Source organism: Thalia democratica, chromosome 4, assembly GCF_965202585.1.
Source record: "Thalia democratica chromosome 4, ktThaDemo2.hap1.1, whole genome shotgun sequence".
In the NCBI taxonomy this organism is placed as follows: Eukaryota; Metazoa; Chordata; class Thaliacea; order Salpida; family Salpidae; genus Thalia; species Thalia democratica.
In genome coordinates this window covers 29762037-29906215 of record NC_139168.1, presented here as the reverse complement: position 1 = coordinate 29906215, position 144179 = coordinate 29762037, and the positions used below count along the sequence as shown (strand labels likewise).

At 28.6% G+C, this 144179-nt stretch overlaps 5 protein-coding genes across 7 annotated transcripts; 4 read left to right on the top strand and 1 right to left on the bottom strand.

Moving 5' to 3' along the window:
- The first annotated feature begins 44585 nt into the window (after positions 1-44585).
- On the top strand, positions 44586-45939 carry LOC145833225 (glutathione S-transferase omega-1-like). The gene is made up of 3 exons (XM_082940418.1): positions 44586-44743; positions 45015-45243; positions 45586-45939. The coding sequence occupies exons 1-3, from the start codon at positions 44586-44588 to the stop codon at positions 45937-45939; spliced, it is 741 nt and encodes a 246-aa protein (XP_082796544.1).
- A 25906-nt stretch (positions 45940-71845) lies between these two features.
- LOC145833224 (kelch-like protein 40) lies at positions 71846-76467 on the top strand. The gene is made up of 2 exons (XM_082940417.1): positions 71846-71968; positions 74796-76467. The coding sequence occupies exon 2, from the start codon at positions 74806-74808 to the stop codon at positions 76465-76467; it is 1662 nt and encodes a 553-aa protein (XP_082796543.1). The 5' UTR covers positions 71846-71968; positions 74796-74805.
- Positions 76468-87158: 10691 nt separating this feature from the next.
- On the bottom strand, positions 87159-96205 carry LOC145834712 (uncharacterized). Its single transcript, XM_082942210.1, has 5 exons — positions 96061-96205; positions 94526-94650; positions 92432-92583; positions 90373-90550; positions 87159-88575 (listed from the first exon to the last, which is right to left on the bottom strand). Exons 1-5 carry the CDS (start codon positions 96114-96116, stop codon positions 88418-88420), a joined length of 669 nt encoding a protein of 222 aa, XP_082798336.1. The 5' UTR covers positions 96117-96205; the 3' UTR covers positions 87159-88417.
- Positions 96206-105312: 9107 nt separating this feature from the next.
- On the top strand, positions 105313-107628 carry LOC145833223 (DNA damage-regulated autophagy modulator protein 2-like). The gene is made up of 4 exons (XM_082940416.1): positions 105313-105392; positions 105507-105662; positions 106048-106186; positions 107428-107628. The coding sequence occupies exons 1-4, from the start codon at positions 105313-105315 to the stop codon at positions 107626-107628; spliced, it is 576 nt and encodes a 191-aa protein (XP_082796542.1).
- Positions 107629-111860: 4232 nt separating this feature from the next.
- On the top strand, positions 111861-118653 carry LOC145834023 (cytochrome P450 4V2-like). Of its 3 annotated transcripts, none has more exons than XM_082941333.1 (9): positions 111861-111949; positions 112578-112782; positions 113470-113680; positions 113951-114206; positions 116077-116254; positions 116556-116722; positions 117013-117252; positions 117698-117804; positions 118055-118653. In XM_082941333.1, the coding sequence occupies exons 2-9, from the start codon at positions 112603-112605 to the stop codon at positions 118225-118227; spliced, it is 1512 nt and encodes a 503-aa protein (XP_082797459.1). In that variant the 5' UTR covers positions 111861-111949; positions 112578-112602; the 3' UTR covers positions 118228-118653. The 3 variants fall into 3 exon arrangements, with proteins under 3 accessions (XP_082797459.1, XP_082797457.1, XP_082797458.1); XM_082941331.1 differs by having other exon boundaries at positions 111862-112002; XM_082941332.1 differs by lacking the exon at positions 111861-111949 and adding an exon at positions 112227-112343.
- The last annotated feature ends 25526 nt before the right edge of the window (positions 118654-144179 follow it).

Sequence of the window (144179 nt, the reverse complement as noted above, 5' to 3'; positions counted from 1 at the left end):
TCCTTCTTTAATAATTGGAGTTGAATATATGAATTCAGAGTTATTAACCGTTGGTAAAGAATCGCAAACTGTAAAAACAATAGTTACAATTCAAACATTTTACATGATTAATGTAAAACAAACCTTTCAAGCAAACAGGTAAGGATGTGTAATTCCAAGTTGCTGAACCCGATTGGCAGCTAATGACCATTTTTGATATGTCATCAATGTGGTAGTTGTTTTTGCAAGCATACTCATAAATATTTGTAAAATAATCACCAGATTGAAGTAATACGCTGTTTACTTCAATTAGCACTGAATTATCAACAGTTGGAGGGTCTTCACACACTTGAATTGATGTTTTATTATTTTTTTGGACATTTAGTTACATCTTAAATAAAATGTCAGCTTACCTGGGACACATTTTGGTGGATTACTGTCATTCCAATTTCCTTCGCTGTCACAAGCGCGAGTTATGCTCTCACCTGATTTGAAGCTATGAGAAAGTATGCACGTGTACGTTATTTCTGAACCCGACCAAATTTCATCTGGTATTTCCGAATGTAAAATAGTCCATTTTAAAAGATCGCTGTTAGGCGGGTTAGGACATTCTAAAAATATCTTTATTTAAATAACTGTAAAAACTAATGCTTATAAACGTTTTAATGTTGAAAAACTATGTAAAAAACCTAAATAATAAACTTTAAAGCTACATAGTTTACTACAGCTGCTTTTTTTAAACAGAAAAAAGTCTATAAAAGTATAAACTCACGGTAGTATTTTTAGGCATATGTGTAACAAAATAAATAGATTTTTTAAATAAATAAGACATAATAAAATTTCAGATTTAATTTGATTTTTAACTGTTTGAAAAGAAAGTCAAAAAGTTATTTGATATAAGCTAAAGAGTTATATAATCGAAACTTTCTAAAATCTACGCAACGGAAATTTCTAAAAAAGTCATAATTACAAAAAGTTAAATTTTACTCTTAAATAAAAGATTGTTCTTTTTTATTTAAAAATGAAGTACTTGTCAATACTTAACTAATAAATATAAATAAATTAATAATTTTTTGAACAGTTTAAACTTGTTTAAGTTTAATTTCTTGCGCTAATGTCTATTTGAACTTTTTTTACAATGTATCTTCTAGAAAGATTAAGCAATAGTTTATTATGTGATTTATAATTTATGAAAAATAGTAAAACTTTTTTTTGCTAATATACTACAAAAGTATTTAGATTTATATGGTTTAATCAAACCTACAATATTAAATATTCAAATTTTTCAGTAAAGTACTTTTATTTTAATTAAATATAAAAATATTTATAAATTTTAGTTTGTTTAAATATGTGCTACAAGAAATGATCACGATATTTGCTTACAGAAAGTTCTACTTTCCTGTATATTAAATCCAAAATTATTATTTATGTAGTGATGTTAAAGTTCATGCCGAAAAAAGTTATCTGGTTTAAAATTATTAAATCTTGTAAATTACCATTCACTGGTTTTGAATGCTTTAGTATAAAATTCTTAAGAGTTTAAAATCTTTGAAGTTATTCAAAATAGCAACGAACCATAGTAGCATTTTCCAAGGACTCCAGACCAAGATCCATGGTCAGTGCAAGTAACTGTAGTATCAGTCCTAGGTAAAAGAGTTAATCCTGTGATGCAAGTGTACACAATAGAAACGGGCGACAGATAAATATCGTGAGTTGAATGATTTGCCTTGTCAACTAACGGTGGGTCTTCACATTCTGCAAGTTTATGAGTTTAAAACTAAGTTAATTTGCTACTTAGAAACTTTAAAACTTTTAAGAATATTTTGAAGGAGCAAAATAAATCAAAGCTCATTTATAAGTTTTAAAATGAGAACAACCTTAATCGGTGTACAATCATCAGCTTCAAAAAAAAATCATAATTTAATATGGTGAAACATTGGGAGCCTTACAAAGTAAACTGCTTTACTAAACCTTTAAGTACTTAAGCATGCAATGGCTAAAAACTGAACATCAAATTAAGGTTTCAAACAAACTATAGTGAAATAAGTATACAAAAAAATAACTACACTAAATACTGATACCAGCTGAACACAACTTTTTATAGGGGTTTGCTAACTTCTGAAGCACTCGGGTAGTGCAGGTTCAAAAGCTCCTGTTAGTCCATTGCAATTCAGTACTGTTTCTGTACCCGGGTTCGTTGCGTAACCTTCGTTACACGCATATCTTAGCGTTTGTGGATAGCCTACCAATGAACCGTCAATTGAAAGCAAAGTTTCTGAATAATTTGCCAAGTGCCCGTTTACGATTTCTGTAAAGTCTCCACAGTCTGTAAAGTATGATTTAAATCTTTTATACCAAATATTATTAATTAATGTTTTAATGTTATTATTTACTTGGTACACATTCGATTAGAGGTGTCCATTTTCCATCGACGCCACAAGTAACTTCTTTATAACTTTGAACGTAATGTTCATGACATTCAAATTCAAATGTCGTTCCGTTTAGATAATTGCCATCTCTTACGTTCTCATTTGATTTAATAGGGCCATTTGAATTGCTCACAGTTGGTAAATTGTCGCACACTACAGAAAATTACTTTAATGGAATCTGCTAAGCTTATTTTGCTACAAAACACCTTGCAGGTGCTAATATTGTTGCACACAAACAATAAAACAATTAATAAGTTGTGTAACCTTTTAAACAGACGGGTAACTCTTCCGGCGACCAAATACCGTCAGAAGTGCACTGAAAATCGCTGTTTGATTCGTCATCGATGTAATACCCTGGGTGGCAGAGATACTGAGCAGAACTAGAAGTGACACTACCATCGGACAACTTGTTATAAGACTCACTCACATTTGAGTTCGGCACGGTCGGTGGGGTTTCACATACTAAAATAATTAAAAACATACACTATTTAGACTTGACTTATTTGAATTCTACTGGATAAAAAAGAAGCAAAATATTTTCTAAAAAATAACACTAGGCATGGTTTTTGATAATCGTAAGTAAAGACAGTTCGAAATACATTCACGTAAACTTTAAATTACTTTTAATTATAAGTCTAAGAAAAAAAAACAAAACCTTGAACAAACTATACTTTTTTAAGTTTCTACTTACACGGAGTACACTTTGGTGCGGTATTGTCGTCCCAATTACCATCTTTTCCACAGACGCGGACACTGTTTTCAAGCCACGCAAAACCATGCATTGGGTTACATTCGTAAGTAATTACAGTTTCGCTCCAAAACTCATCAGCTACCAGACTTGAAGTGATACTCCAGGACACTGAAGAACCTTCAGGGGGATCGGGACATTCTAAAGTTTTTATTTAAAAACTGATTCAACAGGTATTTTGATGAAAAAAAGGAAAGAATTATTAGCGTTTATTCAAGACACTATATATATGCGATAATTAGAAATTTGTTTCAATTAGAAGTTTTATTTGATATCACTGATCATGAAAGAACTAAAAGAAATGACAAACTTTTTAAGCAATATGGAAATGGTGACTCCCATTCTCCATTATCAAGACATTCATTGATTGTTAATCCGTCATTGTTAATCGGACGACCAGTGATACAAGAAAATTTAATTACAGTTCCACTAAAAAGTGTTCCTTCTTCTATCACATTTGATACAACATATGATAATGCATCATCACTTGTGGGGACAGATGGGCATTCTATATTTTGTTTAGTAGCATGTTACTCTAGTTTATGAAGAGGAAAATCTTTGAACTTAAGAACTAAACTTTCTACTTTATGTCCGCATTTCAAGTTGTCTTACTTAAAATTTATTTCATTTTAATTTAATTTTCGAATAACTTTTTGTGTATATTTTTGTTATACATCTTAATAGTCTTGTTTTTGTATAACAATTAATAGTCACTCATAAATAGTTTTAAAGGTTAAAGACCTAAAATTTTGGTTGCTATGAATTTTTAATAACAACTTAATAATACTTAATTACTTTTTTGATTAACTATTTTAAAGCTTTATTTATCAAAAACTAATTAGTTGTAAAAACACTAATTACTCATAGTTTTTATTTGGATTAAGGGCATATAGGGTTTAAACATATTTTTTTACAAATAAAAACAAAGCTTTAAATACAAACTACGAGCCAGTTTTTATAGAATTTGAAAATCTTATACAAATTTTGAGATACTGTATTTTTTGTAAAAAAGTTTCCGATACAAACATATGGACCGCAATTTTTTCAGGGTCAATTTTCTGGGAAACTTTAAAAATCGTTAAAAGTCTATCTTATTCTCCAACTTTTGAGCTAGAGACCTTAAAACTTTTTTTAATGTTTAAAAGAATTTTAAATGTTGCAGTTTCAAAAATATATGAAAACAAAAACTAATAAAAAAAAAAATAAGTCGTTTTAATTTTGATAATAACTTTATTTTTCAAAAGTAAAAAAAAATCTTCATTAAACTTAATTACAATTTTGTAATGGACATACTGTAAAAGTTTAAAGAAGATTAGTTAAAAATTAAGTAGAAGGCAGATTTTAAATGAAATAGTTTTTTCCTCGTTTTTGGTTTGCTCCTTCCATATGGAACCTATTGAGCACACCGACTCTGATCGATTATATCTCAAAAGTTAATTTGTGTTTTTTAGGCACTTGAAAGTGTCTGATAGCTCAGATAAAACTCTATAAAATAAGATTAACTTGTAAAAATCAAGGTGAACTCCCCTATGCCCTTAAAAAATGATTTTGATCTTATCATTTTATTGTAGTTGAAAAACTAATAGTTATAACGAAACATCTGTTGAATAATAAATATTCGCTGAACATTTTTACTATTATTGCTCGTTAGTTTTAAAGCACTCAAATATACGTCTAGCTATCAGACAGTTTCTTTTTTTTTTAACCTTTATAAATGCAAAAAAAAAAAAACGAAAAAAAAGACTCTACTAGTAACTAATAATTATATAATTTTAAAACTTCAAACAAAATCATTGTCTCAGTTACAATTTCAAATTTAAAAAAAGTTTTGCTCACACTATCAATTTAAACAGTTCTTGTTCTACTTTACTTAAGTGTTCAGGTTGAGAAATAAACTTAGAGTATAGTGATTTTAAAATTAAATATGCATAAAGCTTCAGTTTACTTTTTAAAACTTTACCTCTTAGACATTCAAATTGTGTGTGTGTAAAGTTGCCACCGTTTTCACAAGTGTATGTTCTAGTAGCAGTTGATGGGTTACTTCTGTAGTTTATATCACAAGTATACTGAACTTCAGACTCTAACGTTACAGTGTCGCTTACAACTATTGTTTTTTTAACGTTTTTCCGCGAATTTAGTATAGTTGGTGACGTTCCACAATCTGTAAATAGATACTTTTGGATGAAATTTACAAACGTTTTTTTTTTGCTTACAGTGAGATACTGCATACGATACAATGAATAGACCATTATAACATTCTAACAAAAATTCTCCCAAAAATGTGTGCAAAGGTTAATAAGGTACTAAAAACTAGAACTTTATATACTTTTACAAGAGACTGTATTTTTAATATTCATTTATGATAAAGGTACAAATATTTATACAGCAGAAATTAAAGTATTTGTTTTAGTACCTTTGGAAAAAAAAAGTATGAGAAGTTGGTTACCTGGATAACATTCTACTTTTCCAGACCAAGTACCATCAACACCACAGACAATATATTTTCCATTTTGTACGTAATTATTACTGCAGGTGTATGTAACTGTTGTTCCGTTTACATAATTTCCCTCTTTAATAATTGGAGTTGTGTAACTGTTTTCGGAGTTCTCAACAGTTGGTAATGAGTCGCAAACTGTAAAAACAATAGTTACAATTCAAATATTTTACATGATTAATGTAAAACAAACCTTTCAAGCAAACAGGTAAGGATGTGTAATTCCAAGTTGCTGAACCCGATTGGCAGCTAATGACCATTTTTGATATGTCATCAATGTGGTAGTTGTTTTTGCAAGCATACTCATAAATATTTGTAAAATAATCACCAGATTGAAGTAATACGCTGTTTACTTCATTTAGTACTGAATTATCAACAGTTGGAGGGTCTTCACACACTTGAATTAATGTTTTATTTTTATGTGTTTGATATTTAGTTATACCTGAGATAAAAAGTTAGCTTACCTGGGACACATATTGGTGCATTATTGTTGTCCCAATTTCCATCGCCCCCACAAACACGAGTGCTTTTTTCACCCCATTTAAAGCTGTGTCTAGGTTCGCACTGATAAGTCAATTCCGTATGCGACCAAAATTCACGTTTAATATGAGTAAACGAAATATTACTAAACACATTTGCTCCTGCGGGCGGGTCAGAACACTCTAGAAATTAAACATACTATAACTAGATTCGATACTTTTGAACAAATAAGACAGGTGGGACTAAAGTATTATTAAACATATTGCTCTTCTGAATAAAAATTTCTAACGAGTAATGCAGAGCGGTGTCACTGTTTGCAAGTTGTTTCCCGATTCGGAGTTGTGCCAGTTTCCGTCTTGAGAGCATTCGAACAAGTAGTCGCTCTGGTTTCCGATGTGAAACATGTAGTTTTGGTCGCAAGTGTACTCTACAATGTCAGTAACGAGAAAGTAGCCTGCTCTCACGTACCTGTTGATGCGGAACCGGCCGTTTTTAAGTTCGGTGATCCCGGGTGTCGGGCACGCTAAAAACAAATTAGAAATGTAATAAAGCAGAATGTAAATTACAAAAAACATGCGTGTATTAAAAATAATAAAAGTATAATGATGGCAAAAACAAAACAGTGTATGATATAAAAGATTTAAAATTTAGTTTACTAGTTTACAGTTTACATAATTAACTCAGCTAACTTCTTTTACAGGTAGGAAAAGTTATATTCCAACTTCCATCTTCGTTGCAAAATGCTTCACTCGAATCTGGATCGCTTAAAACTAGACCGTCTTCACATGCAAACGATAAAGTAAAGCCTGATGCGTATCTCGAGTCATCGGATTCTGTTTGGTTTGTTACCAACAGCCCAGTGGTAACATTAAAAGGTGGGCATTCTAAATATTTACAGAAAGTGTTTACTTTATAATATAAAAAAGATATACAAGTTATCAAATAAATGTTGTTGCTTTGCAACTTATCACAAAGCTATACGAAATTGCTTAATTTATCAGCCGAAATTAGAATTAAAAACCTCTTAGACATTTAAATTCGTTGTAAGTCCAGTTTCCGCCGTCAATACACCTGTAGGTGGTATCGTCGGTGCTCGAAGGAATGACAAAAAAGTCTTTGTTACAGGTGTACTCCACGACCGATTCCAGTGAAACAGTGTCGTTCAAGCGAAGATACTTAGTGACTTTTTTCGTCGAGTTATAAATGTCAGGTGAAATTTTACAGTCTGTAAAAGTATTTAGGTTTGACAGATTTAAGAGCAGTTGAGATTTAAAAACAGTCAAAACCTACATACATTGTTTCTAATTTTTAAATTTTTATCTTAAAGTGTAATAGCTATGCAGTTTGCAACTGAGTGATTTTGTTGTGAAACGACGATTTATCTTACTTTAAAAACAAATAATCTTTACAAAAGGAAACGGATAAACATTTTATATTCAAGCTTTGATACACTTTTTTTTAAAGTTTTTATAGTTTGAACTTTTATTTAGTTCTCTATTATATTATCTAAATTTATAACAAAAACTAAACTATCAAAAGTTCAAAAAACTCGATTTAAAACATCTACTTAAATTACACTAATCTGCAGTTTAATTTTTCAAATTAAACTCAGGTTAAAAGTGCGGAAATTAACAGGAGGTAAGAAGAACCGTGGCATGTTGAAATACAGGCGTTTTAAGAGAACTTTACTATTTTGGCCTATTTGTTTTTTTTAGTTTGTATAGCTTAAGGCTTAAGCTAATAAAAATTGTACTTAAAATAAATGTATTTATTAGATAATAATCTTAAAAAGAACTCAAGTACTAACATTGATAATTTTTCTTGTTTTAAATCTAATTTTTTTGAAGTTAAAATTTTGATGCAGGGCCAATTTAAAAATGCATACATTTTTAAACGATTTTACTTAGCTTTATGTATAGACAAAATAAAAAGCTACAAGTTTTTTACCCTTGGTTAACTTTTTTATTTTTCCTCTTTATTTCTGCTGTATTTAATTTTTTGAGTTTTAACTTTTCTTTAAGATATGCCTCATTCAAATTTTTAGCATCTAGCCCACTAATTAATTGACTACCTAGGCTTCTTCTCTATATAAATCATAACATAAGAAAAAAAAGTTCAGTATAATATATAAATATAATTTTACATTCGGATATCTTTATTTTTCTCTACTTAATTTTTTTTTACAAAATAGCATTTTAAAGCTGTGCGTACATAAATTAGTTTTTAAAGAAGGTACATAAAAGCATTTTCAACTAAAATATTATGCATTTATTGTCTGCCTGATGAGTCGTTACGAAGACAAAACCAGGACAATTGGATTGTTGTTGGGGGTCAAAAACGTTATTACTAAGTTAGTGTTGAATGTTGAAAGTAAGCTTTTTTTAATAATAAAGTATTGCTAGCAAAGTTATGCGGCAAAACAATTAAGAGGCAGATTGCTGTTTTTAAATGAAAAAACAACCATACTTAGTTAAAATATATTCAAATCAACTCAAAAGACGCATGAAACCTGGATAGCAGTCTTCCACCGGGCTCCAAGTACCATTCATATCACAGTGTGTTATATGATTCACAGAAAAATGGCCATCATTGCAGGTTAACTCAACATCACTGCCTAAGAAAAACACATTTTCTTCAACGGACGCAACCGAACTCAACAGTTTGTATTTGTCGCTGTTTCTGATGGATGGTGGCTCGTCACATACTAAAAAATATTGATTTTTTTGCGTTTTTGAAATTTTTAGTTAAAATGTGTTTAAAAAATAATTTAAAAGATAGCATTTATTATAAGGAAAAAATTAAACAAAAAACTTAAAGTTGTAAACACTTTTGATGAATTTTTTGGTCTTGAAATAAAAAAGTTCAACTTCAAACACTTTTTTAAACCTTTTTTACATGTGGGAAGCTGCGTGCTTTCAGGCCAACCGTTACCGTATGAGCATTCTACGAAGCCAATTGTTGAGTCTGAAACAAAAGCGTAGCCGGAAAAACAAATGTACTCAACTAGCACAAAAATCGATCCTAGAGCCTCAGTTGCAACATGATTTTCATACTCATACCTACCGTAGTCTATAGGGGGAACTATATCACAAACTGTAAAAAAAGGTTAGTAAAAGTTATTAGAAAAAAATGACTCGAAGCTAATTTTCTATAGCGTTTAGATAGTTTAAATAATTCGTTTTACTATAACAAAGCTTGAAGTTAAAACTTTGAATGCAATCAGACGGGAACTCTGGGGACCAGCTTCCGTCGCTTTGACAAGTCAGAATATTCGACTTGTTTCCCACAAACGCGTGAAAGTAATTGCAAGTGTAGTTGATTTGCGCTCCCGTCAGAAGTTGGTTGTTCAGCGGTGAGTAGGAAAGCTGCCACGAAGACGTCGATCGTTCGGGCGGGTCCTTGCATTCTGCAAATAAAAACAGTTTAAATGTTTGAAAACTTGATGTTTGGTTTAATTTTAGCAGAATATTTTTTAGGGCTTTAGACCAGGGTTTCCTTAGCTCATTTTTACAATCGCCCACTTTGAGAAATCCTGATTTAGAGTTTGTGTCATCGTAAATTACTTTTATAATATATTGTAGTTTTCAACTCAAACGAAATAACAGTTAACATAGAGTACATATAAAAACACTAGAAAGTTTGAAAAAATTCTTTCAACTAGAAAAAAAACTAGTTTTTTTATTTAAATGCAATATAAAGTAGTTATGATATCAACTGCAAATCAAACCTTTCAATGTTTCGGGCGGACACCTTATCGCTTCGCTCCACGATCCCCCTTTGCACTCAATAGTGCCAGCGATGGTCGTTTTGTTTGCATAGCCGTTTAAACATTGGTAGTTGAGAACAGTACCGTACAAGTACCTGTCAACAAGAGGAGCTTCGTATCTGGCGTACGGTATGGCTGGAGGTGCGCTGCAATCTGTTTTAACGACCGATGTTTAGTTTCATATCTAAAGTTTTAAAACGAAAACGAGTGAATCTTTATAAAGTGTACAAAGCAGTGGTCTTCACGGTGTTTACAAACTTTATTTCACTGTCCACATAAATTTAGTAAATTGAGAAAATATTTTCAAAATTGAAAAAAGCTAATTATAACTTAAATTAATAGTTTATAACTCATTATCTGTATACTAAGACACTAAAAAAATAAGAATATTGTTATTGAATATTTATTAATATTTTTACAGTCTAGTGTGCACATATTTTGTTTTCTAGTAATTTAATGAGCACAGTATTTGAAAGGGTTAACTGATATAAACCATGTCTACATTTGATTCATGTAATTTATAGCTACAAGTCTTTATTTAGTAAAAAAAATGTTTTTCTTTAATAATTAAAAAAAAACAGTTCACTACTGACCGGGAGCGCACTCAGGAGCCTTGTAATTGTCCCACACGCCGTCTTCGTTTTCAACTCCGCAAACTCGCCTGTCTGTTTCTCCGGGCAGGAACGTGTAGCCGGGGTTGCAGGTGTAGGAAACTTGCGTGAACGTCCAGTACTCGTTAACAAAGTAGGTGAATTCTATTGTCGAGCTGCTGAAGTTGCTGCTGGGTGGCGGAGGACATTCTGTGTTGAAATTTACACTGTTTTTCAGTCAGCTATGAACGAAGGCTGTGTTAATGTTTCAAACTGTACAAAAAGTAACAGGGGCGAGAAACGTACGGCCTGCGGGCCGGTTCTGACTGGCCAGCAGAAATATTTGGCCTGTGGCGTAGTTTTTTAGTTTGAAAGCATCTTGTAAAGATCGAAAAAAAAAAGTGTGTACTGAATCAATACTGTTTAATAAACACTACTGTGTACACATGTTTAACAAACAATTTATGTGTGTGTTCTGAAAACAAATTAGGATCATGTTTTGAAATATTTGTTATTAATAAGCTTCTAATTTGTTTTCAATAAACAGTAGTAATGTTATTATGTAAGATTCTTTTTAATGTTTATAATGTATACTTTTAAAAATATGCAGCTTGCTAACACTTTTTTAAATTGCGGCCGCAAAATATTTTTTCCGATAAATCAGGCCTGCCGATCATAAAAGTAGTCTGCCAACTTTGTAACAACAAATTTTATACTAAGTTGCTCAATTCATTAAACATGAAAAAACAAACCAGTTATGCACAAAGGATTTTCGCTGCTGTTCCAAAACCCGCTCTGCTCGCACAAGTACACGTAGTCGCTGTCGCTCCCCGTTGCAAACCGGTAGCCGTCTTTGCAAGTGTACTTTACTACGTCGCCTCCTACGAAAGTACCAGGTCGAAACTGCTTCGATATTTCGATCTGGACGTTGTTTCCGTCTCGGGCAGGGCATTCTGTGAGTTAAAATTGAGCTTTAACTTATTCAGAAGTGTGTTGAGCTACAGTAACAAATACAGCTGTTTAGCTTATATTCAGTTAGAAGATATACAAAGAAATGTAAGAAAATATATCTTACAAATATAAATTCTCATAAATTTTAGTTAAAAGTTCAACTGGTATTATATAGTATATTGAGTTTACTTAATTAAGTAAAAATAAATTAAAAAAAAAATCAAAAAAGTACGTGTGTATATATTACAAAATAATATAAATGCTTAAAGTAAAAGAAGCTATCTCACGTCTCAAACACTCAGGTTTAAGGTCTTGATTATCCCAAGATCCGTCATCTTGACAAGTGTAGTTGGTGTTTTGCGATGACAGCGCATAACCTGGGTTGCACTGAAAGGTGATGCTTGTGCCCGCCACAAAAACTTTAATGTCCGACCTCGGATTGGCGTTTACTGTTATTTCACCCCTGTACAGAAACTCTGGGAGAGGCGGGCATTCTGTGTGAAATAAATTCGAGCTTTAATTAACATGAAATTTTTAGACCATCGTATAGTATTTTTAATAAAAATAAAACCTTTGAAGCTTTCCATTAACCTTTTTATACTGTTAGTTCAAGTTTCAGCAAAAGATGTAAACATTTTAAAACAAATGTAAAATAAAAAAACTAAAATTAAACTTTTTTGCTTAAGAAATATTTAATTGTTCGAAAATCGTTTTGGATACTTTCTTTACTATTTTCTACACAACGTTGGAAAAAGAAAAAAAAAACTTTACATAAAAAAGTATACTTTAAAGAATAAATTTAATGTTTGATCAATACTCTTCCAGGTTACTTATTGAAATCTCACCCTCGACACATTTTCCAACTTCGTTGTCAAAGCCACCTTCAACACAAGACAAAGTGGGGCTTTGTTGGGTGTAGAAAAGCCACTTGGTGCAGACATACCTCACGCTGACTTCCACGGAATGAGTTTCGTTCACTTTCTCGCTTCTTATCACTTCTTTTTTGCCATTTGTAATATCAGGAAACGGCGGGCACTCTTTAAAAGTAAAAAAAAACATGAACTTAAGTTTTGAAAAGGTATTCAAGGTTATAAACGTTAGTAAACAAAAATTACATTATAGTTTACTGTGACTTTACTTACTTTTGAAACATTTGGGGTTCAAGTTTTTGCTGTTCCATTCGCCGTTTTCCCCGCATAAAAACAATGAGGTTCGCGTTGAAAGAAAGTAGCCCTGATTGCATTTGTACGAAACTACCATGCCAAACACGTTCACGTTTTCTCTTGGCCTCTCTTCTACTGTTGCTATTCCGTTTTCTATGCTTTCTGGTATCTCTGGGCACGCTGATGGATGTTTGAAAAGTTTTTGAAAATTTGGACGAGTTTGATGAAAAGAATATATAAGTGGCTTGGAAATGTTTTTTATTTAATTTAAAATTTTAGAAAAGTCAAAATTTTCCGGCTATGTATACTTTTGGACTAGTTTATTTATGAACTAAATGTTTGATTGTGTAATAGAAACCATAAGTTATAAAATGTTGATGTTATTTTTTGTTTACAAGCATTATACAAAAAGTTGCTTAAGTATAAAAACTTAAAATAAGGTGCAAAAAAAATGTACCCTTAACACAGTTTCCAAATTCCAATTTTCTGGTGGGATCACTGCAAGTAACCAAACTGTTTTCTCTTGAATAAATGTACCCTTCGTCACAATAGAACCTCGCAGACAAAATTAAAAAAATTTCGAATGTTACCATTCTCACATCTTGGTTGACTCTGGCTCCATTTTCTACTGATGGCCAGTCTCCACAATCTGAAATTAATTCAGAAGTGTTGATAAAACCGTTATGTTAATTTAGACTGTTAATACTCATTGAGAGCAAGTTTTTTATTAAGATAGTAAAGTTTTTTTTCTAAATCATTGACAAAATAGAATTAAATTTAACATAGCAAAATATAAAATATGAGATAATAGCTACAATGAAGTTGCTACACGTAGAAAACTTACATAGTCGTCGTTACATACAATTAAATAGGCTGAACACAAAAAACAATATGTTTGTTATGACAGTTAAAGAAAGCAGACTCGAGTGATTTAAAGCTTTAACTTTTCTAAACTACAACAAATTAACCAAACCTGGCAAGCAAGCTCCGGTTGCGAAGCCTGGGACTGTACTCAGTGCGGCGTAATTACCATCTTCGCCACAAACCAGCCCGACATAATATTCCGGTGCCATGATGTACCCACCGTTGCAAGTGTACTTCAGCTCAGTGCCGGGCAGGAAAACGTCTTTATAAATAACTTTTTGAACTTCATACACGGCGTTGTCCATGCCAGGCGGGCTTTCACACTCGATTTCTGCAGTAAAAGTTGTTAATTCACAAAAAAAAATCTTTGAAATACAGAGCTGCTTTTTGTTTTTGTAACTAAAACTTGCTGCAAACTCACGACTCAGTAAGATTTCAAACAACTTTAACCTGAATAGCAGCCGCCAAAGTCTCCAGACCAAGACCCGTCATCAGTGCATGTGATTGTGTCTTCGTTTGCAGGTAGGAGCCTGTACCCAGGTGAGCAAGTGTACTTCACCGACATTCCGGACAAGTACCTCTCGTGAACAGTGTGCTCTCCGTTCTCAACTTTCAGCGGTTTGGGGCACTCTATCAAAATTCAAAATAGGAGTAGAAATGTTATAGTCTTTTTCTATTGTACATCAGATAAGTTTAGTTTAAAATCGTACAGATATTTTAAAGATTTATTTAGATTGACACACTATTTGCAAACAATTTACAACGAAATACTTCTTAACCTTAATATTTTTGTTATTGCTACCGTTTTGTAAAAAAAAAATTACTTTGTTACCATTATTTAGTTTTTAAAAGGGAATGTAACAGCTCAATATTTAAATAATTTATATCTATAAAGTTAAGTCATAGTTGTTTCAAAATTGTTTTTATAAAATTTGCATTTGCAATAATACATAGTATTTTACCACGAAGGCATTCAGGTAAAGATGGCTCAAATTCTCCTGTGCTTCCACTGCAAGTCAAAACATTTTCTGCCGAAGGTACCGTCGCGTAACCTTCGTTACAACTGTATTCTACCTCTTGTTGGAAAGTTTTAGCATCACCACCGACCAAAACTTCAACCTCCAAATTAATATCGAAGAAACCGTTTTTAATTGTAGCTGGTGACTTACAATCTGTGCGTTAAACAATTATGTATCAGTTTCCTATTTTGGTTTTAATAAATTCTCCATAAACTGCTTACTTGGCACACATTCAACCACGGGAGTCCATTTTCCATCGACGCCACAAGCTGACTCGGTGTGGCTTTGAACGTAGTGTTGGTTGCATTCAAACTCATAAGTTGTACCACTCACGTAGTCACCCTCTCTTGATTCGTCGGTTTTCAACGTAGCTCTCGAGTTCGCCACGTCCGGCACCGGATCACAAACTGAAACGATAAAACTGTTATTGCTTTTTCACGGCTAAAACACTTTATGACAAAGGATGACTACAGCAACCTTTCAAACACACAGGCAACTTCGATGGCCTCCACACGGAACCAAGTTCACATGTCAACACGCTGTTCGTTTCGTCATCAATGTAATACCCCGCGTTGCATGTGTACGTCACAGTGCTTTCGGCAACTTCACCGTTGGAAAGCGTCTGTTCACTGGTGGTTATTCCGCTGTTTTCTACCGTCGGTGCGGCTTCGCAAACTGGTGAAATTTTAATCAATTAAGCGTTTAAATTGAATCGGCCTTTTTAGGAGGCCCTGAGTTGTAGTTCTTTAAAAAGTTTCAGTGGCTTTAAAAAGTGAAATTTTAAATAGATAAAAAGGTAAAGCCATTGTTGATGTTAGAATTATTCTTATGTAAAATACCAGAGTGTCAAAACCACATATTGAACTATATATCGGAAATCGAACTTTTCAACTAACTTGGAACACATCTTGGTACAGTGCTATCGTCCCATTGTCCATCTCTGCCGCAGACACGAGTGTTACTGGCACCGAACAGAAAGCTGTGCATGGGCTCGCACTCGTAAGTCAGCTCCGTGTCCGTCCAAAACTCACCTGTGATGTGCGTGAAGGAAATTTTCCTCGACACGAAAGCGGGGAGCTTGGGCGGGTCTGGACACCCTTGAAAACAATCGAGTGTTAAATAAACTGTAAGTGTTTTTTCAAATTAACATATTTTGAATTGCAACCGTTTTATAATATCTGCAAATAATATCTTTTAAATTGTAACGAGCAAACTTAAAAACGATACAGAAAAGTTGTGAGACTGCTTTTATTATCTTAATACTTGTCAGAACTAAAAGTTGGTTTAAACTAAAAACCTCAAATTTAAAAGTGAAGCATATCGAAAAAATCATACATATAACAAATGTAACTTACTGGTGATACAAAGTGCTGCTCTATCATTGTCCCAAGAACCGTTTTCTTGGCATTCGTAGTTGTAATCGCTTTCAGCACCTTCGTGAAACTTGTAGTTTTCATCGCATTTGTACTTGAACCCATCACCAGCTAGCATGCGTCCAGACAAAATCTTATTTGTTATCACTATTGAGCCATTCAAAACGTCTAGTATATCCGGACATTCTGCAAAAAAGTATTTAACTATAACATCATCAGAAAGTATTAGTGTAGGAAAAGGTCAAGCACTGCTAAGAAAAAATAAATAACATAAAAAAATAGAAGTAAACAAACTGCTCTTATATTTGAAGATAGAAAGAGTCAAAAACTTAAAATTAGTTAGTAAAACAGCTATCAAACAGCGTTTTTTCAACCATAGTTCTTTCGCTCACTCTATTTGCAATACTAATTTTAGCTTTTTGTTACCTCTCAAGCACATGGGGTTGAGATCATCGCTGTTCCAAGTGCCGTCGGCGTTTCCGACAAACTGGGAAGTTCCAGTTGAAAGAACGAAGTCTCCGTCGCACTCATACGTGATGTCTGTTCCGACCACGCTCGAGTTCTGTCTCGGTTTGTTGTTCACAATCACTCTTCCATTCTGTATTTCTGCAGGTAATTCCGGCAGCTCTGTTATAAACATAGTGGTTTGTTATGGTGTAAACAAACGTAAGACTGCGAGTTTTACTAGGGCATTTGTACTACTAGCTTTTATTTGCAAAAGTAAGTTAAAGAACTTAATAACTATAAAGTAGTTGGAAAACTATGAACTTTATTGCTATTAAGTATTAAAAGGTAGTTGTGTTTCTCGAAGTTTAGATTAGTCACATTAACTTGTTAATAAAACTTGCAACTTAACTAAAATAAATTACAATATGAAGGACTAAACTCATATATTTGTTAAACTTAATCTTTAAATACATTAATATTCCTACCACACCGACATAAACTTTTCATATATCAGCACAATTTAAATTACTCTTACCAACAACGCATCTTCCTATTTCGTATTCCAAACCGTCAACACCAAACCCACAGTTTATAGTCGTCGGGCTGTCCAAGCTCCAAATAAAACCTTCATTGCAAATGTACTCAACGCTGACTTCTATTGCGTAGGTAGAGTTCTTCATAACTGATTCAAGTAAAACCTTTCTGCCATTTTCAACTGACGGAAACTTTCCACAGTCTAAAATCAAACACTTTTGTTTTATCAAAAGCTAGCAACAAACTAAATCATACAAGCTTCATGATTGTATGGTTTTATACAAAAAAAAAAAACCTTTTACACATTTTGGCCTGATTCCGTTGGCGGGGTAGCTCCAAAGCCCGTTGTTTTTGCAAACTCTCCCGGTGAAAGAATCAGGGGTCATGGTGAGACCTTTAGTACAAGTGAAGCTGATCTCAGTGCCGGACAAGTAGATGCCGTTGTAGACCCATTTTGTTACTTCGTATGTGGCGCCCACCACAGGCGCGGGTGACAGACATTGGATTTCTGAAAAATGTTCAAGTTGAAATTTTGTTGTAAGTAGAATGTATTATGTGCTTTACAAAAACTACCAACGAGCCTTACTTTTGCTTATTAGACATGCATTTTGTTATTAGAATATAAAGCCCACCTGTGTAACATTCTCCTACTTCGCCTTCCCATGAACCTGCTTCATTACAAACAACCTTATTATCTTCTGCAGGTAAAATTTGATAGCCAGCTGTGCAAGAAAAAGTCAAAAGAGTGTTTACCGTATAAATTTCGTCTGACTCGTTCATAGTGACTTCGACAGTTGTGTTTGGGAAGCTTTTAGGGACACCACAGTCTTTAAAAGTAGTTTTTTATTAAAACCTCTTTATTGTAATGAAAACTTAAAGATTTGTTGAAATTTTTATATAAAGGAGTAGTCCTACTGATTGATAAAGAACGTATCTATATCTTTATTTGTTTTATTTGCTTATTTATTGCTTTGAAAATTATATAGACTTACAAATACACTAATCCCATTATTCTTTTTATTGTTATAAACATTTTAACTAATATTATCGTTTTATAATACCTAAAACGCATTGCGGATAATCCTCCAGCATTTCGGGTCCGAATAAAAACTGCGAACTATTTTTTCCTCCAACGCAGATTCCATCCTTATGCGACAATTTAACCAAACCGTATCCTGCGCTACAGTTGTAAGTTACTTGCTGAGGCAAACTTATAACACTTTCTTCATCATAAACTTCTTTGCTTGATTGTATAATTAGCGTTGCATTGTCAAAAGTTTTAGGAGTACCACAATCTAAAACATTTTTATAATTTATCAGCTTTGTTTTGTTTAAGGTTTAGAACATGCTGTAGAACAACAACAAGTGTTAGTACCGTCGACTTTTCAAACATTACTTCTTAAGATTTTTAAACCTTAAAGTGAGCTTGAATTGTCGTACTTCTTAAAAAAAATATCTAATACTAAACTAACCTGGAACACACGATGGAAATTCAAGTTTCCACTCTTCGTTCGGTAAGCACATGTTCTCACTAAGAGTCGAGTTGTTCATTCTATACCCGTTCACACACTTGAAATCAACCACAGTTCCGCTGAAAAGCCTATCCTTTTCTTTTTCCGTCGTTACGTTGACGATTATCAGGTCGCTTATTGACATTGCAGGACACTCTAAAAATTGAAACTAAAATGTAATTTGAAAAACTTAAAATTGTGGAATCAGAAGTATTACAAAAAATATGAGAAATTACAGTATATTTACTAATTGTGTATACATGTATTCTGTACAGATGTCTAGTCTGTACATAAAAAAATTGCTTGTATCACCTTTCAAACATACAAAGTCGTCAAAGTTCCAGAAGCCGCCGGTCAAACAAGCGTGAGTGGTGTCAGCAGTACTGGGTACAACATGGTAGTCTCCCACGCAACTGTACTCCACTACTGACTCCAGACTACTGCTTCCGAACAAAGAACTGCTAGAGATTGAAAACTGCTTGATGATTTTCTTTTCCGTGTTCGGTATTGTAGCAGATTTTCCACAGTCTAAACGTAAACAGCTAGTCATTGTAATATACTATAGAACGCTGTAATCAAAAAGCATAAGCTTGCTCTTACATTCTTTTTTACATCATGTCTTCATTATTTATAAAATAGAATTGAGTCTAAACTAGATACATGCAAAATAATTTTACCTGGATGACAGTAGACTTCAGGGGTCCATTTTCCATCAACGCCGCAAACTGTTTCCGGTTGACTGAGCTTGTGATTATCAGTGCAATTGTATTCAAGTGTCGTTCCCTTCACATATTCTTCCTCTCTTTTTTCAACGAACAGATACGTGCTGTTCATAGAGTTGTTCACGATGGGCTTATCTTCACAGACTGTTTATAATTTCGTGAAGATATCATGTATAAAAAGTTTAAAGATTTTACGAAATTAATTAGATTGTTTACTTTTGAAGCACACTGGCAACTCTTGGTAGTCCCAAACGGCTCCGTACGAGCATCGAGTCTGACTCAGCAGCTCGTCGTTGATGAGGTGCCCTTGATCACATTCGTACTCGATCCTGCTCAGTACGACTTCGCCGCTTTGAATTCTTGTTTCGTACAGCACTCGAACGGAAGCATCGTCGACAAACGGAGGCACTTCGCACACTGTGAAAAGTTGTTGTTGTAATTAAAAAATTATCTGTTTTGTTTTAGCTTTTTACTTTGGATAGCTGTGTGTTAACGAACAGTCTAATCTAGCAGCTTAACATAAAATAAAGCTTAAGTAAGAATGAAATATAAAGCATACTAACAAAAAAATAAATACAAACTAACATGGTTGGCATTTTGGCGCGTCTTCTATGTTCCAATTTCCGTTTCTGTCGCAAGTTCGTTCTGCGGGCATGTCCCATTCGAACTCGTGAAGAGGCTGACACTTGTAGGTGACGGTGGTGCCGGTGTAAAACTCTCCCTGTCTGTAAGACTGCGTGATTTGCCACGTGGATTGGGGACTCTCAGGTGGTTCAGGACACTCTGAATAGGTTACAGTTATTTTAAAGATGAGCTTGATATTACGAGTGTACGCAAGTATCGATTAGTTTTGAAAAACAACTTAGGTACTTATCAATCTTATTAACATAAACTATAATATAGCTTTGTTAGTTGGTTTAAATCACTTCAAGTGGATAACTAAGTTTTAAGCTAATGAGAATTTAAATTAGTAATTCTTTAAATAACTTTTGCGATATAAGCAGTTAAAACGCTACGAAAATGTTGTTTAAAGGTTTCATATATTTTTACCTTTAATACACAGCGGGATCCTTGTATTGTTCCAAGATCCGCTCTGGCATGCATAGAAGTAATGGTTTTCATTTCCGCTGACAAGCTCGTAATCCTCATCACACGTGTATTTTATTACGTCACCGTTGAGAAAGTAATCAGTGCGTAATTGGGTTAGTAGGTGAACTGAACCGTTCAAAATGTCTAATGTTGGAGATGGACATTCTAGAAAATTAGAACTCAGATTAGTACAAAAATAAACGTTAATAAAGTTTTAGGTTGAAATAAAAACAAATCATATTAAAAATTAGACAAAAATATCACGATAATTAACTTTAGCCAACCTAGTTCACAGGTGGGAAAAGATGAGTTCCAGTATCCGTCCTGAGAACAACCTACGATGCTTGTTGCTGGATCGCTCAAAATCTCTTGACCTTCACAGGAAAAGATCACAACAGATCCTGACACGTACAATTCATCATGGAGCATCGTGTGGTTGGTTATCTTCACGTTTGTCGTTTGGTTGAAAGGAGGACATTCTAAAAACGTTTGCTTCAGGTTAACAACTTGTCGTTATTTTTAAGTTTTCGTAATATATATTTTTTAAAATTTAAACTTCATTTACAATAGAGTTTTTTGGATTTTTTACCGTGATGTTTTTTGTAGATATAAAATGTACTATAAGTAGAAATTATACAGCAAAATTAAACTTTATACAACAAGTCAGCTTATGATTTTAGAGAGAATGACCTAACATTTAATTACTTTTTATTGTTATTAGATAGTTGAAATAGTTTTTGGCATTATAATAAGAATAAAGTGTTTTATTTCTTACACACAACATTTTATTTTTGTAGGAAATGGTCTCTATTTATTTTCTCAAGTCTTTTCTTTGAAACGTATAATTAAAGCTACTGCATAATAACATTTAGTAAATATATTGTTTAAACAAAAACACCTCTAAGGCATTGAAAATCGTCATACTGCCATGATCCGCTTGTAAGGCATCTGAGAAAGGTGTCAACGCCAGGAGGTACCAGGTTAAAGCCTGTGTCACAAAAATTCTCTACCACCAAGTCAAGAGAAACGTCTTCACTTATTTCCACGTCTTCAGTTGTGTTTCTGATGGAATTCGGTATGTCAGGCAGTGGTCCGCAAACTAGAAAACAAACTTGTAAGACTACTTTGTTTGAAATTGTGGAAAAAATAAGCAGTATTTTTTTTATTTTTCAGCCCGTAGGCAAAGTTTAAAATTAATTTAGAAATGAGAAAGCCAAAACGTTTATAATTTTTACTCAAGTAGAGCTTTAACTTGGTTATTTACTAAATATTGAAAAAACTTGTGTTACTTGTTTATTTCTTTAGTTTTGTTAAAATATTTAAAAAAAAGTATACTAACCTTTTACGAAAACAAATTAAATTTTTAGTTATAAAAATGTTCAAATTTTTAAGACACACTTACTTAGTCTTAAAAATATAAATAAAATTTATCTAAATTCATAATGAATATATTATTAAATAAGTTGTATAAAATTCTTAAGTTCCATTATATATGTATAAACAACAGTTTTAAAGTACGAACTAGGATAACAGAAGACAACGTCACTCCATTTTCCATCCAAACCACAAGTGATATTTGGTTGTTTGATTTCGTAACCATCTTCGCATATGTACATAACTTCTGTTCCACTGAGGTAAACACCAGGTGAACTTACTTGCAAGTTATTAACTCTCATGTATGCGTTTTTCACAATCGGCAGACTTTCACAAACTAAAAAGCAAGTTAACTATAGACATGCTTGAAACAACAGTTTGACTATAAAAATCAAAAAATAAAATCGTTTTGTATTAAATAAACTGTAAAAATTCTGGCCTTAATGTTTTAATAAAAACATTTATAGGTAACAAAAATGTAAAGATTTTTGAGTTACAACGCTATTTAAGTATGAAACTTCTTGCTTTTAGATGGCTGAAACTAAATGTGACCGCATAGCATAATCCATCAACTAAATGACCGCCAGCTATAAATTTAGTCACACAAGGCTGTTCTAAATAATTACTCTGGAGCCTTACAATTGTAAATTTTAATTATCTAGTTTAATATTGTTACCCAAAACTGTTGCTAAACAAATTATAGCTTTCATGAACGGACATTACCTTACTCCTTGAAACTACTATTTTTCTTTTAATAAGTATTTTTTTCAGTAACAGATTATTTCCTTTTTTTATTCAACTTATCATAAATCATATTTATAGTGAAACTCCTTAATACCTTCATGCTGGAAATTTCATAAGAACAAAGCAAAACATTACAACCAACTTTTGTGACAGACAGGTATTTCAGTCGGCAACCATCCCCTATTGTAATGACAGTCAAACAAGTTGTTTGCATAGTTCGGCAGTTCGTACCCCATAAGACACGAATACTCGATCTGGGTGTAAATGACTCCTTTGTCAACTGATTCAATAGAATTTACGAGGCTAAACATTCCATTTTCTAACTGGGCAGGTATTTCACAAACTGTAGAACATTTTTAATTACGCAAAAGTTGGTACATGCAATTGATTAGCTTCTGAGAGACATAATATTAAATAATATTAAGAATACTGAAAAAACAAAGTTTTGGGTTTAGTAAAAGATGCAACAGTGTTTTCTGTTTTATAAAGCACAAAAAAATTGAAGTGAGTAAAACTTAAAACGTTAAAAATAAGTATGTTAGTTACAGCTAAAGTTAGTTATTTTTACTTGTTATTTTAAAAAATACACTTAAACAAGTACTGATATGTTATATATCAACCTGGAGCGCAAAGCGGTGGATATATGGGCAACCAGGTTGAATCTTGCTGACAGGTGAGAACATTCGTGGTGACATTTGTGTAGTATTGCTGGCAAGTGTAAGCTATTTCCGATTCTGTCCACAACTCCCCGTCGATAAAGGAAAATGTTATGTTCCAAAATGAATCAATTCCTTCCGGTGGATTGTCGCACACTAAAGTTTAAATGATCAACTTTTTTTTTTTATAAAGTAACTGCTTAGATGAATGGTATGTGAAAAAGCAAAGTTAACACAAACAAATATTTTAGTTTCGAGCTTTTAGGAATAAAACTAGCTAAGGTTGTTAATTTAAGTTTTCACATGGCCAACATTAATCTCATATTTTTTTTTCTTTTTTACAGTGAATAAGAACAATTAGGATAATTGCTATTATATAAGTAATATTTCCGTAACAAAACTTGTATACAAGAAATCACAAAAAGTGCAGCAGCTCTAATACATTAATAAATTATCAACTTACAATTTAACTGGCTTTTAGGACATCTAGGCTGATCGTTCCAGCCATCTTTAGTGCATTGGATAGACCGCATAAGATTTTGGCCGCCCGGGAGTACTGCATCGCAAATGTAATTTACCTCATTGTCTAGCAAGTAGTGTTCTGCAAGCGCTTGCGAGTAGGTTCCGTAGGTAAGCTCAGGTGGTTTAGAACAGTCTGTATCAATGGGAAACTAAATAAAGTATTGCTTTCAATATTAGGAAGTTTATTGAACATGCATTAGAGAAAACTGTCAATATCACGCCTTCCTAAATAATTGAAAAAACCAACAACTTTTCAGCTTAAGATAAAAATCTCCCTTTGATCAAATGTATTTTTTAGCTGAATGTTTAAAACATAACAAAATTTTGTTCAATCATTCTATTGTAAATTTTATTTAGTTGTTATAACTTGTTATATTTTAATATATGTATATACCTACTCCCCAGTATTTTATATAGGTAGATAAAATGGTTTAACCTATTAATGCTTAAAATGTTAAACTATTGTTTCCATCTAGTTTAGTTTCACAACCACCTGTTACATTAGGAATAATTTAGTATAAGAACATTATTTCTTCAAGCAGTGATTCATTTTTGTTTAAGCTTTCATTGTAAAAATGAAGAAACTAAAACCACCTTTCAATTCTTTTTGTATTAACGTAGAAATAGTAGTATACAGTTGTACTTTAAAAAAAAACTAATGTACAATTTAAAATATAACTTGTGCTAAACTTAATAATGTTTTCAGAACAAATGAAATTATGAACAAAATAAAAATCATTATCTAGCTAGAAGACATAAAAAAAGAGTTACTTTACAATGCAGAAATATTTGCTGTAACTTAGTAAAAATAGCAGTTTGTTTTTAACTCACAAATTTTCCCACACTTTAAGAGCTCGCTGTTGCTCAGTGAATAAGTCAGGTCAGGCATGCATTTTATTGAGGACTGACCACCATAAGGCAAATACCCGTCGACACACGTGTAGTTATAAACTGACCCGTTTTTCGGGTACGTTGGACCAGTAACAATGGCATTTCTTACATCAGGTGGCTCACTACAGACTGTTTTTTTAATAAAATAAGTAACGTTTTTTTTAAACTTACGTATAGTTAATAATTATTTAAACCAACACTAACATTAAAAGAAAAAACCTTGTTTTTACCTAATACAGCTAAACTTGACATGTTGGAGAACAATTAGCTTTATGTTATAATTACCTAAAAATGCTAATGTTAATTCAAATTAAAACTTTAATAATCTATTTACTCTATGTCACATAACTTCAAGAATATTTCAATTTACTTTCAAGAATACTTTATTTAGTTTACTATTGCTATTTGTTATAGAGCTTAGAATTTGGTTTGTTTGTGATAACTTTATTATGAACATTATTCTAGCTTATGTACAGCTTTTAAGTATCAATTATAGCGGTTAAGAATAATATTTATGCTAGTTGTTATTTTTATAAAGCTGAGAAAATTTACTTTAATAATTAAAGAAAGTTATGTAAAAAATTTTAACAGTATTTAACCTATTTTTTTACTAAAATCACAGAATAAGTTTTTTTGAGTTGTTTGTTTTATTTTACGATTAAGTTTTATAGCATGGAAGACACCTTATGTGTTTTTTTGTTAAACCTGTCTTTCTTTATTTCTTAATTCCTAAGATTTAAAAAAAAATACTTATCAAATTACTTTGATATTAGTTTACTTAGACTCTCTATAAAATTCTATGTCTATGATAAAGAGACTTTAATCAACATACTTAAGCAAAATTAAATAACTGTTCAAAATATAGTTTTAATTGTTTGCTAACAAAAGATCCTAGTGAAGTAACTTCACTGGAATATTAATAAAATTTGCAAAATTAAATATAAAGCAAAAATGTTTAAACTTACTAAAACTAAAAAGTAGTGAAAGAATTTGACAAGTTCCACAATACATCTGTAATATGCATTCAATAGTTATAAAAATGTATTACAATATTACTGCTTTATTGACAACAGGGATATGGCTTTACAAAATATTCAAAAAAGTATAATGACGTAATAATCCTTAACGCTGTTAAAATTGCGCTTGTTAAGATATTGTACTTACACATCTTATTACACCAATCTCAGCTCAAAGATGATCATAAAGAGTTAGAAAGAATTTCAATTTTAATTTGCTACTTACATATTTTAAAGCAGCGTTAAGCAATTGTCGGCAAACTGCGGCCCGCGGGCCAAATACTTTAAGCCATATTATAGAACCCAATATAGTTTAAATGCAAACTTTGTTCTATAAAAGTAAACTAAAATTCTATGATGAAGAAAATACAATAATTACTAAACTTAAGTAACAGATGTAAACGTAAAGTAGCTTAAGTCAGTAGTTCTCTAATTCTTAGAAACAAATAAAAGAAAAGTCGTTAGCAAACCAGATTTATAAGTAAATACATACTTATTAAAAATTTTATTGTAATGGTTACTTCACTAAGTTTAATGAAATATTAAAATAATTTAACAAAAATTGGTTACAACAAACTTAGATAAAAAATATAGTTGCATACAAAGGGGAAGATTACATATTTCGAAAATATTTTTAGTTTTGTGTTCATATTTTATGATTAACTGTTCAAAATATAGTTTTAATCGTTTGTTAACAAAAGATCCTAGTGAGGTAACTTCACTGGAATATAAATAAAAACAAATTATACAGTAATCTTCCTTTATTCTACCAACATATGTTTCTGTGTGTCAACGAATCAACACACTTCAACTGGGTTCTGTAAAAAAATAATTACTGTAATGAGAGAATAGAAGCATAGAACAGAATATGTGTATACATGTTTTCATTAAAATAAGATATTTTCTACAAATAATAGTTATTAATAGGTAAAATACTTAATATTAAATCCGACTGTTATAAAACTATATAATATTTATGATTATTAAGTCTAAAATAAGTAAAGTAAGCTAAGTTAAACAACAAAACAACAAATTATAATATAAACAAACAACTCACGTTAATGGGAAAGATAAACGAAAGGGAAAGATTTACGGAGAACAATATAATTACGTACCACAATTCATTTATTCATATTTATAATCTTAGTCAAAATAAACTAGATGAATAACAAACAATTTTGAATAATTTAAATAAAAATTATCTGAATCTCGTTAAATTTTAAAGAGAAAGATAACCTTAATTTAGTAAGGCTTTGAAACACGAATCTTGAGTATTATTTTTTATTTATACTCTCTTGATGTTAAAATTAGCAATATATAGTTGTTAAACAAATGGTTAATTTTTTTTTTAATTTTAAACGATTGTTAAAATAAAACAAAAGATTTAGTTAATTTTTGAATTGTAAAGGTATTTTTATTTTTCAGTCTATTTTTTAATTTAGCGTGAGAATAAAAAGAGCAATACAATGATTTGAACTTGGATTATTTCAGCATTATAACTTTGCATGATCATGATAAGCCAAAGAGAAAGTAACATTTGGAAGTTTGAACTTATGTTAAAAGAAAATATACCATATTAGTCTTCAACCGCTGCAACATTTCAATAATGAGGCTTGGCAGAATTTTTTTTTTATCGGTCAGTTGAAATATGGAACAAACTTACAAATGAATTAGTTTCTTGCAAAAATTTTAAAGAATTTTGATTGAAGTTAAAATTTTTTTATCAAAATTATATTTATGTTAGTAAAATTAATAAGTAATTTTTATCAACCGTTGATTTAATTTTAAGATTAAGCTTAGTTTATAATTCAATTTATTATATTAGCAGCACCTTTACTCTATTAATAATGAGTCCTTTTTCAATGTATTTAATGATTATTCATCTAGCCAGTCTATTTTTAATGTCTTTGGAGCGTTAGGCTTTTATTTTTGTTGTAAATCAATGCATTTAAATATTTGATGTTGATCGTTCTACATCAAAGCGTAAATAAGTATAAGTTTGTGCTAACATTTTGCTTTTTATGTTAACCTATAAGTTTTATATCAAACTATGTTTTTATCTTTGTTTTAATAGATAAACTTCTTGTATTAATTTAATTTTTTTATTATGTTTCTTTCAGTTTAAGTGGTCTAGGTTTTAAGTCTAGGTTTTGATGCCTAGGTCCATCATATGGACAATAAACTTGTAACTGTGTAGTAAAATATATAATATGACATAGTTGTTGACTAATATATTAAAGTTCAAAATAAACTAGAACAACTTACTTACACTCAAAGTATTTTTTATCCTAGTTTCTAAATTAATTTTTTTTTTTGTCCCTGGTATAAATTTTTTATGAATAATTATATTTTATCTTTCCTTAAATTGTTTCTAACATTAACTTTTACTGTTTAAGATTTTAAATCTTTCATTTTTTGCCTTTAATATAAGTATGTTAAAAATTTGGTACTAGCTAAAGAACATTTTACCTAAATGAAAAATTGATGTTCCGTGCGAAAAAATCATTGTGCCAAAATGTCGCTGGGCAAAATCTTTATCGTAAAAATGTGACGTTGTGCAAAAGTACCGTTGTGCAACAATGCTGCCGTAACAAATGTCGCCGTGCAGAAGTGTCTCCTCGTGCAAAAATTACGCCGTGCAAAAATTACCCTGCGTGCAAAAGTGACGCCGTGCAAAAGTGTCCCCTCGTGATAAAGTGACGCTCGTGCAAAAGTGACGCCGTGCAAAAGTGTCCTCTCGTGCAAAAGTGACCCTGCGTGCAAAAGTGACGCCGTGCAAAAGTGTCCCCTCGTGCTAAAGTGACGCTCGTGCAAAAGTGACCCTTGGTGCAAAAGTGACAGTCGTGCAAAAGTGTTCCTTCGTGCAAAAGTGACGCTCGTGCAAAAGTGACGCTCGTGCAAAAGTGACACCCACCCAAAAAATATATACTGACAAAATTTCTATTGAGTACAAAAAACCTATCATAACGAAAAAACTCTAATATCACAGTTTTTGCATTAAAAAACACATTTAGATAGCTTTACAGTAACTTAACTTAAGTATTATACTAAAAATGGACCAAAATGTTGTTTATAATACCTGGAAATTGTATACAAAAATCTTTAGCAACTCAGTGTTGAAATAAGTGCAATTACCAAGAAAATTAAACATACTGATCAATCAGTACTCAATTGTATAAAAAGTGACTTAATCAACTGTTCATTAGACCTTCCACAACGAATATAAGAGTCCACATAGTAACTAAACGAGGGTGTAGCAAATATACGCACAATATCGACTGTTTTCTTTTAGTTTACTAACAAGCATTACTTTGTATAAATGTAACTGTTGTTGACTTAAACTTTTCTCTTTTGCTTGTTGTTTGCAGTGTAAGGTCACGATTTACTATAGTTTGAAATACTTGATTCAGTTGGTAATGTTACTCAAAAAAAGATATATTTAAAAGTAAATTTGACTACTAACCTGAAAATAACGACCCGCCCGGAACCGGTCGTTTTTTGCCCGGAATCGGCCAGATCCTAAATTTAAAAAAAGATCAGGATCCTAGTTGAGATCTGGCAGGTTCCGGATCCAGTGAGTTCGGAAAGACTTTGTTTTTTGCGATCAGTTTCTTTTAGTTTTATATACTTATATTATTGTGTTTTAAATATATACAAAATTAGTCCATCGAAACAGACTAAGTAATTTAATTTTTTGTAGAAAACATACAGGTACATACATCCATTAAAGTAAAAACAGTGAATTTTTAATATAAAGTTATTTGCAGATTAGATTATTTTACCTCTATAACTTAGTTCTATGTATAAACTTAAAACACTTTCTTTCTAAAAAAAACTAAATTTTAACGTGCTTCATTTTGTTAAAATTCATTACAATTTTAATTTAACTGTTTTGCTCTCATTTATTTATATTTAATAATGCTAAAACTCCACAAATAGAGCTCATTTAATATTGGTTACTGAAAATTTAAGAGGCAGCAATAGTTCAACAAAATTTATGCGCGACAATTTATTTAACATGAAGGCTGGTATGTTGTTCTTAGAATCCTCTTCAGCACCCTGTTTCATTCACATGCTTCAACTGATAATTAAAAATCACTGTTTTTACAAAATAACATAAGTGTGTTTGTGTTTATATCCAAGGCCCGTCTAATTGTTGGCCACTTTAATCATTTTTCTAAAGCGTGCGATAAACTAAAACAATCCAGGTCACTCTAAGTTCAGCAGTGTCAATGCAAAAAGCCTTGCTACTTGTGCAAGATGTTGAAACAAGCTGCAACTCAACCTACCGGATGCTGAAGAGACTAGAAAAATTAAAAACAAGTCTTCAGAACTACGTGGCTAACAACAAATTTAAACCTGAAAATATTCTCACAGCTGCTGAATGGAAACTTGTAAGCCTCCTTTTGAGCTGCTTGAACCCTTAAACATAGTAACGCAGCAGTGTAGTGAAACAACGTGTTGCTGTCAAGTGTAATCCCGCAGAACTAAAAAGTTTTCAATCATTAGTAGAAGCTTATATTCCACCAGGTCAAAGTAGTTCTGTAACCTTGGCAGAAAATACAGAACAGGCTTTTAAAAAAAGGATCTATACTACTAATAACATAATACGAATAAACCTTCATGATAACAACTTGTGTTTACTCACAACAGCTGTTGATCGACGTTATCGACTTGATTTTTTCCCAGCCAATCTCAAACAGAAGGTTGTAAGGCTACTGAAGTCAGAAGTAAAAAATAATAGTTGTCGTGAGACTGGTCAAGTTCCTCTAGTACCGCCTAATAAACCTAAAGTTCAACTACCTTAAAATGATATTCCCAAAAGTTTTTTTTGTCGTTCTATTCTACATTTGAATTGGAAACAAGTGCAACACTCACGAAATAAAGCAACAAGATTTAGTTGATCAAGACATTGAGACAGAAATTTGTTTTTTTTTTTTGGCTGAAAAAAACTATCTGCTGAATAAGTTAAAAAGCAGAAGTCTTGTTTTGGTGGAACTCAAACAAGAAAAAATAAACACATCTTGCCAGGTTTATTAGGCGGTACTAGAGGAACTTGACCAGTCTCACGACAACTTTGATTTTTTACTTCTTGATTTCAATTTTGCAAGAGATACAATTTTGTACGGAGGGTCATTTTTTCACGAGAGTAAAACAAAACAAAAAACAAACTATATAAAAAATACAGAAAAAAATATAAAATAAACTAATAAAAAAACAAAAGGAAAAAATACTAAGGGTAAGGGCTAGGGGTAACAGTGATAGTAAAAAAATAAGTAATAACATTTTTTATTAAAGAAAAGAGAAAACTAAATAAACAAAAATTAATTACTTAAAAAAAAGCTACCGACCGACCGAGGGTAAGGGTTAGGGGTAACAGTAATAGTAAAAAAAAAATTAAAAAAAAAATTAATAAAAAAAAAATAATAAGTTACCGACCGAGGGTAAGAGTTAGGGTTAATAGTGATAATAAAACAACATAAATAAAAAAAACAAAATTGGTAAAAAATAAAAAAATTAAAATGAATAAAAAAATCAACCCGTGCAAAAATGTCTCCGTGCAAAATTGTCTGTTCGTGCAAAAGTGTCCCTTCGTGCAGTTTTGTGCCCTTGGGCAATTTTGTACGCTTGTGCAAATTTGACAGCTACCTAGTTTATTATGTATGTAGAAAAATAAAGTTTATTATTTGAAGTATAGATAAACCATTTTAAAAATCGGCAATTTTCAATTAAATACTGAACTATCGTTAGACCAAGCAATTTATGTATACTTATTAAAAAATATCCTATTTATTTTAAACATTTGTTTATCCGAGTAATAGTTCTGAATGAGTAAATTATTGATTAAAAACAGATAAGTAGTAAGCTAGTATTTTGTCAACAGGAGTAATACCAACTTGGTATTATATGACCAAGTTATAAAATTTTAAGAGAAAACACTTTTCTTAAAACATTTTTCAACTAACTTTGGTATGTTTAAAAATTTAAATAAACTTCTATTCTTATGCATACAATGTATAAACCCCAATTACAGCACCATCATTTCTGTTAATAGTTAGATGCTATTTTTTGAAAAAGAGTCAAAAGAAATTAAACAACCTCTACTATCAGAGCTTAATGGATTTTTCCCAATTTAGATCTCATCAACAGGTTTTTTACTCTGCATACCGGAAAACGCAATCTTTCAACATTACAAAACTTTTTTGTATTTCTACCACTTCTTAACTTTAAGTTCTACTTTACAGTAGCTAGTGCTTTTATAAAGCTCCTTTATTTATCCTAAAGGAGTAGTTCTACTTTATAATATATTTATTTAAACTTTAATATGCCTATCTATTCTTCATTATAAACTTGATTAGTTTGTTTTTACCTGTTTTTTTAAAGTTCTTTTTGTAGTGTCAATGCGTTTACATATTTTTAAATCTTTAGCTTTCTAACACATTCTTCTTACTTTAATTTAATATTTTTTTTTAATGAAAGTACAAAAGCTAAAGCTCTACAACAAAGTTTTTTTAACTGATTTTCAAAAACGTAACTTTTTTATAAAATTGATCGCCTCCACGTATTATAAGATCAAAACTTTCATTGTAAATTTTAAACTGTCCCTAGTTAGGCCTAGGACCTTTTTATTCTACTTTTATGGTCTTTAATTCAAACCCCAAAGCATCTACTGAAAGTTTCGAATTTATTTTTAAATGTACATCAGTACCTGTTTATGGTCCATTTACTAGTCATGGCCCCACTTTGACCCCTTTCCAACTAATCGCTATCTAACTTACTAAGATTGCTAAAAAAGGACAAATGTACTACTTTAGGAATAACTTAATTAAATTCTTTCATTACTAAAAGTAATCCGAGAATAGATGATGAACAAATAAAAAATAATTTTTTTTTTATTGTGATATAAGATTATATAACTGTTGGAACATTGTAGCTTAACAAATTATATCAAATTAAACTCGTGATCTATGAGTATATCCACTATATTGACTTGCTTATTACCTTTAGGTCTTAATTGAGTTGGCTTATAAAAATGACTATAGTTAAAACATAACATTATCATCAAAATATAAAGTTTCTAGCAGCCATCAAACGTTCTACATCAATACTTATTTTATCTAAAGTAGTACTTAAAACTTAAGACAGTGTTTAAAAATTAGTTTTGATTTTAAAAAGTAAACAGAATAACTGTGCAATATGCATACTGATATTAAGATACCTACCTAACTTTATAAATAATATAAATTTATCCTTTTAAGACTTTATTTTACAAACTAAGTTTCGGCTTTAATAAATAAAAAGATATGTAACAGTCATTGAAAATAGCATTTAAACAATCAAATAAAAACAAATTTTTACTCAACATTTTTTACTTAAAAACAAAACAAATTAAATTTTAATATTGAGATTAAACTTATGGTAAAGTATAAATTTTAATCAAGTTTCAAAATCAATATAATGACAAGAGTAATAATAAAAGCTGTAAATATAAAAAAATAAACTTTTTCATTTTATAATATTGTATACTTATTTATTTATTAGTATGGAATTTAAAATATTCCAGCGCATTCAGCCCTTGAGTTTTCGTACAAAACTCTGTTTTAGATTATTTTTATCGTTTTATCAAAAATACAGTCATTAAGCACATTTTTTGATAAAAGCAAACTAATAATTATAAGTAAAAAGTTCAGTTTAAACTTCAAGTTAAACGAATTATTAGAAGCTCCATAATCAAGCATCACAAAATATACTGTACTATTTTTGTTTCTAGTTACGGTACTGTTTTTTTAACGAATTGTTTTAAACCTATATCAGTTTATACATGTTGCAACTTATTTTTTTGTTTATTAATATAGAACAAAAGTTTAATACTCATAATTTAGATCTATGTAAGCACTCGATAAACCGATAAAACTCGATAAACGATATGTAGTCGAGATATGTAACCGACAAACTCAATAAATTAATTCAATATTTCATATAGTATATTTGTTCGTAAAATACGAGAGAAGCCATGGTGTAGGGTAAGTGCTCGTGAATTCGAAGTGAGAGACCTGTGTTCAATTCCGAATGAAAACAAATTCAAAATCTAAAACAAACTAGTATAAATTTAATCGCTAACATTAATAATAATTAGATAGTCTCTGTGATCAGCTTTTTTTTTATTTTTTGTGACTTTGTTTATAAATTTGATGCCACGAATATATCATGGTGTCTTATAAAAACAAAAATAGTTTCCCTAAACGTTCTTTTGCTAGATTATTGATAAGATAACACACAATTTAATAATATAGTGTTTATTCAGTTTTTAAAAAGTATAGTATACTTTGATTTGTTGTAGTAGAAAAACAAAAACAATTAAAGTAGTAAATAAAAAAACACAAACAAAATTAACATCTTATATTGTAAGAGGCGAATAACTTGGATTTAAAAAAATATTATTGTTTGTTGTAATATAAGCACAAAATATTAGATAACATTAAAACTAACAAAATATTGCTTATTTAATCTTATAGAAATATAAAATATTTTAAATTAATATGTAACACAATAGATTGTTTTAAATGGTAAATAATAAATTATCATCTTAAATTATAAGAGGCAAGCAATTTTGACAAGAAAATATTACTGTTTGTTTTTGTATGAAAAAAAACTTGAAGCATTAAAAAATTGAATTTATAATTAAAATTTTCTAAAATTAATTTTCGTTTAATTTAATCTTTAATGTTTTGTGAAGTTTTATATTATGTTCAACAAATTGATTATCGTGTTTGGAAAATAACAAATTCGGATCAAATAAAGTTAATATTCACAAATAAAGTAAAGTAAGTAATCATGTTGGTTAAAAATGCTATTTTTGTTTGAGTTATCGTGGAAGTACCAGTACAAAAAATTATACCCATCGTTGCTATCAGGAAACCCATAAGAATGCCAACCATCTAACTTCACCTCCACACCGTCGCTGCTTCTTCTCCAGGTGTCGGTGTTCTTCTCATCTCTTCTGATTCCCGTGTGATACCAACTATACGTCATTTCCAATTCTGCGGAAAGTTGGCTGAAAATTTTCAACTAATTAATTGATGGAAAATAAATTAATATTATGATGCTTGTTATTTTGTGTTAAAATATAACTAAGTTGGCTGGAATGTTTAAACTCTGTTTTGTTTTCTTAACCTACTTTTAAGTAAAAGTTAGTGCGAGATTGTTTTTTTTTTCTAGACTGGATAAAAATTTAATGACTAATTTATAAAAATAATAAGATTACTTGTCTATTTTAACTACATTCACAAAATAAAGTATTTGATGTTATTCATACGGCATGAAACATAATACACGTAAAAATATTTTATGCTACAGAAACTTTTTCAAATTACATTGATTTATTTTTACAAACCTTAACGTTTATCAAAACTTTAAAAGTGAAATAGTTATGAATTTTAAGCAACTTACGATCTTCCAAGTCGAGTTAAAACTCTTGGGTCGTGTTGTATCAAGTCTCCAGATCTCTCCTGACAGTAACGTCTCGCTTGATCCCAACTCATTCTTTGATTGACAACTTTGAACCTGTACTCTGTTGATTATTTATTATTTAACTAATATTTCATATATGTATCTTTGAATTAGTATTAATTAAAACTTATTTACTGACATACAACGTGTTTCAAAATTCTCTCAACTGAACACTTAAGTTGTAACTTTTTTAGTTTTCTTAATTTGAAAGCGAAAACCTTGTATTTAATTTAAACAGTTTGCTTGTAACGATCGTTATATGAAAAAAAACTACATCAATGAAACTTAAAAAAAAACTAATCGTAGTTTGGTAATTAACTTAAATTCTTATTAAGTGTTAGATATGTTTAGTATGTATTTTAAAGGTTTTCAATTTTTTTACACAGAAATAATCCTAAATTTTTTGTATAACAAATAAACTAAACTTATCTTTAATTTTTTTTAAGTAAAAATTTTGTAATTACCTTCAACTTTTTTGTTAAGTACCAATATTTTTTTCTCCTGCTCGTTAATTTTCTCCTGCATGACCTTTTATAAAAAATATGAATAACTTTCATAAAATAAAATAAATAAGTTAAAAAATACCTCATTTGTTTCCTCGGTGACCGATAGAGTACTTAAAGCGAAAAAAATACCGATAGTGAAAATAATCACTGCTGGTGCTAGATTTAGAATAAAAATAGTTTTCAAATATTTGTCCATTTTCTACTGAAAAAAATATTGTTGATAGGTTTTTATTTACTTATTATTTTGAACTTGAATTTGTGCAATATTTGCTACTTTTTTTTATATTCTAACAACTTAAAATTAGATCTTTAATTAAATTTTAATTCGAAATGTTGAATTTTATAAACCTTTGGTTTTTTTATTAGTTTTCGTACTATTACTTCTGATACAAAATTTACTCAAAATAAAAAGTTGTTTGATTAATTGGATACAAAAACTTCAATGATGATTCATTTAAAATTTTCGTCGTTTAACATTATATTAAGCGTATCTTAAACCTTTTGAATTTTTATGTAAAACTTTAAAAAAAGTACTTTATAATAACTTTAAATAATATAAAAACTAGTTGCTTAATAATTAAGAGGTTTAAATTTATTAATCTTACGCCTAACTATTTGTAACATACTCTTGTAACAAAAAACTTGAGCTTTTTTGGTTAGTGAAAAGGCTAATATTAAAAGCTTTTGTATAACAATTTTGTAAATCTTAACCCTTACTTAAAGCTATTGTAGTAACTTAACTTGAAAATAAACAAGTGTTTGTTAGTACTGCATCAACTAAGGTAATCTGAACGTAGTAACAAAATTTATGTTGGTTTATTCTGCTACCGAACAAATAAAAGTTAAACTGAAATGATCGTGTTTTAGAGCTTGTATAAACTGTAGATGGGTGATTCATAGCTAACACATACACGGAAGTTAAACGCGTTTAAAACAAGTAAGAGTTTAAAAATATGATAACTTTAATTTTACGATCATGAGTTTGATAAGTAAAAATACGCAAATTCATAAACTTATAAATTGTAATCCTGAAAAATACATGGCAACGATATATGTTCAATTGAAAGTTAATAAGCTTTATGTTTTAAATTCAGAAACTAAATATATTTTTAAAACAGATTTAACAAAAAGAAATTTAAAATAAATGATGTTATAATGAAAATATTTATTACGAATTCAGACGATTGCTAAGTTACACCGCTGAACTGAATACCAAACTGCAATTCTGTTATAAACTACTATCAGAACTTGTTGCAAAAGTTAATAAATATTTTGTTAATTACAAGAAGTAGAGACAAATAATAGTCAAATGCATAAAGTATATACTTACATAATTAATTTTTAGATATAATTCTACATTCGTAGGTTTACTTTTAAGTTTTAGTCTAAATCTAGTTTACTTTATATGTTAGAAATGTAATTACTTTTGTATACATTAAAAAAAAGTATATAAAAGTAATAAGTCATTAACAAAATTAACCAAGGTGGTTTGTACCAATTTGAATCTAATAAATCAAAGGGTGTTTGCTTTATGTTTATCTTATCATCCATATAAATAAGAATGATTAGCTTCTTGCTGTTAATAACTTTCTTTTTGCTTTTATCTGATGGTTTTTTTTCTTTATCGATTTTGTAAAATAATATATACTCCCCATATGTGCATATTTCTAATGTTTTTAACTATTTTGATATATGTAGTCTCATATGCATTACACTAATTTATTGTTGAACTCTTATTGCGTTACGCCATTTCCCTCTGAGCAGTTCGTCAGACACAAATAAAAACTGTAAAACAAAAATAAAGAGCGACGAACTAAAATAAAAGTAGAAGTAAAGTTAAAACATGATTAACCATTAATATTTTGTTGATGTTAGTTAAATTATACATAATTAAGTCTCATATGCATTTCATTCAATTAAAAATTCCCAAATGTCTATGTAAGAACTAAGTGTTGTCGCTTGTGCAGATTTTATTCTTGTATGCATTGAATTGTTAATAATGTAGAAAGTATAATAGTACTTCTAAGTAGGATTCCTAAATTTGAAACTCCCATGCTTTAGTAATGGTCCGCTAATTTTATCACAAAGATGTGTCGTATTAGCTGCTTTTCAAGTAAGGCTTAAATTAAGTTTATCCTGTGTTATTAGTAAGTATTGAGCTGTTCTACGTCAGATCTCTTTTAAAATAGCTCTCATGATATTGACTAAGTACGATAAATTAAAGTATTACAAAATATATGAAAACATGAGTCGATTTTTACTACCCAATAAGACTTAAGTTTGTTTCATTAACCAGCTTTGGTTATATTGTAGTATCTATAGCTATTTAGTTTTATGCGCTAAACTTATTTCAAGCAGCGTATTTGTACATTTTTGCTAGCTTTATTACGTCACTCCAAATAATGTACTCGTATAGGGAATTACCCTAAAAAGGTAATACAGTTTTGTGCATTTTAAAATATGTTTAGGTTTAAAGAGAGTTTGAAGAATTCAAAGTTCAGCTACGTCATATCCTGTTATATAGTATCTATGACTGTTAGCAGGGTTGTCAAAAGCCTAAAGTTTGAAAATTTGAAAAAAAATATTCGATAATCGAATTAAAACCATTAAAAACGGAATACTTAACCTTGTTTACATTTGTAGTATATATATATTTACTAATTATAAAAAAAAATGGTCAAATAGATAAATTATCTTTAGTTATTCATAAGCGAAAGCCTATTTGAAGTACCTTTACACAGTAACTTTTTAAAATATGTTATACTAATAAGCCAGTTTTTCACCGTTACATTAGTTTAAGACAAAAATCTGTTATTATGGAAAAATAGACCAAAATTATTAACTAAAAAGACCTAGAATTTTCATTTTTAAACCTTTGACAATTCTGTAATAGGCATTAAATTAGTTAGGAACAAAAACTGTTTTTGCCATCTCGGAGTAGGATAAATTTAAAAGTTTGATAGAGCAGTTATTAAAACTGAATTGGTAACCCGTCTGAGTAATTTGATTTTGATAGACTTTTGTTGCCACAACTATATTTACATCAAGTTTCTAATTGCCACTGATCTACATAAACTATAAGCGTTAAAATATATTCTATGAAGTGTCCGTCCTGTATAGGATTATAAAGACTTATGTGTTTAAAAGACAGTCTAATTAAGGAAAGAAAAATAAATGTTTCAAAACTAAATTATGAAAAAACATTATACACAGGGTTGCTAAACACCTAGAATTCTAAAAAAAACTGATACTTGAGAATTTCCACCAAAAATCACTGAAGCCTCGAATTAAAAAAGATTTCAAAATTTAAACCGACAACATTTTTCCATTGAGTACAAAGAACCTATCATAACGAAAAAAAACTCGAAATGTTTTTGTATTAAACACATTTAAATAGCTTTACAGTAACTTATAACTTAATTATTATACTAAAAAATGGACCAAAAAGTTGTTTACAAATACCTGGAAATTGTATACAAAAATCTTTAGCAACTCCGTGTTTAATTATACCACAATAACCAAGAAAATTATACATACTGATCAATCAGTACTCATTTATATAAAAAGTGACTTAATCAACTGTTTATTAAACCACAACGAATATACGAGTTAACATAAAAGCTCAACTTTGTAACAATTTTTTTCTGAGTAAGCTGAAGAACTTTCAAATTAATCACTTATTATTTTTAATTTTATAAACCTTGGATTAGGTATTTTAAAGTATAAGCATCAGGTATAAACATGACTAGGATCTTTCAAAATAAACTAATTAAAGTGCTTGGTAATGTAAGCTCTACAAAAACAATGTCCAACTAAAAATACAAATTGGGAAAAAATTGTTTAGAATGCTACGTTACCTCAAAACTAACATTATGGAGAAACTTTGTGATAAAGACGTGTTCCACAATTTTATTAAGAGGTGACACCGATTAGATACGTTGTTTACAATATTGTTATAGACTTACTTAGGTAATTATCGGACTGTCCAAAAATATTTAAAAAAACATTATTAAAATTTGAAACATCTCTGTCAAATGTTAGTATTAAAACATTTAAAATTTATAGTTTTGTTTTTTATGTACACCTAAACTCATTGGCTTAAATTCCAAAATACCAGCTAAATTTACTTTAAGTAATTAACAATATAGTCAACATTATATTTACTAAAACATGTCTTACCATATTTTTTCAAGTAAAGTTCAAACGTATAGTTGGGTAGGTGTCAAGTATGCACGAAAGAAACTCTTTGTATGGAATAAATTTTCCTTTTTTGACTTTTACCCTTAGTCGGTATTTGTTTATTTTCACTTCATCTATTTGACTTGTCTCCGGTATAAGTAATTACAGTTATCTTTGCGAATCTACTCACATTTTGTCTACAGCAAAAGAGCGTAACTAAACGAGGGTGTAGCAAATATACTCACAATATCGACTGTTTTCTTTTAGTTTGTTAACAAGTATTACTTTGTATAAATGTAACTGTTGTTGACTTAAATTTTTCTCTTTTGCTGTTGTTTGCAGTGTAAGGTCACGATTTATTATAGTTTGAAATACTTGATTCAGTTGGTAATGTTACTCAAAAAAAGATATATAAAAAAGTAAATTTGATTGCTAACCTGAAAATAACGACCCGCCCGGAACCGGTCATTTTTTGCCCGGAACCGGCTAGATGCTAATTTTCAAAAAATATCCGGATCCTAGCTAAGATTTGGCAGATTCCGGATCCAGTGAATTTGGAAAGACTTTGTTTTTTTGCAATCAGCTTCTTTTAGTTTTGTATACTTACATTATTGTGTTTTAAATATATACAAAATTAGTCCATCGAAACAGACTAATTAAGTAATTTAATTATTTCTAGTAAACATACAGGTACATACATCCATTAAAGTAAAAATAGTGAGTTTTTAATACACAAAATAACATAAATATGTTTATACATAAGGCCCGTCAAATTGTTGGCCACTTTAATCATTCTTCTACAGCGTGCGATAAACTAAAACAATCCAGGTCACTCTAAGTTCAGCAGTGTCAATGCAAAAAGCCTTGCTACTTGTGCAAGATGTTGAAACAAGGTGGAATTCAACCTACCTAGTGCTGAAAAGACTAGAAAAATTAAAAACAATTGTCCAGAACTACGTGGCTAACAACAAATTTAAACCTGAAAATATTATCACAGCTGCTGAATGGAAACTTGTAAGCCTCCTTAATGAGCTGCTCGAATCCTTAAACATAGTAACGCAGCAGTGTAGTAAAAACAACACAGAACAGTGCAGAACAGGCTTTTTAAAAAAAGATCTATACTACTAATAACAGAATACGAATAAACCTTCATGATAACAACTAGTGTTTACTCACAACAGCTGTTGATCCACGGTATCGACTTGACTTTTCCCATCCAATCTCAAACATAAGGTTGTAAGGCTACTGAAAACAGAAGTAAAAAATCTAAGTTTTCGTGAGACTGGTCAAAGTGATCAAGTTCCTCTAGTATCGGCTAATAAACCTAAAGCTCAACTACCTAAAAATGATATTCCCAAAAGTTTTTAGTCGTTCTATTCTACATTTGAATTGGAAACAAGTGCAACACTCACGAAAGTGAGCAACAAGATTCAGTTGATCAAGAGATTGAGACAATAGTTTTTTTATTTTTTGGATGAAAAAAACTATCTGCTGAATAAGTTAAAAAAGCAGAAGTCTTGTCTTGGTGGAACTACAACAAGAAAAAATAAACACATCTTGCCAGGTTTGCAACAAGGCATCATTCGGCACCACCATCTTCTGTTTATCCTGAAAGATTATTTTCAGAAGATGGTAACTTGTACGACCAAAAGCGAAATCGATTGTTCCAAAAAGTGGGAAAAGCTTTTATATCTTCATAACAACTTAAATAAACAGAAATAGGTTTCTTTGTAGCTTAATGGCGTTGATATGAATAAACATTATTTACTAAATTACTTAATTTTATGTTTGTAAACATAAACAGTTGCTAAAGAAGTTTTTGTTCATCTTATAGTTCAAACTTTTATAAATATAAGTATAATGTAAAGCTTAACATAATTAGAATAAATAAAGTTTCTTATTTTTTAAAGCATCGTTACGTTTAGTTTATTTTTCTTTTACGTCATAAAAGGTACAAAATTCAAGATTAGTCGTATAAGTAGCTTTAAATATAACATTTAAACTGAGATTTCATATAAGTAGATTTTTTTACAATGTTCTTTTCCTAGTTCTAAAATACAATATTTAATTAGACAATAACATTGTATTATTTTTTTAACAAAATATTTGTATTAAAACACTTTTATTAATTAATGGTATTATAATAATTAAGTCTTATAAGTTTCTTCTCTATTGCAACTACATAAAAAATTTAGGATTTGGATCCGGAAGCGGACCCAGTAAGATCTTAAACTCAAAAATAGATCCGGAAGCGAATCCGACCGGGTCCGAAATAGTGCATCCGGTAAATCACTAGTTGTTGGTATTACTATTGTAACTAGATGGTTGTCAAACACATTTGTCAGAAAGTATGTTGAAAACATTCTTTAAGCTTTTTGTGAATATAAAGTAACTAATCACATAAAACATATGTTTAATAAGATAAAAACTAGCCTTTTCAAGCAAAAAAGTTGGTAGATGATCACTACTAAAAATCTACCAATTAAAAGCTGCATATAAAACAGATGTCTGTTAAAAAAGGTAAGTAAGGTCGTTGAAGTAACAGTTTATTTTACTTACACTTCATTATTATAACCATTTTGTATATTTTATTTATTTAAAGCAATATTTGAATATTTTACAAAAACTTAATATTATGAGCTAAATTTAACTTGAAATTGTTAATAATATGGAAATTTTTGAAACTAAAAATAAGATAGATAAAAACTGTTTCGAATGTTGAGTTTAAACTTAACTCCCTTGATATCATTAATAATAAAACATCAAGTTGAAAGCAAATATTTTTTTGACATAATAAGCGCCAAAACTCTAAATATGACTGCTTGTAACTGAAAAATAACAATTAGTTTTTCACAAATTGCAAGCAAGTGATCTTGGTCCCCTACCCTGATTTAAACATACAATTAACAACTTGTTTAACTTTGAATTGTAGTGTACTTGTATCTTTTTTATGTTCGCCACCCGTAACCCTCTCTCCTATTGACATGTGAGACTTGCTTCCGCTTATCGCCTTTATACCAGCTTCAGCTTCATTTCTCATTTTCAGGCAAACATGTTTTCTTACTTGCAGTTGATCCGGTTTTGTACAATTCTCAACTTATTTTTGGTGTTTATTTGTTAAAAATATGCGTGGGTAGACTAAATAACTGTTTTATCAAAAGTTAATTTAAATACAGCAATAGCACTTTTTTACGAAATAAAAAAAAAAACTTTGAACCATTAAGTTGTTTGTGTTATAAATGTTTGTTTATTCATATTTTCGCACTTATCTGCCTATTATGAAACAAGTTTGCTTAACCTGTTTGTACCTTATTTGCTCAAGATAATTTAACCTATTTAGCAGGCATACAACACGCAATCAAATTATTTGCAAACTGTAAGATAATCTTATTAAACCTAGTTAACTTAAACGAAATTTAAAACAATGGCTTATATGTCTCACAATAAGCATTACAAGTCAGGTATTGCTTTTGTTTTAATACGATGAGTATAACTTTTATATTTGTTATTTATTTTAGTATAAGAGATGTATTTTTTAATCAAAAAATTATTTTCAACTTTTTTTTGAACGTTTGAGTAAATTTTTAAAAATTTGTTTGTTAAAACTTAATCTACGTTTGTTTGAAAGGACGCTAAGTTTAAACATTTAACTTTTTAGAACAAAGTTAATTTGTAAAACTGGAAATACGCTAATTAAACTGGTTTTTCCAAATAAACTTATACGAACCTTCTGTTAAAATAAACTATTTAACTCTGAGGAATTTTAAGTTGTGTTTTACTTTTTATATGATTTAACTTTCTAAGTAAAGCTATTTTTTAATTAAAAACAATTGATTAATTCATTTGTGAACAAGTTGTTTACTTAGATTTTGAACACTTTTTCTATGTAAAGGCAAGTTTTAATTCTAACCTTAATGTAAAATACGTATCAGAGCATTTTATTTGAGTTATAGTGCTTTTAAATTACGTTTCTGCTTATTAAAAATATAAATAGCATAACGTAAACAAAGCTCTTACATTTTAAGTATTTTAATAAACTTTACAGCTTGCTTTGATTTACGTAATTTTATGAGAACAGTAGTGTTTCCATTACAAAAAGATTTATAAAGCTGAGTTTCATATTATTGCGAAGTTTATTTAAATGATATACTTACAGATACTTACTGTAAGATTATAAATAATTAGTTTGATAACATTTTCTTATAACCTCACTGATTTAATTTTTTAGTACTATTTTAAAATTAAATAAACCTAGGTATTATTAGTAAAAGAATGGTTATCTTAAATAAAATTTGCTGTATAAAATGATTTTGGGTTATTTAAACGGAACTAAAACAAAAAACTCGTACAATATCGATTAAAACTAAAACAAAAGTAGATTAAGTAAAATTTTATAAGTAACTAAAAAGAAAAACAAAGATAGGTGTATATTCTTTTTTTTTACATATAACTTGTTTTCTTAAATTCGTCATTAAGTTAATAATTGTTAAAATTTAATACTAGCTGTTGTTTTTTGTTTATTTTTTTAAACACGTTCAAAGCTATTGTAAAGCATATTGTTGAAACTACTTTCTTTAAAGTTTTATTCTATCTACGGTTAATAATCGAAGCGTAATTTTTATAGTTATTTTTAATGGGTGCACGACTATTTAAATTAGGAAAATTTAATTCCGGACATTTCAACTTCTTCAAAAAATATTTAAATGGCCACAACTCTTGAATTAACGTATATTTGATAGAAAACGTATTTAGGTATCATTAAAATCTACAAGCCATTACTCCTTTTTTTGCAAAAACTAAAATATTTTTGAGATATAACTGAAATAAGTTTTGAAACATTTTAATTTTTTGTAATTTTCGAATACCTTAATTAATGTTTGAAATTTTGCATTGAAATAAAAATAAAAAAGTGCTTGTTGATATAAACAAGATACGTTTTTTTTTCAAATATGTATTACTTTTTAACATACGGTTTCTTGAATATTTTTTAAAATTTGAATTGTCACGTGACCAACTTTAATATCTCTAATGCATGTTTTCCAACTTGACGCTTCAAACCAACATACTTTGGCAGGAGACGCGGCACCCCCACCGGTGAAACCAGATGTTTACCGGGTGTACGGCATGAAGCACTGCCCGTTTGTGCAGAGGGTCAAGTTGGTCATGCATGCAACTGGATTCGGAGAGTGAGTTTGATACGTTTAGTGCGTTTTTAGTACTGTAGTTGTTACTTTATTACTATTAAGCTTATTAACTGTGTTATCATTTGAAAGTTTTCCATCTTATTTCGAAATTTTACTTGTTTTAGAGCTATGCATAGTATTAGTAAAACTTTATAGATTTAAATGATACCAATGCGTGTTTATAATAAAACGTTCTCGATTTATCTATAAGCAATGAGTACTTTCACAAAGCATTGTAAATAAGTTATTATATTCACAATTAAATTATTCGCAGTCACGAAACGATCAACAGCAACACTCTGGACAAACCCGAGTGGATTCACGAGAAAGACCCCACCAAAGCCGGGATAGTGCCCCTGCTCGAGTACAACGGCAACGTGATCAACGAGTCTGACGTCATAATGCATTACGTCATCGGCACGACGGGCAAGGAGAAAGAGATGATCACTCAGGACCCGATGAAGAGGGCGAAAGAGGAGATGCTGGTTAAAGCTTTGAAAGAGGTTGTAAACTTTAAAATGATCATTGTAAAAGTTATTAAGTTGTTTTAGAGTAAAGTAAATATATTATTTTTCAACTGTTGTTATAAGCATATCCTCATTTATTAGTTTTCGTTTACTATGCATTACAAATAAATATTCATAGACTTTTTAAAGCTTAGAGAACTTATAGTTTACATTCTTGTGAATGTCATAAAATTTCAGAATTAAAGCTTACGCACTTTAAATTTACTAAAACTGTATATAACTAATCAGATGTATTTTAAAGCTCCAGAAGTCTGTAGTTTACAATACAATTTATCTTTAAATTAAAAAGAATAACGTATAAACGTACTAAAACTGTAGGCTACCACCGGCTGCTTCACCTACGGAAGGGCCAAAGACGACGAAGGCAGAGACAAGGGAGTCAAAATGATGACAAACAGCTTCAGCAAGTTCGAGCGGTTGATGAAGGACCGACAATCGAGCTTCATCGGCGGCGACCGACCCAACTACAGCGACTTCCACTTCTGGCCCATCCTGGAAAAGATCCACATACTCCAGAAACAGCTGGTGGACGGGAACGCGACGGTGAGGGAGTACTATTGGAAGATGATGGCGAACGAATCGGTGCGAGCCTGCCACCACGCGGATGAAGTTGAGAGGGTTTTCGTGGACGCTTACTTCAACAAGGACTCCAGCAAGTACGACGTTCAGTAGAGCGTATAAAGTATTTGTTTATCGATTTATTGATATAATAAAAGTAAAATTAGTAAATTATAGCTTCTTTTTTATAAACACCTTGTTACAAAAGTATTAAACAGCTGAAGTTATTTTTAAATAGTTATGAGTTAGAATTTATAAAGATTTATTATTTAAGCTTTCATAAAGCTTTGATACTTTTACAATGGGTAGAATATGAGTTTATAACAACCTTAAAAGCTGTACAACAAAAAAAAACGCTTAAATTAGTGTTTGTTTAATACAACTTTACGCACGTTATGAGCAATATATTTTTAAACTCATTTAAACCTTTTATTTACAATGCAAAACTTGTATTCTAATATCGGGTCATTACGAAACAACTTACTATGACATCATGACAAAGCAATAAAGTTAATCAAAAAACAATATTAATTTGACCTAAGATTTCACACTAGAAGCTTTTTAAATGAAAATTTTTACTATATAGTTCAATAAAGTTTTAACTGTTTTGAAAGTAAGAGTATTCATGTAAATTTTGTAAATTCCGGAGTTTTTTGAAGCATTTAAATAAGTAAAAAAAAATAAATTCAATTTATTATTGTAAAATTTTAATCAAGGTTCTTTTTGTAACCAAGCCACAGAAGTAAATGAAAGTAATTGAGTCATAAAAATCATTTTAACTTCAAAGTTACGGAAGTTGCAAAGTATTAAATTTCTTTCGTTCAACTTATGTTTTTTTCATAATTTAACTACTTTATTATTGACGAATTTGCTTAAAATAGCTTACATACTTCTTGCTTATAAAAGAAAGTTGTGTACTTCTGCATACTTGCATATTTAAGATTTTAAAATCATTTAAACTTAAAAAAGATAACAAAATAAAAAGAAGTACTTTTCGATCACTCTCATCAGTATTTAGTTCCCGGTTAAAACTGATATAATAACATAACCTGGTAATTACGAATTTTGAGTTAACTGTAGTTAATTAACTGGGTAGAGCATAGAAGGAGTAAACTTAAGTTTAACGAAGTAAACAATAAAGTTGATAGACAAGTTTCTTTTGTTTGCACTTATCTGATTTTAAGCTTAAGATGCAAATCGTTTCTACCGAGTCTATCAACAATTTCAATAAAACCATTTGATTGTGAACAGAATAGACTTGTTTTTAAACTACATTTAAGTAGTATAGCAAATTTTTAGGTTAGTTAAAACCTGCAGTAGCTGGTTGCCCAACAAGGCCGGTTACATCAGGGCTAATGCTTAGAAGGCGCTTGTTTTTTTATTCTGAGACTTGTTTTTGGTGACGCACTCATAATCTTACGGTGTATGGTAACTGGACAACTAACTAAAACTAACACTGCTGGAAAAAGTTTGCATAAAAAAGTTCAATATAAAACAAGTTCAACGTTGGCTAACAAAAGTATTAAAGTTCTGAAAAATTGTATTCAAATAAAAATTCTTTAGTAACAACTTGTTATAAAATTATTACTTTTACTTCTTTAAACCAAATAATATGTTAAAAATCAGCAATATTCAGTCGCTTATCTACTACCAAGCTGTAGCCCACAAGGCACCGATCTTCAACAACAAGTCTTCAACAATCAGCACGTCGTCAACTGCGCGTTGCTAAAGCTAACTGCAGTATGAATTTTGGCTGTTATGCAATATTCTTAACAAATTTAAATTTCAAACAACGTTTCTAAATGCTTTATTTTAAGTAGGTGTAAAAACTTATTTATAAACCACAGCTCGCGATTCCTATTACATAGTTTTATAAAGTATAACCTTTTTCTCAAAGACACTTTTTTTGCTGTTTATTCAAAAACCTTAATATTTTCACAAATACCTGCTGGTAAGGTTTCCTTTACTCAATACACAGCTTAAACTAATTAAAATGTCGAAAACAATAAAATACCGTGCTTAAGTGTATTTATTTCAGTGACTTTAAAAAAAAAAGACATTTGAGGACATTTATTTAAACAGTTAAAAATTTTTTTTTGACAGTATAAGTTAAAAATAGTTTGAAGTTAATGTATAAAATCAAAAATAAGTTTAAAAACACCAACATCTTCAACATTTAAAGCTTTACTGAATTTACTTATCAGTTCTTTTAACTAATTTTATAATTTTTTTAAAACTTATCAAACAAATGCTACACAATCAATAAAACCTTTACTTTCTCGATTGAAAAGCTGTTTATGTATCATGTAAGTTAACCTAAAACATTAGTTTTTGTGTTTAAACAGTCTGTTGCCAAAATGAGTTTGAAATGTTCAAAAAATTTAATTTTGTATTATCCAAATGCTTAAAATTACTTTAAGTACCTAAATTTGTTTTTAAAACAAAAAAAAATTATTGAAAATTTAAATAAAAACTTTGTTTAGTAACGTTTATATTTACCGATCCGTATTATACGACACTGAGCGTTTTCGATAAAAACATTAAAAAGTACTTCTGTAATTACTCGTTTTATTGTTTCTAGTTAATATTATTATAAAAGCATTAATTAGCACAAATTTCATTTACTTTTGTTAAGTTGCATCTAATAATCATAACCACAAATATTACATAAACGTTTTTAATGTTTAAGTTTTGAAGTTAAAATATTATACAATGTAACACGACCAAATCAAGTGTTTTCAGTTTCTTTATTTTGATTAAAAAAAAACGCTTTCTTATTGCATGTTCCAATATACCTTCCTATATAACCTTCTCAAGTGCTGCTTCATCAAGTTGAAAGTCAATATTCAGTGACAGTTTATGTCATCAACTATGTAAATAGAATCCAGATTTCATCTGAAAAAGAAATTACTGAATATCACATAAAGCGTTTTTTTAATAACTAACGGTTTTCAATAAAATAAATACTGTTAATAAAAGATAAGTTGTATAATTACAGTAAGACAAAATACTTTAAAAATATATTTATTTTTTTTAACTTTAAATATAATAAAACTTCTCTATGCTATTAAAATAACTATAAGAAAAAAGTGTTTTAGAAAATACATTTATAATACAATTGATCGATAACCGAAAGGTTTTTTCGTGCACCAGGTCCTAAGACCAAAATTTTTTAAGCGTGTTTTTCGTCGTTCAATAAGCTTTATATGTTTTACTTATTAATATAACGCAAGTATAGTTTAAAAATAAAGCATAAAAGTACTATTTACCTTTTGTTTTTTTATAAATCTGAACGTGTATATTATTTTATGCTGGATTTTAAATGCTATTTGAAGAAATAAATTTATTTAGAAGACTATTTAACTGTCTAAGGAGATTTTTACTGTCTAAGTTCTTAGCTTGACTGACTATTTTCTTTTCAGTTTAACCTTTTTTAAAGCTTTTTAAATACTTTTTATTAATAAGACTAACCTGCCTCGCATATAGAGCAACATCTTCTCAGCCAAAATTTCAACGTTAAACTTCAACTTAAATCTAAAATAAAACTTTATTTAGCTTTTTGTAATATTTTTTTTAGTCGTTGACCTTTAAACACATCTTTCCAGAAAGGGAATGGATCACGAATTCACCGAGCGTCAATTTTGCAAGAGCTTTACCTAAACTAATTAAAAACTTTTACAACTGAAAACTTTTTTTTAATGTTGTTTTCAAATAAACACAAACAAAGTTTGCCAATTCATTTTACAATTAGAAATTTTGTTTAAACTTCGATTTTTGCGTGCATTTGTGACACCCTCCCTTCCAGGAAGTCCTTAACAAACGACCTTGTTTTAATTGTGAGCAAAAAAAAAATCATTTTTAACAAAAATAAAAACACAACATGAAAAACACCATTAATAAATAAACAATTTGAAACAAGTAAACCTTCTTTGCAGGTGACTGGGTTCACTGCGAGACTCGGGGTGACCTTGTTGTCCTGGCAACTCCTTGTCAGGACTTCCGTTTGAGCAGTGTAACCTTCTTCACAGCCGACATCGAAAACTGTCCCGTTCTCAATTACTGCAGTACTGTTGCTTTTCAAATATTGAAGCCCCGGACAGCCTGTTGGAACTTGTCGTAAATGATGTTTTTAGTTCTTTAACTAGCGTTCAAATACAACGCTGTAAAAAATACAACGCTGCGCTGTAAAAATAAAAAACTTGAAAAAAAAATCTTCCTTTTTACATAAAATGAAGCTTTTTCAAAATGTTACACTTTAAAAGCAAGCAGAAATTAAGTATGATGTTTGGTTACAGATACTAGAAATTGTACTTTTTGTTTTTTTTAAATAAAGAAAACAAAGCAACGGACTCAAACCTGTTAAACATTCAGCTGGACTTTCTAAAAAATCAGGGAAAAGTTCCGAAAAAACTATATTTTTCTTCTTACAAACTCTTACATCGTCTTTAGTATAAACAAAGTAGCCTTTTTTGCATGCCAACGTCAAATTTTTCCCAACGTCAATTCTACTTTTGTACCCCTCGTAATTTTCGAAAGTAGGAGGTTTACAAGATAACACTAAAATGTTTAACATATTTTTAGCTTTTGGTATACACACACTTTATAATTTTAAAGCAAAAACTATTATTTCAATCCCGTAACTTTATTTTCGTAGTAGCAATGAGTCAAAATTTTGTTAAGGTTATGAAAGTCAAAAAAAATTTATTATCCAGCTAACAAAACAGCAAGTTTCTTACATATCTCATGAATGCCAAATATCCAACCAAACAAAAACGAATTTACGATGATGAAAGCAAGTAAAATGTATACGAGCAGTCCTTCTTGACGGCCCCCGACCTTTAAACCTATTAAGCTTGCTATTGATGAAACTGGTTTACTACTTTTACTGCTGACAAAAGTACTATTTGAAACATTGCTAGAAGTACTACTATCTTCTGTTGAACTCATATTTTATAAGCTATTTGTTGTAGAGATTTCTGATAATTTTATTTTTTAATACCTTGTTACTACTAGCAACTGAAACTTTACTTGTTTATCATATGCCTAAATAACTTGAAGTAAAAATAACCTTAAAGTGTTTCTACAACAAGAGCTCGTTTAAAAACTTTTAAAATTTTCATAAGCAAACTTGAGTACAAAAACAGTTTTATTTTCTAAATATTTGTTTTTGAAAAAAAAATTAAAATTAAATTCTGAAGAATTTTTGAAATTTATATTGTATACTATTAACTATTGTAACTAGTAATACAGATATAAAGGCATAATTTTTAGGATTGATCAAAAATCAGTACTCATAAGTGTGAACATTTTTTTATGCAATGGAATCTTGCTTTTAAGTAATTAAATAGGAAATTTTGACAAAACTTTATTTCGATGACTCAATTTAAATTGTTTTGACTAAATAAAACTACTTTTCTACACTATAAAAAAGTTCTTAATAAAACCTAAGAAAAAATATTTGGTTATAAAATGTTTTAAAGTTTTTGTTTAATAACTTTTAGGCTTGACGCTATTTCTTTTACTTTGCACAACACACTCTTTTAATAGTACAAGTCAGGTTTATAATGTTGTGAAAGGTTATTAACTAGTTTATAATACAGATGGGATGCTCGATGACCAAGAGGTTTTTTAAATCACCAGGTCGTTTGACAATACTTATGTATGAGTATTATTTTAAGTTTTAATTAACCATAACTATGTTAAGATTTTATTTACAAACTGTTTGACTGTTTTAAAATATTTTATTAAACTCTAAAGTGAAACTTAACTACTGAATTTGAATAGTTTGTACGAGTTGTTAAGCTGTCAGTACTAATTAGCACAAATATAAAGTTTATTCCAGTTCTCTATAACAAGATTGTCTTATCAAATTTGATTCTAAGTTTTATGTTGCAATATATGTTGTTGATTTTGTAAGTAAGTCGTAAAATAGTTCGATATTTTGTTATTTTTCAAAACCATTTTAACTTGTTTTAAACAAATTATGCACAAAAGTTCCTTCAACATTTTTTCTCACTGTTTAACTGTAATGATATTTTTAAGCGATCTAAGATAAAAACATGAAATAAAAATCTCAAAGTCATTGAAATCTGTACTAAAACAAAAAGAAAATGATTAGGGTACAGTTCAGCAGTACTTTCTAGAAATTGTGATTAAATTTACGTGGGCTTAATTTTCGCTCAATGAGTCTTTTGTTGATATCTTGCGGATAAGTTTAATGCTTGAAATCAAACAATAAGATATTAAAAATACTTTAGAATATAAAACTCTACTCAGTTCTGTCGGCATTAATCTATAAATTTATTCTATTTTTCAACATTTTTTAGGTTTAAACCATCACAAAATACTACAGCTTTTTCATAATTAAATAAGCAAAGAAAAACATGAAGTAAATCAATAGGAAAATTAAAATTAGTTATTACGCTTTGATATATCATTTACAAAATTTTTGTACTAATTTAATTTCAAAAAAAAATATTATAAAAAAACTTACTTATAAAATTTTCTAGCCAAACTCTTTTGTGTACGCATAGTATAATTCATTCGGGTGGGCATTGATAGGGTAGGAATTGAACGGGTTAAAACTGTGCGCGTGTCCCAGTTTAGTTAGTTATTATGTTACGTTGTATTTTGTTAAAGTAAATTTTACGAAGAGTAAGAAAGGTCATCTATTATTTTGTTTAAATGAAATGAATGATAACTAAGAATGAAAAAGGCCTGGTTGCAACTAAAACTGCGACCCGCAAAGATACGACTACCAAATGCTTGCCTACTTCTGATTTAACTAAACAATCACTTTGTACTGTTCAAAATATACAACATATTTGCAAGTTCAACGGGAGTTTTAAATTTTTACAGGCACACTATTTACAAAAGATTAACTAAAACGTATTTTAGACTTTAATTTAATTTATAAAAAAAAACCTTTAATTTAGCTTGAAATTTTTTAACAAATATGAAGTTTATTAGGAATAATAACATTTTAAGGTTAATTAAAATGATTTTAACAATGACATTTAGGTCAAATAAAACCGCTGTCTACATTACTTTTATTTGTATTAAATTTATAAACAACTAAACATTATATTATAAAATTACTAACAGTATCTAGTTTAAACATATAATTTCAAATATATTTGCTTCAAAGTAAAATGGTTAACAAATTTAAGCCTGTACAAACTTGTTCTGTATTTAAACAACTTTTATTATTTTCATTATTACTTATTTTTTCATGTTTTGGTTAAAAGCAGCACCTTATAAAAAAATAATCAAAAGAAAAATAACCAGATATGGGTAAATTAATTTACAAAAGCTAGGATTTACTATCAGAATACTGGCTTATCAATTTTTTTTATCAATAAATATTATCGATTATTCACCAGCTTTTTATATTACTGCATAACTACTAAGAATGCTAGGCTTTTAAAAAACGGATGAAGCTTTAAATAAAGAGCACACAAAATCTGGAAGAATACTAAAGTTTATCATTCAAAAAATTTAACATACATTTCTCGTATTTTTTAAAGTCTAATAACTTCCGGTGTTATTGCAATTGTAGCTTAAAAACTCCAGAGCCGAGTATTTCCACAGCAAAGTTCCCACAACGCACAGAGCGTGCCACAAGTTGTAGGAGTGCACAAATCGAACCTCACCGGCCTTTTCGGGAAAGTGAGCCACGTAGACCGCACCGGAAAACACGACAAGTTGATCGCGCAATGGCGTTCTATGAGCAGCGACAGCTGTCTGTCTGCTGAATATTTGCAATGTACCAGAGGTGAAGTGCACACCGTTGAAAACGTCAGTTTGAGCCTAGAACTTTTATACCAGAGAGAAGGACTGGTCGAGCTGAAGTACAAGAACAAAATACCCACCACAGCAAAACCAAACATGTAGACGACGAGCCAGAAAGTGTCATGCCTGAACAAGCAAAACGCATTGAGCGCGTAGCAGGAGCAGCCAATCACAAGGCAGCATGACCAGTCTACCGTGAAGCATTTTCGCGCCAGTTTTTTGTACAGGTGGCTGTTGAACGAGTGGTGCACGACGGAAGACAGCAAGCAAGCCACAAAAAAAAGATCAAATAAGGTGAAAACGATTCGATCGAGCTCGTTCACGCCTCTCGTGGGCACTCCGTTAATGACGTCATCAACTATTTCGATCGTGACGTAGAATGCCGCGATTACGTGCGTCCAGATGTTGACCAGTTGGTTTAAGGGGCGAGAAAAGTTAAAAAGGCTCTCGAAAGTGGTCAGGTCTCTCAAGTAGCCGGTGAGTATGTGCGGGTTGGATCGCTGGTACCATCTCACTTCGCAGTACTCGTACAACCTCCTTGATTTTTTATTCACCGTACTCGTACAGCCTCCTTATTTTCACTTCACCGTACTCGTACAAACTCCTTGTCGAGTTTGAAACTACTTCCATTCTGAGAGTTTGCTTTTGACATATAGCAGTTGTTTTATTTCGCAATAGTTGTATGTTCAACATAGGAGAGTACAGTAGGTTTTAATTGTCATCTTTCACTATTTATTAATAAACATTGAAAGGAATACTTTCTTAAAATTTGAGCAGGGTTGCCAAAACACCTGGAATCCAGGAACTTGACAGTTTAAACAAAAACTGGAAAAACCATGAACTTTTGAAATTAAAATTTTTTTAAAAATCTAGTGTTTTTAAAAAAATTCACCAAAAAATCTGTAAATTTCAAACTACTTCTAAATGTAGAACAATGAAATTTTTATAAAATATGATAACTTAAAGTCATCAATAATCTATAAAAGAAAAATTTTCAAAGTCAATAGCTTAATTTGTGGTTGAATTTAAAATTGTAACTTACAGAAAAAATATCAAGGTTGAAAATTATATTTCCTTAGTTTTGTTAACATAGTAAAATGTTTAGTATTGTTTTATTTCAGATAAAATTATTTTTATATTTAGAAAAATAAAGTTAATGACTCATCAAAGTATTGGGTACTTTTTTTTTGCAAAATTGAGGCAATTAAAAGTACTCAATACTTAAAACTACCCATAAAAAGTTAAAAAGTCCTACCCTTCATTAAAAATAAGTTTATAAAATCACAATTTAACTCTAAAACACTTATACTGTTTTGAAAATCAAACATTTAACGTAGTCAATAGTAACAACAAGTTATGCAAATTTTTGTAACATAAAATTGTATGATTTTGATTTTTGAAGCTACAGCTTCCTTTAGAATCAATTTTGCATTGCAGCTTTTTGACAAAATAAAGCTTTAACGCCCTAAATGTTACAATTTGGATGTATTTAATTCGTTCAATTTTTTACGACACTAAAAATGCTAAAGAGTACATATATGTCAAAATTATCTCTCAGGAGTGCAAAATTAAGAATAAAGGTAAGTTTTTTCGCACATAAGTATACGTTTCTGTAGATTTGCAGAAACCTACCAAGCTACGTCCCTGGTATGTTGTATTATTTCATTACGGTTGCTGTTAGAAAATGGCTGTTGAGAAAATCATTATAACTTAAATATTATTTTTCAAAAGTTCAACTGAATACAAAACACCACAATCTAAAGACTATAGAATGTGTTATAAGTGATAAAACAAGGTTTGTAATTAACTTAATGCTCTACTTTAGGTATACTTGAAGTTAAGCAGGCTAGTTTATTAGTACTTTGTTCTGACTACAAAATACTTTAATAAACTTTTTCATAAAAAAAATTTACGGGAAACTTTACACTAACGTTCTACACCAAAACTTTATATTCAATTGCTAGTTGTCACTTTAAAGGCAAAAATGTCTGAGTTTTATCAAACCAGCCTAAGTTTAATAAAATTCTAAAAACCTAAAAACTTGCTCTTAATCAAGCTTAAATACCTAATCAAAATATCATCATTATAAAAAAGTACACAATACGTAAGAAGACGAGAAAAATTTACAATCAGTAAACTAAACTATAGTCATAAAAACTATTCTAAGAATTGGAATATTTATTCAAAGTGTTTGAAATGGAAGTTTCACACACAACTGAGTTTTTGAAAAATGTCTTAAACAGGTTTAGTCTAGTCTGAGTTTTTCAAATTTGTAAACTAGCCTGTTTGTTTGGCAACCCTGTTTAAAATAAAGTTCACAAAATAAAGGAATAAGGAAGTATATTGATAGTGAATTAAATATATAGCAAAAAAATACAAGTCAGCTTGAATGGACAATTAAATTTCTTAAACAAATTTAACAAAAGTATAAAAGTTTATTAAGTCATTAATGAAGTAAAAAAACTTATTTTTTATTAAGCATTGTAGCAATTTTTTATCTGCAATAAAAATACTGCATTTAAAAAGAGTAAACTTAAATTATAAGAAGAGCTTTAAGAATTAAAAAACGTTAGTTAGGAGTTATTGCGAGAAACGAAAAAAAAATCGCCAAAGTCAGTTCAAAAATGCACATGATTATCTTCAGTAACTACAGACTGATCAGAAAAAATTGTTAAGGCAAGTTATAAAGTAGCAAAATTTATTATTAAGAACCAGATACCGTTTAAAATTTTAATGATTTTTAAGATTTTTTTCTATTTCTTTAATGACAACAAGTAGTCGTGTTTAGGAAAAGCCTAAAGATTGTAAAGCCGAAAAAATCAAATAAGAAATTTAATTAATCTGTTATAGTGAGTAATTAATCTGTTATATAAAACAAATATTGCACATCTGAGAATTTTTATTAGAGGTGTTTTTACTAAATTTGACATTTTAGAAGAGCTTCTAGGTTTAGTTCCAATGCAAAGCACAACAATAGGTAAATACATTTTGAAAACAAAGGTGCAATGCACCAACATAAAGTTTTTGAAAGTACCACTTTTTTCTTATATTTTTAATATAAAATAAAATTAAAGATAAAAAAACTGTCTTGAATAATATATCAATATTAAAAAGATATTATTAAGCTACTTTAAATATGTTTTTTATTAAAAAAATATTTATATGGTTGATTTATTTTGTGTCAAATCAAAATTTTGTTACTTTACATATAAGAATTGCTAAAAATTCCACTTTAAAAAAAATAAATCACATTCAAGCATTTTCAAGATTTTTTAAGCATAAAATATCAAATTCAAAGCCTTTTTTTCCTGGATTCAAGTTTTTTGGCAACACTGATTGTTCAAACTTATTAGTATACAATATTAAAAATAATGTTTCGAATTATATCAGCTGCAAGATTTAAAGTTTAACATATATTATTATTCAAACTAAAACTGTTAATTGAACAAAACATACAACACAAGTTTAATTTGCCACTCTTGAAAACAAAAAAGCCAGTGTGAGTGACCGAAAACAAGCCTGATATTTTTGTTTATAAGAAGCAACTCCAGCCAAAAACTGAAAAAATTACTAAATTGACCTAGGATTTGAAGTCTTCAATTAGTCATAGTTGACTGTGTCATGTAGCAATATTTATTTCTTCTTTTTTTACTTGAATTTGAACTATTTTGATTAACGATATACAAATCTAATAAATTTACTATCCATAAATCTAGTTTATATTAAATAGGTAGTTCCAAAATACAGCAGTTGTGTATTTTTATATGCAACACATAAAAATTAACTTAATTTGCCAAAAAACATTGATTGAAAAATGAAAATGTATACCTAACAAAAACTATTTTAATTCATGTCATATATATTCATGTTTTAAATGTTACAGACAGACGTCTGTACATACTTAGATATTACATGTAGAAACACTAATAAAAATTTGCATAAACTAAACTTAATCTAACTTAAGTATTTAATAAAAAGTGGTTTAAAATATGAGCATCTTTTTTAATTGGTGTGCATAGGAACTATTTTAAAGTGCAAAGAAAACTTCTTAAAAATCAAAATGTGTCAAAACCAAAATCAAATAAGCGTTATATCTTTAAATTATGTTACTTTAATTTTTTTTGTTTCTACTCAAATATAGCATTTAGTAATAAAACATCTATAAAAGAAACTTAGGTATAAGAAACATTTAAAAAGAATACCTGAACTGTTAAGAAATGACATTTTACTTAGTTACTGTGCATTAATTTTGTACAAAATTTAAAACATTTGCATTTAGTTTATTTACTAAATAGTAATTATATATCTAACTTACCATATCCACGCACTCTTTACACTCTTTTTAGATAATTACTTGCTCTAGTAAGGAGAAAGTTAATATAAAACTAAAAAAAAACACCTGTTAGAATGATAATCTGTCTTTTTAAATTTTTAAGAAGCTAAAGCAGTAAAGTCTTTTAATTATTTCAATATGTTATACAGGAATACTTAAAACGAAATTAATAAAATTAAACAAAATTATCGAAAAAAAAAATTAACTTAAAATAAGTTTTTGCTCAGCGGGCCATATTTACATGCTCGCGGGCTACAAAATTTTATTTCGCGCCATTCAAAAAACAAACGTGCTCGGGAATCGCAGATCTACCCTTTGCGGTATTTTACTCTAAAATCTAAATTAAAATAGATGCTTTTAAGGGTATTTTTTTATTTTTGAAAGTTATGATTTTTGGTGCTGTTAAGATTGCATTTAAATAATTTTGCCAGGAAGGTATTAAAAAATTTAAAACAAATCTTATTTCTATAAAAAATTAAAGATACAAAAACAACTGTCTGTACAGTAATATTACTTAAAATGTTGTTGATATATTGTTACAAACAAATTTTATTTTGATTAAGAAAAGGTCATAGCAAGGATGAAGAAAGTAAATAAATTTGGTCAATTTACAACTAAGGTCAATAAATTGGTGTTGAGAAAGACCTTTAAGTCATCAATCTACGCACCATTTGATTGTAATTAATGGATCTGACCTAAAACTTAAACCAAAAACACAAAAATAAATTATATATACAAAATAAAATTCAAGTTTTAAAATGGTATTCACCATTTTTTAACCCATTACTGCCAACACTGACCATGAAAACTTTAGTCTACTATGGGCTCCACACCTTCTCCTCCTCCCTGTAAATAGGTTTTTGATGTAAGGCACAAAATAAAGTGGCAAAAAAAGGCTTATTCATAAAACATCTATCTATTACTTCATTTTTAATCAAACTTCTTCAAGTTTTTACAGTGAGTCAATTTCCAATATCAAACCAATAGTTCACAAAGTAAGAAGACGATATTGCTTCTTTTGAAAAACTATTAATTGTGTATGAGAAATTGGTTGTGAATCAAAAGTTGATAAGTGTTTAACTCTACTAGCTGCTTCATTTTCTTATATACAAATTCACTTATTCAGCAATCAATTAAAAAATATTATAATGAGGTTAAAAAACATTTTTTTGATTTTTAAAACATTCTGTTGGACATAAAATTTAATCTAAACAGGGTTGCCACACACTCAGGGTACTCAGGATGTTTTGAAATTGTAGAAAATCTTAGGGAAACTCAGAACATTTTGAAATTTTAGACAACCTCTGGGAGACTTGGAAGATTCTTATTTTTTATAATAACCTCAAGATAATTTTAAGATTTAAAAAAAATCTCAGGGTAGATGTTTCTCTAGATCTAGCATGAGATTTAGCTGATCCAGTTTCAATATTTTATCATTTCATATACCCAATTATGATCAAGAACATATTTTTTATTGGTTTTTAAACGGTTTTTGCCACTTATTTAAAAGTTTTCAGCATTTTGGCTAGTTCTTCACTATTCTCAGAAATAATACTGTAGTTTTTGTTTTAGGTTTTAAACTAATATATATCATGATTTGAGTTTATTTTAAGTTCATATATATGATTTGAGTGCATTTAAGAGTTGAAGTTTAGTTATGCAATAAAAAGAATTAATATGAATTATAGATTTAGTTACTTTAATAGTTCAGCAAAATAATGTTATTTTATACATCCTTAATTCATAGATAGTTGTTTGTTATAACTTATAAGTACTTGTTTTCACTAAAAAGTACTAAAAAATTAGTATAGTCAAGTGTTGTCTAATCTTCAAAAACACTATTTCTAATAAGTTTATTGAACATGCAATGCAGAAGCATACAACCTTCCTTTTACTCATTGAAAAAAAAATGAACATGAGGTGTAAGTTGTAATGCTAGAAGCAAATTTTTTTTTAAAGAATTTAATAAAAAAAACTCACAAATACTCAAGTCAGTTTTGTGACTCAAAGAGTGGCAACGCTGTAAGTATTAAAATGGGTTAGGCTTGTAGCTCTTGCTCGGGGATATGAGCCTTATGGTTTTCCTACTGTACAAACATTTATTTAGATTTAGCAGACTGTTTATATTAAAGGCATATGAGGTAAGACACTTTTTTAAGATATAAGTTACAATTTATCATTTGTCAAAATTTGAAAAATCAGTATAAATAAAGTTTGAGAGTTTAATAGGTTTTTTATAAAAAGACCAAAAAGACTATTTTACAAAAAATCTATCTCCTACAATTTTTAAGTAATCTTTATAAAACTTTCTCAGTCTAATCTTGATAAGCTTTGAATAATTTGCTTCAGTTAAGTTTAAACTTTTTAACTTAAAATAATATATAAAACATACAAAAAATAAGACTAATTTTATGGTTTGTATTTAATGGACCTTAATTTCTTGTCCTATTAGCTTCAGAGCTAAAATAGGGTTCCCAAACTTTTTTTCAAAAGGCTCCCTTTAAAAAAATTGAAAAAAGCTATGGTCCCCTAAAACAATCTTTCTTAAAAAACTACCATTAAAATCACCTAAGACCTTTTTTTTGCTCTTCATCATCAACTCCTGAATATCTAGTGTGCGATTTAATTTATGACCTCATACCCTCCCTGTGGCCCCTTTACTGCTCATGCCCCTTTTTTTGGTACCTTTGCTGCTCATGGCCCCCACGGGGGCTACTTGACCCAGTTTTGGAAACTCTGATCTAAAATACCATATTTAAATATATACATTTTTTGATACATTCAGCACGCTTAAAACAAAACTATTAATAAATGCAGGGTTGCCACACACTCAAAAAACTCAATACAATCACAATATTTTTAAAATCTAAAAACCTCAGGATAACTTATGATATTTTAAAATTTTAGGCAACCTCTGGGAGACTCTGGGCAGTTTTGACTTTTTATAAAAATCTCAGGGCAGATTAAAAAAAAATAGTGCAGCATTTTGTCTAGATCTTGAATGAGGTTTAGTTAATATATTTTCAGTTTTTTGAGTCATTTTGTAAAATTCTCATATGATTATATGAATTGGATTTGTTTTGGCTTCATTTATAAGAATCTAAAAAAAATTAAAATTTTTGTAGATTTAAAAATTGCTGCCTAAAAAAATTGTTTGACCCCCAAAAATGACATGTTTTTTGGTTTTTGACTTAACAGCAGGGGTGTAAACTTATGTGCAAAAAAACTTGCTTTTATTTCAGCTTTAAAAGACTCTGTTTTCTTAGCTTTTAGTATTCATTTATACTAAATTATGCATTCCTGAGAGATAATTTTGACATATATGTACTCTTTAGCATTTTTAGTGTCATAAAAATTAAATGAATTAAATACATCCAAATTGTAACATTTAGCACGTTAAAGCTTTAACTTGACAAAAAGCTGCATTGCAAAATTGATTCTAATGGAAGCTGTAGCTTCAAAAATCTAAATCATACAATTTTATGTTACAAAAATTTGCATAACTTGTTGTTTCTAATAACTACATTAAATATTTGATTTTCAAAACAATATAAATGTTTTTGAGTTAAATTGTGATTTTCTTATACTTATTTTTAATGAATGTTTTCTGGGTTTCCACAAGTGGCAACATATAAAGAGTCATAGGGGGTGTGGAGCAAAATAAATTGCCTTGTATACAGTTATCACTCGTACGTCAAAATTCAATTTTTGATGTATTAACATAACTGCATATTTTCAGATTAAATCCAATAAAATTAGAGGTAGTTTAAATTGCTGTGTTCCCGCTAGGACGTTATCACGCCACACCATTTAAGATGTTTTAATATTTGTAGATTTGTAAATTTTTTGAGCTAGCTACGTCCCTGCTTAATAGTAATAAATTAAAATCAGTAAAAGTTTTAAACACAATCACACAAAACATACAAAATGGTAATTAAAAAAAAATTAAAATCATAGATTGTTTAATTAATTTATTTTGTTTATTGTAAAATGAAGCTTTATAAGTTGCATTTACTTACGTTTAGAATTTATTTGATGTGATTATTTGTTTAGCTATAATGTTTAAAAATCTTTAAATAACTGTTTAATTTGAATAACAACAAAAAAAAAACACTTTAAAGTCATAATTTTTTCTGACAAGATAGTGCTGTATTGTATTAAACTTAAAGTGAAAGATCACAAAATAAAGACTAAAATAAAGAAACAAAGAACATTTAAAATAAGACAAACATTGCTATGTATAATTTAGTATTAACAGGCACTGCAAAATAACTAATACTACTATTGAAAATGATATTATAAAATAATTGACACATGATTGATAAGTCTAATGGACTATTTGTTTTAAAAAAGTTAAGTAAACTTAACATTCTTAAACATCTAAAAAAAAGTGTTCTTTATCTGTCTTTAAAAATATCCCTTCTACTAATGATGCTATTTGGGTATGATTTCTCAGTGAAAATAGTAGATGTTTCATTAAAAACATTCCATTCCCCAACAACTTTACAATAAAATTTTGATACCAACTGCTTTAAAATGAAAAGAACAGGATATAATTATTGTATAGTCATTCTTAACCCTTATGCTGTGAAGCGTTGGTTCTTAATCTTTGCCACTGCTGCTAGCTTTCCAAATGCAACAATTTGCCTTCTGATTGAAAGTTATTGGTCGGAAGTCCATCCAGTCATTAGTTAATAAGTTGAGCTAAGTAGCAGGTGGTGGAATTGTGAAAAAAAAAATTCCAAATCCATATTTTCTACCTCTTTGTAAATCAAAAAATTGGGCGACATGGAGACACATTTTGTTGCAAATTTTACACCACAACTCAAAAGTTGGATAACCGTTGTTATGTGGATAATGTAACACGTAGTCATACAAAGTGTTCATTATTTCTTTACTGAGATCTTCATACATTTTAGGAATTACTTGTTTAGAGCTAACTTCAACAAAATGCAAAAGTTTAAGTGTTACCTTGTAGGTAAATAAAGAAAGTACTTCAACTTCAGTGACTAGAATTTTCTAGTCAACCAGTAGTTTGACAACTCCCACATTCTGGTTGCTTAGGTTATTTTCATTTATAAGCATTTGAAGAAACAGAAGGCTTTGCAAAAAAAATGTAGCAGAATACCAAAGTTTATTAAACCTGTGTTCATGGTAAATAGCAAGGCGCTTAACTTGGTTTTCTCTTTTCAGAAATTTCACAGTTTTGTAAAACTGATGCTTGTTTGAATATTTTTTCTAAATATCAGACTATTTTCCTAAATTTAAGTGTTTCACTTTTCTTAAAATTTAAAAAAATTCCTTTTGTTATCTTTGGTATAATAGATTTGATTGTTGAAAAATAAAACAACTAGAGTTCTCTACTTATTGATACAAGAAGAAATGAACATATAAAAAAAATCTCTTATTATTTTATGCAGTGGTGAGCTCTTCAAGCAAAACTTGATTTGTTAAATAAAATTAAAAGAAACATATTATTTTATATTTTAAAATATCTAATCTTGTTTAAAAGATTTTTTATTTCAACTTATGACTCACATCAAACAATTCTCTTAAATTAATATAAATTTATTCCCATTCAGGCTGACTTTTTTGTTTAAAAAATGGCAACATTGAATACATGTTTCCAGAATAAGTTTCTAAATAGATTTTAACTTTTTGTTGTAAACTCAAGGATAATGAAAAGTTATTTTAATAGCCTAACTTTTCATCGATAATTATTTGATTTTTTTCTTGTATTCAGTGTTATAAGCATTTAAAAAACTTATTAATTTAAGAAACTATTAGCATAGTTTCTTTAGGCTTCAAGTTTTTGACAATCGCTAAAAAGCAATAACAATGTAAATGTAGTTTTTATTTGTATATCTACAATGGTTGATTTTTTACAGATTAAAAACTGTTTAATAAATATTTAACAATAACACTTTTCCATCAATAGTTGTCTAAAGATTCCAAAAGTATTCAACATCAAAAATTATATTTGGTTTCAAGCAGAGGTGCAATTTCAAAGAAATTATCTATCTTAGTTGGATTAAAAGGTCTGGGATATAACTTTTTGGAAAGTTTATTCTTTGAATTGAATCTGTAATAAGTCAAAGTAAAATATCAGGAGATAATTTTTTGCAGTTTGAAGAACTAAAAACAAAGATTGACTAGCAGCAAAATGAATTCTCTAGCTTGTCAAATATACAAAAGAAGTTTATCCATTTCTTCTATTTTTCGTTACAGATACTACAGTGACACTGAAAAGAATTATGATTTTAGAAGGCGTTTACTTGAAAATTCATTTATTAAGAAGTTTTTTCGAAGAGAAGTAGACGTAGAAAAAGAATTAGAATTGCAAAAAAAAGAAAGTAAAATTAGAAAAGAAAAAGTGTCTAAAACCTTAAATAAAACTGACTAAATTTTGTATCTATTAGTACTTCATTGATTATATGTTATATTTATATCTAAAGTTTTAATGTTTTAAATTAATTTTATCATTACAGAAAATTGTTCTAATTATAAATTGTAGTTCTTTATCCAGAAAACTTGTTCACAAATTTGAGGTAAGGATTTTAATTATAGTAGCACTCAGTATTAGCATGGTTATTTAAAAATTGTTTTATATAAATTTTTGTTTATAGTTATTATTTTTAAGCTCTTCTAAACTAAGCAAATTATGATAATAAATTTTTGATTACTTAAGTTTACTTTGGCTTACTGGTGGTTTTTGATATAACAAAGTCTAAAAATATTTCAAAAACTTAGTAAGAAAAACTGAAATGAACTAAGTTGAATTAATTGTGATTGTATTGCTCTGAATTTTATTTTTTGCTGTTTTGTATTGCTAAATTTACTTTTTTTTCTTTGTGCCCAGCATTATCAAGGTTTTTATTAATTTAATAAATTAAGGCCATTTGTCCAATATTTATTTTGGACAAAATAATTAACTACACTAAAATTAAAATTGGTTCTTCTATGGAAAAAATTGAAGTATGAACTATAAGTCATTTTATCTAGAGCATAAGATTTTCAATAGATTTTTCAGACTTACATACTTAATCTTTGTAAAACGTTTGAGATACAAAACTATGGAAAATATTTTTCATTGTCAATTTTCCTTGTAATTAAAAAGTTTCTAAAAATACTTTTTTTATTAAAGACCTAAGTTTTTAGGACATGTTCCTTAGAATATTTGGAAAAGCTGTTAAAAATATTTTTAACTTCTAATATTTTTAATATTAAAAAAATTCCGTTTTTATTTCTTCATTAAAACAAATAGTTTAGTTAAAAACTTTATGTATTCTTTAAACAGTATTTTTAAGAGTTTCTAAAAAATATCTGAAAAAGTTTAAAAACAAATGCCTAAAAAGTGTAGGAGGACATAGTTTTTTAGTTATATATATTTTTTACCTTGTTTAGCTTGCATCTTTTATAAAGAACCTATGGAACTCTAAAAATTTGATTTCTTATGTTCAAAAAGTAACTGAGAATTTTAATTTAAGAAATTTTGTAAATCAACTGATAGTAGGGGGAAGGTTCAACCTTTTTTACAAGTTAATCTTAAATCTAGATTTATTTCTAGGCTATAATATAATTTTCATCACCTTACAAAATTCAAAGTCATTTTTGATGTTATGCAATTAAAGTAGGTGAGTCCAATAGGTTCTTTATAGAAAACACGAACTGAAAAGGCAATAAAATCATTATTTCACTCAATATCTTACTTCTTTTTGAGTTTTACCTTATTTTCTTTACGTTTTTACATTAAGTCCGTTACTAATATTTAAATACTCATCTAAAAATATATAAAATTTTAAATAAAAAAAGTAATTTTTTTAATTAATTCACCATTTAAAAAAATCATGTTTTAAATTCCAGTTTTTCATTACATTTAAGAAATATTTTTTTATAATAATACATTTTTAATATAATAGTACATAGGTTCTAGTGATGTTTTACATTTCTGAAAAAATACCAATTAAAAAACTATAATCTTTACATTTATATTGGATTTTTCGAACAAAAGTTACTCTATCTTAACATTCAATTGAAGCGGTTATAAATCTTGAAAAATTAATTCCGATTCATAGTTCAGGCTTTTAAATATAAGCCAGTATACATTTTTGTACTGGCTTACATCTAATTCTTAGCTTGTAATTAAATATAGAAATAATATTAAGTTAATTTACCGTGTCTACTTTTGAAATATTAAAGTAGCAGTAATTGTTTCAAGTATAAGTCATTAATTTATATAATTTTAAATATTTTTAAATGTTAAATTTATTTTCAATAATAAAAAATAAGATGTCAAATCTTATAAAAAAGTTAAAAGATTTAATGTAACAAGTTTTTGTGAAATTAATACTGCTCCTACACAAATAGTTTTAATAAATATTGCACAATTATCATAACAAGTTGTTATCTTTGTAACACTTAGTATATATATATATATATATTAAGTATAAACAGTTTGCATAGTATGTTTTGATACTAACCATTAGAGTTAAGGCTGTAAGGGGTAAATAACTTTTTTCTAGTCTAATTTGTACTTAAACAACTAAGCTGCCAGTCACTTATGCCACATTATTTTTTTATTTTTGCAATTAAAGTAATCAGAGTTTGAGAATTTCATGAGCTCCCTACATAAGGTGCGAACTAAATAGACAAAAAAGACAATTTACCTGAAATCAATCTTCTAAAGGTTTTGAGCAATTCTTTTACAACTTACACAGTCTAATCATTTCAAGTTAGTAATTCGTAAACACAGTATCAAAAAAAAAAAGATTTTTTATTTAAGTAATTGTAAGTCTTTAATTTAGAATTTAAATAATAAAAAACTTCCATAGACTTTTCTATAATGCAAGGAAAACTTTTTGAAGGTTTGAGGTTTCTAGCTAAAGAAAATAAAGTATACAAATTTTTGAAAATTTTACGAATCTTTACATTTGTAACAGAAACTTAAAAATAAACTGTATCTTATATATGAATTTAAGTTTTTATGTCTACAAAAAGTGATGTATATATATATACACAGTGAGCTTACAAAGGTGGATTATGCAGACATTAAAGTTTTTGGTGGCAAAAAATCAAACCAAGTGTTATATATATAAACTAAATTTAATTGTTTTTTGAATTGGATATGTTTTATTTTCTGCTTTATGTACTTAAGAAGTTATGTAAGTTTAAATGCAACAACTTTTTACGATTTTGTTGTACAATAATTACTGAAATTCTTTATAATTTTTATTAAAATATTATTTGTAAAGTTATACAAAAATACCAGAACAATTATTGTAACTATTATTTTTACCATTTTACTTAAATTTAATGTATTTAGAAAAACAAAATAAATTTGGAAACCAAAAACTAAATTTTTTTCATAACTTTTTATTTATCTCTAAAAACATTTCTGTACATGTTCTTCAAAATATTACAAGCTTAAGTCTATAAATAGTTATGAGCCCAGAAATTAATTTTTTGTAAGCTTGTTTTTAGGCTTTCTATTATGTGTGCTCTAGCCTGTGAAAAAAAAAACAGATTAGAATTCCTTTTTGAATTTAGGCTTTTTAATTAGATTATACTCAATATACCCTATTACACTTGAATCACCCTTGAGGTTTTCAAAAAAAAAATCAAAGTAAAAAAAAACATCAGAAATTTTGAGCTTTCAAACAGCACATCTTTTATGAGAGTTATCTTTATCTGAAAGATATGGTAAACAAAAATCTATTTATGTACAGATTTTAGGTATTTTTGTGTTGTTTAATCAAGTTTTGATATTAAGCTGAAAAATTATGCGTTAATTTTAGGTAGTTTCTAAATTAGAAAAGCCAAAAGTAATAGCAGCTCAATTTATTTAATTACTGAAATACTTAAACCAGATACAAAAAATGAAGTAAGTTTTGAAACAATAAATTTAGTTCTATTCTATCCAACTGCTATGTATGAATTTTGGTTAGAATTTTTAGTCACAAAAAATTTCTATGTCTGCTTATCAGCCCACTGTGATATAATTTATGATTTAAGCCTTCATAAACTACTTCACACTTTTATATATAATGATATATTTTTTTAATTGACAAATGTTAAAGTTCTTAATGCAAAAATAGAGATTGATATTAATAATACAAAACAATAACTAATTTTGGATTCATTCTTATGTGTATTTTTGTTGTTCTTTAAAAATTTGCTATCAACTTTTTTATTATCCTGATGACGTGATTAAAGCATACAAACTTCAGTAAACAAATCGAAAGCTAGACGTTTTTTAGTAATATTAATAGTTAAATTTTTTATATACTGCCAAAAATAGATTTTTTAAAATTGTTGACCCTCTAATTACCTCAATTTAAATGTTTGGGAATTAAAATTTTTAAATGCAAGTCCTTGAATAAACTAAAAATTATACAACTTATAAAAATTTATTTCATATACAGAGTTAGCCAAAATACCTGATTAATAACAGTTTGTCTTCAAAAAATAATGTTTTAACATTATTGTATACTATAATTGGTTAAAATAATTATTCAAACTATTGTTTTCTATATGATGTCTTTTATTTTTCTTTAGAGTTTTAATTGTTTTTCGAATCAATCGGAAAGCTGGAACCGAAATTAGAGAGGTGAAACTTGAACAATTGTGTGGATGTCCGTGTTGTTCTTAACTTCCTGCACAACAAAAATTAGAGGTGATTTTTGTGGCTGCAGCCCTCACAAACAACTTTGATTAGCAATTAACTGTTTGACTCGTTTTAATTAGTGCTAAAATTTTTGCATACACTCTATCATTCTGAATGTAAAAAGAAGTTTTAATTCTGAAGATTTTTTCATCAGAAAAAATAATTTATTTTACTTGTGCCCAGTCTTTAAATCTTAAAAAAAATTCTATTATTATTTTTTTGCTTGTTGATAGGTGTCTTTTAAGGAATCAGCTCATCCTTCTCATCAAAGTTACTTCATGTTTTTAGCATTTGTCTCGCGGATCTCTTTGTCAATACCTCTTTATCAATTTCTGGACAGCTTTAATCACCTTATTTGATCGACTCTCCCACACATCGAAAGGTCTTCAGAGATACCAATACCTTAAATATTTCTGTACTATAGTTAACTGTGGAATTAGCAACCTTCAAGAGCTTAATACAGGGTTGCCAAAAAACCTAGAATGACTTGGAAAAACCTGAAATTTGACAATTTAGGCTAAAAAACCTAGAATTTTGAACAAAAATTTCTAAAAAAACCTGGAGTTATTAACATGTTCAGTAGTAAAATTCCGATTTGACAGAAAAATATATCATATAGATAAAAAATTTTTGTCATCATCAAAAAATTTTTTAATTAAAAACCACATTTAAAGTATCTTTACAGTATGTTTTTAATGTTTTTATACTATTTAACACAATTTCTTACCTTAAACTTAACTTTAAACTAAAAATAGACCCAAAAATGTGTATTTTGAAAAACCTGGAGAAAATTTTGAAATCCTGGAGAAGTTTTGTTAAAAAAATTTGGCAACCCTGTTAATATTTTTTTTACTTTTTATTCCTGCAAATATGACTGAATAGTTGTCCATCTTACACTTTTTTTTAAAAAGATAAAATAGAAGTAGTTACAATACATTTTCTAAAAAATGATTAGGCGTATAGTTACACTGATTACTTGTTTAATTTGAAAGAGATAATGTAATTTTTTAACATTAACATTTTTTAACCTATAGTAATAAAAAAATTGATCCACTTAATAAAGTTTATCTGCAATGTAAATTTATTTATAGTCAGTCTCTAAGAAGATATAAAATTCATCTACAACAAGCTGTCAAAGTAAATAAAATAAAACATTTTTAATAAAAAATTGAATTTAAGTACAACAGTGTAGTTTTATAATATGAACATACTTAAGGTTTAAATTACTCAACTATCACTGTGAAAAAATACTAAAAAAAAAAAATTAAAACAAGTTCAAAAACTCTCTAAAGTTGTGCAAATATTTAGAATAATTGTTATACAGGATTTAAGAAATAAATTACGTCACAGCACTAGGAAGGCATCTTTTAACTCTTTATGTGTGTTTTAAGATTTTACGTTAATAATTATAATTACTCATTTATTTATTTAATAAACTATTGACTAAAAATGCTTCTAAAACTATTTCTGAACATGAAACAAAGTAATATAAAATATGTCATATAAAATAGATTAAAGCAAAGAGATGAAAGTAAAGTCTAGAATACAACAACTATAAAGTAAAACAAATTAAACAAAACAAAAGGAATGTTAATTGTCTAATTTTGCTTAAAAACATGTTTTATTTGTTTGTTAAGTATGTGGTTTTAAGTAGATGTGAAAGATGATAAAACAATAGGGTATAAAGTATACTAGAAAGTAGAAATACCTAGTATCTTATATGCTTGCTTATACCTATCATTTGTGAAACTGTGTATTCAAAGAAAAAAGAGTAGAACAACTTGAGTATTGTTTGAAAAAGAATTGTCTATTGTGTGCGCAGGTGTTCAACAAATCCTGCCTTTTGTTTAGAAATAACTCTTTATCTTCTGCTGATCTTTACAAGTTGCATGTTTGACAGGTTCTAATTTTTCCACTTAAAGCTTGTTTGGTTATAATTTTCAATCCTAATTAAAAACATTATACACATTTAGTAAGTTAGCGATTTAAAGTTATACTGTTGTTCTTGTTTCATTTAAATTTCAATATACTAAAATTTAGTTTTTACTTTAAATAATTTATAATAGATAAGTTTTGTATTTTCTTTGTAATTTTAAGTATATGTTTATACTATGTATATTTTTTAGCTAATTTTAGTACCCAGTGTACACTTTTGTTTTCTTGATTTTTTTAGTTAACAATAAGTATTAACAGACTATATAAAGTTAATATGTTATGGGCAGCCATACGTTGCTAGTGAAATAAAGTATTTGCGTACTAATACAGTTGTTTTGATTTTTGAAAGGTTTTGCTTGTTTAGGTCTGTAGAACTAAGTATGTTTAGTCATTGTATCTGATAAGAAAACTGTATAAACTTTATGCATATAGTTTTTTACACCTGTTAATAATAAAATGCATCAGTAAATGCTTAAAATGTTTACATAGTACAAAATGTTTTTAAGTTAAACAGGGTTGCCACTCGGTCAAGAAAAATTTTAAAAAATGACAAAAGTCAGGAAATTTGATAAAAAAAAAAAAAAAGTCAGATTTTGTCAGATTAAATTTACAAAATTCCTTGTTTTCCAAAGCCTTCAGATGGTAAAAATTAATTAAAAGTCCTTTAAAGTCAGAAAAGTATTCCAAAATTTTCCTAGAAATTTACAAAAATATTTGATTTTATTTCCCATGCCTTCATCTGGTATAAGTTAGTAAAATATCCTTTACAAAACTGCAAACATTTTCTATTAGCATATTAAACAAGTACCTTACTTTAACAAGCATATTTTGTAAGCTTTTTAGTATTGATGATCTGTAGCAAGGACACTTCCATAGTGAAACTGTGATATATACACAAAAGTTTATCTTGCATAATTTTAGAATCAAAGTGTTTTTTGTTTAAGTAAATAATTGAGTTTGATATAACTAAGCAGTTGGTTTAATATTTTATGTAATAAGTTAATGTGTATACTTTACCTCTTTATAATTTTTTCAAAGTTGTTTAAATTTATAAAATAAGTTATAAGAGAGGTATATGCCAAGATTAAGTTTACTTATTATTTTTTGTAGAGTAACTATGTATTTTTTTAGAGTAACTTAAATTTTTAAGGTAAATAAGAGTATATTTATCTGTTACAAATTTTATACTAAATGATAAAGGAAATATTTTATTAATAAAAGTAAAAATAAATGAGTGCCAAAAGAAAAGAAATGAAGCCCAAAAGTTGTGGCTTGATTTAGAGAAAAGATTCTCTTCAACAAGTGTAGGGGCAGCAGATGAGAGCGATTTAAATAAAATGAGGCAAATGATTTTAACTGCCAAGAAAATGAAGCGGAATGCAGTTCAGATGAAGGAAACCATATCTTCATTAGATGAAGAGGTTGAGTGCTAATAAAAAACAGAGAAAATAAATTTTAGTACATACATTTAAAAAACAGTAATTGATTAAGTTCTTTATTGTTTTAATGTTTTAACTGTAAAAGTTCGTTATTGTTTTAGGGTTTGAGTCGTAAAAATGCTTATTGATTTAAGGTTTTAATTGTAAAAGTTCCTTATATGTCGTTTCTTTATTTAGATACATTTATGCTAGGAAATTCTAAAAAATTGTGCTATTTGTTGTTTTATGGTTTCAACTGTAAAAATTTCTTATTGTTTTAAGATTTTAGTTGTGAAAGTTCGTTATTAATTCAAGGTTTTAATTGTAAAAGTTCCTTATATGTCGTTTGTTTATCTAGATACATTTATGCTAGGAAATGCTAAAAAAATGTGTCTTTTTTCAGACAAGCTGTGTTTATAAGGTAATAATACAAGTATTTTGCTGATAGAGCTGTTTATTACAAACATCAATCATACACAGATGGTTTGATTGATGTACTGGAAGTTCAATGATAGAATTCAGCAAAAAACTGTTGTTTTTAACATGTATCAAAATAAGATTGAAAGCTTTATATAGTTTCAAGTGTTAGATTATGTGTTTTAGAATAAGTTTAATTTAAGAGTTTGATTTAGAAAAGTCAGGAAAATTTTGGTAAAAAGTCAGGAAATTTTTCTCAGCTTGATCAATGGCAACTATGGTTAAATATAGATACACTTTTTGAAATTTTACAAATAAAGTTAATCAAGACAATTCAAATGTTCCACTTTTTAACTATATAAAAAAATTATAGTTTAGTTTCTATATTAAAAAAAAGATGTTATATTTTATTAAGAAGCTACTTAAATTAAAAGTTAAAATAACAATGGTTTTGGTTGAAAAAATAATTATAACTATGCTTGTGAAATTATGTTAGTTTAATTACTGTATTTGATATTAGAACAATTTTCATGAATTTGTTTTTTAATACACATATCAATACTTTGTACAGAGTTGCCACATACTCAAGTCAACTCAGGCTAGTTTGATACTAGTGAGGTTTTCTTAAATAGCAGTCTAATTTTTATACAACAATTCAGATTCTGACAATTCAGTTTCTGTTAATTCTGGGTTATTTTGATTTATCTATTTTAAAAAACATTCAAAATGTAAAAGAAATACCATTTTTACCTTAATATCACCTACATAAGTATTTTTAATTTTTTATAAATTTAAAAAACTTGAAATATACCTAAAATAAATTATAAAAATTAATAAGATAATTGTAACTTTTAGTATTTATGAGTTTTTTTCATTTTTTTATATTTTTTATCACTTTAATCTTTTAAGTTAGACCAACATGAGCACTTCTTATTTTTGAGATGTAGCCCTCTCTAAAATATTTTACATGAAATTGTCAAAATACGGTTTTTTGTTATTTGAATAGTTATGAAATAAATTTTTGAAATATTGTTGTTATTTAATACTATGTATTTTCTTCTATATATAAAGTATGTTTGCTAATATTAGATTTTTCAAAAATGTTTTAAATTAATTAACAATATTTTTTAATATTATGCTCTTACTGCTTTACTTTTTAAATTTTATTAAAAACATAGGCTGTTTTGCCTAGAATGACAACCCTGTTTCTATTATTTGTTAAATGTTATTAAAAATGGTTAATAGATGTAGATGTTTTGTTTTATTATTTAGTAGCTTTTTTTATGCATAACTCAAAAATTTGAAAACTTTAAAGTCAATGTTAATAACTTTGTAATTGTATTGAAAAATATTGCTAATAATTTTACAAAAATGAGTTTTCCATATAAACGTTGTTGCTTTTCCAGATTTTTTATTAATAACAATCTTATAGAACCATAATCTTAAGTAGGAAATGTTACATTTACAAATTTTTTTTATGCAGTACTTCAAAAAAAAAGTAAAGTTTTTAAACTCATCAACATAGAATTCTAAACTAGCTTTGGTTTTAAACAAAGTCTATAAATACCCCAAAAACTTTTCAAGTGTTTAGCTTGCGTATTGAAAAAAAAGTTTAACTTCAGTTTTCTTAAGTTTAACCAATACATTAGAAAAATAGAGTATTACAGGGTTGCCAAAAAACCTGGAGTCCTGGAAAAACTTGGAATTTAAGAACTTTAAAAAAAACTGGAACTTGAAGAAAATCTTTAAAAAACTTGGAATTTTAAACAAAAGTTACTAAAAAACATGGAAATTAAACAATTTTTACATGTAATGAGTAAAATTTTGATTTGACACGAAAAATATATCATCTAAATAAAAATTTTTGTCATCATCAAAAATTTATTTGATATAAAAATACATTTAAAGTAGCTTTGCAGTATATTTTAAATGTAGTTACAGTACTTAAAACAGTTTTAACCTTAAGCTCAACTTTAAACTAAAAATCGACTCAAAAACGTGTACTTTCGAAAACCTGGAAAAATTTCTCAAAAATATTTGGCCACCTTGTTATGTACAAAAATAATTTACTTTAAAATAACTTAAATGTTTTTGCTGATTGATTTGAGTTTATATTTCACTGCATGATTTTGTTTTGGTAGATAATAAGTTAGTCCGAAAAACTTATAGAAATAAAAAAGTTTACAAACTTGACGATTTACTTTGTTGATAAAAGATGTTTTTACGTGATGCTGCTTATATTAATTTAGTTGCTAGTTTTCACTAAAATAAAACTGTGTTTGTGATGTTAAAGTATATTTAAGACTGTTTTATAATTTAAACTTTCCCTTGTGTTAATTTTTGCTGTACAATTTCTAAAAAATAAAAAATATCTTGTTAATGACTTCTTCATGAAAATAATGTTGTTTTTCAGTTAAATAAAAATGAAACTAAACGACACTTCGCTGCACAAGCTGCTCATCGACAAGCTGAAAGAAGACTATTTTGGCGGGAAACGGCTGTGCGACGTGCGGATCGTTTGCAGGAAGAAAGAGTTCCACGCTCACAGCTTCGTCCTGACCTCGCTGTCCAAGTTGTTCGAGGAGGAGATCGTCTACCAGAAGAGCCGAAACGTTAACTTGGACCTCGACGTCGACATCCTCGAAACCGTCCTGGACTTCTGCTACACGTCCGAGATCGACGTCGACGCCGCCAACGTCGGAAAGGTGCTGAGCGCGGCCGAGTCTCTCGGCGTGGAGCTGGCGCAGAAAATGTGCCTGGACTACCTCATAAACTACAAGCTGTGCGAGCAAACTTGCTTTCAGATGTTCACCATCAGCCAGACGGTCACCAGGTTCAGGGACGTGGCGCGGGCGTGCGTCGAGTTCATCGGCCAGAACTTCAAGGCGCTGCTCGCAACCGTGAAGTTCGTCGAGTTGAAGTTCGACGTTTTGCGCGCCCTCTTCGAGCTGATGTTCGACGAGCGGCTGTCGTACGGCTTCGTCGTGCCGCACCTTTTCAGGTTCAAGGCGGTCAAGAACTGGGTTTCGCACGACTACGAGGCCAGGGGCGAGCGAGGGGACCGGCTGCTGGAGTTTGTCGACTTCAAGCGCATAAACCACGCCCTGCTCAAGCGCATGCTCGACTCGGAGAAGTTCCTGATGAAGTGCAAGAAGACGAAGAAGCGTGTTTACGCCATGGTCAGCAGCAACGCCAAAAAGGAAGCGGACGCCGAGAGTTTCGAGGAAAAGAAGCTTGTCGTGCTCAACGCCGACGGTCAGCGCCATTCGATGGTGGAGTTTTGCTTGGCGCGAAAAACGTTCGACGTGCTGAAAAAAGACGTGCTGCATTTCGAAACCACCGCGAACGTTCTGTCGGCGCAAACCGGCTGCTTCTTCTACGCGGTCAGGGGCTCGTACCTGAGGCGAGTGCGCATAGCGGAGGACCTGCACTGCCAGACGTTCGCGCTCAAACGAAAGATCAGCGCGTACGGCGCGGGAGGCTTGGTCGGCAACACGCTGTACGCGCACGGCGGAATAAAAGACGTCAAGGAGTTCAGGATGACGTTGGACGGCGGCATGACCACCATCGACCTGGCCAGGAACTTCTGCGTCGAGGTGCGGGAGGAGAACCGGTTCCCGAGGTTCGACCACGCCTGCGCCGTCCACGACAAAAAGCTCTTTTTCACCGGGGGACGGTTGCCCGGCGGGGAGGTGACCGACACTTGCTTCGTGTACGACACCGCGACCGGCAAGTACGACGCGGTGGCGCCCTTGAGCACGGCCAGGTGCCGCCACCAGACGGCGGTGCTGGGAGAAAGGGAGCGGCTGGTTGTGGTTGGCGGCGTGGACGCTAACGGGAACTTGTTGAGGTCGGTGGAAGTGTACGAAATGGGAAGTGGCTCGTGGAGGAGGGTGGAGTGCGCGATCAACGCTCCGACGGTGGAAATGTGCGCGGTGGGGGCGGAGGGGAAGGTGTGGGTGGTCGGCGAGAATCAGGTGGAGTGCTGGGACGGCGATGAGGAGGGGGCAGGGTTCGAGATGGTGTGCGAGCACAACCTGAAGCTGAGCAAATCCTGCTGCTACGTCGCCACTTCGAACAGGTGATGTTGGAGGTAAAACACAAACAGTAGGTGAAAATGACAGTTTTGTTTCAAAAAATGTTTGGTATTTTGATGGTTATTTTTTATTGATGGTAAAGTTTAAGTAGGTCATTTAGTATTTTTTATAACAAGAAAGCGGAGTTTTGAATAACTCACTTATTACGTAGTTAAAATAAGTTCTTTAAAATAGTAACTTTGGTCATTTTTTTGATTTGGCGTTACATTTAAAGAATATTTTATAAACTTTTAATTTTATGTTTCGAATAGTACATTGGTTGTGTAGTTATATTTTAGTTTTAGGTATATTCAGTAGTTTGCTTTTATAATATTTAACTTTCAATTTTAGGTCAAGGTTAGGCTAAATTAAGTATAATTTTTAATGTACAATAGATCCGTTAAAGTTAAATGAATTTTGAATATTATTTATGACACACTGTTAATAGAAAATTTTAGTAAGTGTGTTTACTATAAGATAAGTGCATCTTGAACGTACTTTTTTAACTTTTTTGAAAAGTGATACTAATTGATTATACAAATCTTTTAATAAAGACTTTTGTTTTGCTGAATTAATAGATAAAAACTGTTATTAAACAAAATGTATTCGATTTAACATAATTCTGATAATAGTTTTAACATAAAGATGACTTTAACGAAGATTATTTTTAAAGCTGTTTCAATAAACTTGTAATATTTTAAGCATTTTTACGTTTAAGTAGTTAGTTAAAAAAAAATTAGGAACAATCTCTATTGAATCAGTTAAAAAATTCATTCATTTGTATTTTCAAAATATGGAAGTTATAAACTTATATATTTTCATTTATTGATTACTGCTAATAATTTTCAAAAAGCTTAAATTGTCCACAAGTTTACTAATAACGTATAATTTTTTTACATACAAATTAACGTTTTAATTGATAGAAAGTATAGATACATTTTAGGGCTTACTAAATCTCAGGTTTTAAGTAGTGTTGCCCATTAAGCACGAACAGTATAGGATGAAAACTATTAATCTTTATGTTGTCGAAAATTAATTTTTTTATAAGGCTTTAAACCTATTAAAAAACCTAGTTTTTCACTCCTTGACTAAAGAAAAAAAAAGTTGTGCTTTAAACTTTAACACTATACAAGTAGTATGAATAAATAGTAGAAATTTTTAAGAAACCCACTGCATCAAAATAGGGTTACTTAAAAAACATTAACTTTATATAAAGTCCTGCAATCAGCATTAAAAAAAATTAAATAGGTTAGACAAAAAATTTGATACACTTTTACTAAACAATTTGATGTATATATGAAGTTATATAAAAATGATTAAACACAAACTTATAAAACATAACTTAATTTTTATTTACTGCAAGTTTTTTAAATTTTAAAAATTAATAGATTATAGTAAAGTTGGAATTTTACTGTGTAGAATATAATATTGAAATGTGTTTGTTTAAAATTAACATAAAATGGAATTGATTTTTTTAAATTAATGGTCACAATTATGATATTATCAGGGTTGCCGAAAAGCCTGGAAAAAGTTGAATTGTCATGATTAGGTTATGGGCCTCGCTCAGTTCCAACACGCGAACAACTCCCTTCCAAATCAAGTGTTGGGTTAATAAAGTAAATATTATAAATTAAAAAAATTATGTTTATGAAAACATCCAGTAAAGTGTTAGCGGAAACTTTTCTTAATATAACCAAAAAAGTTCCATTTGAACCAAATTACCGTAAATTAAATAACTTTTTTTTGTGAATTCTTGCCTCGGACTTGATGCTAAAATTGATTTTAAAAAGTTTAAAATGTTTTTTTTTTGCTTTTTAAATATTATCCTAACTAAAGTTTTATTTTAATTAAACATAATTATTCATAAAGTACAAAAAAGGTTCTCTATCAGCTAGCATAATTTTTCTTATAATATTTAAGAAGGCCAATTCAAGCCAAGGGCTTAGTTTAGAACTTATTCTTGGCTAACTTAAAAGAATTAGAGCAAGTTAGCTAAAGGTATTTTAACCAAAAGAAAAAAAGACTATAAACTTTAAAAACGTGTATACTAATTATATATGAAATGTTGCAGCTATGAAATTTATCAATATTTTTCTAATATGAAAATTTTTTTAAATAGTTTAGCCTATAATATAGAAACAAGTTGAATACTGCAAAAATAACTACGTTTTAACATTAAGAACTAATGCTACTTCACATTTAGTTTATACAAAAATACGGGAAAGGTTCAGTTGTTACTTTTGCACTTATTAGGGCTAGGGTCTCAGTTAGGGCCAGGAGGTTGTGGTTAGGTCTAGTGACGCTGTGCAAAAGTAACTGCTCGTGCTAAAGTGACGACTCGTGAAAAAGTGACAGTAACAAAACAAAAAATATAACCACTTTAACAGCTACATTTAACAAACCTTTAAGTCTGACAGGCTAGTTTTGTTTTGAAAGGATAGTTAAAAGAAAGTTCCAGCATGAATTATAAATAGTTCTTTTTGGCAATGCTAGTTAAAATATTAAAAAGTTTTCAGTGTTCATAACTTTCAGATTTTATTTGCTAGCTGGCTGAGTATTATTTTATGAATATATGAACTTATTAGGATTGTATTATCCTGTAAAATAAATTGTAACTACAGAAATAAACAAAATTGCTTAATGTAGGATTGTTTTTATTATTTTTTAGAAGTGTTTAGATTTAGGCTTTAAATTTAAGTAATGTATAAAGTTTTGGAATTTTAAAAAGTAAAAATCTTAGTTTTAAAGAACGATTTTTCCACGTATATTATATATATATGCTGTATCAGTGAAATATATTTCACTTACTACTTTGACTAGTTAAACTTTGCAAAAAACTATGTGAATAAAAATTTAAAATGCTTTATAGGCTTTTTTTATATCTAATTTGTGCTGAATTGATGAATCTAGATTTTGCTTGTTTACTACTTTTTATAAAACTTTGTATTACTACTTACACTTAGCTGCAAATAATATTATGCATAAGAAAAAGTAGTCAAAGAATGACCATTTAAGAGCAGTGATTATAACTTTTAAAACTATATTTTTTACTTGTATAAAAAATCCTGGTGGTTAATAGTAGTTATTCCTTTTAATACAGTTAATTATTTCAAGTATATTTTTCTTTTAAGATTATTTTGCAGAGTTGCATTCAATTTTAAAGTGAACTTACCAATATACTTAATGTTTGGTTATTTTCTGGAAGGTTTCCTTTTAATAGAGAACAAATAAGTTTGACTTATATTTTTTGGCATACTATTAAAATCCACCTGCGTTCAGAATCCAGACTATTTTTTTTTTCTTTATAAAAATTAATTTAATATTTATTTTTACTATTATTGTTACCCCTTACCCTCGATCTGTAAGCGATTCTCGAATTTGACTGGGTGGATTTTGATCGGGTGGATTTTGAACGTGTCCCATTTTTTTTTATTGTAAGCAGTTTTTGTTTTCTAAGTTAACATTTCAAGTATATTTGGTTTTTCCTAAGCAGTTGCCCTCTTCAAAGTAGAAATACTAAGTAGATCAAATATTAACAGTTTTTATTTTTCGATTAACTTTGATTTATATAATTATAGTTTATTGAACGAAAAATTAAAATTACTCAAAGTATTTTGTCCTAAGACCTGGTGCGCAAAGAACCTTTCGGTTATCGAGTTGTATACTATGGATATCTTTTAAAGTCTTGTCCAAGACAAAATATAACTTATTATTATTGTTAATTACTTCTTTAACTTATAACATTTTCTTTTTCAGTGTTGACATCTCAAGTATAAATGGTTTTCGTTGAACTGATACCCTGAATAGATTTGAAGTTTAAAATAGCAGTTTTTCTATTCAGAGTGGATAACTTATATATTGTTGGTTATAATTAAACAGTTTTTCGTTTCTTTTTATTTAGTAAACTACTATTAGTTTATTAAACAACAAAAAAAAATGCGCTCAAAATTTTTGGTCCTAGGACCTGATGCACGAAAAACCTTTTTGTTATCGAATTGTACAACTTATTGCATACCTTTTAAAGTCTTGTCCAAGACAATTATTAGATGTTTTGTTTAAAACAACCCAAGTAAAATTATTTATTTGTTAGCGCATTTCCTTTTAATAGTCGACAACTTGAGTACATTTAGTTGTAGAACAGCAGTTCTTTCTAAAAAAAATTAAAGTTGCCTCAAAGTATACTTTTTGTTATTCACACCATCTTAATTTTAATATTATTGAAACTCTTATTTGAGTCTATAAATTGTAGAAGCAAAAAAAGTTTTAGATATTTTAATTTAATTGAAATTTTGTATTTGTATTGAAACTTGAATTAATTTAAATAGTTTTGTGTAATTATTTAGTTTCTACTATACTTTAGTTGTTTAAACTTCTTATTCATAATTTAGGGTATATATGGATTTTTTATTTTAAATATTATAAAGTGTTCATTTAGTTTAAGCCATTGGTAACCAATATATTTTTATCACCAGTCATCTTCTTTTAAAGACTATAACTTATTTATTAAGTTTAATACTTTTAGCGGTATAAGGGATTATCCTATAAGTTTTAGTTTACTTGATATTAGTTTTAAGTATTTCTTTTCACTTTTTCATTTAGCTTAGTAGTCTTAAACTTGAGTGTACATTTTCAACAAACATTAAAACTAAGAACTAAACACCAGTAAAAATACGGACCAAAGAAGTACTTAAAAAGTGCTTTTGTAAGTTTTATTTGGCTAAAAACTAGACCTGAAAAAACTAAAAAACCAGTAAAAAAGATACTTAAAAATAAAGATAAATAATTTTTACAGAAAATTTATGTAAACAATATTTATATAATGAAGTAAATACAAACAAATTTTATTAAGACGTGTTAAAAGTCTAACTTAAAAAAATTGTTAATTTTAATCAAAAACCTTTTTAGATATAAAAGTCCAAATATAGTACTCATATTTATTAGTTATAAAATCTTGATTAGAACAAATTATTTAAATTACAAAACGAAATATATAAGACCAGTGGTCTTCAAAGTGTGCAGTAGTGTAATTTATTTTGGGGTTCATGAATCGTAACTTGAAAAATTATCTTAAACTTTGAAACTTACACTAGATATTCTATAGTTGATAATAAAGAGCAAAAAAAGGTCTTAGTTGGTTTTTATGGTCGTTTTATGAACAACCCTGCACTAGATATTACGGGAAATTTTGAAACTTATACTAGATATTTGCTCATTGGGGTACACATTTTAAATTTTGCAATTTAGGGTGCACAGATTTTGATTAGCTTGTAGACCACTGTACAAGACTACTGGTAGGCTGAATTTGACCTACGAGTCTTAGCTTGCCTACAATGAAGAAATATATGCATGGAATATTTAGCTATAAAACACCTTAGTTACGACAGTGCTTATCTTAGGTATCATAGTGTTTATAAGTTATCATAGAAACTCAATAAGTAGTTGCATGATCATTTTATTAGAATTTTGGTTTTTCATCAACATTAAAAATAATTTTAGTCGTTTTAATAAATTCTTTATTTTATTAAAGATTTTAAAACTTGGCAAGATGAGTAGAAAAATTTTAAAGCGCAACACAAGTGAAAACTGTCAGAGTGAAAAAAAGGTTGACAGAAAAAGATGTAGAAACTCAATAAGTAGTTAAGTAGGTTATACAAGCTATGATAACAAAGAGCTTTTATTGCTACATTAGAAAAACTTCACAAGTTTTACTTATGAAAACAGTTTTATTCAAAACTTTTAAGAAATTTATAAACTATTAAGATAGTAATTTTTTTTTTTCACGAAGCCTTTATTTTAATTATTTTATAAAATACTTTTCTAGATAACGAAAAGGCAGAAGAAAATTGTTTGATTAAAATTCTTATAACTAGAAAACCACACTTCAATGAGACTTTAAAGATAAACATTCTAAATTACGTTAAAGAGAACACAAAGATAAAAAGTAGTCAACTTTAACATAAAACTTGTAATATAAAATCATAACAAATTTTAATGAAGTTAGCTTGTGTTACATAGAACACTGTTTTACCATTGTAATGGAAACTCAAAATTACAAAGAATTTGATCTTAATCTAATTAGGAAAAACTTGATTAACCTTAACTCATATTACTTCGGAACTAGAAGTGATTAATGAAGTAGATATCTGGATTAACTACGCCACTTAAGAAAGAATCAAGTTTGCAAAAAGTCTATTACTAACAGTAATACTTTCTGTCTGAATCTGCATGACAACACCGTTAGAGTGAAACAACTTCATCTGTTTGCAATAATGCAGAATGTACAAAAATAACACAAAATGTTTTGCTAAACAAAGAAAAATTATTAACAAAGGATACGACGTCTTATACTACTAGATATTGTAGTCAAAAAATGTTTAATATAGTATTTTGGAAGAGGAAAAGTATAGAAATTATACAGGTAACTTTTATCAGACGGGAAGCACCTAAGTAGTACAGTGACTGTTTTACATTTTATCCGAAATAAACTCTTTTTGAAACTGAAGTAAAATTTCAAAAAGTAAAATTTATGTCGTAATAGGTCAGTGGAGTTATCGTAGAATTTTCATTGCGATGAAAAATTACTCTTGTAACTCTAAGTCGTGGGAAAATGCGTTTAACAAACGTGAACAGTTGTGTGTATGTACGTTAACAAACAGCATATATGTCATTTGTGGTTTTGAAGAAGTTAGCCTCTTAGATTCTTGTATACAACATGATACGAGAAGTCAAAAAAGTAAAGTTACTTCGAGGATGAATACAGCAAAATTTTATGCAGTCTGTACATTCATTAATGAAGACTGTAATTCCTGGTGGTCTCAGATGGGTTAGTCCGGGTCTTCTTGGTAATTTTGGTTCAACTGATGCTGAAGTACACGACCCTACAGCTGATACATGGTCAAAGATGCCAAGTATGATAGAAAGTACTTTTGATCACTGTCTAGTTGCTGTAACAGACAAACTGTTTGTCGTTTATGACGCTTTACTAGTTCTTCCAACAAGTTTGTACTGATAAAAAAACCGTCAGTTGTTTTTGCTTTAGATGAAGTTAGAGCTGTTTTACTAGATGAAGAAATACTGTTTAACATAAAAACAAGTGTAAAGTGGTTTTTACGGCATCAATAAAGGAAAATAGGATGTTAAAATTAGAACATATCTTAAGAACGCTGCTTTAAAGTATCTCACGGGTTGTTAAATATTTAGCGTATGTTTTTTTTTTTTGCATAAATTTTTGTATTTTTTTTGATTTGTTACACTTACAAAGTTTAAACTTAACAAACTGTGTGCCAAAAACAGTAAGTTTTAGAATCTTTAGCTTTCTAGAAAATTAATTTTAATAAAACTGATTCAAAAATTAAAAGTTATGCTTGGTGGAAATTGAAGCTAATATAAACATTATATTCATTTAATATTACTGAATTTGTGCATAGTAAAAAGCACTGCGTTATACCACTGTTAACACTCGTGGAAACACACTAAACAAAAAATTCAATTTTAGAACTCTTTGCAAGTCAACTTATGCATACCCTTTTTTAGACGTTCTTAAATACTTTTTTACCATTGGAAAATTCTAAAAAAGTAGCGTACAAACTGTGCAATAAAGGTTTTTTGAAATACTTTAATTTGAATTATTGATAAAAAGTTAATAATTCAAATTAATAACTTATAATTTAGTACATAAATGTTTAAAAAAATGTCTGTACTAATTTGAAGCATGCAATTAAAAAAATAAATCTTATACGCTTTTAGTAAAATTAATTATATTCGTTTCGAGCAATCTATTTTTCTTACTTAAAACATTTGTTTAAAAAAAAAATTTTCTTATCAATTATAAGTCAGTATATAAACTAAAATTTTATTATCATAATAAAACCGCAATTTGACAATTTTTTATAGTTTATTATACTACTTTGATGGTATTATGATTGCGTGAAACAGCAGTCGGCAAGGTAGTTTATATAGAGTGAATAGAAAAAAAAAATCAAAGTTTTGAAGTTATGAAATTGACGCAGCTAGAAAAGATAAATTTTGCAAGCGTCTTTGTTTGCTCAATTTAGCCGAAAAAGTAACAGCGAATTGTATCAAAGGGTGTCCAATTGTTTTTGAGAAATTTCTTCAAACGGTTTTGAAAACATAAGGAAAGATATTTATTATGCTGTTGCCTGCTATAAATTTAAATAAAAACCTAACTTTTACTTGACAAGTTGATAGCACATAAAAATCTAAATATAAATTGTCGTATTAGCTTAACTGTAACGTATTTTTATTATAAACGGTTTTCAGGCTTACATAGTTGCTTAAATTTTATTTGTCGTTTTATTCACGATTCTTTTGAGTTTACAGATCAGGTAAAAATAACTTTCTAATTTCACTGTGTGTAAATGAGCCTCTAAAGCAGAGTTTCCCTTTTTTTTTTTAATTGCTCCCATTGAAGAAATTAAAAAGGCTATTGCCCCCTCTAACAAGACTACCATTTAAAACACCTAAGACAACTTTTTTTTTTCTGCAACTCAAGAATATCTAGTGTAAGTTTCAAAAGTTTAAAATTGTTAAATTTTAAATATTTTGGTCTCTTTAAAGGCTATAAGTTTAACTAAAACTTCTTATTTAATCTTTTTTATAGTAATAATAGATAATTTTTTGCAAGCATTTAATCATATTGAAAAAATCATAAATTAACTAAAATACATAAAGACGTAAGAAATGAAAAAATGCCGAAGAAACTAGTAGACAGCCTTTTAAAACAAATCTTTAAATTTACAACAAAAAAAAATTGTTTGTTTATAGAAACTATTTTTGGTCTAAATACAGTGTATTCATTTAATTTTTCTTCAACTTTTAATAAAATTAAACTGCTAAAAAAACGTTATCAAATAAAACTGTTAAGCTTAAAATATAGCTATAAACCAAACGAAAATATTATACATAGAGATACTTAAAGTATTAAAAATAAAAAAAATTTAAAAAGTAATTGATACTTTTAAAATACGACACACAGTTACACATTAAATAAAGCAACCAACATAAATATTATGTTTAATGATATGACCTAACTTTTACAAAAAATACGTTTAAAAAAGTTCGTATTTATTTTATGATGTTTGCATCGACTTTAAATTTAACAAAAAAAAATGTGCATGAGCACTGTTTGACACAATTAAAAGTTAACTTTACAGAAAATTAATTTTATGCGCAACTCACTTTATAAAAAAAAAATTGAGCAAATATAGCAAATTACCTTTTTACAGTAATAAGAAAAAGGTAAACAACTTGTCAACTATAACTTATGTTAGATTCTAAAACTTAGTGAGTATTTTTATGTTTACCTCTCAACAAACATAAATTTCAACAAACACTTAAATTTTTTTCTTTTCAGTGACGATTGCGTAAAGTTCTGAACTAAGACAGACAGTTTGGTGTTATATATTAATGATTAAATTATAAATTAATCCAAATATGTTTATTGAAGAGCTTGCTACAACGTTGTTTTTCAAAAACACCCTGTTTAGTAGCGTGTCATCTTCTGGGTCAAATCTTAACACTAAAATGCTTTAAATAAACCAGTTTAACCCACCAGACTATACAAACAAAGGTGGCTCTCAACTATGTCAAAACAATAGCTGAAAGAAAGACATTAAATAAAGAATAAAAAACACCAACTTGAAAAAAGTTCCGGACAAGTTGTTTTCTGCTTTTGGCGACGGGTTTTTTGTACGCAACAGCTTCTTTAAAAAGTTAATTTTGAGACCAGACATTGTAAATTAGACAGGCAGTTTACTGGTCGACAGCTCTTCGTGTGAAGCAATAAAACTGGAGTGCAAGTATTACTGAATTTAAATTGTTGTGCTGAATTATCAAGAAAAAATAAGTTTAACAAAACATCATTCGAGACGCCTTGCGTTCGAGGAGGTTGGCTAGAAATGACTTTAATGAAGATATGCGAGTTTAAGGGCAAACAAGTAAAAAGCTGCGCAATTTTACTGTCTGTCTTTACATTTTAAAGCTTGATAGGAGTGAGCATCAGAAGAGTTTTGCTTTTCTCTATTTTGATTGGCTTTTCAAAAAAGGCAGAACAGTGTGGTAACAGAGAGCCGTTAAACCTGATATTTCTTCTGAAGCATGCATTTTTGAGCACGGTTATATAGCCATACACTTTAGAACCTGAATATTTGTTCCCTTAACTGTGTCTGCCTGATCAGTTTTCCCAAAAACAAAATTTAAAACGAAACTAAGTTGGAGAATGGAAACTGCTGCTGATGGGCGTGCCATGCAGTCTAATAGTAAAAGTTGCTGAGCTTTGCTGTCAGTTGCTAAAAATATTTGTCTGCCCATTTAATTATTACATAAAATAAGACATAAAAATCTTACAAAGTATATCATTAACACATGCAAGATTTATTGCCCAAAACTGGATTGTTTGCAAAATTGAGTTTATATTAGTTTAAGAACACAATTTTTTTTAAGCAAAGTACTATTGGTAGGTTTGTATAAAACTCAACCTAGCTAGTAAGTATTTCTACAAACCAAAATACTATTAGCAGTATTATCAAAAGATAAAAAAAAATATTAATAGCTAGAAAAGCTGTAAAATAAAGTGAATTTTCAAACAAAAGAGTAATTGTGTATTGATAAAAAAATAATAAGGAAATACGTTAATATATTTATACAAACTATTATCCATTGTTTTAAATGTAAACTGGAAGTTATTGCTTTAAAATAAACTGAATTACAATACTTTATACTGTTATGTATTGCACTATTGTTTAAAAGGACTTAAAAGTATTTTTTTTTTAGTTTAAGATCTTTTACGATTTATCTTCATAATTTTAGTCGTAGTCTAGCTTCTTGATTTATTATAAAAAATTCTATAACTTCTGATTAACTTTTTGTTAAAAACTATAAAGTACATAAGTTATATATCCCCTGAAAACTAAGGACTTAGAGACAAAAAACATCATAATTTAAAAACAATTAAAAATTTCATAAGTTAAAACAATTCATTTGACTGACGCGTTTTACTGCTTAATGGGGTGTTCATATTCAGAAATATCTATAAAAAAATATTATAATAAAAAAACTCATAAAAATGTTAAGCATAACATAAACTAATGTATAAAGTTAATCTGTTTGTGTAAAGATCACATGGAAATGACAATACGAATTATTAAATGAACGCTTGTTGTAATACACACTAACTATGACTTATGTTAAGTAGTTAGCTTTTTAAATAATCTAATATTTCTTTAAAATGATAACAACAGCAACATTGCAGCATTAATGCTATGAAATAGCAACGTTTTAAACTAGTATTAAATTAGTAATACTTTGTGAACAATCTATATTGTCATTTCTATATTTTATGTACAGTACACAGATAGAATGGTTTGTATAATACTTGTGTTCTACACAACCATTATAATATTTAAAAAGGCATGGTACAATATTTACCGATTTCATTAGACTGTTGTAAATTATTAGGCAGTAAAACGCATCAGTTTAATTAAATCAATCACATCGTTACTTTATTGCTCATTTAAAAAATTTTAAGACTTAGGTTAAGGCTGATAGAAACAAACTAAAAAATTGAAACTTAATGCTTAAGTTACTATAAATTCAATTGTGTCTTAAAATTAAATTAAATTGAAAAACCTTAAATTGAAAAAAATATTAATTACAAACTATTTTCTAGCTAAATTTAAAGTTGCTTATAAGTGCAAAAATGTGAAAACATAAAAACAAATCTGAAAATAAAAATACATAAACAACAAAATTGTAATTTTAGTCTAAAACAGCTTTATGTTTTTTTCTTCCATTTTAACTTTTTTTATAAAAAAATACAAATTGAGAAATGCAATTTAACATCTTAAATAATAGAAGACTGTTGCATAAATTAAGCAAGAGCAACCAATTGTAGTGAAAAAAAAAGACAGTTAAAAGAGATTAAAAAAGTAATTTCTCACCACTAATAATCATCATCATCTTCATCCGATGATGACGTCACAATAGAAGAAGTTTCGGATGAGCTGCTGACTGGAGGAGAAACATCGGATCCACACATTTCCTCCAACCTCTGCTCGTCCATGATTTTCCTGATCAGTCGGCTGCTCTCGTCGTCCATTCCTGTGTGACGTCACAGACAAAGTGTTGTTTGAGAAATTCATGAAGTAATTATTACTTTTGTATGCTTAATATATAGTACTATACCTTTTTATTCTTTAGTATATTAAATTATTCAACAAATGATAAACTAGGCACAAAAGATTAAAAAATAAGAAATAGTTTTTTACAAAGCAGCCCTTTTTATTTTACATTTCTATGCTCTATTTGGTTAAACTCTCAATCCTTTAAAATAGTTTTTTTAATTTTTAATGTAGTTAAAACCACTGTTTTTCTTGTCTAAAAGACTAAATATATAGTAGTATGTACAGTGCAAGTTTGCTTTAAAGACTGTTTCCTTTTTCATAAAGCAGTAAACAACAGAATGATATTAGGATTCAACACAAAGTAATTTAACTATTTAATTAAACTTTGTGGAAAATTTGGCTATTAGAAAGTTTACTAATAGCAGCAGAAAATAGTTAAAAGATCAGAAATAATTAAATGAAACCTAAAAAAAAAATTAAAAAAAATTAAATAAAATAAATTAGATAAATAACCTTATCTAACAGTACCTTCAGAGTTCCAACTAAAGATTTTAAAAACAGCCAAGAGTTGGAAAAAAAATTGATGCACATTTTTTTAACTACTAGAAGACCCAGAAATTTTTCACGATATGCTTTCATCTGATTTTATTTCAATTTTTCTTTGTTTAAATTTCTTTTTTTCGAAACTTGTTATTGAACCTGGGATCAAATAAAAAAATTACCCCGGGATTATTTTTTTAACTTGATCCAAATTTTACTGGGGTCATATATTTTACTTGATCAAGTTAATAAACTATAAATAAAAACAAAACAAACAAAAAAAACAAAGAAAAGTAAGGGTTATGGGTAACAAGGTAAAAAAAACAATAAAAAGATGAAAAAAACGACCAAGAGTAGGGCTAGGGGTAACAGTGGTAGTTAAAAAATAACTAATATGAAGAAAAAAAGTTCCCGATCAAGGATAAGGGGTAATAGTGAGAGAAAACAAAAGAAAACAAAAGAAAAACAACAATTAATAAAAATAAGTAAATAAAAAGCTAATGCTTTTTTACTCTTCCTTTTAATAAACTATTAAAATTGAAAAAATTTGTTTTATTTAATAATAGTTAAATTTTTTGCTAAAGTATATTTTAAGTCATTATTTTTACTTTTTCAAACTTTCGGGGTATTTTTTTTACTTGTTAGAAACTGTTTTTTTTTTATACATAATCCTAAACCATTACAAACAAGATATTTTAGTGATTCTCATGTACTTAATTTTGTGATGTACAACGGACTTTTTCTTTAATTATCAATTTTTCAAATTATTTTAAGAGTTAGAATATAGCTGATTTTCATCTTTGGGATAACTTTTATTAGTAGCTGATTAATTTTCATCAAATGTTTTAAATTCACACATTAATTTTTAAGTTGAGAACGATCGTTTAAAATCTGTAGGAGATAAACTTATAATAAAACAGTATTTTTTTACCTTCTTACTTTTTTTTCCTTGCGGAACCTAGTGAATTTTATAAGTCTACTTCATTGAACATTCAAAAACTTATTTTAAATTCAAAACATCAAAAAGCAACTGCTAGCTAAGTTATAAATCTTTGGAATAAACAAAAAGTAAACAAAATCAACTGTTAACAGCTAACAAATTGTCTCCAAAGCATTCTGTTAAGTAATGTTTGCAATGAGAACATTGTTATAATTTTACAATAATTTAAACATTAGAAATCAAAGACACTTTTTACTGCCACATTAGTTCTTTTATACTTATCGTAAAAACCACCTGCAAAAGCGTTTTCAAATCTTGCGTCCCGCGAACCGCTCTCATCGTTTTCTTCCTTTTCTCGTTCCACTTCCTTTATGACGTCATTGAGGAGGTCATCGGCGGTGTACTGACGAATCATCCGTTTCGCGTCGGTGACTTGGTCCGACGACGTCCCCTCCTCCCCTTTCCTCTTCCTCTGGGTAGAAAAACAAAATAACATTATTATTATTATTAAGCAAAACTTAAATCTTAGAATAAACGTTTCTGTTTATATTAATTGAAACATAAGAACAGGTCGGTAGGTATTAGGTGGTTGAATTTCAAGACAAAATCTTTTGCTGGCCGCATGCAGTTTTTTATTCTTTATTGAAATCTCAGATTGTTTGGTTTAACTTTAAAATTTCCCTTAAATTAAACCAAAGACCTATTTTTAATTTTATTTTTCTTTATTTCAAACCTCAGAGTACCTAGTCAAGTTGTTTTTTCAAGTTTTTTATTTTGTGAGTAAAACTTGGTCGTTTAAGGGCCACATCCAATTCGATGTAAAATATGCGGTTCGTGTTTTTATTTTTCATGGGCCGCCGTTTGCGGACCCCTGATTTACAAAAAACAACTTTTTAGTGTACGGGATTTAATTTCAAATAAATGAAATTTTTGATGGTAAAAGTAGTTGGTTGAATAAGAATAAATAGAGTAAAAAAAAGAATTAGAAAATATCATAATAAAAAAGAAACTATCGTAGTGTTATGTAAAAACTGTTTTTTTTTCAAGGTAAACTGAAGTTTTTAACAAAGCTTAACCTTATTTTTTAAAAGTTATTAAATATTTCAACAAACAAATAAACAACATCATCTTATAAGTGCAAGCTGTAACTTTTTTTTATTACGTTTTTAATTATGACTTGGAAAATAATGAAATATGTAGGTTATTTTATATCTTTAAGCCACATCAAATTGCTAAAAATTTATAGAAGAAAACATATGAAGTTTACAAGTTATCTACTAGCAGAAAACAACATTAGTTATTAAATAAGAGAAAAAAATGTGAGTTATTATATACGCATTGCCAAAAATATATTTACTTTTGATCATAAGACATAAAAGTAATCAATTCTTGTCAAGCATATAATTTTAGTTGTTTCAAACCAACAAAAAACTATTATCTAATAATTTGAAATTTTTAATAAATATTATTTGTACTACAAAAATTTTTAACAAGTATAAAGGGCATAGGGGGGTCCAACATTTTTTTTTTTTCACTAAAAATAACATTGGATCTTATATGAAAGCTTGAAATACAAACCAGTTTTTATAGAAGAAAAATATATAAACAAACTTTTGAGATATTATAATTTTTATAAAAAGTTTTCGATACATACGTATGGACCGCGACTTTTTTTGGGTCATTTTTCTCGGAAATTTAAATAATCACTAAAAACCTATTTTCTCCTTCATTTTTTGAGCTAGATACCTCAAACTTTCAGGAAACGTTCTTTTTATAGTTTATAAGATCTTGAATGTTTGAATTAAAAAAAAAAGTTCAATAAAAATTTTAGATTAAAAGCAAAAAAAAAAAGGTTAATAAGAACCTTATTTTTCAAAAATAAAACATTCTTGCATTCAATACTTTTAGAATTTATAATAGACTTTCTATGAAAATTTGAAGAAAATTGCTTAAAAATGAAGGAGAAGATAGACTTTTAGTGATATGTTTTTTTTTCGGGGTTTTAGTTTGCGCATTCCATTAGGAACCTATTGCGGTCACCGACTTCGATCGCTCATATCTCAAAAGCTACTTTGAATTTTTTCAAGCGGTTAAATATGTCTTTTACTTCAGATAAAACTATAAAAAATTAGATCAACATGTAAAAATCAAGGTGGACCGTCCTTTGCCTTAAAAATAACTTTATTTACACAAGTAAAACAACCTAAATATTTGCTTACTTGAGACTGTAATTAAAATAAACAAAGTTGTAAATTTAAAATAAGACACTCATACAGTAAACTCCGTATGACACATTAACTTTGTAAGCAAGAGTAAATATTAATTAGACAATTTATTAACAATTAAAACGTACATAGCTCATGACCCGGATGGCGGGAGGCTTCTTTTCTTTCAAGTTGTCCAGCCTTCTCTGCAGCTCTTCCACGGTGTCCTCTCCGTTGTCAACCCTGTCTTTTCTCATTTTCAGTTTTTCTAGTCTCTCTTGCAACTCTTCCACGGAAGATTCTGAATTAAAATTTTTATAGTGAAAACGAGAATTGTTTGAACAATTTTTAATGTTGAATAACTAACAGTGTTTTTAATTTGAAGAACAGGTGAAAATGAGTTAGGCAATTTCAATGGTAAAATCTAAAATAAGTATACTAAAAGTATTTTTAAGTTAAGAAAAACTTTAAAAATCAATTCGACTAATATTTTTAAAACTTAAACATAACTAAAAATAAATCATGTATATTTTGACTGCAATAATATTAACACTGTAGTATTAGTAATAATCAATGTAAGTTAGTTTTTGAAAAGATACAAATGTTACAGTCTTAAAAAAATAGTTATCTTTGATATACAGTAGGCTTTTTAAAATTAATCAATAAAAATAAATAGTAGTAGTAAAATAGAAAAAAAAACCTGACTAAGTAATTTCACAAATAATAAAATGTAATTTTCTTTTTCAAAAATTAGTCTATAAATATAAGATATCGGTGATGGCCTAGAACATAAAGTATATATAAAGGTCTAGAACAGTGTATATGCATAACTTTATCTCTTTAAGTTTTAAATGAAGGTTGTTTTAAATTTTTATACTTAACTTTTGGTTTTAAATAAATTAGCTACATTTCCAAAATTAAATTTTAAAGAAGATAATTGTACAAGATTTATTTTAATAAAAGTTTATTGTAAACAATGCTTTGCCGAATAGGGCTACAAATATTTATAGTGCTTAACTTATACAAAAAATATACAGGGTTACCACTGGTTTTTGATAAAGTTTTTCCAGGTTTTCTGAAACATTTCTAGGTTTTTAAAGGTACACGTTTTTGATTTTATTTTTCATATTAAGTAAAGTTTAAGGTTAAAAACTGTGTTAGGTAGTATAACAACATTGAAAAAATATTGCAAAGCTACTTTAAATGTGATTTTGAAAAAAAAAAATTGATGATGACAGAAAAGTTTTATCTTTATGATATACTTTTGTGTTAAACCTAAACTTTACTACTTAACAAGTAAAAATTGTTGAACATTCCAGATTTTGTGGCAACCCTGAATATAAAAAAATTAATTCCTTTTTTTAATTTTTTTGAGCTCTTTCAAGTAAGATTTGTCAAAAAATTACCTTTATAAATTAAACTCAGGGTTGCCACTCTTTGAGTCAAAAAATCTTCCCTGAGTGACCAGAAACTTCCCTGAGTAACCTTAAACTTCCCTGAGTTTTTTTCAAATCCTTTTTTTTTTGTTTCTGGCGCAAATTACTAATACCTTATGTTCATTTTTCTTCTTTAATAATAAAAGGAAGGTTGAATGTGTATGCTTCTGCATTAGATGCTTACTAAACTTATGAAAAAAAAACAGTTATAAGGTTAAATCAATTGATATTTTAAAACAAAATTTGTGCGCAATTTTGTGTAAACTTGTTAGTTAACTTTATGCATAATAGAAAAGTTTTTTTTACATTTTAATTGACAAACTTTAACTACTCTATAATAATAACTTCCACATGAAGTACTCACTTAAATGCATATATAATAACTTTCCTAGGAACTATTCTGAATGCAGTAAGCAAAACTTAAAAGCTTAACATTACTGTAAAAAAACCTACAAAAAAAAGTTTAAAGAAGTTATAAAGAAATACCTAATATCAAAGTACAACTAAATACCTAACAACTGATACAATATAATCTAAAAGTAAAAAGTTTATTTTTTATGAGGTTTAAGATATTCATCAATCTATTTTAAATAATTAAAAACATAATTTTGATCTAAAAATAATTAGTTTTAAAGAATTCCTAATTTTGGACAGAGTAACATTGCATATTTATAAAGTTAATAACGTTGAAACAACAGTTTTTAAAAATAAGTGCGAGTATAGAGGGTTTAAGGTCCTACTTGTTTATCTTGAGATAAAATAATACATGTGTGTACACAAAGCAAAAAAAAAAAACAAAAAGCAAACCTTTACTTACAGGTGGTCTGTTCTTTATAGGCTCTTTTATTTTATTTAACCTCATTGTTAGTTCCTTCAAACTATCATCCGACTCTTTTTTCTCAATGCTTTCTTTTTGCCTCTTTTGAATTTCTCTGTTTTTTTTTTGGAAGAATAAAGTGACTGTACATAAAATAAGGGTATATATTTAAATTACTTAAGTATGTTTTACATTAAACGCACATTTACAATTTATTTGGCTTACCCGTGAGTTTTAAAATGTGTTTAACTAAGACTACAAAAAAAAAAGCTTTCAATAAGATATACTAACATTTCAAAACAGTTGTGTTTCGCTAAGGTACTTCATAAAAATACTAAAAAGAATTACATTACTTACAACAATTTTATTAGAAAAACTTCACTATTTTTTGTGTTATACATTTATTTAAAAATTACCATCAAAACACAATTTAATGTACTCTCATGTTAAATTTTTTCATAGATATTTTCAGACAATATAACTTAAGAGAAATTGGTAATTAAACAACAGATTTTTTTAACACAAAAAATTAAGATAAAATTTCTTGTTTTATAAAAACTATTATTACCTTAAAAAAACATTAAAACATTACAATACTATATAACTTACCATTTAAAAACACAAAGTTAACAACATTTTAATTAAAAACATTTAATAATTTATATTTCTTTATTTTGTTGGAGATAGTAGAAATGAAAAACAGTTTTACAAATGTAGTTGTTCATGAAAATTCTTACAAATTTTACTTTATATTATTTAAACAACATAAAGTAGTTTCAAAATTAGCATTAACTACTTTTAATACAGGTTATAGTTATGATAAAATACCAATATCAGTTTACACCATTCTAAAAATTACATGAATCTGATTTAATTTAATACTGAAACTAAAACTAAAAATTATATTTGGTTTAACTTCGAGTGATTTCAAAATAAAAACTCTATTTTTTAAACATTGTTTAATTTAGTAGTTGGACTTTCAAAGATTATTAATCTTTTTTAGGCTATGTTTCAAAAATATATATAATATACTTCAAGAATATTAATTAAGCAATTTATTAACAGAAAACTTACTACATCAGAATGTTTTAGAAAAATCATTGTTTACTTTACAAAACAAGCAGACAAATAACACTTTAGATGCTTTCTAACTATTTATACTAATTTAATGTTTAAATAACTACAATTTTGTTTTGAAACAATAAGAAAAAAATATAAAAATAAAATTTGTAAGGTGTATACTAATTTTCTATTAACTTTGAATTGGATAACTTAATATAAATTTCTTATAGCTAATAAATTTATAAGCATGATTAAAACTAACTAACTTTAAAAGCACTTAAAATAAATGAAACTGCATTTAAAACCACTGAACAAAAAAAAATATTCTTGAAAATAATACAACATAACTAATAGATATTTTTCTTTTTTAAACATAACATAATAAAACATTTAGAAATTCTTTGAAAAAGTAATTTTTAACTTCTTTATATTTAAATTTTTTGAAGTAGTATATGCATTTTACCTGGTAAAGTTAGCAGGAGGAGCATCTCTGTAAGACGACTGACCACCTCCTTTCATTTTCAACTTGTAACAGTTTCTGCAAACAAGTTTGTTGTCTATTTTGTGAGGCACACACTGGACGCAGGCAGCATAACTGCATAGTGAACATTCATACTGTTCATATAGTAAAATACATTTTATAGAATTTTTTCATTGTTTCAATAAAAATTTTACAAAATTTTTAATTTAAAAACATAAAAGATTTTTGGTATACTGTGCTTTCAACATTTTAAAAACTACTATTTAGCAGCAAACAATAGCTTAAGTAAGTTTTAAAAAAAATTGCAAACTTTTGTACTTGATCTTTCAATTGAAAAACAAGAAAAATAAAAGACTTAATAATTAAAAAGATAGTTACAAGAGATTGACAAATTTTAAAATTTTTTCAGTAGTTTGGTTTGATATATGCAAACTAGCAAAATTTTGCCAAAAATTTTGTTTAAAAGTACTATCATTAATATTGATGGACTAATTTCTTTAATAAATACAAATAACAAATTTTACATTGTTTTTATAAACTCACTACTTAATTTATCGTTAAAAGTTATAAACATAATTTATTAAATACGTAAAATAACATTCAGTCATGTAGTTCAAGATTGTTGGTTAGATGGCTTTTCTTTTTAGAACTAAATCAACAAAGCTTTTCAATTTTAGCTTAAAAAGTATGTTTTTTTTGTATTAACAACAAAACTGAGTAGGTAATCGTTTTCTTTGAGTTCACTTTGATCGTTTATATCTCAAAAATTACTTTTAATTTTAACAAGCAGTAAAAAGTAACTGGTAGCTTATTTAATTATGTAAAAAGACTAAAGTTTTAAAAAGTGTCTGACCATATGCCCTTAACTTGTTTTGTTAGTTTATAATTCAGCTTTTAACCATAGTGTAATTTTGATTTGATGTCATTTTTAATTACTAACCTTTAAAGGAAAAAAAAAGTATAAATAATGCAATTTTAAGATGACACTAACAGTTAAAGAGACACCTAAGTCTCCAGTCAAAAGTACTTTTGTTAATGAATGTACATTTGCAGAGCAAAAAGCTAGCAATGTTTTTAATTTGAAAAAAGAGCTAAAAATTGTTGAAAATAAATCTGAAAAAGTTACTGTAAATATAATCAAAGTGTTTGCACACAAAACTAAGGATAACCAAAAACTGAAATTTTAAATAGTTTTTGTATAATTTTTCATTAAAATATTTTAATTAAGATGAGACATCAAACAACTACTATGTACAATAAACTATTTGTACATTATTCTGAATTTTCTTTAAAAAACTTATCTAAAGTATTTCAGTAGTTCAAAGTTTTTTAAAAGTTTAAACTTTAACTTAAAAGCGTTTAAAAAAATTTGTAATTTAAAAAAGCTGGAAAAAACTTTCAAAAAACCACTGGTCATTAGGGTGCTTATAAATACGGCAACCTTTGAGTTTTCAGCTGGATTTTTTTTATCCTTAAGAAATACCACAAAACCCTGTGCAAAACTTTAAAATGATTTAAAAAAGTTTTTATAGAGGTTATTTAAGAGTTTTTGACAACACCCAAATGCAAACTGTATGGGACCCAAAAAGTTTGACTTAAGAATTTTCAACTCAATTTTTTTTTATGTAGCCAGTTATCACAAAAACACATTGTGCACAATTTAAGACGGTTTATAGAAATTTTTTTGAGGCAATTCTTAATTTTGTGTATTTTTTATCCATTTTTGTAAGTTTTCTTGAATTTACAGTTGTTTTTTTAACAAGAATGGTACAATTAAATTTTCTTTAAATCATTTGACATTGTGCACAATGTGTTTTTGTAATAGTTGGCCACATGTAAGAAATAAATTCAGCTAAAGTTTAAAGGTGAGTTTTTTGGGTCCCATACAGTTTTTTGGGTGGTTTTCAAAATATTTAAAATAGCCTATATATAAATTTTATTAAATAAGCTAAAATTTTGCACAGGGTGTTTTTGTGGTATTTAATAAGTCAGGGTTGCCACTCTTTGAGTCAAAAAATCTTCCCTGAGTGACCAGAAACTTCACTGAGTAACCTTAAACTTCCCTGAGTTTCCCTGAATTTTTTTTAAATCCTTAAATTTTTAATTATTTATTAAAAAATTACAATTTTACTTCTGAGAATATTGAAGAACTAGCCGCAAGGCTAAAAAATTTCTAAATAAGCAGTTAAAAAAATATATAATTAACTTTTTTTAACAAAATGTTGAAACTGGATTAACTAAATCTCATTCTAGATTAAGAAAAATTTTCCCTGAGATTTTTTAAAAAATCTTAAAATTTCCCTGAAATCTCTAGAAAAAACCAAAACTGCCCTGAGTTTCCATCAGTTAAAAAAAAAAGAATCAAAACTTTCTGAGTTTTCCAGAGATTTTCTATAACTTGAAAATTCCTGAATTCCCTGAGTTCCCTGAGTGTGTGGCAACCCTGCCAAGTGTAAAAAAATATTAGCTGAAAACTCGAATGTTGCTGTATTCATAAGCACCCAACTTGCCATCCTATACTGTTGAATAACAAAACTTTTTTTGAAAATAACTACAATTGCTTGATTTTTTAGTTTAACTAAACAGTTTCAACTAAGAAGAATAACCACAAACATTTCGAATATTCTAATATGACAGAGACTCTTGCTAATTGGATCAATTTTATACTGATGTAACCTTATTTTTGGCTTTGTATAAATAAAGACTTACACAAAATAAACAAAAACCAATGCATTAAACATAACTAGCCTGCTTTTTGAAAAATCCAAACTTTGTCCTACAAAAATAGCAGTGGGTTGCTCCAGATATCATTTAACAGATTAGTTTTTTTCTAAATTATATAAATGTTAAACTATTTAATGATAATTACAATACAAGATACAAATACTATTTCAATGAAACAAATTCAAAGCTTGCAATCCATAAAAGTCCCTAAAAACTGAGTCAAACTAATAGCTAGTTACTTGATGCATAACTTATTTTGATTTTAGTAAGTTTTTCACATTTACTTTAGTAAGTTTGTGTCAGAATTAGATCATTGAACGTAAAAGTAAATGAAGAATTTAAAAAAAGAATTATTTTTTTTTATGCTATAAATAATAAAAAAAAGTTTTATTATCTTTTAATTATTTCATTTTATTAATGGAAGAATTTCCAAGTTTCTAATACAAAATCGTCAATCTATCACTCCAGCAGGACATTCTATGTTTTATAAAATGAAATTTAATTCGCTATTCAATATAATTTAATTTAGGAATTTTAGTAAACCTGCTTAATAGTCGTTTGTTTAAACAAAAAAAAAAAACTTAATTAAACAATAATATTTTAAGTTTAAATATGAATAGTCTAATAAACTCTAGAGACTTAGGGTGGGCAATGTATTTAATCAGCGGTTAAAGTGTAAAAAACAATTAATCCTTGGAGAGCCAAATTTAATTTTTTTGTTTAATTCACAAATATTACACTTATATTTAAATCATATTGTGTTGTGACAAGGGGCCATAATTTAAAACTTACATTAGATTTTCTAGAGTTGATGGTGAAGTGCAGAAAAAGGTCTAACTCAACGTGTTTAAGGCTTGTTTAGAAACTTTTACTAAATATTACGGGAATACTTAAAACTCGCACTAGACCAGGCCTTCAAAGTAAGCAACTTTAGGAAGTTAGGAGGCCATAAGCTGCAAAAGAGAGGTAAAACGAGGCTATAATTCTAATTTTACATAAGAATATTCTAAAGATGATGATGGAGAAAAAAAAGGTTTTAAGCGTACATAAGATTAGTTTTTCTGGATAACTTATTGAAGAGGGCCATAGTTTTTAACATAAAAAAATGTTAAGGAAACCCTGCTCTAAAGTCTAGCTAGACAAGAAGTTGAAAAACTGCGACAAAAAAGTACTTTTTAAGTCGGAAAATTGTTTTTTTAAACAATAAAAAAGCTTTGTTAAACTTACTATTAGGCTTTAAAACAATGCTTTTTTTACATATTTAATTTTAAATACCATTATTTTATTTATTATTGATATAATTTTCAAAAAGTTCGGTTCACGGAAGAATTTTTCTATACAGAGCAGCTAGGGTGAAGTTTTACCTGGAAAACTTGCCTACAACTTATAAAAGGCTGCCGACCCCTATTATAGAAACTAAAGAGTTGGTTTGTTTTAAGGCACTTTACTTATAAATGACTCTAAGTTTTTAGAGGAAAAGTTCAAAATGGTTTAGTAGAATTTTCTAGGATGTACCAACAAATGTTTTCTAGGTTTGCAATCCCAAGTTCAGTGCTTGAAACTTTGTTATCGATAATGGTCCAATAAAACATTGTGAGGTAATTTTAATTATTTATAATATTGTTAATTTTGATTTTTCTATTATAATTTTTGAGTTTTTTTTTATTTTTTATAAAACATTTTTATCTTCAGCTTTATATTTTTTTTAAGAGCCTCGGGTAAAACTCGTGCTAAGTCGGTATACAACGAAATGACAACTTAATTAGTTATCATTTGATAAATATTAACTAATTGTTTAAATATATTAAAATAATGATTTAAAAATTAACTTTGTAATTAAATTTGTAGTGATAACAACAGCAAACTAAATTTACAGAACCCATTGAAAATATTTTAGCTAAAACTTTGTGCTTCATGTCATTATTAAAATTGTTTTCTTGTTTAAAATTCTAACACAGAAGAGTAACTAAACAAAAAATTTATTGCATTAAATAAGCAATTTGTACCCGAAAAAGTCAAGAAAGTTTTTGACAAACTTCGACGCCTAAATTTAACAATTCAGTTTAAAAATGAATTAAACTTGATCCACTTCATACTTACAAATAAATATTTCGACAAAATAGTTTTATATCTATTTAATTGTTATTTGTTTTTTTATTATCAAACTATCTCTTAAGTTATAATTAAAATATAATTCCAAAGAAGTTATCAATTTAACTTAAATAATTTGTACAACTTATATTAGGCTTAATTAATATTTTGGATTTAACGTCTAAAATTGTAAAAACTTAATTATTAGTCTTATAAACTGAAGCAACATCTGTAGGGTCTACAGTTTAGTATTTTATATTTCATATGTGTTTAAACCTTTTCAAACGTCTAACTTCTAATTTCAAAATTAAACCCAAAATAAAATAAAAAATGTTGATATTTATATAGTTTTTTTAAATGAATATTTGATAAGTTTTTAAGACATGTAAATAAATTTTATATAAATTAGAGACAATATTTACCAAATAGAGTTTATTTTTCGTATAAAAACTGAAAACATAAATCTTGTAAAAGCTTTAAATTTTTTTATCTAAAAAACATAAACGTTACAATTTTAAATAATTGTTTTTTTTTTTTTAATTTTGAATAATTTGTGAAATTACAAACTATTTTACATTATTGTTAAAAATATCATTTTAGATTTTGATGTAATTACTGACGAAGGTCTTTGACTGAAAATTAGTTTACTGATTAAATTTTTAAAGATAAACTAAAGTAAACAGATAAACGGCGCAATAAACAATCAAAGTATTTAGTATATAAGTATCTACAATAAACTTTTAATAAAATAGTAAGTTAACTAACATATTTTAAATATGCAAAGTTACTAATGTTAAACCTTTCATAAAGTTTAAACTGAATTTCGAAGATTTTTAATTTAAAATATAGTTTTAAAATATTTAATAATTTTAAGTTTAGCGCAGGTAAAAATTTAAATAAAACTACTTGAAATACTTTTTACTTTACAAACAAATAAGTGTTTCTTTTTAAATACAATGTTTCCGTGTTTTTATAAACTAATAAAAAAATAAAAAAATTACATTGAAAACATTATAAGCATTTAAATACTGAACTTGATAATAAAACAATTTCTTTTATTTCAAGAAATGATAAAGAACTGATTTGGGAAAAATATAGGAAAAACAACAAAATAAACTATTTTAGCAAACGAGTCAATTCTCACTCGAGAATATTTAAGTTATTTAGTACATTTTACCCAACATCAAAGACAGTAAAGCTTTAGCTTTAAACTTAAAATAGTAAGAGAAAAATTTATTTTAATAATTATTTAAGAAAACTATTAAGCCTTAACATACTGACAAGGTAACGCAGTAAGAAAAACCCGATCTAAAATCAAAACAGCATTTTGTAGTTTTTTTAAGAAAAGTTGACTTCATTTATAGTTGTGTACTTTTCTTTTAGCTACTCTGATTTTTATTAAATCTGCAAAAAAATGAGTTTTGATTGTTTTTATAAAAATAGTTTAAGAAATAAAGTTTGCACAATATCAATTTTAGCCAAATATCAAAATTTTCGCAGCTTAAAAGTTTTAGAAAAGGTTTATAAGTTTATGATGTATGCTTTAAAGTTTTCTAGGCAATTTGGAATATTTTTTTTTTTTAATAGTAGGTTTCTGTTAACTAGCATACAATAGAACTATTATGTAATCGTAATTTGTAACTAAGATGCAAAAACTATTTATTACAGTTATAAATAGAATAAATCTATGAAAGCTTAACAATATTCAAATAAGTAATTTGAGAAACTTGAATAAAATTGTCACTTTTGAATAAAAGTAACTAAGTTATATACAATCATTTGCAATAAGTTTTAAGTTATATTAGTTTCAAAAAATTTTTACTTTGTTCAGTTAACAGTTATGATTGTCTGTTATTTGCTTTAAAAATATGGTTTTGAAGTATTACTATTAGTAGGCATAATTTTCTTGTATAAAAATACACATATTTTAAATACAATTAAAAATTCCTTTGTTTTGTTTGATGCTTGAGTAAGTTTTAAAGGTTTGAATTCTCGTAATTAACTTGATTTTATTAATAACTTGAAAAATATTGAACACTATTGTATGCGATGTAAAATTTCAATGTTTTTAAATCTAGTTAATACTGTTTAAGCTTTCAACAGCTCAAGTTAAAATTAAAACGTTTTCGCTTCGGTTGCTAAACACAAAGCTTTGAAGTTTTATTTAGTAAAATTGTTTACTAAAAGCTTTTTAGCTACTTTAAATTGTAATTCTTGAACTAGATTATAACACTTTAGTATATTAACATGAAGGTTGGTATCTTGTTATTTAAATTAAATACACTGAAAGATGTTTATCACTAGAAAAACTAATTTCTGTCGGAAAAACTGTTGTTTTCTATAAATATTAGTACGAGAATAATTATATAGTAGTTTATATTATAAACAGACAACTAAAAAAGATTACGGCATAATTACTTTTATTTTTTTATATATAAAACGTATTTATTTTTAAAAACAAACCTCAATTTAGTTTATCAACCTTAAATGTTACTTTCTAAAAATGTTAAGGCATTTTTATATAGTAATTTGAATTTTTGTTCAAAAAAGTTGTCATCAAATGTTTTTTATGTGTTTCTACTGCTATTGAGATACTTAAATTAAACTAGAAAGGTATATAAATTCATACTAAACTATAAATAAAATACAAAATATACATCGTTTGCAAAACTTGCTATGTTTAAGATAAAATGGTTTGTTCCGGTTGTTAGTTTTTTCGTGTGTAAAAAAATTATAATGAGCTAAATTCTAAAATTTATTTGATTCTAAGTATTAATATTTTTTCTAAATCTATAATTACAAAGTTATTCGTTTTAGAATAATATACAAAACAACTTAAAATCAAACTTGTTTTTTTGGTAATCGAAAATGTTTTAACTTGAGTATATTACTTTGTTTGAATACTTAACCAATTTGAAAAAAACAGTGCTTGTCTTGTCCGTCCAGTAAAATAAAAAGTCCTACGAAACCCTAAACACTAGTTTTAATTATTTAAGAATCAGTGACTTATTACGTTAACTCTAATAAGAATAATATATTCATCATAGTAATCCATTGAACGGTAAAAAGTTTGATGTAAGGACCTGGTTTACGAAAGAACCATCCGGCAATTGAATTGTACATTACAAAAGTATCTTTAAAGTATCAAAAACTTTGATAAAAAGTTATTAAAATAAAAAACTGTTTTAGTTTTGAAAAATAAAAGTTTACGTAAGTAAAATAAAGGTTTTTCTGCAGTTGTATGTGTTTTATTACTTTTTCGAGTCGAGTAACGTTACAAAATTTACTTCTAAAAAATTTTTTAATAGTAGTAAAACTGAACTAATATCTTTAAATAAACGATAAAAATTAAAGCTTAAACTTTTGTTTAATCAAGACTAAAAAATCAATAATGTTTGTTTTAATTTTTTATTTTGATATTACACCAGTTAAGTTTAAAAAAAATTACTTAATAGTTTTATTTTGAACATTATAAAATTGTTTATTCGCACTAAAGAGTTTTTGTATAAATTTTTCAACTTATTTTATATTAATATGTTCGTATAAAACCGACTAGATATTCGTAAAACTCGTAAATTACTGTACAGTAGTTTAGGTAGCGTGAAACACAAAACTCTACTCTCAACTAAAGTGTTGTTGTTATACTATAACTGTTAATGGTAAGTAGCTAACAAAGGTAATAATAGACCCGTACCAAAACGCCTTGACACACCTGTATCAAGTTATAGTGCAGAACAATGAATTTTCGACGTTTGAATAAAGCTTTTGTGAAAAAATGTTATTGTATAATAGTTTGAGAAAAAAGTGAATCTGTCAGTTCAATACAACTGCGGTTCAAAACCATCTACATTTATTTACTCGATTGTTGAATGTGGTTACAAGTTTACTAATTCAGAGTAAATAACGTTTTTTAGATACATGATTTCAAAAAAAAAAAAACTTAATTAATGACAATTAAGTCGTAATGTATGTAAAATTAAAAAAAATGTATACAAAATTAAATAAAGTTCTGTTAGATTGGACTAAAGTGATTTTTTTAAATTAAAAAAAACAATCTTTAAGCAAAAAGTATTTCTTGTATAATTTTGTAGTTATTATTGTACCAAAAATAAATCAAGTTTGAACTTTTTTTTTGTTAGTTTTACAAACAGAGCTTTATTTTAAAGGCACGTAAAAGCATTTTGTATGTAAAATCTATTTCTACTGAGTTTCAGGGCAAGTTGATTAAATCACTACAAAGCTTGACTTAAACAAGTTAGATTTTATTTTATAATGGTAAACTAAAAATGCTTCGACATAAACAGCTAAAAATGGTAAAAAGCAATTGGAAACAGTATGGCTTAAAAATTTTAAATTTAGATTAAGAAAAAAGCTTAGCCATTAAAAAGTTTCAGTTTTTTTAATTTGGTCCTTTTTACAATGGGTGGCAAATGCTCAAACTCACTGTGGTTGTGTCCGATTTCTTACTGGCTGTGCACTTTTGTAGGATTCTTCGTCACGTGAGTTTGTTACTAAGCTTAATTCGAGCTTGTGACGTTGAAATAAATAAATTAAGAACCTAATTTTACTAAAAAATTAATTACGTTTTAAACATTTCTATTGTTTTTCAACAGTTATGGAATAGCAAGGGCTTACAATACCACCTTAGAGCTGCCCGACTGGCCAACGGTAAGTGCTACAGGGGACAAATGTCCGTCTAGCTGCTGGTTCACTTTATTTCTGATGTGGGCGTTTGTCTCAGCTCTTATTTCTATGTACGCATTCTACAAGTAAGAATTTTGTTGTGGAGACGTTTGATTGATAGTTATAACTGACAAAGCTTTTGATAGTTGCTTCTAGTAAACTGTGCTAATAAAGAAATAATTGTTTTAGAGCAGGTTAAAAGACTTTTCTAGCGACTGTTTTGCATTAGTTTAAGATTAAAATGTATTTTTTATTTGTTAATTTAAGCTGCTGCCTACTTTATAAAACGTTAAAGGTATTTTTTTTTATCATACTGATGAAAACAAAAAGATAAAAATGTGACTATTGTTTTAAGCAAATGATTAGACTAGATACAACTAATAATATTATTAAATTATGTACACTCTTGGTAAAAAATAGTTGATTTTAAAATATAAATAGAAATTTATTAAACTCAATTTATTTCCGCAGGTACGTAGAAGCAAAAATAAAGCAAGAAGGTATTGAAGACTTGAATTGTTGTTGTGTTTGCTGTTGTAAATTAAACAAAGCGACGTTCGTAGTAGGAATTATTGCTTGTATTGGAATGACTTTTGTTGGATCAATGCAGGCAAAAATACTTTGTTTTTAACAGTTTAAAATTATATAAACGCCTTGAAAAATTAAAAAAAAAAAAAAAATTAAAAGTGTCCTTATCAAACAAGTTTGTCATTTATAGCATCGGTTCTTTTACTTAATAGTTTGATGTTTTAAAAATTAAAAAATAAGTTTACATTCAATTTAAATTTCAAACTTTAAAGTTTAAAGGATTTTTATTTCAAAAACATTTTAAAACAACTTCAAAGTGAAAATACACAATTACTTGTAGGTTAGTGCAATTGCAAATCTACATTACGTTGGAGCCGGGGTAGCATTTGTTTTTGTCACGCTTTATTTCCTGATGGTTTTAATCATGGATTGCAGATTACCACACGATGATAATTCTTACTGCTTTCGATTTTACTTATTTATAATCGAATTCGGAGCTTTTGTGACCTGTATCCTTTTGTTGTTATTTCTTTATTTTATAGATTCGTGTGCTTATTACTTATTATTCAAACACAACTACAAAGTTTTTAGTACAAAATTTTTTAGTATAAACTAAACAACTTAGATTTAAAATATATTTCTACTGTATAGAAAAAAAAGGTTTTTATTGGTTTGTTTAACTACAAAGACTATTGTTGAAACTGTATTTTTTACACTTTGGTATAAAAGTAAAATAAATGCTTAAATTTATTACACTTATTTTTTATCTAATGCTTAGTATAATGAAATACTCTTTTTATAAAAAGCTAACAAATGTAAAAAAAAAAAAATTTGTCGAACTATTTCTATAGGTCTTCTTTAGCTAGTTACCTTATCATTACTTATATATTACAACTATAAAAAGTATTTGTCAGTTAAACAAAAAAACAAAAGTACGGAAAATGTTTTTTTTTTTTAACTCTAATCACAAACAACAGTTTTCGGTTCTCTGTTTAAAGATGTAAGTTTTTGTTTTTTATTATTAAAAAATTTATTAATAGTTTTTACTATTTATTGAGAGTTTAAAAGACAAAATACATCTTTGGTTTTATATGCTTTAAAATATAACAGTTATGTATTCTAAATTTTTTATATGTTTTATATATAATTAATAAACAGGTTTAAAATGTTTTGAAATACAAAATTGCCAGTTTTATTTTATATGCATTAATGTTCAGAGCTAAAAATGTGTTACAAAATAAAACCAACTTTTTTTACACGGAAATTGAAACTACACACACAATAAGCTAAAACTGAGGGAATCATAAAATAAACAATTTGCAGAAAGCAGATGGGGTCGAACACAACAACGTGACTACAATCGCAGAGTGGGTGATGATTATGGGAGCCAGCTTCTTGGCGTTGACGTTGTCATGCGACTTGTACAAAATTAAAAAACTCAAGAGCGAAGCGTGCTTGATTGATGCGGAAAGCGGTAGATCCAACACTTACAAAAACGACGGTGCAGCGACTACTAACTGTTGATTTTTTTGTTGAAACGTTAAAAATTTACCAACATTTTTTCAAGCGCTTGTAAAACTATTCAAAATACAATGTATTGATTTTTGTGAACACTTTGAAATGTATAAAGATTTAGATTTGCTTTAAAAAAACCTCCAAAGTTAGCGATAAACATAAGTTTTACATTTTACTTAGTTTAAAAGGTGTTTTAAAATATTTGATTATTTTTTTATCACATTATACTTTACTACGAAGTTTTTACCAAAGTATCAAATGTTGTATTTCTGTACATTTATATCAATATGATATTTTATTATTCGCTGAAATAAGTTTGTACTTTTGAACTTTTTCAGAATGAAATAGTTTTTGTAAAAGTTCTTTTTTACTATCACAGCTTTTACGTTTTTATTTTCTGAAATTTTCTTTATGTCGTTGCTGTTGATAAAAACAATAAATATTGGTTTATATTCAAGTACTGTTTGTTTTATCGTTGTTGTTCACTTCATCATAGGTAAATTAGTTTTTCGAATACATAATTTCGATAATAATGCAACAAAAATATGTTATAAATAAACCGTAAATATCTATTATTACGTAGTATTTTATTTTCGTTTTGATAAGGACGAAACCGGTCGTAGGATTGTCTCGGATGCTGTTGTTGTAGATCGTGCGGTGAAGTTCATTGTTTATATGTAGTATTTTATTAAAAGCTAGTAAAAATACTACTACAAAACTAATGATAAAGCCTTGTGACGCCCCTGGTATAACCGAAAGATGCTAGTTAATTTTTGTTTTCAGAATATATTTATTCAACTTTATGCTCTGGAAAAACAATCGAACATACTAAAACTGTTCATATAATGATGTTTTAGGAAAGTGCTGCTAAAAGTAGCAAAGAAAAAATTTCAGTATATAAAAGATTTAAAGATAAAAAATCGTTAAACAGAATTTTTTAAAAGTCGATCATAGTTATATTGTTTAACAAACGACAAAAAAAAAGCGCTCAAAATATTTGGTTCTAAAACCTGGTGCACAAAAAAACCTTTTGGTTATAGGGTCGCACACCACGATTACCTTTTAACGTCTTGTCCAGGACGTTAAAATTATGTAAATTTAATTAATTTAAAATGTATATTGTCATAGTTGTAACTTGTACTTTTCCTACTTCCGTACAACAGTTTTATTTTGTAGTTTTCAAATAATTCTAAGAAGGATTTGGATTTACGTTTAACGTTTGTTTATTTAGTGTATTGTTTAAAAGTGTTTATTAGGAGTTTAGGATATTATTTTATAAATTAAAAAAAGCTAAAAGTTTATTCAAAGTAAATTTTAAAAAGGAGCTACATTAAAAGTTAAATACTTGAAAGTTTCAAATGAACTATAATAGTTTATTTATAGTTTATTAAACGAAAAAAAAACGCTCAAATTGTTTGGTCTTATGACCTGGTGCACGAAAAACCTTTCGGTTATCGAATCGCACATCCTTTGGATACCTTTTATTGTCTTGGCCAGTTACTTTTAATTTTTCAAAAAACTGATCAAAAAGTATCTTATTAAATTTAAAGGATAAAATTTGAACTTTTTTTGTAGATGCTCTTTTATTTGAATACAAAAATCTCCCGCCATCTCAAAAAAAACTAAAGTAACCCAAGTTAAAACATAAAAAAAAAGCTAGCTCAAAAGAAAAACTAGCACAGTTATTAAGTTTCACAGGAAGTTAAGTAGGCATCAACTTGTAACAAACCAGTTGGAAATAAAAAAGTAAAACCACTCAAATTAAGTACGCAGGCGGCAGTAGAAGCTTCAAATTTTAAACATTTTCAGTTAGTTTAAAAGTAAGACATTTCTGAAAACACTTACGTTTATATAAAAAGCATTCTACAGAATAAAGATAACTATGGTGTTGTTGTTACATACTATGCACTATGCAGTACTTATGCATTGTCTCTTTTAGATTATTTTTTTTTTACAAAGCACATGCTAAAAACTTGGTCTAACTTATAATTTAACAAATTTTTCTATGTTATACTTTTATTTAAAACTGTTTTTTATTACTCGAAGTATTTTCACTTGTTTACATCATTTTTCTCTAGCTTTCTGTAAAATTTAAAAAGTTTTACAACAATAGAATGCTTACTCGTTTTATCATTTAGTTAAGTTGATAAATTTTATTTAACACTATAACTTGTTGTGTTTTTATGCTTTATACCAGCCTTTCTTCTTAGGTTTAATACAAAAAACAAAAATACTTAATATTATTAAAAGTATTTGATGCTTGTTGTTCAACTATAAAATGAATTTTAAAGTGGTTGATTTAAAACAAAAGTTCTTTTATAAAAAACAAACATGTAAAATTTAGCTTGACTTTAAATAGAAAAAAAAAGTTTTTTTTTTGATGTCTATATTCAGTACAAATAATAAGTTTGAGAGTTTTAAATCCTAACAAAACTTTTAAAATGTTTATTTTTTAGATTAAATATAACTACAAATAAGATTATTTTAATTAAAAAGTTAACTTATTCGTCAAAGTTCTTAGATACTTTAGTTAAATGTTCAAGTCAACAAACAATAGTTCAAAAATAATTGTTAAAGATTCTTATGTAATGAAATAACTCTAAGTATTTATATCATTATCTTAAGTGTTTAAATTCTAATATTTTTTCTCCCTAACATATGTCTATATTTATAATATAGAAAGATTTATACTTAAATAATCGAACTTATAAAACATAATATATTTTTGTGACTGAAAATAAATAAGCTAAAAACAAAACTTTTTTATTTTAGAATAATACACAGACGCTTTTTCCTTGTTTTTTTCTGAGAAAAAAAATGAACACACTTATTTGCAAAAATCATACTTATTTTTTTTAAAGCTTGTTAACAAATTAGATACTTAAGTATAAATTTACAATAAAAGTTTAATTTCATTAACAAGGTAAAAATGTATTTATAAAGGTAAACTATCTGGTAAATCTCTGTTAACTACATCAAAAAAGTTATAATAAGTACCTAATGGTGAGTTATATCATTTTTAATGTACCTATCATAAAAAGCTCTAAGTTGAAAGTATACTTTAGGTTCTAACGATGTTACCAACAAAAAGAATAAAAAATGTTAATGATATTCTTGTAGTTTAGCTGTTTTAAGTATTTAAAAAAAAATACTTACCATATTTAATCAAAACAAGTAGTTTTATAACAAAAATTAAAAAAAAATTGATGCATTTTGAATGCAGAATTTCTGGAAACTAAATTAACATAATGCTGAAGTCATGGTGTTTAATACATAGCTTACCGCTAAGCAAATGATTAATGGAGAAACTGGTTTGTTCCGCTGCTAATGAAATAGTATTAGGCTTAGTTTAGTTGCGCGAAAGGTGTAGTTAGCAAGATTAATCCATCATGACAACTTATTTATGTATAATGGAAAAGTAATAACTTTGTTCTTTTGCACTTACTTTTTTCTACTTAACTCTACAAGTTTAGCATAATAGAAAAGAAGTTTATTTACGTTTTAAAATCATCACAATTTTTTTTGTTTATTTATAAAATTTGAATAAGTCTTGAATGACATTCTTTAGTAGTAATTAAAAAAAATTGTTTACAAATAAGGATTTTATTTCAAATGTAGTTTTGTTTTTACCTTGAATACAAAACACTTTTAAAACCAAGATAACACATTACTTTAGCTAGTTTAATACCATAAAATTTCATTTTATTAGTTTTAAGCAAAACTGTTAAAAAATTTCTTAGACCTTTAGCAGAAATAACATGTTAAAACAATAACTAAACAACATTAAAGTTTAACGCTAAACCCAATTTTTTATTTAAATCTAAGAAAAGTCTTTTACAAATGTTTTTATGCAATTTAGTTAGTTCAATTATAAAAAGTATTGTTGCTTCACATTTATTAAGCTTTAATTGGTTTGTCGAAAGTATGGTATCATGTTACAGAATACAGACTGCTATACTTTTACAAAGAACTTAACTGATAAACACAACCACAAAAACATTGTTTAAAAATTTACTCATAAAAGATTACATTGATAAACATATGAAATAAATTCACGAAGTAATATTCAAGTTTCGTTTAGTTTGGTACAGGCGAACAACAAGTTTAAGCAGTGATTCACAGTAAAGTATTTTGTTGCATAATACTTTCTTATCATAGAATTCTTTTCTCGTTTTTTTAACGTAAGTAGTTTTACGCGTAGTATATTTCATTGACTTTCGCAAACTGTAATGAGTAAACTTATTTGTTTAGCCTCAAAGTAAAATGAGATTTATTTTGTCAAGCTTTGATTAAGTTCAACTTATTGTTTTTATATTATTAAGTGTAAAAGGTTAGCTTCAAACGATTATTTCAAATAGAATTTGTAAAACCAGTGTTTCAAAGGTAAACTATTAGTGTTGTATTTTTTTTGTTTTCTACTAAAAGAAGTCATTTACAAAAAAAATAATTTAAAGTATACTCGTTAATAAAAATGTGTTTATCTATATATAAAGTATAATAATTTTAATAAAGTTAAACGATAAATTTTTTATCTTTAAATAAAAGATAAGCTATTAACATAAAGTCAAACTAAGTAAGTAAATTTAAATATCTTTTATAAACAGCTAGTAAAATAGTCTAAAATATTGTTAGTAATTATAAAAACAAACACTTTATTTGTAAAGAAGTTGTAAACAGTTTTTTTTGTAAAGTTGAATACAATTTTTTAAATCACTTCTTTAAAAGTAAGTTTTTTTTTGTTAACTTGTTATTGTTTAGCGTAAAAAGTAATTTATAAAAATTTTTTTAGCAAATTTGTTTTTAAAGATAAATATTAATTATCTGATAGTTATCATTTTACAAAAGTTGACAGATAAATTTTTAATTCATAACATACAACTAGTTTTATAAAGTTTAGTTAAGCATATTTTTTTTAAATTAGCTAGTAAAATAGTCTAAAACTTTGTTACCATTTTTAGAAAAAACAACTTTACTTGTACAAAAATGTCAAGTTTAACGCTTGCAATACTCGGGACGGTCTTCTCGTTAGCGCTAGTTCACGTTTTAACACTGCTCTTCAAACGTGTTGTTTGGTGGAACAAACTGGGGAAACTCCCAACTTTGAGAGAAAGGGCCTGGCCACTAGTGGGTCATTTGTACCTGTTCCCAAAAGAAGTCGGAAAGGTTTTTTTATGCTTTTTAATAGTCTTTTTAATTCTGACTTTTCTTAATTAATTAAATTTTCTAGTAAAAGTCTTCATTAAATTAAATGAGTTCAAAGCTTTTGATTTTTTTTAATTTAAAAACTAAAATTCACTTTATGTTATGAAACATTTTTTAATTCTTGTAATTTAGTTTTAGATAAACAAAAGGTTTAGCTACAACACTTTTAGTTTTCTTGTATACTCGTAGAGTGTTTTAAAACAACTAAAATAACTTAGTTTTGGTTGTATATATTACAGAAGTTCATCTTATAAACGTTTTATTGATAATATAAAGTTACATTTGACAAAACGGTTATAGTTTACAGACTAAATTAATATTATTTAAATGTTACTAATAAAATAATACTATTTCTTGAACTAATTTTGTTCCAAAATTTGAGACTTTCAAATTATTAACTTTGGTAACTCAGTAAACTTTTTAAATAAAACTACTTTTATGATCTAAAAAACACACAAGTTGTCTTAAATCGTACTGTTTAATTGGATTTGTAAAAATACAAAAAGTCTGGTTTTTAAAACTTTTGTTTTCAGCTTGCTTAGTTGCTATAAAAAAAACTTCCAAAAACTTCCGTTACGACAGTAAGACTAAAACAGAAAATTAACATTAAAACAACAGCATTATTGTAAAAAAACAAACAAACGCCAGGTCTACTTCCACTGGATGCAGCTCATGCTGACCTCTTCCCGCTCCTTGAAGCAAAAGTTCCTCGTCTTCTGGCTCTCCTCGCTGCCCATATGCGCCATCGTGAGGCCCGAGGCCGCCGAGGTCGTGCTCAAGTCCAACAGCTTGCTGGACAAGCCGTCCACTTACAGAAACTCGGTCACGTGGCTCGGGGACGGGCTCGTGTTTTCAACTGGTCAGCGTTTTTTTTTATTAACAATTTTCGTTTTTCTAAAGATGTTTTAAAGAAAATTAGTGTAGGATGTAGCAGCAAAACTTTGATACTTTTAAACAGCTTACGTTCATTTATTTTAATTGGTAAGTTTACTGTGTTTCGCTTGAACGCAACTCAAGAAGCTACAAGTTTCCATGCGCTCGTATTTTAATCAAAACACGTGATTTTCATAGAAACACTAAACTTCAACCACATTCTCTCACTTTTAAAAACCTGAACTTCTCGTCGCAGGCAAGAAGTGGCGCACCAGGCGTCGCCTCCTCACCCCCTCCTTCCACTTCAAGATCCTCGAAGACTTTCTGGACGTGATGAACGAGCAGGCCGACGTGTTCGTCGAAAAGATCAGGGAGTTGAAGGGCAGGAGCGAGGTGGACCTGATCCAGAAGGTGGTGCTGTGCACGCTGGACATCATCTGCGAGACGGCGATGGGAATCAGGGTGGGGGTGCAGGGTGACGAGGACCACTACTACCTGCAGGCGCTCGAGAGGTATGAGAAATTATATACAGTATACTATACAATGCACAATGCGGAATTGGTTTTAATGTTGTGGCGATTTCATCGCTTTTTACAAGCGAAAACCGGCTCTTGTTCTTTTAAGAAGCTTCTGTTTGACTGCTACCTGCAAGCTACCTCTCGAGAGGTTTGTACGTAAACTTGCATTGTTATGCTGTATGTAAATGTTAAATGTGGTTGTGTTTAATTGGCTTATGTTGTGTTAGTTGTTTCGCAGCAAGGTTTATAGAATAAAAGTTTTGATTATAATGAAGTTAAAAGTGTTTAAACTTATTTTTTCTTCTATGATTGGTTTTTGTTGTGGTGACTTTAGGGTTTAGCAAAAACAAAACTTAACTAAAGAGAAAGTTTAAGTGAATTTATTTATCTATTACCTGTAGGCTCTTGAGAAGTAAAACTTTTATTTCAGCGCTACATGTAATTAAATTTAATGTGGTTTTGTGGGATTGGTTTTCGTTGTGGTGATTGATTTTTCGTTGGAGCAAAAAGTAATTTTAGTGTGTATGATAAAATATGACCAATTTGTTTCTCCGTTCCTAAAACTGGTGTAAAATGAGCTTTAAACTAGCGTACAATTTATGTTTTTATTTTCCAAAATATTTTTTTTCAAACAAAATGTTTTTAAGATTTTTTTATAGTTTTTAAAAAAAATATGTGCAAATTTAATCTTTATTTACTACCAGTTATCGGTGGCAAAAAATTGTAGTTTTCCGAACTATAATAAAATAGTAAACTGCACATAACAATGTTGCTTATCTCTAATGTTATTTGAAAACTTATTCATTCTTTATTTAAATAAGCTCTTTACATTTCAGTAAATTGAGCAATCTTTTTTAGTTAAGAAAAATAACTATATAAGTTTTTTAAATAAAATTATTATTATTTTTCAGCTCAAAACCATACACTTATTAGATCTTAGTATTTTACTTTGACTGAAGTTATTAAACTCTTTTCTTAATCTTAATACTATTTATATAGATTTTTGAGTTTAAAAATTATTAGCATACTAAGATGTATTGAAGAATAGTAAACATTGCGTTTACGACAACAACTAAACATGTTTCACAAATAACTGTAAAAGGTAGTGTTCTAAGTAAAACATTTGCTTATAAATTAAATACAAAGTCGATCGACCAATACACACGTTTTAATTTGTTTGCCTCATCAATATTTGATTTACATGCAGTTTGTTTGTTTATAAGCAATCACATCATTTCGCAAGGTTTTATAAAAGCAGCATCAAAGATATATTCAATTAATGTCAACACTGAAGTGTGGTAAATTGTTTGTTATTTAAGTTAAGACTTGTGGAAAGTTACGCTGTATACGTAACAACAAATGAAAAATATTTCTATCTATGAATTAAAAAATAGAGGGTACCTTTACAATATAGTTTTTATTGTAAAATTGTTGTAATGTCTAGTTGTTTAAAACTTTGTACAACTTTTAAACTCACACTTGAAAAAGTTAGAACCCACAACACAATAGTTTAAGTATAACCACATAATTATAAAAAAAACTTACAATAAAAATTACAGCCAATAAATCGAAGACACTCAAACTTTTTTTTTTCAATATAAATTATAAAGTGTTAACAATTTCGGTAAAGTCAAAGTGTTATCAAAACTGTATATAAACATAACAAAACTATTTAAAAAGTTAGTACTATAAAACATCTAAAAAGTTGTAGAAACAGCACATATTTGTTGAAAATGTATAAACAGAATGGTGCAAATCAACCGCTTAAAGTTGTTTAGCTTATTGGTGTTTACAAAATTGTACTTAAAATTAAAACTTATAAAAGAAAACTTATAAAACTAATACTTTGGAAATGTACATACAGAATGGCTGAAATCAACCGGATCAAGGTGTCAAAACCGCTGTACAACATCAACTTCATACTAAACATGACTCCTCTGGGCAGGGAACAGCAGAGATGCAACAAAGTGCTCCAGAAGTTCACCAGGGACATTATCGACAGGAGGGTCGCTGAGCACAACGATAAACCGGCTGGAGAGCAAGTTTGTGCAAACTCTAAGATATTTACATTTTATTACAAACAACACACTTTTTGTGATAATAATTACTTAAGTTTTAAGTTAATACTAGCATTTTGCCCCAAGAAATTTATTAAACTGAGTCTGTATTTCAAAGAAGAAAAATACATTTTAGCACATAAACCGAGAAGTATTAAGAACTGGCAGCTATTAAAAACTTTTAACAATTGCTAAGTAGGCATGTTTAATATGTCACAGACGAAAGTCTTAAACAACTTTTTGTCTATGAAGATAAATAAAAAATAAAGTTATTGTAATACTACAGACGAAAGGCAAGAAGCTGGCGTTCTTGGACATGTTGATGAGCGCCCGCACGGAGTCCGGGGACAAGCTGACGTCGGAGGACCTTCAGGAGGAAGTGGACACTTTCATGTTCGCCGGGCACGACACCAACGCCATGGCCCTGTCCTGGACGCTTTACTTGCTGGGAAGGTTTGACTCTTGCAAACTTTGAGTTCTAGAAACCTCTGAAGTTAATTAAGTTCCTAGGATTGAAAACACTTTTCGAAAATTTAAACTCGTTAAAGAAAATGTTACATCAGTACCAAATAAGTATTTAAGATGCTCTTTTCCTTAAAAAGCCAAAAAAAATCTAAAGTAAAAAAAATCATGTTTGATGAAAGATTTTTTAACTGCTTTAAAGGTCAGTGTTTATAACACTGTTTAGTAAAGTTCTCAAAAAAACTGTCTGAAAGTTTCCAATTTTTTAATGTAACGCGCAGGCATCCGGAAGTGCAACAGAAGCTGCTGGAGGAAGTGGAACAGGTCTTCCCCTCCTCGCAACACGTCACCACCCAGCACCTCAACCAGCTGACCTACATGGATCAGGTGATCAAGGAGGCGATGCGCCTCTTCCCGCCCGTCTCCATGATCGGCAGGCACCTGCGGGAAAGCTGCGAAATCGACGGCTACAAGATCCCCAAGGACACCATCTGCTACGTCATGATATTCGCCATGCACAGGTGATGACGTCATTATGACAACTACTTCGAGTGTTACCGTGCTTTGTATTAAAGTATGCAGTTGTGTTGAAAATTCAGTACAAAACAGAACATAACTTATTATGTTGAAAAATTACTAATGTAGCAATTTTGGTGGCATTTCAATGTTTGAATTTATTATAAGTAAACATATTTTTCCATTTAAAAAACCTTTCACAATTTTATTCGGTAACAAAAAACCGTAAACAGAAATATAACAAACTGTTACGTTTTGTTTTGATAATTTGAAGTACAACCATATAAAGGCTGAAAAATGTTTCAATAGTATAGTTAGTACATGAGATATGTTTGCTGTAAAAATTGCTTAACACTTAACGTATACTATCAACAAATACTATTTTATTTTATAAAAACTTCTAATCACATAGCCTATGCTTAAAAGTGAAACTAGCTCAAACGTTTATAGAAACCCGGAAGTATGGGGAGTTGACGTGAAAGACTTCAAACCTGAAAGATTCAGCAAAGACAACTCGGTGGGAAGGCATCCTTTTGCGTTTGTACCCTTCTCTGCAGGTTCATACAGTTTTCAGAAATTGTTTAATTTTAAGCCGGGTTTAAACTTTGTTCAATAAAGCGCACACCATTTTATAACTCATTCATAAAAGTAAATATTAATATCAAATTTTAAAATTATTAAAAAGTACTTAAATAATAAAACAACCTGAAAACATTTTTTTAAACAGCACTGTTTTTCGTGCACAATAGATAACTAAAAGTACTTTTGATACTTTTTAAAACAAACCATACACTACATTATCAACAGGACCGCGCAACTGCATCGGTCAGAGGTTCGCGATGATGGAGCAGAAGGTAATTTTGAGCAAATTCGTGAAGAACTTCAGCGTGGAGACAAGCGTGAAGGAGGAAGACCTCGATATTTCGATCGGGCTCATCACCAAACCCATGAACTTGACCTACAAGGTTCTGGATAGATAAAGTTGTTTTAGTTGCTGCCATAGTGTTATAAGCCATAGAAATTCGTTTTTTTTTTAATTTTGTTTCAGTTAAGCGTAGTCTTTTTTGGTTTTCCGGCATAGGTCTACTTCATTTTTAACTTACGGGTATAAATCTGAATTACAGTTTTTTCCAGTATTGTATTAGTATTTTTTTTTTTAATTTATTGGTTTCGCTTACACTAGTTCAATGACTTTTTTAATTAATAAAACATTACATATATGTTACAAAACGTTTTCATGATTTATTTTGAGTTAAAGATACAATTTCTTTTTTATAGATTCTAGTAGTGTTTATCGTTCATTTATGTTATGGTAGTTTTCTAAACATAACTAAATGTCAATCTTTTTAATAACCAAACTTCCTAACAGTTCTGTTTTTTCGCTTAAAATAAATTTCAAAACTTGTTAACAACAATTTGTTATATAAAAAGTTTTTTTTTTATATATATAAAGTATAAACTTTTTTTTAAATGATAGCTAAAACTTCTTTTCTAAAAAACAGTTTTGTTTATGGTGAAAAAACTTGTTAGTACTTTTAAATTTTTCGCAGTATGTTACAAAGTTTTTGCATTTATATTTTAAATACATGCAACAGCGTTTACTGTAATGAGCTTAAATTGGTTCTGTTTGTTTAGAAGTTTGTCATTCAATGTTTGCATTGCAAACTTTACGAGTTTTTAAATTCAAAAAGCTATATTTGAAAACGGCAATTTTACTCAAAATGTTTAAAATAGATATATTTACTTCTTGGTTTAAAACAGGGTTCGGCAGAAATCTGATAGTCGCGGGGATAATTTCAAACACAAAAACCTTCGCGGCTGTAGTTATAGTTACAACGTGACCCTTTTTATTTTTATCAAAAAAACCCAGAATATCTAATATGAGTTTCAACAATTTCTGGTTTAGCGGACTAAATTTACATGTTTGCGGGCCACAGTTTTATTTTTCGTGAGCCGTATCCTGTTCAGCAAAAACATGTTCGCGCGTCGTATTCATTATAATATTGAGTTTTGTATGCATTTAGTACTATATATCAAAACTTCTCAACAATCTCAATTTAATACTTATTAAGGAGAAAATTGAAACTTAACTAATCAGAAGCTTATTGTAACATAAAATTTGTATTGTTGTAAACATTTGGTTAATTAAATTACTTGTTGGTATTTTACGCAATAACCTATAAACTTTTTTGTTTAAAACATAACTTTTCTAAAGCCAGAGTTTTAACAGAAGTTTTTTGGTATTAAAAGTACAATGAGCAAAAGCCATAGAGCAGTTTTTTAAATTTGAATAAAATCGGATAGTTTAAAGAAAATCTTCTTCTTAAAACTTCAATAAGAAATTTAACAACAAAACTATTTAAACGAATTATTGTTTAAAGCAGACAAAAAACCATTGAATTGATGTGCTTCTATTATAATTTAATAGATACTAAGCAAGACGTTTTTCCTAAATAACCGAAAACGTTAATTGAATTTTAAGTTATGATAGAAAAAGTAAGTTTTCAAACTCATGAATCTCCGCTTACAAATAAAGTTTTTACAGCAAACACTTTTTAGAAAGTTAATTTTTTAGACTTGTATGTTATTTTAATACAAATAGTTCTATACAGTCGACACGAATAGAAATAAAGTATGAAAATATAACCTCAACAAAGTTAAAAGGTTTAATTTTAAAAAGTTACTTACAACCCAATTTTATAAAGTACAGGGTGTTTGCAAAACATGCATACAAGTTTTGTAAAAATAATGGTTTAAAGGATAGGTGCTTAAAAAATCTTTTTGTTGACAATGAACAATCTTTTTTTTGTACTTTTGTTTTACCAGTTGTATTACCTTTTTAGAACCAGTTGTGCTTACTTATATAAGTAAAAAACAGGTGGGGATACTGGAGTTTTTAAATAACAATTCAGTAAGAAACACATTCTAAGTTTATAATTTATTCGCATGACGACGTTTCGACTTTTCATTAGTCATTATCAACAAAATACTGTGCAAAAATAAGTAAAAAATAGTGATAAACAACTAAGTATACAAAAAATTTAAGTAATACAGTATATAAACATTTATAAATTAAGATTATAAACTACAATAAAATAGTATGTTACATAAATACTTACAAATTGTTAAACTAATATATATCAAACTAATCAAAAATTCTTAGTGTATGGGTAATACCCGGTTTAGTTAATTGTTTAATTTTTTATAACGTTTAATTAGTAGAGCTTAACTTATCAGGGTCTCAAATTTACTTCTACATTCTTTCAAAATTCCAAAATTATTAACAGTTATTTTTTTAATTTTTACAAACATTACAATTGCTAATGTGGTCAGATACAGCTGTTTTGCCTTTTAATGTTCTTTAATTCTTTCTACTAATGGTCGTGAAGTGAATCCAATACATTTTATCAGTTAAAGTATATTATAGTTATAGATGATACAGATGTTTCAAAAGTTTTTAGTTTAATAGTAAAAGTCGTAAGAGTATAGTCTGAAAATTTGCGCAAATGAGCTCTTCAGTCATTCACGAAAAAAGTTAAACTAATTATTGAAATAATTTTTTACAAACAATAACACACTAAACAAGAAATAAAAAAAAATTGTCAAAAAAAGTAAATCGTTTTTAAAGCTAACATTAGTGTAAAAAAACTTATATGGAGCATAATGATCGCTATCATTATACGTTTATAAGCTACAAACTGTATTTACTATACTATGACTAATAAACATCACTAGTCGTAGTAATTTTTAATTTAGTTCATTCTGTAAAGCATAATACATTAATGTTATGTTTAAAAATATGCTCATTGTTTACCTAAGAGCTTCAAAATATAACATAAGCTGCAAAACAATTAAGTTTTAATCTGTGCATTGCAATAAAATACGTGGTTGAAATTAAAAAAAATAGTTTTAGTATGTTAATAAAAGTAACTGTTTATGATTAATAAAAACTTTTATCTTTACTTAAACACGCAAACCATTGTATAAAGTTAATTTAACATTTCTATAAAATTTTTGCATCTTGGATGCATATTAAAATGAATTTTTTCTTTTCACTTTTGTTCTTATGTTTATTGTTTTCAAAAACAAATGGTGAGTGAATTTATTTTCATCAGATTTTTTTAGTGGAAAAGTTTTCCTTTTGAATTTAGATTAGTTTTATTTAAGCATAAACTTTTAATTATAGTGTAGAGTTTCTTTGCTGATATCAAAACTTTTAAAAGTATTTTTGGTATCAGAAAACTAAAACTCAAACATTAAAGAAGTTAATTAAAAGGCTCAGAAAATCTTTTTAGGAGAATCAGTGTCAGCTAATGTAATAAACGTTGATTAAAGTTTTAATCAAATTCAAATATATATTTTATCAACATTTTTATTAAAATTGATGTAATATTATATAACCATAGCTATATGTACATTTACAGTTTATTTTTAAAAAAATGACAAAAAATAGTTTATTTATGTTTTATTATTATATTTATAAATTATATAAACTTGTAATATTTTTCTGCTTTCTTTATTTATAAGATTAATTTAAAATACTATTTAGGAAAATATATAAATTGTTTTTTATTATATATTAAATCAATGACTTTTATATTTTTGTTAAAAGTTTTAATGTTCAAAACTAGTTGTTTTAGTACCAAAATTTAAAAAAATGTCTTTATTATCGCACTACAAATATAATTCAATTATTTATCTTGTAGTTTAATACCGTATTGAAAAAAAAATTGAAACTAACAATAAAATTATTTTTTTAATTTGATGGTAAACAAAAACAAACTGCACATAGGATTAATAACTGACAGTCTTTTAATTTAACTAGATTTGACGCCACCAGGGATATTGAAAGAATTATTTTTTATGTTTTTAAAAACTTTTTAAGTCTTTAGTTAAGACCGTAAAAAAGTATAGAATCACATTTTAGAGTTTTAAATAGTTTTATCTCTACTTTAGCAGCCATTTGTTATTGCTCTTTTTGTTGTTTTTATTTGAATTATGTTTTAGGTGGTGGGGAAGACAAGTGTGAAACCTATGAAGTCGATGGCTTTTGCTTAGATGACGAAACAAAAAGATTTAAAATAACTAGTATTTTTTTGTTTTTTTGTGTATTATATTTATCTAAGCATAATAAGTTTTATAGTATTACTGCATAATTTACATAAACCTTAAACAACATACATTTACGAAATAAAATTTAAAAAAACTAAGTTAGTTCAGTTAATATGTTTACGACAACTTTGCACAACAATTAATTTAAACTTGTAATAACTTTACAATAATTGTTTACGTAGCACATTAATGTAACACAAATTGTGTATTTTTTATATATTTATTATTATACAGGTGTTTAGTGTTAAAATTTACAAAGCTACTGAACAATTACTAAATTATAACTCATGTTTTCTGAAATGTCAACATCTTAAACCAGAAATTTATACTCGTTACTGTTTTTAGATTTGGTAAAACATGTTGTCAAAAAAGTAAGTTACAATAAAAAAAGAATTAATGCTTCAATACAACTATTGTCAATTTAACTTTATTTTCGAAATAAAATACATCTGTTGTCTGTACAAAAATAAGTTATAATCAAAATGACATCACGTAGGAATTTGTTAAAATACAGGATTTGAAAAAGACGTTTGTCAGTTTTGTCACGCAGATGCTTACTGCTTGAAATACAACTACGAGAATAAGGAGTATTACAAGTGTAAGTGCAACCCTGGTTTCCAAGGAGATGGGTTGAGTTGCAGTCAGTTTGTTTGTTTTGCATGCAAAAATTTTATGTGGTAACTGTTACTATTTTTTACATTTGTTAACAAAGTTTCAGGAAGAGAGTTGTACAAAAGACCATTGCATATTACTTTAGAAGTAAGAGTAGCTTAATCACAGTATGAGTATATCACAAACTTTAATAAAAAGGTTTTTAAACTTAAGTAATACTTTTGTTTACGAGTAAAACACAAATTAAATATTTATAAAACTTGCTTTACGTCAAAAACCCAAACTAAACTCTTTTAATGTTAAATACTTTGTTAAGGTTCTCAACTTTGTTTACATATAAAAATTTTATTTATAAATAAGGTTTAATTTGTTACAGTATTCATTTTAGATGACCGTAGTATATATTTTTAACCAGTGATGTTGAACATCCCCTCCGGCAGTGTGTATATATTGGTTATAAAACGATAAAAAAAAAGCGTCCAAAAAGTCTGGTTTAAGCACCTGGTGTATGAAGAAACCTTTTAGTTATCGAGTTTCACACCACAGTTATCGGTTATCCAGTCGTACAGTAGCCATCTTTCTAAAACAAAAACAGCTAGGATCGCTTTTAATTTGACTTAAGTTTTTTTTTACCTTTCTTTTAAAGTTAATCTACTAATCCTTGCAAACAGGTATTAAACTGTTGAGAAATAAAACTAAATCTGGTGAAATATGGGACTGCACCGGTCTCAAGGCGGCCTCATCGAATTTCACTTGCAACAAGTGGCCGAAATCGAGACCGTTCTTGAAACTGGTCAGGGAAGGTTTGAAGTAAATCAGAAACTAAGAGATAACTTTGTAGGATTTTCGTATGTAGTTATAGAAATGTTTTACAATTCTTGCATTTTAAAACTTTTATCAAAAATTATGTTACTGATTGTAAATAAAGTGTACTTATTACTTGGCGTAAAAAACAAAAAAGCTAAGAACGTTTCTTCAAAAAAAAAATTTTAATGTACTTACAGAACAGGTTCTTCCAGGTAATTTTGTTTTACTGAAAATTTCAAACAGTAAAAAGACAAAATTTTACATTGAAAAGTATTTTCCCGAAAATGAAAATAGTGAACCTTCCTATCAGTACAGGTACTTCGTCATTAGTTTTAAATATCTTATACCTGAATAGATTATAAGTGCAAGTTTTGTCATTTTTAGCCTATAAAACTAAAAACAAAAACTTATTGTAAACATTATAACTATTTTCAACTTAGTTTATATTAGTATGTCTAGAACTATTGTAGTAGTGTGTAAAAACTTTAATTCACTGGTTGCTGTTCATGTTGTTTCTCTTTAAAAGAGTAGACATTTTTACAGCTATTAAATGTTCAAAGGTTTTAGAACCAAAATTTTTTAAAATTAACTAACGTGGTATCATACAAATATTTTAAAGTTGTTTAAAAAGTTATTGTGCTTAAACTTGTTTTGTTGATATATAAAATTCAATAAAAACGTAAGCGGTTTTTGACTGCTAAACGACTAGAGTAAAAAAAGCAAAGTTTCATATTTATTTTAGGTTTGTATACGACAACTTGGATAATAATAAAAAAGATGAAAAGTCCAGGATAGAGATCAGCACGTGTTTTGTAACTGAAAAATATTTCAAAGAAAACGTCACTAACAATGATATAAACAACAATTTCCTTATAAAAAGTATTTTTTGTTTTAAAATTGTATACTTTATTTTCAACAGATACTTCGACAGTATCAGAAAACGTCTACTATAAACTGAATGTTTAAAAACTTTTAAATAAACCTTCTCAATTTATTATTAATACCTTAAAACAATTTTACCTTTTTAATTTTTGTTGTTGTCAAGTAAACATTTAATGACTCTAGAGCATTGGTTTTTAATATTTTCAAACACTGTGCACACTAAATTACTGAAAAATAAATTATTTGCAAACTAGACTATTAAAATGTAAGTTGCTATCAAGAACAAGAATTTATTTTGGTTTTATGAGATAGAATATATAAATAACGTGCTAAAAACTGTTAGTTTGTGTTATCATTAACTTTTTCCCATAGAAAAAAACAAAAAACGTCATTTGAATTTTTTTTTAACCATTGTAACTTTTTTATATAAAGCAAATTAACCTAAATGTGCACGCCTTGAAGACCATTGATATAGAGAAATAATTTTAAATATTAAAGTGTTTATCTAAGTTTTATTTTAATGTACTTTTCATTAGCTGTAACTGTTTTAAAAGCTAAAGTTTAGAAAAATTTTTGTATAAAAAAATGTCGTTATACTTTTACAATCTCATCTCTAAACGTTTTTATTCACAACTATTTCATCAAATTTTTCACTGGATTTATTGCAAAAATGATTAAAAGATATAAGTTTAATAAACTGCTTAAAATTCTAACAAATAGTTCCAAAACTTCAAGAAAAGTATTGAATAAATATTATGAAAAAATCAATGTTTAACATACCTGCTACCAGTTACAAAAAAATTAGCAATCTTCAATATAGATTTTCACTGTCATTTAAAGTTAACAAAATTTTATCAAACTCGTTTGTTAATCAGACATCACCCATTCTTACAACACAAATTTTACGTCACACAATATCACCCCAAGCGTTATTACGTCACACATTATCACCCAAAGCGTTATTACGTCACACAGGCCCGGTCATGCCGCCCCTCCTCCAAACGCTGTGCCCGGCGGCCAACGAGCCGATGACGCGGCACGCCAGCCACGTGTACAAGTACAAGATGAAACTGAGAGACCTCGTCCAATCGGGTGAAGCCGGAGCGGCCATGCGGCGGGTGATGATCACTCAGTGGCACAACTCGCCCGACCCTCGCGTCATCACCGTGGGGGAAGACCCCGTTCCGATACGGCTGACCAACGAGGAGCTGTTCAGGGGCTGCTCCCATTTCCCGTGCGAGCACGCGGCCGGTTGGTGATTTTTTTTCTTTGATATTTTGTTGTGATGATTGCTTTATTGTTCAAGTCTATTTACAAAAGTTTAATTTATCTTAGTTATAGTGTATAAAACTGTTTATTAATTTTAATACTAAATTAAACACTAAACGTTAACTTTTAAGGAAACTACAAAAGTTAGTCAGGTTAATTTGATTATTAATTTACGCGTTCAGGTTTCGAAGCGGGAGGGGAGCGAATAAGCTTTCAGAGAGGAGGACACCCCCTTCTTTCAGTTCATTACGACAGGAACCAGAGTTAGTTGTTTAAAGTTTTATGTAATATAGAAATTAGTTTGCAATTTTTAGATTTTTACGTGTACGAAGTTATATACAAAATAAACTATGACTCTGTTTGTAAAACTGTAGCCTTAGGCCAGTGGTAGGAACTTTTTTTAATTGGGGGAAGTCCCCTTTTTTGAGCTGAACGCTTTGAGTGATTAGCTCTTAAGGCTTTTACTGAATTTACCTTACTCATTAGGTTTAACTTAGTAACTATTAAATATGTAATAAACTTAATATGTATAGTTTCTTTAATGAAGTGAGTTTATTGAAAAAGTAATATTAATATGAAAACTAGAAAGTAGAAGTGATAGAGCAGCTACTCTATCAGTAGAATACAACTGGGAAAATAAAAAGAACAAGTAGACACAAAATTCTACAACTAAAAATGTTCTTAATAATGTTCTAAAACTGTCTGAATGTCACAATCTTAAATACAAAAATAGGTTTTACTTGTAATACAGAGTCTTAATATATGTCGTACTTCATGCACAACGATGACTAAACTAAGCACAATGCAATAAAATAATACAATTAAATATAAAGTTCTTATAAAATGAATATCATTAAAAAGTTCTTAAGTTCAATTAGTGTCTCAAAGTCTTAAATTTGGTGTGCCTTCCGCACGGTCTTATGGCTAACTGAGCGTAAAAACAAAAACTATTAAAGTTTTATTATGTGATTTGATAAACAATCATCTAACGCCCCTAGGCGGTCATTTAAAAAACAAGAGAATATACATTTTGTTACAAAACAACTTAATGAAAGGTAAATTACGAAAATGTTTTGATGCTGAAACTAGTAATAATGTGATTTTTGAAACATTTTTAAAAGTGTACAATTATATAGAACAGCATACCACTGCTTAATTTTTTGGTAAACAATTTATTTTTATTGTTTTAGGCTAGCGTGTAAAAATTAAATTACAACAAACTGCTCTTGCAGGCAAGCTTACAGTGACAGCAAGATCGGACGAGAGGTACTTCAAAACTGAAGGAAAGTGCAGAATGAGTGGCATGAAAAAAGTTGTGTGCGTTGAAGACGGTCGGGCCGAACAACACGTTGTTTTTTTTACTTTTTTTTTTGAATATGATACTAAAAATTAAGCTTACATAAACATTTTGCTACCAAAAAAAAAGGGTTTGCTGTGTAAAAATGGTGTTATCTGGGGCAAATTTAAAATTGAAAGACTTGTTTCCATTTAGAGTAAAGTTTTTTTTAAAAGTTCTAACGAAAAGAAATTCAACTTAGTTTTAAACTTTATTTTCAACATAAAACGCTAACGAGATATTTTCTTATTATTTTTAACTGTTTTTAGGCGATTGTTCTTCACGAAATTCCGCTAGATGTTCTCGAAGAGCAGGAATGGACTGAATTTGAGTGGATTATAAATTGGGGCGAGTACGGTCTCCTTACAGATAAAGTTTTTTGATTTTTTTTTACTTATTTTATTTAGCTTAGAAATATAAAAAAGTATTAGATATTTCAGGTGCAGTCACTTAAATGAAAAACAAGCAATAAATTGTATTAAAATATTATTGGAAGTGTTATACAAGAACTTTAGACCTGTTTTTTAACAAAATAAAATAAAAGTCTATAGAGTTTTTAATTAACGAGAAATTATATACTAGTAGCTTAAGCTAGAAGCAAGATTAAAATGTTTAAAGTTTATCATCAACCATTAAGATGATAGCTAAAAGTTAAACTAGGAAATGGAGCGTCTCGGTCGCACTGGAGACCCCGGTATCCGAACGTGGAACGGTTTACTGAAGTTGAAAGTTAACGGCAAGCTGCAATCTTCTTACCTCGATTATCAGTTGCCGGTTATTATCGGGGCGAACGCGCAAGGGAGAGTTCCTTACATCAAGTTCGGTTGGTTTCACGAGAAGTCTAGAAACAGTTGATACCAATTTTGAAAAAAAACTAGTCGCAAAGCTCATGGTTGTATTTATCTAAAATAAAAATATAATGACATTGGTAGGGTACGCACCAAGAAACCAGTTAAAAGTGCGTACTTTACGTGAAATGCGTACCTTACAGTTTTGAGAACATTTTAGTTCTTAAAAGTTTAATTATAATTATAAAAGTAATATTAGTTATAACAGCTTATATTTACTTACTTTTGATTAAAAAAAATTGTCTATTCAAGCTAATTTCAGAGTTACTAGACTTTTTCTTTTAATAGTAGTTTTTTATTTGAACTAATTTAAAATTAATTTATAAAACCTAAATAAACTAAACTGAACTAATTTTTGCCACGCACATCAAGTTTTTTGTGTTTAATAAGTAATTTACAGTTTTATTATACACTAACACAATAATAAAAATCTTTATAACTTTAAGATTAGTTTTTTGTTCGTTTAAACAGTATCATAGCTTTTTTATAATTTTTTGACCCAACTCATTTTTTAGATTAATATCTCTTAAAGCAGATACGTTATTGGTGTCCTGCTGCATTTTATTTTAAGAACTTTGTAAAAGCTCGTCACTGCATTTCTTTATACCTCCACGTCTCACGTGTATTTTTAAGGAGTTTACAACCCGAGCGGAGTGAAGGCAAAGTTCGAGCTGTCGTTCAAAGAATACAAGAAGGAAACTGTGGCGGCCGACGAGTTCACGCTCGAAAGATTCGAGTACTTCAACCACCAGTACCAAAACGACGTGCAGTTCACTGGTGATCTGGAATACAACGGTCAGACTGAATTTGTGCTTGTTTAAAGACGTGAGTTAATAACGATTTTTTAATTTTTTCACAGAAAGAAAACGTCCGGATTTTGTGCGAAGACACAGAAACAATCCTTTCATAAAAAAAGCTTTCAGCCTTCCTTAAGTATTTTAAACTAATACATACCGAATTTTATTGACAAAAAATGAATCATGAAATTTATCAAAATGTACTTTTTCTAATACTAATTGGCCGCTTTTTCCGTATTGTTTTTTTTTTTCAACTAATATTAATTTATTTGAAACAACTGTTATTGACTTAAATAGATACAAAATTTTATAAAAGTTTGTTTTTAAAACTTATTTTTTCTTTTTTTTTTAACCTTGGATTTTTTTTTTTGATAGAAATTAGAATCACAATCAAACTCAAATTGCAAGCAATATATAAACACTCAGATTTGTTACACAAAATACAATTCAAACCACTTTTTGTTTTTAGTTTAAGAATCAATTTTTTTTTACAAAGTTTAAAAAGTAAATAATAAAAATCAATATTAGTAATATACCGTCTGTGATAAAACTTAATAACATAGATGTTTTTATTTTACTTGTGTACAAAGCTTTAACAACAAGACTTTAAGAACAAAACTATATAGTTTTGAAACAGTTTAACTCAATAACTTTTATGAAGTACTATCTTTTAAACTTTACTTTTCAGGAAGAAAATTAATACCATTTTTATAATTTGTTTTAGCCTACAATATTTTTTAAAAGAGTAGAATCCTAACGCTTACGTTGATTTAATGTGTTAGACTGAAAAGTGTTGACCTTTGTTGAAAACTTTTTACTTGTAAAAAAAAAAGCGTGTATAAATTTGAATACTTTGATAGTTTTATTTTTCAAAATAAAACATATGCTTTTATTCAATAAGAGTCATTTCAACTTATATAAAAAGTTCTGTGGGAACTATATTTTGTTAAAATGAATAATATATAGTTATGTGCAAAATATAACTTCAGCAAAACTATTTTTAATTCTAATCATTGTTAATTATTTTAGAAACTAGACTAGTTTACATATCATAATAATTGAAGTCTTTTTATTATTTTATTAATAGATAAACTAAGCGAAAGTAAAGCACTGCATTAGAGAAGGATTTGAATTCCTTATTAACACGTTATTTACATTTTCAAACTATTTGAATGCTAATTATATTGAAGAGCAGGTGGATACAAACATTTTTATTATTTTTCACAAGAACACTAAGAAGTTAATTTCATTATTTCAAACAGGCAATTTATTTTTTTGTTAGACATATAATTAACCATTTTCTTTTTATAAATCAGTCTTTCTAAAATGAGAACTTAACCAACTAAAGTAATCCCTCGATAACAGTTTTAAAACAAATTAGGAATTAATAAATCAAGTTACAATGGCTACAAATTAATTGCATAATTCGTTGGGCACTTGGTCCTTTGTCATTGTAGTTTTATAGCATCTTTAGTTTAAAATAACTTTTTTTTATTACTACAACATTTATTGAAATAGTTGCAGCCTGCAGAAGACTTTTTGCTTTTGGCCCACGAGCAACTTTTTCTCGGAAAATTGGCACATTAAACAAAATAAAACTGTTGAACCCTGAGTTTATATTATAATTAAGATAATAATATTTTGTGTAGCTAGTTTTAAACTAAAATAACTTGAAAAAGATCGAGTGTAGTACTCCTAGTTTTTGTATGACGTAACTTTAGAAAAACTGCATCTAGATGTAAGCTTTTAGTAAACAACACAAATTTTCAAAGTTTTAATAGTTAGCAGTTGTAAAGTTAGTGAATTCAAAAAATTTCTAAGCTGCAAAAAAGTAAGTTATAGCTTTTTTAAACAAAAACAACTTGTGCACCTTAATAGCATAAGGTTTTACGTATAATGATATGAAACGGTTTTAAAGATAAGTTAATCCAAAGATAGTTTTACCAAAGTTTTTAAGATATACCATAATGAGTAATATTTGATTAATAGGACTTATTTACAACTTTAAAAATGTTTATGCAAAGTTTACATGTAAGAAGAGTTTAATAGTTATTTAAAATTAGTTACACCTGATAAATTTAGTGTGACAATCAGTTGACAAGATTAACAAAGCACATGATTCAGTAAAATTACAAAATAACAATAAAAAACTTAAAGTTTTTTGAAAATATTGCTTATAAGCCATTTAAATCTTAGTTAAATCGATATAAAGATGTATAGATTTTTTTGAGGAGAAGTAGAAACTATTTGATTGCTTATGAAAAATAAACCCATTTGTTCACTCACTTATTTTTCAGTAAAACTAAAATTCTAAACTTTTTCATTAAATGTTATTTTAATTCAAATTCTAAAGGTTAAACAAAAACTTAAAAATAATAATTTGCAGAACAAGAAAAGTAAAAATGCAGTGCACGTCTTGCAATGTAGTCAGTATAGTCTGGCAGTTCATTATGCGTAAGTTAAGATATTTGATGTTTATTGTCACAATGAATTAAATATAACTTGTATACAGGACAAAACTGCAGTAAAAAGAATAGCTGTGTAAAATTTGTTTAATTAAAAAAATTAACCTTAAAAATAGTTTTAATTTTTTATAAAATACTTTCAATCTTATTATCATAAAGGTATTTATTTCCTTCTAATTTTGTTAAAACATACTAAATGTGCTTATTTTTAAAAGGTTGTTTTCATTTTGATCTGTGATGTTTTGAAAATGTTAGATTTTATGGCTTCTGTAAAACTTAAAATTAATAGCAAAGTTACTTAAAAAAAAAAAGTAATACTAGACATATTTTATATAATAATTCCTAAATTATTTTTTTAAATTCTTTATAAAAGTTTCAATTAAAAATCGTAGGTCTTCAAAACTTAAATTAAAAAAAACTGCATGGAAAATATTTACAAGTACAGAAATTAAGTACTAAAAAAACAATTTTTATACTGAAAAATAGTTTTTTTAATGTTTTTTGATGGTAAAAAATTCCAAGAGAGTACTTTTTACCACTATATATCTGTGCAACTTTAAACATATATTCAACATTTTAAAGATGTTTAAAACTTTAAAGAAATGCTTTATAATTCAGATAATAACTTATGAATAAAATCCAGTTTGTATAAAAACATTTCTAGCATTGTTTTCACCAGAGGACTTCTCTAAAGTATTCTGACCTATCTGCAATCTTAAGAAAAAAATAACTTAAACTTTTTAAACAGAAATAAGTCTCACGCACATGTAAAAAATAAAAACTGATGAATTTTATAAACTTAAACGTTACTTCAATTTAAAAATAAGTAAAACATTAGATACGTTTTTTTTCTTGAAAAATAAGGTTTTGAACTATATCTTTAACATTTTATTTACAAACCATACTTTCTTACTTGCATCTAATAAGAAACAGCACTTTAAAAAGTCGATTAAGCACTATTTTTTTCTTACTGAAAATTGTTTTATCATCAGTCTGCGAACCACCAAAGTTGGAACATGGATTGTTTGTCGGTCCACCAGAACCAATATACGGCTCTAAATTCATGCTGGAGTGTGATCAGGGGTTTAGGATCCATCCAAACTCATCCGAGTATGTCGTGTGCAACGAAAACGGAAACTTTACTTGGGATTCCGGAAAAAGTTACCCGAAATGCATCTCATGTCGGTACTTCTTTACTTTTAGATTTTTAAAAACATACTTTTGATTGACTTTTGCACTATCTATTTTAAGATGTAACATTTAAAATTGTTCTGCTCATGCTATAAAGCTGTTATGTTCAAGGATTTCACTTGCTTAACACAAACACACCAGATTGCACGGATCCTCCTCCGCTAACAAACGGCAACTACACCGGCCAAATTAAATCAAGCTATGATATCGGTGATGTTGTGAAATACAAGTGTAAATATTCAGTGCCTTATGATTTCATTGGTACTGTTGAGTGTGGAGATGACGGCTGGAAAAGAAAACCAATATGTCCCGACGGGAACATTAGAGGTTAACTTTTAGCCCATTTTCTTATCATTTGCATGTATGTAAATTATAGTATTTACCTGTTTTTAATAAAAAAATAATAATTGCAAGGATGCACAAAGCCACCCGACGGAGACTATTCCACGTGGACGACCGAATACCTGTTTGAAAAATACTTTTTTTGGACCGGCATGCGGGTGGTGTACACGTGCAACGACAAGTTCTCCCTGGCCAAAGGCGAAGTCAGCACTCGCAAGTGTCGGCAAGACGGAACGTGGAACATAGAGACCGCACCTTGGTGCGTTCAAAGTTCGTCAACTTTCCCTGCTTACACGTTTTGTTGCGGTTTTGAGTGTGATATTTTCAAACAAACAAATCTCTAGCTTGCTTGGTTCCGCCTCATGTACCGAACGCCGACGGACGGAGAGGGGAATACACGTTGTCTGACGACAGGATCGTGCTGATGATGCAAGTGAACTACTTCTGCCACCGCGGATACTCGATGAAGGAGGGAGCGAGTCCTTCCTTGACGTGCACATACGAGGAAGGCTGGGCCGAGGAAGCTCGTCCTGAGTGCTTCAAATGTCAGTTGTGAACACTGATGCTTTTCATAATAGTTTGAAAGTTTCGCTCTATGAAAAAAAGTAGTTTAAACAATTTTCAAAGTTGTCAATTTAGAAGTTATGTTTTTAGAGATAAATAAAAAAGATAGAGTTTCCTTATGCTCAGCCATTCACTGTTTTAGAAATCTATGAATGGTTTTAGTTGGATAAGTTTATTTGTTTTTTTTTAGAATTAAACATTTTATCAATAAGGTGAAAATCACAACTGCTTTAGCTTTTATATAGCTTACGTAATCAGAATTTAACAGTTTTAAACCTTCACAACTAACTATAGTCTTAAAATTAAAAACTGAAGCTTTTATACTCTTTAATAAAACTTTTACAAAGCTGTAAACAAAAAACATACTACCAAACTAAAGACACTATTTAATAACTATCATAAGCAGTGTAATTCGTAAGTCACTGCGTTTTATCTTAAGTTTTTAGCTCTAACAATTAACACAGTTTTTAATGAAACAAGACGAAACTGAAATCGTCTATAACTAAAATTCAATATCAAGCCTTTTAGGTCAAAACCTTATATTTTTTTTGCACAACAGTATGCGACGAAATACCGACTGTAGAAAACAGTGCGCCTTACCAACCTGTGTCTTTGGACGTCGTAACAACAAGTCCTGACTTGCGAGTGGCAACTGGGTCAGTCGTTCGGTACGTTTGCAATGATAAGTACGAGCAAGTAGGCAACGAGACCACATGCGGCACCAATGGGAAATGGTCTCCGAAAGTTTTATGCTTTCCAGGTTTGCAAATTTTGCTGAGCTTGAGATTTTTTGTTTAAAGTTTGCTGAAAAATAAACTTGAAGCTATTAATATGCATATATAGAGAATAAACTAATCGTTTAAATCAATCATCAATCAACATATTTTAAGGCAACTATCTAACAAATATGTTAAAAATAAAATCTCACTTTGTTTACTAAACTTTTGAAGTTTGTGGACCGTTATACTTTCCAAACTCTATCATAAAAGCAACTAAATATTTTGACGGTATTTGGTCGGCTCGATTCATATCCGCTGTTGAAATCAGGTGTGAAGAAGGTTACTACAATGTGCATACCAAAGAAGCTTCTGTAGAAGCTACTTGCCATTTTAATTCATCGTGGACTTTTGATAAAGTTCAATGCATTAAACGTAAGTTATGAGCGCTTTTTCACTTGTAAAATTACTTTTCAAAATTAATTCAGCTATAAAAAAATTTAAAGTTTTGATGAGTAAAAAATGTTTACAGTATATTTTATTTCATAACATTTAAAACCTATTATAAAGTTTTGGAATTTTTTAAGGATACTTTTTTTTCGCAACAGTATAAATACAAGAACTTATCTTAGTAAAAAAGTTATGTTTTCTATATGTAAGTACACAGGCTTTTAGTAAATAATAACTTCAAATTACGTTTTACTTGTTTACTATTTTATTAAAAATAAAGAAAAATGTTTAAAACTTATTTAAAAGTTAAACTTTGAGTGAAGGTAAAGCATTGAAGTTTACTAATAATACACGAAAAACTATAAGTTAAACATTTCTATAGAAGTTTACTTTAAATACTAAGTTTACCAACTTTGAATAAAATTAAAAAACAACTATTTCTGCAACTTCAGTTCAATTACGGTGAAAAAAACTAAAATAAGTGTTTCGTATGGGACTAAATGGTTTCGCAAAAGCTTTTCAAGACTAGTATGCGTTATTTTAAGTCACGGTTAACTTTCAAGCATATATCAAACTTATAAAACCGAAAATGTTTTCTACAGGATGCCTAAACATCGTCTCGAGGCCTGGTCTAATAATAGACACTCGCCCAATAGTAGATGACACAACAAACCATGTACCCGGGACTTTGTCAACATTTTCTTGCGAAGAAGGCTATTACATGAATTATCCTCGTCTTTCCATTGTTGAGTGCAAGGAAAACGGAATAACCAACTCCTCCGTACCCGCGTGTCTCAACGGTTTAAATCTTTATATATAATTGAGATGCTAAACGGAACCTGATCTTAAAACTTTTAAATTTCAGGCTTTTAATTAAAACTTTGATTCATATATGAAATTGTTTTCACAACAAATTATCTCGTACAACTTAAAAGAGCTGATTTTGTGTATGAAGCTAAAATGTTACGGAACTGTTTTATATAAAACTTTTTTGTCATACTGTTGTTAACTTGTTTTTATTTAGTAACAGTATTACTTGAAAGTGCATTTGTGCACGTTTAATTGAATAAAAATTTTATGACGTTGCGAAAAAATTAGAATTTATCTTAAAGCCCACATTTATTAAAAAGTTAACTTTATAAACATCTTTACTTTACAATTCTCAATACATTTAATTTTTTTTATTTATAACGAAAGTACTAAATTTTACTTCAAAACGGTATGTATTGTGTTTCTTTTGTACAAAGTGTTCAACAAAAAACTTAAAATTTTCGAGAACTTCAATGTTTAAAAATCAATATTTTTACCACAACTTACTTATTACTTCAAAAGCCTTGTAAAAAATGTCACTTCTTTCAACCTTGCTTTCAATTAAGCTTGCCCGAGCCCCGAAACCATACCATACGGAACCGTCGTACCTGAGCGTCAGGCTCGTGAAGACATTTACCTCGAAGGCGACGCTTACAGGTATTCTTGCATCGAGAACTACACTTTCAGTGGTGGTAGCTCGGCCGACTACACTTATGAGTGCTCAGAAGGTGGCTGGGACATCTCTGTGGCTCCTACGTGCATTACAAGTAAAATGACATTTTTGCATTTTTGGTTTTTGAACTACAGCAGCATAAACTATTGAATAAGCTGTAAAAACTAAACTTTTCAATTGAAAACCGTTTTCTAGAATGCATTCTTTTTTGAGAATAATAAGTATAATTCACATTTGAATAAAGTTTAAGTTTAGAATAGTACTATATTATAATTACATATGAAATACGCATAACAATTGTACTACTTCTACTTTAAACACTAGCTTATTACTCGCTGCCCGATACAGAGTGCCCTCAGCCATACGACGGAAGCAAGGTGACTTGGCACACAACCTTCAGCCACGTGAACGGCGAGTTTTGGAGCGGAACAACGGTGAGCTACACTTGCGATCCCTCCCACAGTCTCAAATGGGGCGAACCCGAGCAACTGACTTGCGGCGGTGACGGAAATTGGGACTTCGGCCGCGCTCCTCAATGTGCTCCAAGTTGGTGTTTTCTTTGATGGTGCTTTGTGCATTGCTTATAAATAATGCGCAGTTTTGTACAAGATGAATTTATAATTTTTCAGTCAGTTGTAATAAAGCTTGAAGTATGCTTATTCAACTCATTACATTCATCTAAAAGTAATAAGTTATTTTTCTTAGCTTTTATACATTAATTTTAAAATTTTAGTTGTTAGTAGTTTACTAACTGTATACATCTTAAAAACTCATAAAACGCTTTAAAGGATACACACTTATCTATGATTTCAAACATACAACACAGTTTTGTAAACTTTGCAGTTTGCCTGGTACCACCAGTCCTAAAAAACGCGAATTGGACTCTCATAAGTTCTACAAGGCTAGCAAACGGAAGCGTAATCGACAGTGTTGTTGAGTACAGTTGCACAGAAGGTTACCATTTCAGCGATGAGTTTGCTAATGGAACGTATGTGTGTGAGTTGGGAGCAAAATGGGTGACCAAGACAAAACTTTTCTGCATAAAAGGTACTCGAAAGTAAACGTTATTAACTTTGAGCTGTGATGATTTTTTCATTAATTATTTAGAATTAAAATTGATTAAAAAATCAAAAATAGTATTAAAATTTTGTTATCCAAGAATGTGATGATGTGCCGAGTGTCAACAACTCCGACGGAACTCACGCGTACGAATACAAAAACGAAAGGTCGGGCGTTTTCCTGAACGGCACGGAAGTGAGCTACGCCTGCACCAACAACTTTGTCACCAGCACTTCAAGCTCGACTTGTGGCGTTGACGGCTCGTGGAGTCCATTCGTCTGCTACCCAGGTGAACTTTGTGCCGCTACTTCGCCGATGTTTACATCTTAATTTCTACATTACTTAAACTTAAATTGAAAAATTAGACTTTATAAAACGGACTGCAGACCTTGTCTTCAAGTAAGCTCTGGTTTAAAACTAACTGTCCTTCACAGACTGCGGTGCGTCCCAGGTTGTGCCAAACACATTGAAAACTGTCCTCGACAAGCTGACTGTGTATGGGAGTGATGAGGAGGTCGAAATCAAAGTGTCTTACGATTGCGCAGCACCGTACACGCTGGTACCCGAGTCTGCTGATAACACTCATTACTGCACGAACGAAGGGTCTTGGAAGAAAAGTGGCTTTGATTGCTTAAAAGGTAACTAATTAATTTTTCATAAAAACTTGTTTTAATAAATGAAATTTGAATCTTTGTGGATCTCAAAGCATTTATGTTGTTTTATTATACCCAAAATTTTTAGTAAAAATGTATGTTTTAGAAGTTTCAATGCGCAAACCCAATGAAGACATATAAGTAATAAAGTTAGGCTTATTTCTACAAATAAAAATCAACAACTAATTTGCTAAATTTGGCAAAAATTAAAATAGGTAGCTGTCCTTTAATTGATTTATTTAAACTTAACTGTTTATAAAGTTGTTTTATTTTTTTAGATGCGTATTCTTTACAACCTAAAAAACTGCAAAGTAAAATTTACAATAAAACAAACATAAATATTAAAAATTGTTCCAGAATGTAAAAACATCATTGCTACTGAGGGCTTGAGTCTCGAAGTTATGAAAGTAAATGGTGTGGAAAGCGACAACCAGTACAGCGGTACGATTGTCAAGTTCACTTGCAGCGACAACTATGTTATCAGCAGCTCAAATAAAAACTCTGCTGAGTGTTTGCAAAATGGAGAATGGGACATTACCCCGCCTCATTGTGTTAAATGTTAGAATTTGTTTCTTAACAATGAATACTTTTAAGCTACGGTACCTAAGTCATCTTACTTAGTTGAGCTGTAAGAACGGACTTTTGAAAAGTCCTTGTTACATTATTGCTAAAAGTCAGTTTTTAGGTTTGTGTTGTAACATCAAAAGCTTTTAGTTTTATGGAATACACATTTTTGTGACACAACTACTTAAAAACTACCAAAAAATTAAAGATAGTTGTTAATAATAGTATAGCTCTTTTATTCTATATTTATTTTTGTTGATGACTGAATAAAAGTAAAAAAATACTTTATGTCATGCAAAAATTGAAAGACATACCGAATAGTGCATTAATATATTAATGTAGCTAAAATTTAGTACACAATGTTTTTAATTTTCTGAATTTCTCTGACTCCAGACTTTCAACAAAAACAAATAAATAACGGTTTTGAAAATAAGTAAATTTAAAGCCAGCTTATTCTAAAGTAAACGTAAAGACTTTACTGAATTTCAACGTTTTTTAATATTATATTAAGCATTTAAGAACTTTTTGGGTTAACTTACTTGATAAAACCTCATCGTAAGGTAGTATAGAACTTTAACGTTTGTCATAGTTTTAAGTATTAAAATGCTACATCTTAATCGTTTCACCTACTGCAAACCTATCAAACGCGTCAATAACAGGTAAAGTGTATCTGTGTACAAGCTCAAGCTAGTTTACTATTAAAAAACTTCCCCACCTACACTTACTACTGTTGATACAAACAAAAGTTGGGTAAACTAAGTTTTATTAAGCTGTGTTTTCATACAACACTAAAAAAGTTCAAAACGTTTTAGCTAACTAAACTTTATTTTCATATATAAACCATCACTGCTTCACTTTAAGATTGCGGCGATCCGGAAGAAATCAAAAATGGATACTTCACCACTCCTTTGTACGAGATGATAGACACTGAAACCGGTCCAGCGAAAGCAGTTTTCCAGGTTGAATATTCGTGCAACAACAGATTCGTGATCCATCCGGACTCGACGGCTGTGTTGAACTGCATCAACGGGCAGTTTGAGCCTTCGCTTCCAGAGTGTGTGAGGCGTAAGTGAATTGATAGCTAGTTTGGAAAGCGAGAAAATTAAGTATGCAAAAGTTTTATATAAAACCAACAGTTTTTAAATATTGTAACTGATAACGTAAGTGAGACCGCAGACTATTTAATAATTAAAATATTTGAAAAATGTATGTATTGTATGTATAGTATGTACTGTTATTATAATAAGCATCACGACACAATCAGTTTTACTTAAAGTTTAAAACTACTACCATTTAGTTTAAAACCGTGGAACTTGATTAGTTAAAGTAGTTTTGTTTAAACACGGTAGTTTTTTGATTATAAACACACCATGCACTTCGCCATGATGTAATTACTTGTCGTAATAATCCTACAAACGGCCTTTTAGCGTTGAATCTTTTTTTTGGTATATTTATTTTGATAAAATACGTATTTTAAAACTAAATCATAAAATTTTATAACTAGAATCTTAAAAGCTCTTAAAAAACAAGACCATATTATCAAACTACAATATTAGTTGTAGTAAACAGTTTAGTTTAGTTTTATACAGTGTAAGTTTTGTTTTCATTTAGGTCTATTTGTTTGTAGTAATAAAATGTTTTTGAAGTCCAAAAAAAAACGTTAGTTTTTACTTTTTACCCAATATCTAAACCCGGCTTTATATAATATATAGTACGAAACAATGTTCCTGATGTATATTGTTTTACGTTACTGAATTTCAGACTGCGGCAAACCTGAAAATAGGACGAATGCAGATTATTCCATATCTGAAAGCCTGTCAGACACTCAACATACTGTTGGTGTTGTTGCCACTTACCTTTGCGATAACGGGTACGAGATGAAACCAGAAGGCGATGACACGATCCAGTGCACTGAAGATGGTTCTTGGCAAGGCGATCTTGGAGACTGCTTCTCTGGTTTTCAAGCTTGTAAACGTTAAATAAGTATAAGGAACCTAAATTGGTATTAAATTAAAACTTATCTAAATCGTGGTTTGACTTTGAGAAATATTGTGTATTTTACAAGATGACTGACGGAATAGAATTTTTTTAATCAGGTTGTCTACAGTACAGATTAAAAACAAATTTACATTTTTTTGTTCTGTTCACTAATATTCTTTTCTCAGCACCTACGACCCTATTCAAAAACCAAATTTTGCAGTTCACCAGTGTATGGCCGATGCGATTCCAGTCGTGGAAAACGCTGACCGCGTGGTAACATGGGTGCACGAGGGCTCCTACTACCCCGGCACCCGAGTCAGCTACACTTGCCGCGACAACTTGACCATGACGCCTGCTAATTTCGTTGGCAAAGTGTGCGGAGACACCGGAGTGTGGACGTCGGATCCGGTCGGTGCCGTCGGATCGTGCGCGAGAAGTAAGTTTTCGGTTGGAAAGTAAACTTTTCTAAAAGGGTTAAAACGTGCCCGAATACTAAAGTAAGGTATATTTGAATGTGGTTAAGTATATGTCATGTTGTTTTGTTTTAGTTTGTAGCTCTATGCGCTTTATAGAGAAACATATGTTTCTTGTATAAACAAAACAATAATTTACACATGTTTCAGACTTAAAGCTTTATACTTCAAGTCTTACTTATACGGAGTTTATAAGTATAATAAACTTAGTCTGACGAAAACTTGAAACAAAAAGCTTCAAGTCTGAAACATGTGTAATCTTTATTTTGTTTATACCTCAAATAAAATAAAATAAATAATTACTAATTCTTTCAAACCACAAACTGCCGCCGTCTTTGATGAAAGTTTATTTTTTAGTTTTAGCAAAAAACATTTTATTTCCGTCAGTTTTTATCGTTTCTGTTAGTACAACTGTAACTGTTTGTTTCGTACTATTATGATGTAAACACTGAAATGACCTGTTTTGTCGTAGGCTGCGAAGCTCTGCCTGATGAAATTAAAAATGGGAGAAAAATCGTGAGAAATTCTAAACCGATAAACGCGACGCACTCCATCGACGTGCAAGTGGAGTATGAGTGCGATCCAGAGTTCACCTACGATTCGGAAAACCCGATCATAAACTGTGACATCGAGAGCGGTTTGGACAACTCCGTTGGAGAATGCGTCAAAGGTGAATTGTTATAAAAAGATGTTAACGGATTTTTCCGTGTTAGAAAGTCCTCAAGTGTTTTTGGTTGTTGGAGTTGTGGCCGTTCAGAATCAAAGACATTGTTGTTACGAAAACAACACCTTCTCTTATATATAAGCTTAAAGTTTGAACTATGGTTCATTTTTTTGTAGAATATAACAACTACATCATATGTTGAGGTAATAAAATTTAGAATAACAGTAAAGAAGGATCTTTTCTTTTTAAAAATCTTAACAAAGTACATTTGTTGGAATATAAAAACATCAATGAACGTAAAAGATCTTATATTAAAAGTATTATATAAATAAATAAATAAAAACATGTCAATAAACGGAGTTAACAACGTATAACAATAAAGAGCTTACTAATTTTAAGTATTGGTATACAGAATAGTAGTTTACAAAAATAAAGCTGCGAGATCGAGACTAGCAATTAATGATTGAGTTATTCAAATACTACTTAAGTATTATAAAGTCTATATCGTAGAACGTCACTTAAAATTTTTTGAGCGTTTTAACTTATTGATAGTCTATAAAACGTTTACCTTAATAAAGCAAGTTGAAAAGTTTATTTATTTGTATCTATAACTATAAAAAAAACTATTTATACTTGTTTACGATTAGTTTCACATTTAAGAAGAAGGTATAACTTCAGTCAAACAGTTTTTTCCACCTTTTAAGTTTGTACTTTACATAAAGAAGCCTATTGAATTCACCGACGTCAATTTGTTTCATTTCAAACGTTAACTTGAGTTTTGTTATGCGGTAAAAAGTATCTAAAAGCTAAGACAAAACCCCATAAATTAAGATGGATTTGTATAAAGCAAGGTGACCCACCTATGATCTTAAATTATTGAAAAAGACTAAACAAATTTCAGTTGTATTATTTAAATTAATTTGTACTTTGTATCCACTAAAACCATGTTTTTTTTTAAATAAAACGTTGTTTTTTCTTTTTTTGTACTAGAACACGTTTTATGTACAGACGATTGCTTTTTTAAACTGTTAGCACACTTAAAACTTTTATTCAGACTAATTTTTACTAATATTTACTAAAACTAATATGTTTTAATATTTGATTTGTTTGCTACCAAGTATATATATATTTATAGTTTATATACAATAAATAAAATTACTACACTTACATAACTTTAGTTCCTAACCATTTTTGCTAGTTTTAAAACTTTTGTACAATTTTTTTATCTAATGTAGGCTTGAGATAATATTTTTCACATTTACATCATAACTAGATTACAAAAACTAATTTCAGTAAAAGTATACTAAAAACTTTTTAGAATGTCCTCAACCAAGCTTACTAAATGGAAATGTTGACTCTCGCACTAAAAGACCCGATCACTTTCTTTATCGGGATGAAATTTCATTTACGTGTAATGGAGAATATGAACTTTCAACTGAAACTTCGAAATTTGTTTGTCAATCGAATGGTGAATGGAACTACACCAAGAACATTGAACCAAAGTGTCTACAAAGTTTATACAGCTTATTGATGAAACAATCTTAATCTTTGCTTATTTAGAAAACACCCAAAACGTCTTAAACTTTCTTATAATGTCTTATACCAAAATACGACTTAATTCACTAGTTTGATTTAAATATAGGCCTTTCATTTAACTGATTATTTTATTTCACCAAGTTTTTTATTTTAGAGTGTTCGAATCCTGTGAAGCCATACAATTCAACAACCATTGACTTGAAGAGAGCAAGAAAAGAACGTTACTTAAGTGGGGATGTCATCAAATACGCTTGTGACGACGACTATAGTTTTGTCAAAGGCGGTGATGAAACCGCTGCGTTTGTGTGCTCAGATGGAAATTGGAATATGACAGAAGACCCTATTTGCATAAAAGGTATGATTTACAAACTATCTGTTTTTTGCACACTGCCTGATCAAAAAAAAGTAAAACTTATTACCAATTGAGTTTTTATTTTTTATATCAATCTACGTTTATAATAGCAAAGTTTTGATGAAAAGGTTTAAGACACTAATAAAGTAACTGTTATGTAGCTTATCAATCAGTTTCAATAGTTGTTGAGTTTTCAATCAGCTATTTACAAACGTTATAACAATGCCAGAGTGTGAAAGCCCGCCAAAAGACGAAAATGTGGATTGGAGCGTTTCATCCAGCTACGTTGAAGGTGAACTGTGGACCGGCACCGAAGTCACTTACCAATGCATTTCTGATTACAGCTTAGTACATGGCCAGCCAAAGAAGCTCACCTGTGAGAGAGACGAGACCTGGGGATTCGCTTCCGCGCCGAAATGCGTGCCCGGTATCTTTCAACACTAGTAGTTTTTAGAGCGCAGTGAAAACAAAGTGGCGTTGGATTGTGTTTAATTGTTACTTCAATAATATAAAAAACTAACTCGGTAGCTGTCATAATTGTACGTGGTATCATTATTGTAAATAATCATCATTTTGCGCGAGCGTACAAAATTGCACGAGGGCACAAAATTGCACGAAGACACTTTTGCACGAAGAAAATTTTGCACGTGTAGACAATTTTGCAAGTATTGAATTTTTATTTTTATTTATTTTTTTTTACATTCACTGTACCCCTAACCCTTACCCTCGGTCGGTAACTTATTTTTCTTTTTAATAATTTTATTTTTATTTATTGCT

Excerpts from the sequence above, each read along its gene's own strand:
- LOC145833225 (XM_082940418.1), top strand. The coding sequence starts at position 44,586 with ATGCATGTTTTCCAACTTGACGCTTCAAACCAACATACTTTGGCAGGA. Across the intron at positions 44,744-45,014 it reads CATGCAACTGGATTCGGAGA|TCACGAAACGATCAACAGCA; the intron begins GTGAGTTTGATA and ends AATTATTCGCAG. Across the intron at positions 45,244-45,585 it reads TGGTTAAAGCTTTGAAAGAG|GCTACCACCGGCTGCTTCAC; the intron begins GTTGTAAACTTT and ends CTAAAACTGTAG.
- LOC145833224 (XM_082940417.1), top strand. The coding sequence starts at position 74,806 with ATGAAACTAAACGACACTTCGCTGCACAAGCTGCTCATCGACAAGCTG.
- LOC145834712 (XM_082942210.1), bottom strand. The coding sequence starts at position 96,116 with ATGAAAGGAGGTGGTCAGTCGTCTTACAGAGATGCTCCTCCTGCTAAC. Across the intron at positions 94,651-96,060 it reads CCTCCTGCTAACTTTACCAG|AGAAATTCAAAAGAGGCAAA; the intron begins GTAAAATGCATA and ends AAAAAAAAACAG. Across the intron at positions 90,551-92,431 it reads CCATCCGGGTCATGAGCTAT|AGGAAGAGGAAAGGGGAGGA; the intron begins GTACGTTTTAAT and ends TTTTCTACCCAG.
- LOC145833223 (XM_082940416.1), top strand. The coding sequence starts at position 105,313 with ATGGGTGGCAAATGCTCAAACTCACTGTGGTTGTGTCCGATTTCTTAC. Across the intron at positions 105,393-105,506 it reads TTTGTAGGATTCTTCGTCAC|TTATGGAATAGCAAGGGCTT; the intron begins GTGAGTTTGTTA and ends GTTTTTCAACAG. Across the intron at positions 106,187-107,427 it reads CTTTTGTTGGATCAATGCAG|AAAGCAGATGGGGTCGAACA; the intron begins GCAAAAATACTT and ends AACAATTTGCAG.
- LOC145834023 (XM_082941333.1), top strand. The coding sequence starts at position 112,603 with ATGTCAAGTTTAACGCTTGCAATACTCGGGACGGTCTTCTCGTTAGCG. Across the intron at positions 116,723-117,012 it reads ACGCTTTACTTGCTGGGAAG|GCATCCGGAAGTGCAACAGA; the intron begins GTTTGACTCTTG and ends TGTAACGCGCAG. Across the intron at positions 117,253-117,697 it reads ATGATATTCGCCATGCACAG|AAACCCGGAAGTATGGGGAG; the intron begins GTGATGACGTCA and ends AAACGTTTATAG.